Source organism: Mercenaria mercenaria, chromosome 16, assembly GCF_021730395.1.
Source record: "Mercenaria mercenaria strain notata chromosome 16, MADL_Memer_1, whole genome shotgun sequence".
Lineage (NCBI taxonomy): Eukaryota > Metazoa > Mollusca > Bivalvia > Venerida > Veneridae > Mercenaria > Mercenaria mercenaria.
Genome location: NC_069376.1, coordinates 51297913 through 51431884, shown reverse-complemented (window position 1 = coordinate 51431884; position 133972 = coordinate 51297913). Strand labels below are relative to the sequence as shown.

At 33.7% G+C, this 133972-nt stretch overlaps 4 protein-coding genes across 8 annotated transcripts in view; all 4 read right to left on the bottom strand.

The window, feature by feature from the left end:
* The window catches only part of LOC123540711 (innexin unc-9-like), a 19251-nt gene extending 13362 nt beyond the window's left edge, over positions 1-5889 (bottom strand). Inside the window, exons 1-3 of one of the 2 annotated variants that reach the window (XM_045325953.2) lie at positions 5741-5889; positions 2285-2585; positions 1108-1640 (exon numbers count right to left, since the gene is read on the bottom strand). In XM_045325953.2, coding sequence (XP_045181888.2) covers positions 1108-1640; positions 2285-2585; positions 5741-5742 — 836 coding nt within the window. In that variant the 5' untranslated portion in view covers positions 5743-5889. Of the gene's footprint in view, positions 1-1107; positions 1641-2284; positions 2586-5185; positions 5206-5740 lie in introns of those variants that run through there. The other variant, XM_045325952.2, reaches the window with a different exon arrangement.
* Positions 5890-12372: 6483 nt separating this feature from the next.
* LOC123540712 (innexin unc-9-like) lies at positions 12373-52088 on the bottom strand. The gene is made up of 6 exons (XM_045325956.2): positions 51898-52088; positions 47465-47759; positions 46660-47192; positions 45048-45159; positions 15029-15156; positions 12373-13052 (listed from the first exon to the last, which is right to left on the bottom strand). Coding segments are annotated over exons 1-6 (1182 nt in total). The 5' UTR covers positions 51900-52088; the 3' UTR covers positions 12373-12940.
* A 7122-nt stretch (positions 52089-59210) lies between these two features.
* LOC123540332 (innexin unc-9-like) lies at positions 59211-84975 on the bottom strand. Of its 3 annotated transcripts, XM_053527065.1 has the most exons (9): positions 76884-77024; positions 73404-73515; positions 71603-71730; positions 66997-71101; positions 64022-64313; positions 63228-63760; positions 62926-63037; positions 61857-61984; positions 59211-61107 (listed from the first exon to the last, which is right to left on the bottom strand). In XM_053527065.1, coding segments are annotated over exons 4-9 (1233 nt in total). In that variant the 5' UTR covers positions 66999-71101; positions 71603-71730; positions 73404-73515; positions 76884-77024; the 3' UTR covers positions 59211-60941. The 3 variants fall into 3 exon arrangements, with proteins under 3 accessions (XP_053383040.1, XP_053383041.1, XP_045181203.2); XM_053527066.1 differs by lacking the exons at positions 63228-63760; positions 64022-64313; positions 66997-71101; positions 71603-71730; positions 73404-73515 and adding exons at positions 77663-77954; positions 84781-84975 and having other exon boundaries at positions 59216-61107; positions 76884-77416; XM_045325268.2 differs by lacking the exons at positions 59211-61107; positions 61857-61984; positions 62926-63037; positions 63228-63760; positions 64022-64313 and adding exons at positions 77663-77954; positions 84781-84975 and having other exon boundaries at positions 70192-71101; positions 76884-77416.
* A 23550-nt stretch (positions 84976-108525) lies between these two features.
* Positions 108526-110964, bottom strand: LOC123540311 (uncharacterized). 2 transcript variants are annotated; one of them, XM_053527064.1, is made up of 3 exons: positions 110804-110964; positions 110345-110465; positions 108526-109987 (listed from the first exon to the last, which is right to left on the bottom strand). In XM_053527064.1, the coding sequence occupies exons 2-3, from the start codon at positions 110442-110444 to the stop codon at positions 109170-109172; spliced, it is 918 nt and encodes a 305-aa protein (XP_053383039.1). In that variant the 5' UTR covers positions 110445-110465; positions 110804-110964; the 3' UTR covers positions 108526-109169. The 2 variants fall into 2 exon arrangements, with proteins under 2 accessions (XP_053383039.1, XP_053383038.1); XM_053527063.1 differs by having other exon boundaries at positions 110345-110457.
* Positions 110965-133972: the final 23008 nt, after the last annotated feature.

The window sequence follows — 133972 nt, the reverse complement described above, 5'->3', positions numbered from 1 at the left end:
AAATATGAAACATTTAGCAACTCATGTACAGTTTTGGAGAATATGCAACACATTTACACACATTATAATATAAAATGTGTATATGACAACGGAAAACATGTGAAAATGGGTATTGAATGTGCAAAACTGTTCTCTTTTAACAAAGGCCTACTGATGAAGAACTCTACATGACTATTTTATAGGTAAAAAAAGCTACAAAATATAACAAATTAGATAACTAGAAACTTTTCGATGAAGATGTTGCAAGACTGTCTTTGATTGAGCCTGTTCATGAAGTGGAAATGTGTGTAATCGCCCTCTAGCCTTGGGTTGAGCAGAACGCAACGTTAACGCATGTTATAAGTACCAAAATACAACTCAGAGACATCCGCAGATGTGTTCATACGGAGACATACGTCAGACTTCAGTGCAGTTTCATGAAAAGCGGCGTATGGTCCCAAGTAAAATAATGGGCTAGCCCACTACGAGAGAACAGTAGGCAGAACTACAGAAACCCAAATTTAGAGAATTGATCTGAGGTTATGGAGCCTGCATAGCACAGAAACTGGCAAAAGACGGAACCATATCAAAAGGACGATAAAACAATACCCAAATCAATGTGGGAGTATCGGAACCACCCACGCTTAAATGTTCAAGCTAAAAAACTAAACAGTACCACTATCACAACATAAATGTCGTGGTGAATGATCTGAAAAGATCAAAACACTTTTACTTATTATCAACGTTTCAGCTAAATTAGTTTTCCTCATAAAGTAACGATAAATTAATATGAAAGGTCACTTTTACAAACTACAGCCTTCAACACCTTTTCAATTTTTGAGATTACTACATTTTTACCCTACTTTGAACATATTTACTTTAAGAACTACATGGACTTTGCTCAGATCAAATATAAAATTTCATAATTACCCATTTTAAAAGTCTCTAAACAGCATATTACTTGTAGGAGCTTTTTATTTAAAACAGATTATTTGACTGCAAATATTAATTTTCAATCGAAACTCTATGTAACCTTTTGGAGGAGGAACAAATCGAACTATCTGTTTTTAATCTTTTTACAAACTTTTGACACTGATATTTTCCTCATATGCCAATTAAACACATTACCTTTGCACATTGTTCATTTGTCGAATCAAGAAGTCACAGAGAGTCACTCTAGGAAAACGCTGACTTTCCATAACTTTAGAACCACTTCTAAACGACTGCAGCCATTCTAGTCCATACATGCTACCTTGGTCAGTTGTAATGAATGCATTCAGAAGAAATATCTGTCCAACCACATTTGCAAAGTAAAGGACTTTAATGAACAAGTAAAGACCAGTTAGGAATGTTCCTTCTCTCTTGTTGCAATAGAAACAAAACACGTGAGAAAACCGCGCCTTGGCTCGCGCCAGGGCATTGTGTTTATACGGTTGGTGGCTGTGTATCCATTTCTCCATAACAAAGACGAGAGACTCTATCGCCCCCTTGCGGTCTTCCGGTGATGTGCACTGTGTAAGCTCGGCAGTTTTACAAAGACTGCTAAGATTCAGACCTGAGGCGACATGAAGCATTTTCCATAAAATAAATGGAAGCTTGAAAAGGAACGCTTGAAGCAGAAGAATCAACGGAACCCATTGATAGTATGTGATTTCCTCTTCCTTCCATGAAAAAGAAAAATAAATAACTGAATTAGTTTATTATTATTTCCTGAGATTCAACAGACTTTTAAAGTTCAGAATGATGTAAAATCCAGCTTAATACATGTCTAAATACATTGACACTAATTGTAATAGTTTCTGCCATTATGTTAAGTTTCTAGGAATCGCATAAAAACGGAATGGGGTTTTCAAAAGAACTTGCAGTGTCAAATGACGCTCAAGAGTGAAGTTGTTATAAAATAATCAAACCCTTTTCATTATTTACCGTCTAATATTAACCACGTTTTAGATGTTAGATGAGCTGGAATTGAATCAAGGGGCGTAAGTCTGAATGGTTAAATATCCAAGCATCTGCACGATGAACCGTGGTAAATCAGACGATAAACCACAGGAATGTATTGTCTATTTATTCTATAACACATATATCAATGCTACAGTGAAACTTATACAGACTTCATCTATCCGAATAGCGATGACCCGGACGTTATGCGGCAAAATGACGTCATTCTTGATGTCATAATGCTCTCTCACTGGTCCACCTGTCAACCATTGTTTTTTACAGAATAAACAACCATTTACTTCAGGACTTCTAAGATAGAATATACTTTACTTTTGCGTTACAATATTTTTGTTTGTCACTATACCTGCCGACGACTGACGTCTGTTGGAATAACGTCAAGCATTGGTATGTAGTAAGTATTCCTCATCCAGCAGTAGTTGTGGATATAGTGTTCGAACGAATTCGTGTGCTCGTCTTCATCATCAAACTCAGCTGGTACCCAGCACTTTATAGGGCTGCCAACCAAATGTGTTGTGCTGATAAGAATGGCCAAAGTAAGGAGTAGCAAAGACGTGTGAACATGATTGAGGCGGTCTACCCAATCATCACAACGGCTCGAACCAAACCGCTTCAGGGAGGGAAGTCCTGCGAAATAGCCGATAACCCTGTCAAGAATATTAGGATTTGAGGATTACCGTGTGTTTTAATACTTCTGAACAACATTTGAAAACATTTCTGTAAAACTACGTGCATACTAACGGGACATGTTATTTATGAATCCAGTCCAGATTCCTTTTCACGTACAGTAAATATGAACAATCGTTTTGTAAGAGGAACAATTTGTTCTGTCTTTTTGTTTTGAGATGTCGAAAGCGTTTGTCGCAGTGAGTTTTACTTTCAGGAGGATTTCAGGAATTCGAGAAAACCTTAGTTAATGTGTGGAAATGCAATTAAATGATCATCTGAGGGGTATTTCACTGTCTTCTATAAGAGAACAAAGTACAACTGACACTCAATATCTCTAACTCGCGTATTGCAATTCTGGTTAACTCGAACACTTTTTCAAGTCCCGTCGCGAAAACACGTGCACAAAATATCATTAATTTCTAAGGACGTATGCTAGAATTTGGTGCGAAAATTTTCCCAATAACAGACTTTCTTCAAACTTTGGATATTGAAGGACAATCATCTAAGAAACAAAAAAGTGCAATAAAAATCATAGGCCACCGGTATCGAAAAAGAGTTATATGCCCTTGAAAACCGCATCACCCCAAAAAATGGCGTTTTCAAGGGCAGATAACTCTTTTTCGATACCGGTGACGTATGATTTTTATTGCATATTTTTGTTTCTGAGATGATTGTCCTTCAATATCCAAAGTTTAAAGAAATTCTGTTATTGGGAAAATTTTCGCCCATCTCATATACAGGAAATTCTAGCATACGCCTTTAAGTCAATTTCGGTTATCTCCAAGTTAAACGCTCTATTCTTTGGAGTTCGAGATATGCTAATTTTGTCTAGAGGAGATTGTATATATGTACTCAATATAATCTTAGAGTAGTGCCATATTCTGATATTATGGTGATATTTAGTGCTATTCACAGACATGATGGTGTCCATTATTGCCATAAACGGACATTATGGTGAACATTAGTACCATACGCTAACACGATAGAGAATGTTAGTACATACACTGACATGATGATGAACATTAGTGCCATGCACTGGCATGATGTTGGCCATAAGTGTCATGTACAGACATGATCATGGCGACCATTAGTGACATACATTGACATGATGTTGGTCCTAAGTGTCATGCACAGACATTATGGTGAACATTAGTGCTATACACTGACATGATGGTGACCCTAAGTGTCATGCACGGACTTGATGGCGACCATTAGTGACATACATTGACATGATGTTGGTCCTAAGTGTCATGCACAGACATTATGGTGAACATTAGTGCTATACACTGACATGATGGTGACCCTAAGTGTCATGCACGGACTTGATGGCGACCATTAGTGACATACATTGACATGATGTTGGTCCTAAGTGTCATGCACAGACATTATGGTGAACATTAGTGCTATACACTGACATGATGGTGACCCTAAGTGTCATGCACGGACTTGATGGCGACCATTAGTGACATAAATTGACATGATGTTGGTCCTAAGTGTCATGCACTGACATGATGGTAACCATAAGTGTCATGCACGGACTTGATGGGGAGGATTAGTGCCATGCATTGACATGACGGCTATTGCTTTCAATGATAAACACAATTTCATGTATCTCTAAACTCTTAAATTACAATTTGTGTAATCGGTGCAATTTGCAAGATTTTCACAGCTGCCTGTCTAGATATTGTATTGTGAAATATGCACTTTCAGCTATGTAATTAGTGCTTATATTTGAATAAAAATTGAAAAATGAAGGGTACTCTTGATGTCTAGCAGGTGACAACCTCTCAATAATATTTGGAGAAATGACAATAACCAGCAATAATCAAAACGTACACAATGCCATTAAAATTAAATTGAATTAGATTTAAGAGGTGTCTGGTTAATATAATGACGCATTTGGCGACACGGAAAATAATGTAATTATTTGATATCAGATATCATTTGCTTCTTATCGCACTGCATTATTTTTGCAAAAAGCAAATATACCTCGTTTTTCATTTATAACCAACTACAAGTGCACTTTTTTTACGGTTTTTAATATCATGTCAAATATTTTCATTATGATGTTGATATGATATTAATTTCTCAAAGCATGGTAAAATGCGTCTTAAATAACAACCTTTGCTTAATATAAATTCCAGGCCTTTTTGGCAGTCAAAATTGAAGAAATTTAAACTCTGTGATCGAATACTTTTTGCATATTACTTGTGCAATATTATCATATTAAAATATAAATTAGTAGTATATTAAAATATAAATTAGTAGTAGTACAATTTTAACATTAAATACAACGGTACATGGTTCAGAATTTGTACAAAGGTTTATTTTTACATTAACAGTACTGAATAAAGAAAAGTGAAGTTTTTAAAGTTGAATTCCGGTTGTATGCACTGTAATGAGCACAACTTTTGATTTAACGTTAAAATATAATTATTTTCATTCACGGACCTACTTTTTAAAATTCCTTTCGTTTTAGTTTTAATTATTTTGTGGATAATACCGCTGAAAAGGAACTAGTGTCGAGCTGTTTTAACGTTTTAGAAATTAAAATAGAATTTTTTTGTGAAATACCTACGGCATCATAGAAGTCTCCGTTCAATTTCTGAACAGGAGCGAAATTTGAAGAAGAATCTGTGGCAGCTAAATTACATTGAAAACAATTTCTCCGTACTCGACGTTCTTTCGCGCATCTTGTGGTTCAAGGCGACTCGAAACAATGGCAATTTTATAATCAAACATTTTTAACTGTTTACACATTTTTTTAACGATTCCGAGAGGGTTTTTTTGGTGGAAGAAAACTAGATCTGATTTTATTTTATTATTTATCGTTTTACTGGCTAGATTTGCAGCAACATTAACTTTTGCGGATCTATCACTGAAGAACATTTTCTTTTTGTTTTATCGAAACAGTCTCTCTTTCATTTCATTTCCACCTTTGTTCAAGTAATTTACGAATTTTAGTTATAGATTTAACTGCGCACTATTTGATTTTTGTTTTCATAAACATTATTTTCCGTGTCTCTGTCCTTGAACAATTTAAATGTATATGAATATTAACAACAAATTGTTAATAAGTGAACCTAAAACAACTATGGTTGTTCTTTAAGAAAAAAAAAACAGTATTACTTACATAATTGCGTCCTTCCTCCGCCAAATATTAATAGAGAATGTCAAAAGCCGAAACCAATATTTTTAGAATACACATAAGCGATGTTATTTTTCCGGAAGTAAAATCACGATGACTTCAACTGTTTGAGGAAAAAAACAAACTAATTTCTTTGCTGTGCGTGTGTGTTAATGTGCGTGCGTTCGTGGACACGGTGAAGATTGCTTTTTGAGAAAAGCAAAATAATTATATAATACACAAATTATAGCATAATTACATACGTTAGACATAAAGCTCACTACAAAGTAAATAAAACGGTGCAATCAGCATAATTTTAGAGTTTGCACGTTGGAGAAAAAGCCTTTTTTACTGACACCGACTGGTACTCGGTGTCGGTTGATAGAGGTCGTTGGTTTAAACAAGATAGCATTAATGTACAGGTACAAGCTAGCACTTACATTTGTTTTAGCACTCTTCAGTTAGCAAATTTATCTAAACTCCAATGTAAATAGAACTAAAATAATATCAAAGTCTGGTATAGACAGTCTGTTTAATTAGATTTGAAGAATGTAATGCATTTTCGTTTATTATAAATTAATAAAAACATCATTAAAATAAGGAAATATTAGAACAAAATAAGCTAGTGATAATACAACTATATATGGTATACTGCAAATTCATGCAACTTTTCGTCACCTTCGGTTTAAAGCCATTCCCTCACATATGGAGCAGAATGTTCTGTGATTCCGATATACTCAACGTATATCTTACATGTAAATCTGGTATTAAAATTAATGTTGTTGGTATTTTGCGTGTGTGTGCGTGCGTGCGTGTGGTTGGAATGGAAAACAACTTTTGTAAAGGGAACTGGGGGATTTAAACGGATTTCGGGCATCTAGATTTGATATGAAAAAAAAAACGATAGCTCATGAATATTTAGGTACATTGTGTCGATTGGAAATCCAAATTTTAATAACCTATTTCATGTTATCTGTCATACTACCAAGGTATTTAAAATAATTTTACCGTTACCTACTAATTAAGTAAATCATCGATATAGTTGTATATCAATAGCTGTCAATATTTCAGCTTTCATAATAATTGTGCAGTGTATCGCATTTCAAATAGAAACAATTGTGCATTTTTTTTTATAAAACCTATAAAGTGGAATTTTGGTAAATTCATGGATTGCATAAAAAAAATGTATACTGTAGCAGTATAGAATCCTCGCCATATCATTTTAGCTCACCTGAAGCGAAAGTGCCATTGTTCAGAATTTATATAAACATCTTCTTTCTCTGAAACTACTTGCCAGAATTACCCCAAAATTGGTCCGTAGCGTTCTGGCAAGGTTCTCACTCAAAGCTTATCAGATGTGGGAGAGGGAGGAGGCGGGGGTAGAGAGGGGTGAGGCGAATGGGACCGCTATAGTTAAAATTAGAAAAAAAACCCAACTTTTTAACAACTAATCTTGAACCACCTGATGAATTTTCATCAAACTGGGCCCGTAGCAACGTTATAAGGTCATCTCCAAACTTCGTTTCAAAACGGAGACACATTTTCGTGGCCGTTAGAGCCTATGAATGACTGCTTAATGGATATTCATCAAGTTAGATGTCTAGTATCACTGTAAGGTCCACTCACAAGTTTATATAAGATTGGACACTTAGCCCTTTTAGGGGCCATTTGAAATAAAATTGAGAACACATTTAATCAACTTCGTCTCTTGACGGATCTTCATCAGACTTGGCCAGTAGCATCATAATAATGTCTTTTCTCAAATTTATTGAAATGGGGACACTCGAGCGATTAAAGAGCTCGCTAGAGGAACTAAATTAGAAAAAAAACACCATTTGAACGGCTTCTTCTCATGAATCTTCATCAGACTTGATGTAAAGAATCACTGTAAAGTTCCCTTTCAAATGTGTACAAATGGGTGCACTTTGCCTCTTTTAGGGGCTGCTAGAGCTAAAAATAGAAACTCTTTGAGACATCTCATTGTCATGAACCATTTTAAAAGTGATCTTCATTAAACTTGATCTGTAATATCATTATACTGTCCTGTCTCTATATTTTTAGTGGGGGCACTTGATTCCTTTTAGGGGCCTCTGAAGCTAAAAATAGAAAAGAACCTTATGAACCACTTAATGGATCTTCATCAAACTTGGTCCTCAGCATTTCTATAAAGTCATCTGTTAACTCTTCGAATTAGGACACTTGGCCCCTTGTGGCGAATAAAGCTAAAAAGAGGAAATATTTTCAATGACTTTTTTCCTTGAACCATCTTGCGGATCTTCTTTGAACTTGGTCTGTGGCATTCTTGTAAAGTCCTATCTCAATTTTTTTCAAAAGGAGACACCTAGTCTCCTTTTTTTTCGGCGACGCCGTCTAAATTCGTTTTCGTTACCTATGCCACGTGACTTCAGTTTGCAAATCAAACTACTTGATAACGCATTATAGATAATTTATCAAAATGGAGGATTTATGCAACACTCTGCCTGATTGGACGAGAGTGTCAATTTCTTTCACTCTGTTGATTGTGCTACGCTGAGTGAAATGTAGACAAAGCGTTTATCCTAAACGACGCTGTTCACAGTTTTAAAGCTAACTTTGGCTCAGTATATTTAGCAAGAATATTGATATATCTCAAAATGATAAGTAAGTTTAATAAATATGATAAAAACCTGTTCAAATACCAACATATATCAAATTAAAGAAAGAGCTAAATACGGTCTGCGTATCACATGAATAAGGGTGTGATAAGAGTCTTTTATGTAGAGAAGTGCTTTTTAAAAGATTTTCCTTGTTACAATTGTCGTCTGTATATGAAAAGGTTTCTTGCTTTTGTGACTTACTCAGATTGCATATTAAAATGAGTACGTGTTTGCTTTGATATATTTGTTATAGATTATTTAACTGATTTATTATATATGAATATTTTTCTTTAGTATGGTATGCAAATATTGAACTCAGTTGAAATCTGTTTCATTATATATATGCCATATAATGACTGAATCTCATTACACCGAAATGAAGGTACGCTGCATACAGTTTATCTATGTGATATGACAACGGTCAAAATTTGCTTATGAAACAGAAATATTGAAATAATTACAATTGTATGTTTTGCTTGACCTTCACTTTTTTTATAGGTGTGACGTCATTGTCCAAAGATTCATGAATAGCGAATATGCATTTGTTAAAGCGGGATCAGTTGGCCAATTTTAGAAATAAATAAAAATAATAAATAAAAAAATCCTTTGATTTTTTCTCATGTATTCTAATTAAACTTGATTTGTAGCATCTTTATTAGGCCCGCAGCCAACTTTATTCAGCTGGGACATTTGACCCCTTTTAGGGGCTGCTAGAGCTAAAACTAGAAATGCCTTTATACAGCGTCTCATGAACAGCTTGGTGGATCTTTGTCATACTTGGTCTGGAGCATCATTATAAGGTCCTCTTCCAAATTTATTTATATAGGAACTTGGGCCCTATTAGGGACCACTATAGCTAAAAGTAGATATGCCTTTCTTCGCATTTACCACTAAAAAGTAATGGATTTTTATCAAACTCGATGTGTAACAATATCGTAAGGTCTCCTGCTATTTTGTTACAAATGGGGATAGGGACCAATTTAGCTAAAAATATAAACACGTTTAATGACCTCTTCTCATGAACCGCTTCATGAATCTTCATCAAACTACTGCTGTAATTATTCGTCTAAGAAAACGAAACAAAATTGCAACCCTACGAACCTTTTGCGAAAAATTAAAAGAGAACCATTTAAATCGTTAAAGTGCGGTGTTTAGTTTTGCAATTTGAAAAATGTTAGATGAAAGATGAATGTTAGATGAAAAATTCATAAACTTCTTTCCTTATTACAATTCGCCGACCATCATTTTTAAAGATATTTCTTGTTATTTTTACAATAAACATAGTTGTTACCATGCAAGATTTAAAGTGTCATACATATATTTAATTTCAAATAGTTAAGTTATGTCAAGGGAGCCACTTTTAGCCATAATGGCCCTCTTGTTTAAGTGTTTATGACGTTATTTACAATACTGCGGAGAGGTTTATTAGCAAAGCGCTTTAAGTAGAATGGTTGCTATAGTTTCTTGAGTTTAAGATTTAAAACATTTTGATTTTTATTACTTTAGTTGGAAAAAGCAGAGACGTGTTTTCAGAAGAAAGGGAATACAGTTCAAATAAATATCTAGCAATAAATTATCCTCAACGTTTTGTTTTACTTGGTCACACTGAAGCGAAAAGCCTTTCATCTTAGATTAAATACCGTTCTACCTTTTTTCTCTCCGATTTTGAAACATATTGTATTTAAATCGTCATTACGTAAGTTAGAAACATAGAAAGTAATATTTTTTCCTATCATCGGGTGAGCAATTGAAGGACTTGCGTAACGCCAACACTTATGATTACCTCGTTCAGCTCAAATATACTTCTTTATGTGTATGTTGCATTCGCACGACCTTGACCATATTATTCCAGGTTCAAAGCCTTTTCAGGAGTATTTCGTTAATAATAATTTATGTATTGTGCGATAATGGATTGGACAAGCAGGGAACTCCATGCCCATTCAATCTTAAATTTCCCTGAATATTGTCTTGCTTCTATTGTTGCCTTGGCTTATATAATAACATCGGGTACATAATTATGCTTCCATGTATTTTGGTCCATATTTTTATATGAGCGAGCATATTTGTATTTTGCAAGTATTCTTGCGGTTACTGTCACGAATGCTGAGAGTTCACCTTTTATTCAAACTACCTTGTAATATGGGAACGTGTTGGTGGTTTTAGGAATTAGATTTGGTGCAAATAAACCGGCTGCATTTTGCCACTGACCGTTCCAAACCGGTGCATGCTGTGTCCCTTCTTCTTGTATGTTTGTGTCTGTTTCTTACATTTATGTTTTTATTATTCATTTCATCTTTTATCCGTGCGTATATGGGAATATAGTCTGTGTACACTGTACGGAAAGCTGTATGGGTGGTTGTGTTCTTTGATGTGATTTGTCCTGTTTGACAGTCTGTTTTTGTTTTTGTATGAATGACTGCAAGTGATTTTAAACACGATGTTTAATATTCAGTTCAATAAGGGTTTGGCTGCATAAGATTTCAAAACTGCTAGCCACAGTGTTCGATGAGATACAAAATAGTAAAAAAATAACTAGAATATATCTTCCATAAACATTTCAAACATGCCTATATATGTGTCGTTGTATCAACTAATATCTTGAAACAAAGCCTTTTGATTTAAAATAGAGGGAATGGTTTTTATTCATTACAAACTTTGTTACAAGATTGTACATGTATATGTATATGGAAATCCAGAAGAAAGCTCTACTTCGTTATATTGATGAAATGTCATGCTATAATCACACTTTAAAACTAAATTATGAGTAAACCGTCGCAGTTTAAATCTTCCCTACTTTAAAACTCCCATAATAGGAAAATGAATGTAAAAAAGTGGTTAACCACATACGATACTTGACACTTATTACGCTTCATATTAAATTCCGTACTCTTGTTGAATATAAAATGATGACGTCTGAAATAGGAAATTTAATAAAATAATGAACTTTCAATAATGTAGTTCCGAAATAAACAAGAGGGTCATGATGATCCTAAATTGCTCACTGTTAAACTTGGCCTTGGACTCATCAAGATAAACATTCTTACATGAAGATAGGGCCATAAATATGGCCTCTAGAGTGATTACAAGCTTTTCCTTTGATTTGAGCGGATGACCTAGTTTTTTAACCCGCATGACCCAGTTTCAAACTTGGCCTAGGAATCATCAAGGAGCGTTTGATTTGGGTGGTGACCTAGTTTTTGATCCCACATGACCAAGTTTCAAACTTAGCCTAGGAATCATCAAGATAAACATTCTGACCATATATCATGAAGATAGGATCGAAATGTGGCCTCTGGGGTGTTAACAAGCTTTTCCTTTTATTTGATCTGGTGACCTAGTTTTTGACTCCACATAACCCAGTTTCGAACTTGGCCTAGAAATCATCAGGATAAACATTATGTGCAAGCTGGTATCAAATCAAAGCATAAAAGCTGAAAGGGCCTCAAATAGAAAATCAATAAGGGCTGTAACTCCGGAACCTATGATTGAATCTGACGGATTCATCATGGAATCCAAGATCTATTGTTGTTAAAGATATTGTGTAAGTTTGTATCAAATCAAACCATAAATGAAGTCTCTATATGGCTGCAAAAGCCAAAATAGCAAATTTTGGTCCTTTAAGGGGCCATAACTCTAGAACCCATGACGGGATCTATCGAGTTTTCACAAAAAGCCGAGATATTATGCCAATACAAGTTGTGTGCAAGTTTAATTAAAGTCGGTTGCAAAACGTGGTCTCTATCGTGTTTACGAGCCAAAAACTTTAGAACCCATGACGGTATCTGGCCATTTTTCGACAGGAACCGAGATATTATACCAAAACAAGTTTTGTGCAAGAGCGATTAAAATCGGTTGCAACATGTGGTCGCTATCGTGTTCACAAGAAATTGTGGACGGACGACGGACGGACGGACGGACGACCACAAAAGCTCACCTTGTCACTACGTGACAGGTTAGCTAAAAACGGAAATACATGCGTACTTGCACAAAATGACACAACAGTCTAATTGTCGGCTTTATATTCAACAAATGTAAAAATATTCACAAGGAGTAAGAGAATATGTGAAACACAAAATAAACATTTCAAAAGAATTCGTCGTAGGTCAGTTATATCATTATACACGTGAAGACAAGTGACAGTTATAAATACGATCAACAAAATGAAAAAAAGATTGATTCATTTTTTTTGCACTTCAAACACTTGAACTGTGAGTTTACCTAGTACAAAATGAGGCGAAGACAATACCATTTAATGATTTAAAATTACATTATTTTATACATTCTAACCAATGGATGCATTGCTCTCACATTTGTACTCCTAGAAGTAATTTCATTACAGAGCAGCATCCGAAAATAATTTAGTTCATTTAGTCATAAATGTTATACATTTATGTTTTTAATATAGATAGTCAGTGATGCATACAATTATCAGACATGTTTTAAAGGCATATTTGCATAATTGCATTATCATTTGGCCTTGTCCCGTGACATTACAATTAATCTAGCACCGTTTCGGGTTCTCCGACTACTGTTCCGGAATTGCGTGACCATGTACAGCTTCATCTAAATGTTAAGGCTTTTGTCTCTCCTTGAATTCCGCAAACAAGTCGTTCAACATGTCCATGATCACCATGTCTGTTGAATTCATTCCCACCATTCTAGCCACAAAACACCCGTCATCCCTGTAAATTAAAAACAAAAGTTACTAAATTACGAACTAATGATTTTGTGTAAAGTTGAATGAAAGTCTGGAAGGTTAACTACATGTTTAATCAACGCAAATATTTTAGGCCAGGAGAAAATGGAGTATTCAGCATTTCAATCTGGTATCCGAGGCATACGTAGTTCTTACGCGTGAAACTGACATTTGTTTCCAAACTGTGACCAAAGAGAACATCATGAAAAGGTGTTTAGGATAGGTAGAGAAGACGCATTTGTCTAATAGGAAACTGTCTGAGGTACAAAAAGTTCGATCCCCAGAGCCTCCAATTAAAAAACAACTATCACTCAAGGAAAAGATCACTTTAAACCTGGCTCATTAAAAAACTAGGTAATAGCTTCCAGAATCGGAACGTTTTCTGTGTCTTGCACTATTCATCCTATAACAAAAAAATACTAACAGTCTTCTGGAGGTCACCCATATGGGTTGCCCTAAGCGTAAATACGAACACACAACATGGTGTTCATATATGTTTTTTATCTCTTTTATCAAATTACGTTTGAAATATTTTTATGAGTTATAGTTTTCAAATGAACTGCTTGAAATCTGATCTCTTCCTTTGATTTACTTTTACATTGATTTACCTTTGAAAACACTACATTCAGTTAAGGACGAATTCAAATGATCATTCTTACTTCAGCTTTAAAAGGCTCAAGGGTATCAACGTGTCTTTGCACGCATTCAACAAAGTATAAACCGTGTTTTCTCTATGAATAGAAGTAATTATGTATTAAAGGTACGGTAAATATAATGTGAAGTCCGCGTTTCTTCATTTTTATGCCGTTTACAGCTCGGTGATATCGCGTCTTGTTTAATAAGTTAACTCGTAAATTATGCAAATTATACGGCAGTAGTGTATACTAATTTATTTTTGCTCGGGCATGCGTATTAAACTTAAAACACTCAAGTCCGCTCCTTGGAAAAATCAATGGCCAGCTGGAAAGCAGTGATATTGCAATTGGCTGGAATACCTTATAATTGATAGATATTCCTTAATCTAAATGGTCAGTGTGAACGGAGACAGGCTAAATCAGGAGTGCTTGATCATTGATAATTCATCCATGATGTTCATGAATGAAACTATTTTGTGTAGTGCATGGACATCTTTTGATGTGACTGGGAATAAAATGAAGATTCTATGATTCTCAGAAATACACATAATTTTGGTAGACCCCCTCCCCCCACAAAATAAAAACCAAAAAAGAAAAATAAACCCAACATAAAAAAACCCCAAAAACAACAACAAAAACAAAACAAAACGATACTGGTGTCACATGAGAAGACGTGGACGTGGCCCCAGTGAATTGAACATCTGACATATAGCTATATATCATGGTATTGTCAAGTCTTGGTTATACTGTAAAAAGTCATGATCTTGTTAAAATGTTTTGTTTAAGGTCACATGTATCACTTTGTTAGAACATCATTTAATCGGCAACCAGTTACATCACAAATACACCTCGCAATTCATGGTACCATTAAAGCCTTTGTTAAAACTTTACAAACCATGTCATAGGAAAATCTTTACAAACCATGACATTATGACATTTTAAAAACTTTATAAACCATGACACAGGAAAAACTTTACACAGCATGACATAGGAAAAACTTTATACACCATGACATTGTTAAAACATTACACATCATGACATAGGAAAAACTTTACACACCATGACATTGTTAACAGTTAGCAAATCATGTTTAAAAACTTTGTTAAACAGAAATGGTGCATTACTATGCGTATACTAAAAAGAATTTCATTGGGTTTGGTCATTTCCGACAAAAATCTTGGATTTCTCGGCCCATAAGAAAGGTTTCCTCAATTATGTATGGTATATGTATCATATATCAATGATGTATAGTATATGTATCATGGAAAGTGAGACTCTAATACACTTATCTTATCTTATCTTACTAAAAATTACATGATTTCTAAACCTTAGATATTTTTCAGCAAAGATTTTGCACAGCCGTTTGTCAGACGTCTGGAGAGTCCTGCCACCAAGTTTGAGATATTTCTTTAGGTATTCGTAGCTGTTTCTCTTCAACACAACCAAGGATATCCACTGAAAACAGATGAAAACTTTATTATGATCAGATTATAAATGTAACAACTCCAGATCTGTCACATATGAGGATAACTGATCTGTTCGCTTCTGGTGTGGTGTAACTTTAACAAAGTGTAGTTGCTTCGTTCTTCATTTCTATGCAGTGAACGGGCACCTTAATATAACCACTTTCTTTGACTGCGCAAGTGCAAGCTAAAAGTGACCTTTAAATGAATGTCATCTCGTTATATTTTGAAATAACCGTTCATGCCTCCTAACAACGAAATAATCTGCAACATCTGTATACTAGTAAAAGTTTTTGTGGTCTGCCATTCAATAGTTTCTCAAAACTGTATGACTCAGATATTTGGAGCACTATCAGCTATGGAGCAGTAATATGGGATGACCGCCAGTTTTCAAGTATAACAGCAACAAGCAATAGAGCGACAAATATATTTATAGGACTTGGTCGATATAGGCCGAATGTAGCAGTGAATGGGGATATTGGATGGCTAAATGTACATGTTAAACAATTATCAACAGTCTTGAACTATTGGTATAGGCTCCGAGCAGTGTCGAATAACAGAACAAATTTCAAAGTATTTCGATGGTCTACTTCACAATGTAACAATAGGTGTAAAAGCTAACTGGAGTTTCAGACTTGACAGGCTAACATAGAAGCTGGACTCCCACAGTTGTTCAAAAATTAAAGTATAGACAGGGTGGTATAAAAACGTTGTTAAAAGGAAAATCAAAAGGTAAAATGAATGAAAATGTTATTCAGAGTTTGGTACAGGAGTTGAATATCCAGACTGCAAGAAGAGGCAACGGGTGTAATAAGTTAGGGACGTAGTCGATGTTTAAGCAAATATAATTATGAGACAGACGCTTGTGTGAAATGTCGCATGCCTGGCTTACATCGTGCTGGCAGTGCACTGGCTAAACTTAGATGTGATGTAGCCCCTATACGGCTCGAAACCGGTAGGTTTGAGAACATTCCGCAAGAGTAAAGAACGTGTTTTAACTACAAACAGTCTATAGAAAATGAGAAACGTGTTTTTATTACACTGTCCGATTTATAATGATTAACGATATGTAATTATTAAACACAATGAAAAATTTGCATTAAATAACGAGGCTGAAAAACTGTCTGTTTAATTTTAAGGTGATCAGATTGTGTGCCAGAATCTTCCATGAGTTTACATGTAAACATGTGTTAACCCTGAATATGTAAATATGTATTTAGTCACAGTGGCAGTGAAATATATTAGGCCAAGACAATGTGTTTAAGGTAGCAAGGTACACTTAGATGCGAAAATTTTGGGCACGGACGGTCTTACATGTAGCGCGTCGCAATATTGCACTTCCCCTATGAGCAAAATTTGGGTGGCTATTTTATAAATTGCGTGCATGTTTTGTGCTTTTAATTAATGGCAAGATCGGGATTCTCATACAAGAATAAAGAAAGTTATCAAAGCGAAAGGTTTACATCATCCATGAAAAATAGCGTGCCAAAATCATCAATTTTGCACCTTTTGAACAGTCTACAATGATCCCGCTGCAAGAACACTGTCCAATTTTATTGCATTTCTTAATTTAATAGTCCTTACTGAACGTCAGGACATAAATGGAATGGGGGCCCATCCAGCTCGTTTTTTCGGAAAATAACGAAAATGTTCCTGAGTATCAATCAACAAGCACAGAACCCTTCCGTGAATTGAAGTTTTCCGCGAAATGGTGTCTCATTGATCATACAAAGCTACCAGCAGTTAGTTTTCCAAGTGACATCAGAATTTTACATGTATCGGCTGTATAAATTTTCTAAAGAATTAATAATCATTATCTCTCACCTTAATTTACAGACATCCAAAATCACGATGTTCTCTTTATAACAAATATTGACGGGGGCCAAAATTCGAAAGTGTACCCTTCTACCTTAATTTCTACACATTTTATGGAATGAATGTAGCAGTATGCACAATATTTGATGCATTTAGTTGAGTTTAAACAACCATTTATCCATGCTTTTAAAATTATACTGAAAAGAGATTGACTGAAAAAAACTTCCAGATGGAGTTGTGAAAACACATTAATTCAGGGAATGCTTAAATTGCTCACCCATCATCTTGTATTGTAGCTGTTATAGGTTATAACACACTAAATAGTTGTTGTTCTTTATTCTATATAAAACTGACCTATTTCCAATGGCCGCAGCACACATCAGGACCCATTTTAAATGTCTGCAACCTACATTTTCTTGAAGAATATTGTCAGTGCTAAATAAAAATCAGACGAAAAGTGGGGGTCATGTTTGATGCAAGAAAAATAATTTCAGTCAAACACACAAACTGCAAAATCAGATAAAAAATGAGACCCCAAATTATACTGGTGGTGCATGAACTAGGTTTCCATGAAAAATTTTGTCATGTTGTTATTTCATTATGAAAATGCTACCTACATGTCAAGCATAGATCTGTCATGTGATTTTAGCAAAAAAATTGCAAAGAAAATAAGGAAAATGGCTCTACAGAGCAAAAAAAACTGAGGACTATTTGTATCCGCCATTATGCGACTACCAATTTTTTTTTCGCGACATTTTTTAATCCCCCGCCGTGGCGGAGGGATTATAGGAATGGTCTGCGTCCGTCCTTCCGTCCGTCCTTCCGTCTTTCCGCCCTTCCGTCCGTAACAAAATCGTGTCCGGTCCATATCTCCTAAACCCCTTGAAGGATTTTCATGAAACTTGGGTCAAATGATCACCTCATCAAAACGATGTGCAGAACCCATGAGTCAGCATTGTCGGTTCAAGGTCAAGGTCACAACTCAAGGTCAAAGGTTTGAGCCTGCCGTTTTGTGTCCGCTCTATATCTCCTAAACCCCTTGAAGGAATTTTATAAAACTTGGGTCAAATGATCACCTCATCAAGACGATGTGCAGAACCCATGAGTCAGCCATGCCGGCTCAAGGTCAAGGTCACAACTCAAGGTCAAAGGTTTGAGCCTTCCATTTTGTGTCCGCTCTATATCTCTTAAACCGTTTGAAGGAATTTTATAAAACTTGGGTCAAATGATCACCTCATCAAGACGATGTGCAGAACCCATGAGTCAGTCATGCCGGCTCAAGGTCAAGGTCACAACTTAGGGTCAAAGGTTTGAACCTTCCATTTTGTGTCCGCTTTATATCTCCTAAAACCCTTGAAGGATTTTCATCAAACTTGGGTCAAACGATCACCTCATCAAGGCGATGTGCAGAACTTATGAGTCAGCCATGTCGGCTCAAGGTCAAGGTCACAACTGAAGGTCAAAGGTTTGAGCCTTCCATTTCGTGTCTGCTCTATATCTCCTAAACCCCTTGAAGGAATTTTATAAAACTTGGGTCAAATGATTATCTCATCAGAACGATGTGCAGAAATTTTGAGTCAACCATGCCAGCTCAAAGTCAAGGTCACAACTAAGGGTCGAAGGTTTGAGCCTTCCATTTGGTGTCCACTCTGTATCTCCTTAACCCTTTGAAGGATTTTCATCAAACTTGGGTCAAATGATCACCTCATCAAGAACTCATGAGTCAGCCATGTCAACTCAAGGTCAAGGTCACAACTGAAGGTCAAAGGTTTCAGCTCTGTATCTCCTAAACCCCTTGAAGGATTTTCATGAAACTTTGGTCAAATGATCAACTCATCAAGACGTTGTGCAGAATTCATGAGTCAGCCATGTCAGTTCAAGGTCAAGGTCACAGCTAAAATCAAAGGTTTTACCCTTTCACTATCCATAACAGTGGCGGGGGATTTAGCTGTCTTTCAGACTGCCTTGTCTATTTAGTGTCTGTATGCCTAATATACCAATATTATCAGAATTATATTTACGAAGTTCATGTGGGAGGGAAAAGTAGGTCAGTAGGTTGTGGTGGGTCTTTAAGAATTGTAATATTTGTAAAGGAAAACTATTTGTCAAGATTATCCATTTTAAAAGAACCATTATAATCTATTGTAAGAATCGGTTCAAATGTCTACCATTTTTGTATGTATGCCAGTATTAATATAAAGAACATTTTTGTATAACAATAACGTGTTAAGTTTAAAATAAATCATTACTTGGTCGGGTTTGCTGCCTTAGAAAATTATAAAAAATGTGTGACTATGACCTTCGTCCGACTTGAACCTAACTGTTGATTATTTATCAATATTGATTATTTTACTACTGAAAATTTTAGTTTATTACATGAAATAAAATTAATAAATAAACCCAGTCAACTGTTTGTATACTTCTTAGGTCTAAATAGAATAGGTAGTGCGACATTTAGCGTGGGTGTTGCGACATATAACGGCGGTGCAAATTCTTGTGACATTTAGCGTTAAGGCTTAACTAAACTAAAGGAACCAGCGTGGGAGCCATCTGGTCTAGTCGCGTAATGGCTGCCAGGTATTTGAACACTAATTTTTCACTTGGCATGGCAACAGAGGTCTAAATTGAGGCTAGTTTTTGTTTAAATTTCATTGTGGATGTATTGTTGACATTTTGGTAGGAAAAATGGGAGAGCAGGTTGTATTTGGTGAAGTCAAGCTCAATTTTAGTGTGAGTAGTACTTCCAGGTCACAGCAGTGTGATTTTGATGTCAGTTTACAGTAAGTAAATGTGACCAGAGAAATCTCTCTTAGAAGATACATGACCCCTACTTTTCTCTTCATTTTATATCAGTTTTATCATAACTCTTTAAAATGAGGTAAGGATTTGTTCTCTGAAATGGGTCTAGCTATGTTTGGTAGCTCTTTGAAAAAGGTCAGTTTTATATAGAATATATAGGGGAAACTATTTAGGCTATTGTGACCTATAAGAAAATGTGGGCAAAAATTGAGATTTGTCCAGATATTGATATAAATGAACTAGTTTGGTCAGATTTTGGTAAAAAATGAGCATTTCATTGAAATTTTGCTGCAAAAATTGGTAAAAACCCCCAAAATCACATTTACACTGTCTTGTGGGTATTTTTTTTTTAAATGCAAATTTGCACTCTAAATTATGCCCATCTATACCTTTCAGAGGTGGCATTTGGTATATTTCAAAGTGTTAATGTGTAATTTGCTTGCAAATTATGGTGAAAATTTATGAAATAGGGCAAAAACCAGCTCTGGCTAGAAGAACTGGTTAAAAATTATGTCGCGACATCAGTTTTGAAGGAAAATTGGTGCAGGGACCTTACTGAAAATGCCATAAAACCTGGAAAACTGATTTAATCAAGCTGAAACTTGGTATTTTTCATGCAGATGTGTTACTGGTACTATACAAATGAAATTGAGACTATTACAGAAAAACAGTTTTTTCTTAAAGGTGTGACATAAAGCAGCTGATGATTTTGCGACAGCCTCGTTTCGACACGGGTATGAGGCAAATGTAGTCGCGCATTATGCAGCAGTTGATGGTTTCGCTGTCTATGTTTAACTTAAATTAGAAATGATACAAATAAGCTTATTTTAAGTAGATTGGAGCTCACTTTGGGCTTTCCTTTTTGCAAATTAAAGATGTATCGGCTGACTGTACCGGCATGCACGTGATCTTACAAGCATGTTCTAACCATGCTAGAATTTCTCGCTCCAACTGTGATGACGAGTGATCTTTACAATACGTTAAAATGTCAGTAATGTAATAATTTAAAGGAAAGCGATATTATTCAATAGACACGTATTTTATTTTTATCTTTTAAAGAGATCGTGTAATCAAATTGTTAATTGACATGTCGTAATGAACCCTAAATCTAGATAAAATTATATACATTTCTAAGCTTTTTCATGTAGACAAGAAAAACTCAAAACATATCTATGGAAAGAAAATATTAACACAAAAAAATAATATGACCGGAAATTACTAGAAAACCGAAACTATTACCCGTCTATCTTTGAAATGTTATCTATAACAGCTGCATAAATATTCAAAATTATGAATTTTAGCTATATATAGAGACAGATCATAGACCTAAATTGTAAAAAAAAATATTTTATGAAAATTCATGTTTGGACAAACATCTCTGTTATCATTTGATCATTTGGTCTTGTTATAAATTATCTTACTTTAAAATCGCTTTCAAATCGACAATAAAGCTATTTGTGCAAACATACTATATACATATACGCAAATCAATATAATGCAACTTTACTGAATTTGAATAAAGAGGGGTAAAGCCCATACTTTTCAAAGACTATTTACAATATGAACAAAACAAATTTCTAAATGAGCAGATTTGAATATGGACGATTCGTTAATTATCCATTTCAAGCTGATTTATTTTAGTTTCAAGTTTCAAGTTTATTCAAGCAAATGTTAAGTCCCACTTATGTGGGCAGCATTAACAGCATATAATATATACAAATACATACATTTAACAAACAGTGACACATTGGAAAACGGCCATTGTTATTGTCTTCCATAATTTTTTTATCTCTAATTCGATAATACACGTATAATGAGTAATAAATGAAAATTTTAAACTACATGTATAACAGTTACTGGAGAACAGTAGCAATGAAAATTACTGTAATAAGTATGATTAAAGAAAACATGTTGCAAGAGAACAGTATCAGTGAAAATTACTTTTATAAATATGATTAAAGGAAACATCAGATGAGTTTTTATAACAGTTTGTGTTTTTCACAATACTGATTAATGGTTAGAAACTGTAGAGTTTTAAATATGGAATATATTGTGAACTTTTAATGGAGAGAGATGTCATTTATTTAACACCTTAATGAAAAGGCAAGCCTAATACCGAAAGCGAAAATGAAATTAGACCTGCAAAAGGCGTCAAATTTAAGTTTACTCTATATACAAAATTTACAGATTTATATGGTTATGTACAAAAACAATATACTACACATTACAAATACATGTATATATGAATATACATGTCAAAAGTTTTAAACAAACACAGATAACAAACAAACACAGAAAAAAAGACAAATAAACAAACAAACAAAACAAGATAAACTATCAATAATAGAAATTGAGGCGTATCAATTTTTTCAAATATATCAAATGATCTGTATTTGCATTTGGACACTTAAAGAGTTTACTTTCATCAGTCTTTTGTAACTATACATGTACACTTTTAAGCTGTAGTAATTGGGACATATATAACTTGACGTATTTTAAATGGCATGAGTACTTAGATTGGCACTTGGTGAAATAAGTGGACCTAAATAGAGTCAGTAGTATAAAGTAACTACTGTTAAATTGGTTGCATACATTGATTAGCTAATTAGCCTTTTTGAAATGCTTTATAATAATGTTGCAAAATAAACTAGCTTTTTTAAGTTTTATGGAGTTATGCGACGTAAGTAGTTCTATAAATTTTATCATGTTAGGTCTAGTATAAATATTTCTATATATTAACTGTTTTCTTTCTGTTTTAAATAATGGACATACAAGGAAGAAATGATATTCATCACCTAAATCATTGCAAACTGTACATTTTCTATCATTTGAGGGTATATTACTCCAACGACCTGTTTCAATTGGTAAATTGTGGTTTCGAGTCATAAATGCCATTATTCGTTGACCTAAATGTGTGGGAAGCTTGTTAATATATGCACTCTGTTTAAATTCTGTTTTTAAGTATTTATAAATATTAGATGCAGAAGTATTATTTATATCTGACATCCATTTTTGTATAAACGTGTCTCTTAACTTTTGACCAGTGGACTTTATTAGCCACCTGCTATTTATAAAGCTTTGGCTATACCAAATACCGGAGAATCCTAGGTGACATAAGTATTGCTTAATGTTTTCTAGCCATTGTGATTTTAAATAATTATCTGAATGAAGTGTATAGACCATGGAATATATTTTTGATGCTAATCTAGTAGTTTTATCACTATCAATGTTTCGATTACACGTGACCAGTAAGCAATGACTCTGTTTTTTATGTCAACTTCTAATGGTGTTATTCCTAGTTCCCCATAAATCATGTAAGAGGGCGTTGACTTTTTTAAGTTAAAAATATATTTATAAAATTTAAGTTGTACTTTTTCTAATATTTCCATGTTGCCAAATCCCCAAATTTCACTTCCATAAAGTAATACCGGTTTAACTGTTTTTTCAAAAAGCTCAATTTGCAAGTCGTATGGTAATGATAGGGTTTTAATTTTCCTTAACAATGCAAACATTGCCTTATTACCTTGTTCTGCTATTTTTTGCTTTGTTTTGTAAAAACTTCCCGATTTAAAAAAGTATAGCCCAAGGTATTTGTATTCTGAGACGACCTCCAAGTCACTATTACCGATTTTGAATTTAATGTTATGTTTTGTTTTGCCTTTACTAAAAACCATAATTTTTGTTTTATTTATATTTATATTTAACTTCCATTGATCACAATATTCTTTAAATATATCTAATGCGTGCTGTAAGTCCTGTTCACTATCACTAAGTATAATTGTGTCGTCTGCATAGAGGAGTAAAAACACTTTTAAAAACGTACGTGCACCATGAACAAAATAATGTTTTGAAACTCCTTTAACATTTTTTTCATCTAAAAATAGCTCTAGATCGTTAAGAAAAATAGAAAATAAAAAAGGCGATAAATTTTCACCTTGTCGTACCCCAACGAGGCATGATCCTTCCGAAGTTATCACTTTTGATTTTATATTTTGGTACAAATTGTAAATTAAGTTAAAACATTTTCCATTTATGTTTTCGTTTTTCAGTTTCATCCACAAACCAGTGCGCCATACAGAATCAAAGGCCTGCCTAAAATCTATGAAACAACAGTATAATTTTTTCTTATCAGATTGTACAATATCAATAAAACTTTTTAATATAAATATGTTATCCACGGTGGAAAATTTTTTTCTGAACCCAGCCTGAGTTTCTGATATCAAGTTTCTACTTTCTGCATATTTATTTAATCTATTATTTATAATACAGGTAAAAAGTTTTCCAAGACAGCTAAGTAATGAAATCGGACGATAGTTTTCTGGTAACTTTGGGTCTCCTTTACTTTTATAGATGGGTTTTATTGATCCTATTGTCCAACTTTCGGGTATTATACCACTATCAAAAATAATATTAAATAATTTTGTATAGATGGGCATCATTAGAGTAAGAGACTTCTTTATTTGCTCATTTACTACTGAGTCAATACCAGGTGACTTATTATTTTTTAAGCTTCTAATAACAGTGGTTATTTCTGAAACTGTTATTGGAACGTTTAACTCCTCGTTATGAACTTCATTGTCTAACGGTCTTTGCAAAGGATCTGAGTCAGTACAGTCTGGTATAGTATCATTAATATTTTTAAAGAAATCATAAAAATCTTGGAGTGAAGCCATTGTATTTGTCTGCGGTTTATTAGTATTTATGATGTTCCAATATTGCCTTGGATTGCTAGTTTTCAATTTTCTAAGTTTCTCAACTTTAGTCGTGTTGTGATATGTGTATGCTTTACGTAATGTTCCTTTATATTGTTTACTTACATTTTTTAAAATATCTTGATAATATTGCGTTTTATATTTATTATACATCTTTCTTGTTTTGTGATATACATTTCTCATTTTTTCACAATTTCTATCGAACCAGAATTTGTTTGCATTATTTCTATTATGTTGTTGCACTGTTACATTTCTTTTACCAAAAGAAATTTCCGAACATGTATTAAACAGTAATGCAATATCGGATAAAACGTCGTCTATTCTAACTTGTGATATATCGTGTTCGTCCATCATTCTATCGATTTTAGTTTCTATCTCAGAAATCTTTACAATATCCAAATTTTCAAGAAATTTGTGATCTGTTTTCTGGTCCCAGAGTATAGTTTGGCATTGTTTAGCAGAGGTTTTAGATACTAGTTTCTGCTCGCATAATTTAGTTTTCAGAGTAACATATACAGGACAGTGAACATCCGAGTATAAATTACAAAAACTTTCAACTTGAAAATCGATAATATTTTCAAAAACAAAAGATGTTGACAAAAAATAGTCAACAGTACTTGAATTTTTACAGATTAACATAGGATTACAATAGTCATTTCCGATTCTACCGTTCAATATAAACATATCGTTATTTTTACATAGTTCTATCAAATTATTACCATAATAATTTACAGTCTGGTCAATATTTTGTCTATATAGCGGTACATCATACAGTTCAAAGTTCATAAACACATTTGTTTCTTCATTATGTATAGTTTCTAGATCAAACATGTCTAAAATATGTTCATCTATACGTATGTAATCAGTCAAATTGCCACATCGTGCATTGCAATCTCCAAACAAAAGTATATGCTTGCTACCAGCGCAATTCCTAAGAATTTCTTGTTGTATCTCAAAAAAAAGGGTCTACATGAGAATATCTCGACCCAACAGGTGGAACATATAAAATGCCACATTTTAAATCTTCACTATAATTGCCATTAACATTTCCATATATTGCATGCGATATGGTAAAAAATTTGATTAAATTACTCTGGCTGTTATTATCAATCTTAATGTACGGTGAAAGATGATCTTTAACCAACAAAATCATTCCTCCCGAACGGTAGCGAGACATTTTTTCTCTATTGAACATGTGCACAGAATACCCAGGAATACAAATAATATCTGTGTCATCAGTTTTTGATTCTTGCAGACCAATTACATCGAAGGTAGATATATATATGAAATAAATTCAGGACAAATCAATTTCGATCTTATACCACCTACATTTAGAGATAGTATTTTTAGATCGCTTTCATGACCACTATCATGTATAAAACTGTTATTGTCATCTCTATTGTTAGAGTAATCGTAGACGTTTTCCGAAAACCGTTAATCTTGCTGTTTCACGCCTTCCTCGGGCATTGATCGCTGATCTCCTTCAGTCTGTATAATTTGTTGCATTGGCGTAGCAACTGGGACCGAGGGGGGAAGCGGCAAATGAACAGTCACTGGCGTGGAAGGTGCCATAACGCTATCTGCCGGAGGGGGTGTCTGCGAGCAGACAGTTTTTGCACAATAAATGCTTGTTTCCATGTTCTCTTCCGCGTTCGTTAAGTCAATTGTTTCCGTCTGTTCTGACATGTAATTGATTACATTTCCACGCATGTCGAAATGCTGTTTTTTGTATGTTTGTTCATTGTCTAAACGTTGCTTTCTTTTTACCAGCTAGAGTTCCTCTTTTGTCTTGTGGTGTTGCGTTTTGTAAAGTGCTATATCTGTTGTGTAATTGTAATGTCTCTGTATAATCATTTTCAATGTTTCCTTTCCCTGTACTACGTGTGAATACTCTTGACCATTTGTTTTGATCATTTGTGTCGTAATTTGTACGTTCCCTACTGTTTTGGCGATTGTTTGTACTACCTGTGCGCCTTCGGCGATGTTGTTGATTTTCACCCATGTTATACTTTTGTAATTGACTGTTCACACTTTTTTTTTAAACAAAATATCGTTTTTCTCCTTTTCTGATGGAATGTACTCGGTATTGTTAATGTAAAGTTTGTCTTTCACAAGTCGCACTTTGTTATTTTTATCTTTTCGCTTTTCTTTTGCGATTTGTCAGGGGTTTGCTTTTTCTTCCTGCCTGGGGAAAATTGCTCGTTAAACCCAAAAACGACGTGTCTCTTAGTGTTGAGGTGCCAGTTTCTAACGAACTCTTTATTTTTTAAAAAGTAGAAAGTAATTTTTTGTGCGAAGTAATCTCCCCCCTTTTGCCCTTTTTAAACCCCTTTGGGTCCAAACCCGCCCTGCCGGCCCAATTTAAAATCCACGGGTTTTAAAACCAAAAAAAAAACCTCGTTTTAAACAAAAGATGATTTAATTAAAGATGTTTTTAAAATGAAAAAACTAGTCTTTTTTTAAAAATGTTTCCACTTAAAAACTTTAAACACACACCGAGATACAAAATGTAGAAAAATTTTGGCCAAAATTTAAATCAGGAAGTAAAAATAATGTGGTTGAATTTAGACCCATTTATTTTCTTTTTAAAATAACTCTTTTACTTCCTTTTTTTGTAATCCTTCTACATAGATAAAAAACGTTAAAGACTTAAAAAGGGACACAAAGTACACAATCCCAAAAAAATACATTAATAATTATCCGAAACAAAAAAAATTTCAAACAAAAAAATAAACAGCCCGGGGAAACCAAAAATCAAAATTAACAACAAAAAAATAAACAGACGGGGAAACCAATGCAAAATTTAAACAAATATAATAAGGTTGGTTATTTAAAAAATCTACCCCCTTTTTTTTTTTAAAAAACTTAATATTCCCTTTGATAATTGAAATTCATACAAATTATTTTAATTAAATTGGGAAAAAAAAAACTTTAGGATTTTTTTATTTAAAACAAAAATAATTGAATTTTTTATAACACATAAAAATAAAATTATGAAATTTCAAACCAAAACACTTTATAATAAAGAAATACATTAATAAAATTTTTTCAACTTTTTATCTTGGAAACGAGTTTTGTTTTTGTTAGTCGGGGTAACTGAGCCTTGTCTTTTTAAGGGGTAGTTGCGTATGTTTGTGTACTGGATCCCTTGTTTTTAAGGACAGCCTCTGTTTGCATTGAGGTTGGGGCACTTTTAAAGAATTTTTCCCGTAAAAGTTGTAATAGCCTGAATTGCCTTACGTTTTTTCTTAGTTTCGAAGGTTTGGGGGGAGGAAGAAAATGGGGGGGTGTTTTTGGCTGCCCCGGGGGCGGGATGATTTGGAAAAACGGTTTGACCCACGATGATCTTTTTAAAAAAGATTAATGGTTCCCCCCGCGTGGGGTGGGTTTTTAAAATTTCACGGGGGGGGTTTTAAAAATAAATGTACGGGAACAGGGCTTTTGATTTTTTAACAATTTTAAACAAATTTACAAGTTTTAAATTTAAAACAAGAAATTACTCAACCTTTTGAGTAAGGCTAGGCATATGCTGATTAAATTTTTTTATTATTTTTTAAATTTGTTTACTCTCAGTGTTTTAACAATAAATCAAAAATGTTTATCCATTTTGAAACTTTTAAATGAAAAATAACAATAAAAACCACAAAAGTGTTGTTTGTCTTGATATTGTATGTTATTAATTTAAACCCCCCATTTATATAATCAATCACTGTCCTTTTTGGTTTCCGATTATAGAATTTGATGTAACTATCCCCAAAAGCGAAAATGTTACTTCGTAGATGCCAAAAGTCATAGGGAATATAAATCACTGTCCCTTGTTTTAGAAAAATTTTAATTTTTTTCTTTCATAGAAATTAACTGACAGTGCCCAAAGCCCTCAGCTTTATATTTACTTTATCAATACACATTATACCAAGAATTTATGATATTCGCATTCCCTTTAAAAAATAAAAAAAGGGGTTTTTGGGTTTTTAAATGGGTTTATTTGGTTCACCTAGGGGCCTGGCCCCCTTTTTTAAATTTTAATTCTATTAATTACATTCCGGATTTTTTAACTTTAAACACACCATAAAAAACCACATCTTGTGCAAATAATTTTTTTTTGGGTTTTGTTTTTTAAAAAAATCTTCATAATCTACAATAATTCCGGTTAAATTTAAATGCATTTAAATAGTTCGACGGTAATTTTTTCATATGTTGAATATTCCGGCCCCGAGGGTTTAAAAACTTTTTATTTTAACATAATCATAAAAGTGTTTTTTATGTATTAAAAGAGAAACATTCTGCCCCATTTCCCTCTGCCTTTCTTCTTTTTTTCCCTGTCTTTTTTTTTTAAAGTTGAAGAATTTTTTCCCAAAAAACCAAAAGTTTTTTGTTGTGGCAACTTCAGAAGCAGTGTTTCAACGTTTTCTTTTTACAATTGTGTTTTTGTTTTAAGAAAAATTTTTACTTTTGAATTTCTTGGGTATTAGTGGTTTTCTGGGACATTAGGGGTTTATTGCTTTGTTTCAGTATTATTGGATTAGCAGTGATTGTTCCCTTGTTTAGCTGATTTTCAATCAGAGCCCAAAATCATTTATTTTTTTTTTTAATTTTTTCTTTAAAAATTTACTTTAAAATTTATTTTTAAAATTTCATTTATCTTTTTGAAATTTAAACCTTTTAAAATTTTACTTAACTCTTCGTCTTTATTTGTGATGTGCAGGGACATTAAAATCATTTTTTACAAGTTGTTTTCTAAAATTTTCTAGCTGTTTTTTAATTTTTTTTGCTTCAGTATTGCAGTAATTAACTCCCCCTTGTTTTTAATGTTTTTCAATACAAATCATTCTTTTTAGTTCTTCAACTTTGCATTAAATTCTTTAAATCATCTTGAAATTTTTTTTGTAATATTATTTAGTCTGCATTTTTAAATTATGAGGGTTTGTAAAACAAACAACCCAATTTTCAAATTTTGTTTTTTTAAAAGTATTATTTTTAGAATTAATTTTTTTTTAAGGTTATCTAAGCGTGTCATGTTTTCCACCCTTTAAAGCTGCCTTTTCCCAAACAGATTTATATTCTGCAAGTTTTTTTAAAAATTAATTTAATAAATCTTTTGTTTTTTTCATTTCAGTATTTAGTTTTTTATTTCTTTTGATTTCAAAATGATAATATTTTGAATTTTTTCTCAGCTTAAATAATTTTGTCTTTTATTCTTCATTTTTAATCATACTATTTTTTAAATTCTTAAAATTTGGGGTAAAATAAAATTTTTAAATTAACTCAAAAAACTTCTTTTGTTGTCATCTGTCAAATCGTTTTTCTTTTAAAGTTCTTTAATAGAATCAACCATTTTCATTTTTTTTAAATTTTACCTGTAATGATTAAAAAAAATGAATTCTTTTTAAAATTTTTGTTAATTCTTCAATATTCTTTACTTCTTCTTTAGTTTTTTGTTTTATACTTTTGATGTCTTCAAGTTTATAGTCTTATTACACTTTGAATTTTTTTTTACACAAACCGTCTTGGAACTGCATCTTTGGGTTTATCTGGATTTCCTAGGTTTGATTATTTTTTACCCCCCTATCTAATGTCTATTCATTGGTTATAAATTTCCCTATTTCTGTGAAGATCGTTTCCTTTCCCCTTTTTAAAGTTTTTGTTTTGCTTTTTAGTAGCATAATCACTTAAATCAATTCAAATTTAACTTTACTTTACTGTAAGGTTCATTTATTTTTTTACGTCTTAAAAAACCCCCTTAAATTAAATTTATATTACCGAAAAATTTTTTTTTTAAAAAAAACTTCCTTTGGGTTTGTCAATAATAGAAATCTATTTTTTTTTTGTTGATTAGAAAAGTATCACGATCTATATTTTGTTCACACAAATCCTTTATTTTCCATTTTACCCGGACTTTAAAATAAAATAAAATGGGAACAGTTAATCCGATATCCTTTGGTGTTTTATTTAAGTGCTTAAATAAATAACACAACAGTTTTTGGGGCGTTTTGAATTTAAATATTTTTATTTCATTTTGAACCTTTTTTCTTCCATAAAAAAATCATAAAAAATTTACTACTTTTTTTTTTCTGATTAAAGGGTTTCAAAAGGGTTTCAATTTGGTCGGGATCACTAAATATTAAAGTATTTCTTTTGGTCTAATTTAATTTTTTTTGAAATTTTGGGTTTTAGTTGTTAATTAAATCTTGTATTTAGATTTTTTCTAGGTTTTTGAATAAGTATAATTTATCATAATATAAAGGGGTTTTCAAAGTATTGCTTTAATGATTTGTTTTTCCAGATCCTGCGATCCACATTTAACATTCAAAAAACTGAATCTGGCAAAAAAGGGATAAAAATTGTTTAAAAGTTTTGGTTACTTTTTTTGTATCAAAATTTGGAATTTCCATTTATAAAAATTTTAAATTTTTTTACAATACTTAATTTTTTTACATATTTTACATTATTTACATTTTTTATATAAAGCAATCAAACTTAAAGAAAGATAATAAAAAAAAAATTAGTTGGGAAAAAGATGAAAAATTTTTGAAAAGAAAAAAGGGAAGAAAAAATAAAAAAGCTACAAATCGGGTTTTAACTGAAATTTAAAAACCCAATTACTGAAAAAATAGAAAGTAAAAAAAGAACAATTATCAAGTCATTTAAAAGCTTACTGGAATAAAAACAATTACGTTATTGGGTGATAAAATGAAAGACATACAAACATACCGGGGTGTACCACACATTCAAGAACAAACCAATTACGAGTTCCTGAAGATAAAGACCTGTGGGGGGAAATTGAAAAATGGGGGGAAAAAATACATAAATAGATTTGAATGCGGGTTTGGATATGATGTTTTAAAAGAATATGGATACCCAAACCGTCTGAAATGTTTGATTTTTTATGCAATAAATTTAATCCAAATAAAATATATGGCCCGCCAAAATAAATGGGAAATTTACACGATTTTGGTGAAGCTAAACGGTTGATGCTAGAAATCAAGATCAAAAGTCCATAAAAACGAAAAATAAAAAAAGAATTAAAACATAAACAAAACAAAACTGGTAAAGTACAAAAAACGGTTGATAAATACTTTTAATTAGCTCCTATATTTAGGGGAAACAAGGAATAAAACTCATAACCCATAAAAGTTTCACCAAATGGAAATATGGTAATTTAATTATTAACAAATAATTTAGGCAAAAAAATTAATTGCAAAGGGATAGAATAACGGGGAAAAGAAGAATTAACACTAAAGTAGTGTGATTTAATTGATTTGATTAAAAAAAGATATAACAATAAAAAAACATTCAATTCTTCAAAAAAATTTTAAAAAGAATTAACGAAAAGTCGGATTACTTCAATAAAAGATCTATAAAATTTAAAAAAAGAAATTAGGGGACAAGGTTATGACGTTTGCCCATAAAACCAAAAGAATTGGTTAAGACTTGGATTAAATTTTGTTTTTTCAATTAATGTGGAAATAATAATAAAAGAACAAAAAATAAAGGTATTAAATAAGAGAACTATTAAAAAAATTCTCTTTTACCAGAACAACATGAAATGTTTAAAAAATTTTTTTTCTTGAATTTAGATTTTAATTTAAAAAGATATGTTTGATAATTATATAAATGGAAAAAAAAAATAGAATTTTCTGAAACATTTTTAAAGATAAAAAAATAAACCGAGTGATTTTACAATCAGATTTAGTCGTTCAAATTTTAGAAAAAATTTTAAATTAGTTTTGGTTTGGATAGTATTAACACTTTGCCCTACTCTTGGCATAATATTATGATGAATAGACAATAAAAGAATTCGTTACATAATGGTAAAGAAGGAAAAAGATATATATTTACAAATGGTTTTTTACATTTTACACAGATTTAATAATTTTTTTGGGGAAAACATTAAAAAATAATGGTGTTTAGGATTTGATAAATCAAAAATTTGCCCCAAAAAGTTTAAAATTTTGTTTTAAAGTATTTTTAAAATTTTTGATTTCAATTACAGAAAATTTTTAAGTTGGTTTTGGGAAAATATCAAATTTTCTTTCATTGCTTGGATTTGAGAAAAAAAAATTAGAAAAAAACTGAAGGGGGAACTAAAACACCAAAAAAACTAACTCTGTGGATCAATTACATTCTTGTGATCTTATTGAAAATTTTACTTTTTGATGGTATTTCAGGATATTATCTAGCTTTAATACTGCAGTTTTAAAAGAGCTTATAAATTACAAAAAAACCACAAAGAGTTGGATATTCTAAAATTAAATAAATTATTAAAAAATTCAATTAGAATAAAAAACATGTATTTGGTGAATAATTAATTTTAATGGGGTTGAAACAATTTTTACCTAATTTTAAAAAAAATTTAAATTTAAAAATTTTATTTTTTAAAACTTTTTTTAAAAAATTTTAGTTTTATAAGTAAAAAAAAAAGTTTTGATAAAAAAAAAGGGAATTTATTTTTTTTGATGCTCCACGGGAGAAAAAATCATAAGGAACAGTATCTATGACATTTAACGAAATTGCTTTCAAGCGGAGTTGCATCTTCAATTAGCCGCGGGAAAAAAAAAGTTTTGGGAAACGGGGAAAAGCAGCACTTGAAAGTGGAAAAAAAAAGGTTTTTGGAAACAGAAGTTGGAAATTTAAACTGCAGCAAAAATTTGTTAAAAAAACTTAAAAAGAAACCTGTCCAGCAGTTGGAAATTTAATTGCCAAAAATTACAAGAAAAGAAAAATAATAAAAAAATAATTTAGGGGAATTCTATAGAATAAATGGGAATTTTGTCAGGATCGGGGGACTTTAGCTCGTGCTGGAACTTCAGCTCAACAAAAACGTATTAACTTTAAATTTATAAAAATAAAATAAAAAACTAAAATAAAAATAGAATAAAAAAATAAAAATATAAATATATCTGTTTAGAACAAAAGAATTTGCGAAAGATGAATTAACTCCTTTTCAATTAGAAAAAGTTTAATATCTGTCCTGGGAAATAATGTTAAAAAAAAAAAAAAAACGGATATCACTTTCAATTAATGAAGAATTTTTTTTTTTGTTTGGGTTTAATGTTATTTTGAAGAAGTTTTAAAGTAAAAAAAACTTGCTAATGTAATAATTTGGTGTGGTGGAGAGTAATCAAATTTTTTTAAATTTAATAATGCAGCTTCATTTTGATCAGTTATGGTTAAAAAAAAAGGAAAAAAATTTTTAAATGATTGTAATAATTTATAAAAAGTAATAAATGTAAGAGTTGGTTGAAACTATCTGAGGATTAGAAAACAACTGGAAAAAATGTTTTTTATTTTTTAGAAATACGCTGTTGCTGAAATAAATGACCAAGTGGTATAAAGGGTTTCGCTATTAGAAAGAATTAATCCAAGATAAAAAGAGGAAAAAGCTAAATCCTTTAAATAATTTATTATTTTTTCAGGGTTTGAAACTAATATTTTACCCCCAAAGTCAAATTAAAATAACACTGCAGCTGACAGTGATGATAAAATTTTTTTTAGGCAAATGCTACTGATGTGGTGAGTAATTGTAACAAAAAAAATTTAGGGGTTCCCTTTTAATTTTCAATGAATTTTTTTTTGATCAATTCTACTGAAATTTTTTAAAAAGCAAATGGTCATCCTTGGGAAATGTGATGCAATCAAGTGATACACAACAAAAAATTAAAACCTTAGAATAACCGGGGTGTACAAAACCAAAACTTTATTTGTTTATTTACAAGGCCTCCCAAAAAATTCAAAAAACCATAACCCCATTTATTAGATACATTTAAGTTAATGCGCAAATAAAAAAATTGCCTTTGGCTCCTGTCGTCTTGAAGTTGGTAATGGTTTTTTTTTTCCAGAACAGAATACACATATTCAAGAATATTATGATGAAATTTAAATTTATTATTAAAAACAAAATAAAAAAAAACCGGGAATCTCTTAAATGAAAAATTTTATAAATTTTTTGGTTTATTCTTTTAACTTGGAATAAAAAAGGAAGTAACTACAAATGACCCTAACACATTACTTAAAGCAAAATTTAAATTTCCACCAGCAGTAATATTCGTGTTTACGAATTGTATTATTTTGGGAAAAGTTAAAAAAATACTTTTGGAAATGAACTTGTTATTTTTTTAAAAAAAATAAATAAAATTTAAAAATAAATAAAATTTTAAAATGTCATCAAATTATATTAAATTAAAATTAACCTTACAGATGGAAAAAAAGAAAATTTAGCCGACCCTACAACAAAAAATTCCCAATACTTTTGATTAAAACATAAACAATTACAGGGAAACTTCCTTTACTTTTAAAAAAAAACACAAATTAATAAAATTAAAAAAAGCGTTGAAATAAAAAGGGATTGAAAATTACAATTTTAAAAAAAAAATGTCCCGTCAAGGTCAAAATTTGGGGGATTTTTTTTGGGGCTTTTTGCTGGGTTTTTTAGGAAAAAAAAAAATTTTTTCCAAGGCAGCAAAATGCTCCAAAAATATTGCCCCCTTTTGGCATTGGTGCTTTGTCCGGCTAGCCTACTGGGGTTAGTAAAAAACTTGGGGAAATGGTTGATTTCAGTAGCAATGATAAGGAAATATGATATCACCCTATCTTTCACCAATCAAAGAAAGCAACTAGAGGATCTGGAGGGTTAAAAAATTTAAAACCAAAAAAAAAAACAAAACGGGGGGTTTTTAGGTTTGTTGGCTGCAGTCTGGGAAAACCTTTTTATTACATCTTTGTTAAGTGGGAAAAGGGCTACAGTTGATTCTCAAGGAGACCTTCAGACGAATTTCCTAAGTAAAAAAAAAATAAAATTTAAAACAAAACCCAAAATCAACTTTTAAAATTTAACAATGGGTAAAAACCCAATTAAAAATTAAAAAATTTAGGGGTGTATTTATGAAATAATTTATTAAAAATTAAAAGAAAAGGTTGAATGTGGAAATTTTAAAAAATTTGGACGACTCTGTTGTCCGGGAAAACATTGGGTTTTTTACTTAAAAAATATATACTTTGATCCGTTTTGGGCTTCCTCCCCCAAAAAAAATAAATTTAAGTATTTCCAAAAGTAAAAAAACAAAGTCAATATCAAGACAAACAATAAAGCTTTTTTGGAATTTAAAATTTTTTATTTTTATTAAATGTTAAAGATAAAAAACGTTGATGATTTATTGTTTTAAAAAAAAATAAAAATTTAATCAAGAGTAATGAAAAACTATTTAAAAAATTTTTTTAATAAAAAGGACATTTATTTAACTGAAATTTTAAATGGAATAAATTAATATAAAAGGGAATATTCAAAATAAAATGAAAAAAAAAATAAAATAGAAAAAAAATAGAAAGGCAATTTTTAAGAAAACCTCCCTTGTTTTTTAACAAGTTTACCAAGATACGTGGTGGATTATTTTAAAGGAAAAACTGTAAATGTATTTTCCGGTTTAGTTCAAAAAAGGTAAAAATGTAACAATTAAAATTTTTAATTGCTCTTAATTTTTTGTGATGCAATTAAAATTTGTTTAAAGGGGAAGCAAATTACAAAAAAAATAAAGAAAGTGTAATTCTTCAAAGTTTCATGTAAAAAAAATAGAAAAAAAAAGAATCTATTTCTATTAATTAGCAATAAAAATTTTAAAAAGGATATGTTTTTTTTTAATTTTTTCTTTAAACGTACGAAATTCATTAACAATTTTTGGTTTATAATTTAAGAGTAAGCTAATGATCAAAACCATTTTCGTATTTTTCTTTTATCGTCTAACATGAAAAGATGTTTTTTTTATAACAAAAATGGAAGATTAAGCTTATCAGAACGAAAAACTTTAAAAAGGGGTGATTATTTTTGGGTTGAATTTAAACAAAGTATCTTTTAATTTTTTTAATATTGTTTTCTTAACAACAAGTTTTTTAATTCCCTTTTCTTTTTTAATATTAAAATTTGTTTTTTAATAAATATGAAAACATTTTACTTCTTAATCCGACAAATTCAACAATGGGAAAGCCGGCAGCTTCATCTTTAAATTTTCCAATTACTTTTTTTTTATTTCGAAAAAAATTTTTTAATTACTTTCAAACCTATTATCAAAAAAATCTTTGTCCTTATTTAAAAAACCTCAATTTTATTTTGGTTTTAATTTTATAACATAATGAATCATGTCAGTGAATAATAATTTTTCAATTACCCGTATTTTCCTTAAGTAATTTTAATGAAAAACATACATTAAATATTTTGATAAATCTAAAAAGCACTTCCAAATAACAAAGGGCTGTTTAATAACAAAATTTTTTTTATTCTATGAATACCAAACAATTCTTTTTAAACATCTTGAACTAACAAAAGAAGGTTTTGCTATATATTTTAAAAGGTTTTCATCTGAGTTAATTTAAAATTAAACCCTTTCGTAAATTTTCCCCTTTCCCAAATACAGAATTTTTTCATTAACTTAAAAAGTCCCCTTTTTAAATGATTTTTTTTTTAGATCTTTTTTGAGTATTTAAAAACAATACTTTTTTAACCCAAAGGGCTTTCGCAAAAGTTTAAAATTTTGTGTATTTTGTTATTTTAATCCAATTTGTATATATTTAAGATTTTTAAAAGAACTACCTAATTTTGTTTTTTTTATTAAAGTTGGAACCAAATTCTTTACATTTTCTTTTTTCCTATTCAAATTCTTTTTAATATTTTTACTAAAATCAGGGAAAACCATTTGATTTGGTATTTAAATTTTTTCAGGGGCAAAGGGAAAACAATGTGGGTTTATGTAAACTTTTTTGGGTATTCAAATACATTCAAAAATAAAAATTAGTTTTACCTTTTGCAATTAAATTTTTTAAAATTTTTTTTGATATAAAATTTTAAAAATTTCCCGGGGGTAAGGTTGACCATAGCCCCAAAGTAAAAGGTTTTTGGCGTCGAGGTCATAAGTTTTCTTTTCTTTTGAATTTAAAACCTTCATATATTTATTGTTTTCTTTTTTGTATCGTTTGAAATATAACTTATTCCTCCTCTATCCCTTTTCAATAAAAGATCATATCAATTCAGTTATTTAAACTAACTTAAATTCCCGTCATTTTAACATTTCATCCCCAAACTAAACCCGGACACTAAAAAAAATGACAAGGGTTAATTTTTAGACTCTAAATAGTTTTCTAAAAATTTTTGAAACATCAGCTAAAAGTAATCGTCGTTTTTTTAAAAATAACATGATTTCTCCCATTTTTTAATTTTAAATTTATTCCCAAAAATTTTTTTGCAGTTCATATTCATTTCAGAAATATTAGTTTCATTTAAAATTGAATAAAAAACTCTTCTTTAGAAGGGAATTTTTTTTTTTTGAATTTTTTAAAAATCCCTGTAATTATGGATAAACACCTTTTTTTTTTAAAAATTAAAGCTTTCACAATCAAATTCTTGAGATAAAAATTTAAATTCTGGGAAAAATTTTTTTTTTAGGTTATCCAATGATTGAGACATAAATGGAAAAGAAAAATAAAGACCAAGTCAGAATATAAATGCCATAATTTTTTTCCTATTTTAGGAATAACATTAATTTTTTTTTTTAAATTTCCCTTTTTTTTTTCATTAAAATGACCGTATAACCCTTAAAATTTGAAAAAAAACAGGAATTTTATGTGTTGTTTAAAATTAATATTCATTCTGAGTGAGCATTCCCCTAAATTTTCTGTTTTTGACAATGGTCATACTGCACTTCACCTTCTATATATCTTTTTTACAGATATGACAAAACTTTTTTTTTTAAATTCACTTCATCTTTTTTAGATTCTCAAATCTTTGTTAAAAATTTTTTTAAATATTTCTTTAAATATTCCCTTCCTCAAACATTTTTTCAATAAACTTATTTTAAAATGCATTGGGCCCCTTAAAACTGGGTTGGTTTAGTATATTTAGTCTAACAACAAACAACTTTATAGCCGTAACCACAATCTATATGATTTTTATATGGTTAGTTAAAAAGAGATTCAGTTGATGGTAAAAACAGTTTTAAATTTTTTTTGAAAAGATTCAAAATCAAAAAAATTCAAAAGGACTGCTAAACCTTTTTGTAATTTTTAAAATTTTACTTTTCTTCCCCTTTTTGGGATTTTTACACCGGATACCATTTTTAGCTAAACAAATTTGGGAAAATGTTATTTAATATTCTTTTTGGTAAAATGTTGCAGGAAAATCTACAAAAAGTTTCTTGTTTTTTATTTTTTGTTTTGTTATTATTAATTATTAAAGTCTTTTATCCAAACAAAAGTTGGGCTACGTTCTTTGGGGGTTACATCAATCGTTTTTTACATTTATTTTTTCATTTTTTTTTCATTAGAATTGCAAAATGTCAAGTGTTCTTCGTATTTATATTTTTATTTAAAATGGATAAATACTATTTTTTTCTACCAAATATATTTAAAAAATATTTCTTTAAAACTTCTATTTTAGGATTTGATTTAAAGTAACAGGAAATTAATTCCCGTATAAACAAAAGTTTTTATTTTTTTATAATTTTAACTCTTTTTAGAAGCTTTGTTTCAGGAAAATTTGTAAGTAAATGACACCATCTAAAAAATTTCATTATCACTTTTTTTATATTTATTTAAACCTTTTATTGAATTTTTGTAAGGTTTTTGGGAATTCTAAAACTTAAGCAGCCAAAAGGACTATCTTATAATTTAATAAAGAGCCAACTGACTTATTTCCCCGACTTCCTTTGAAATCCAATACCAAAATTTATTTTTTTTCACCCAAAAACTTGATGTAAAGTTTTTTTTATTTCGTTTGGAATAATTCTAAAGCCTTTGATTTAAAATAAAAGGGTTATATTTGAAACAGTTTTATCCATTTTTGCAAAAGTTATTTTTAAAACAACATTTATTTTTATCCTTTTAAATTTTAAATTCAGATTTTAAAATTTTATAAGAGTCGTTTTTAGTTAAAAAAATTGATTTTTTGGATCTTTCTTAAAGTAAATTTTTTTTTAAATTTCTTTAATATTGTTTGAAGATCCGATTTTCCCCTCTAAAATTTTAATTTTGAAAAAAAAAACTTCAAGCAAAAAAGGATTAAAAAAAAAAAATTAAAAAAAAAAATTTTAAAAAAAAATAAAAAAAAAAGTTTTTAAAAATTTTTTAGAAAAAAATAAAATTTTAAATTTTTAAACTTTTTTCCCTTAACTTTTGATATTCCCATTTTACCGGTTTTCCCCTTTACAACACATTTTTAAAACCCCATTAATACAAATTCTTTAGTGCTTTTTAAGTGCTTCTATATTTTTTTCTTCTTAGTATCACAGTGGTTACAATAACTTTTTTGGATTGTTTTGAAAATTTTTTTGGTCGGGACAATAATAATCTTTCATCATTTTTTCTTTAGTTAATAGCAAACCCCAGTCCCCTTCAAATAAATTTTTTTTTAAAAGATAAAAGGATCTTAACATTTTTTAATTTATCAATGACATGATTTTTTATTTTCATCGCTAACTATTTTATCAAGTTTTGATTTAATAACATTTCTTCTTTTAAGAACTTTTTTAAAAGAAAATTTTTTTGGATTCATTATTTCTCCTAAAGTGCTAGATAATTTTGACAAATCTTCTATCTACCTTTTTATTAACCATCTATATATAAAAACTTAAGAAAAAAAAATCTTTAAAAAAAGCACCCAAAGAAAATTTTATTTATTTGAGAAATTTGTTTATATTTTTATATCTTTGAAAAAGATTTTAAAGTCATTTTTCTAAATGCTACAACTTTAAAATTTTTAATACCTTTTGAAACATCTGTTTAAAAACCATTTTTCGGTATTTGTGTGTTTTTCTAAAAACTAACCAAATTTGTTTCTTCCGTTCTGTTCTTTTTGAAGTCTTTTAAAAAAATTTTTTTGGGGGGGGTTTTAACTAAAAAAATCCACTTTGGGTTTTTTTTTTAAAAGGTTTTATAAAAATGATCATTTAAGAAAAGATTGTATACTGCCCACTCGGGGTCATTTATAACACCCTTGTCGGATGTTGTTTTGTAAAAACGTTATGTTAGTTAAATAAAAACGTTCAAGGACAGAAAAACATCAAATGTTTGCAGAAAAATAACATTTTTTTTGCGTTTTAAAATTGTTAACTGAAAAGGAAATAGATATTTGGAAGGTTCTTTACAGCAAGTTTTTAAAAAGGTTATGAATTATAACTGCGAAGCTGGAAAAATTCGGTTGCACTGGACCATAACATTTTTTCCATTGTGAATTGGTTTTTGGAAAATTTTAAATTTAAAAATTTGGGTTATTTCTTTTATATTTAAAAAAGTACTTTTTTCCTGAGCAATATTACCTTCAACGATTAAATTTTTTCATTTATAAAATACTTTTAGAAAAAATCTTTAATTAAAGTTAATAAAACTCTTCTTTTTTTTACTTTTTATCCTTTTTGTTTAAATTCCTTCATGTGATTTCAAGGGGTTGAATAATTTTTTTTTTTCTGCATTTTTAATAGTATTTTTAAAAAAAACCCGAAAAACTTTTTTTGGATCTTCTTTATTTACTTTTCCAATCCGTGCTTTTGTTAAAGTTGTTTTATTTTTTTGTGAGTTTTTTAAAAAAAATTTTTTACGTCAAGTTTTTGTTGTTAGTAAAAATGGTAATTACTGAGGAAAAACACCAGCAATGTACAAATACAGGAATACTGGAAAAAAGTGCTAATGCAGCTGAGCAACCAAAGCACCTGCGTAATATTAAAACCCCCGTACTTACTCTCCCCCAAAATTTATAACTTTTTCGTAAGCGCAGCTAGTTTTGTTAAGTGAATAATTAATTGATCTATTTTTATTCCCTTATTTTAGAAATTAATTTTTTTTTGCTCATTTATTAATTAACTTTTTTTTTCTAAAATTTTAATTTTTTCAAGATCGCTAAAGGTTCCCCAAATATTTATTTTTACTATAACCTTTCCATTTTACTAAGCTTTTTTTTTCTTATAGTTCGTCTAATAACTTTTTCTATTCTAAAAAATTTTTTTTTGTGTGGTAAAAGTTCTTGTTTAAAAATGAACCCTTTAATTTTTATCATTTAAAATTTTAATAGTGTATGTTTGGGATTTGTATTATTAATTTTATAAATTATAAATATTTCCCCTGTCCAATTTGGTGTATATCCTTTTTTTAAAAATGTCTTTTTAAATTTGCTTAAAAGAACTCGATCACCAATTTTAAAATTTTGCTTTCTCTTTGATATCTTTTAAAACACCAATAAATTAAAGAAAAAAGTACCTTTATTTAAGTTTTTACGGCTTCGGGTTTGGGGTCATTTTTTTATAGAATGTTTGTTTTTTTTTTTACGCCAATCCGCAAATTATCTAAATAAGTTAAGTTTATTTGCTGTAAAAAAAAATTTTCCCCTTATTCTTTTTAAACTTTTATTAAATCTTTCATTACTAAGCCCTTTTCCCTTTTTAAATGTAGAAACATATTAAATTTTATTTTTTTCAAAAATGATTTCAAACTTTTTATTATAAAAAATTTTTTTCCTTCATCACCATAAATTTACTGGTAATCGTCCTTTTAAAAAATTTTTTTTCAAAAAGCTTCAGTAAAGATTTTTCAGTTTTATTTTTAATGGAATAACCCAAGCATATTTTTCAAATATATCAAAAGGTTAACAAGTACTTTACTCCTTTTTTATATTTTGAAAAAACTTGCATGTCGACTAAATCAGCTGACCCAAATTCATCAAAATCATTAATATCACTCTTGTTTTTTAAATTTTCTTTTTAAATTTGGTTTTTGTAAATTTTTCTGCTAATTTTCCCCCCGTGATTCCGGGGTATACTTACCCCCTTTTCCCCTTTTTTGACTTTTTTTTTGTCCCCAAAAGGTGTATTTTGTTTTAATTATAGTTTCACAACTAAAATTTTTGCATCTTTTTTCCCAAAAGTTTTTTTGATTTGTTTTATTTAAATGGGAAAACATTTGCTTTTCACATTACCCTTTTTTACATCAGTCATAGCATAAATCATGGTCAACAACTGCATCCGTTCATTTACAGGGGGTCCCTTTCTAGGGGATTTCCTGGCCCCCCAATAATTTTATCCCGGAAGTTTAAACCCTTTTTAGGGAATAAAGGAACATTGCTTGTGAATATCAAATTACCCCCGTACTTTTAAAAACTTTATTTTATTTTTCCCAAAATGAACAGGTGCTTTTTTTCATTTTTCTCCCATTTTTTGGTTTTAAAATAAGGGGGGGTTTTTTAAAACATAAATCTTCTTTCTTTCAAACAATATATTTTTTTCTGTAAACTCATCTAAAAAATGTATTTAAAATTTTAATTTTAAAAAAATTTTAATTGGGTTTAAAACTGTGGATTTTTAAAATTTCCGGCATTGGGCGGTTTGGGGCCAAAGGGTTTTAAAAAGGTCAAAAGGGGTTAGATTGACTTCGCCAAACAATTTCTTTTTTCCCTTTTTTTTAAAAAGTAAATTTTTCCAAAGGGCCCCGGGGCTTTTTTATTTGGTTCAAAAAAGCCCCTAGCCCGGGTACCTTTTCAAAAGAAATTTTTTTCAAAATATTTTTCTTTCCTTTAAAAAATTTTAATAACGGGCCACAATCTTCCCGTTTTTTAGGAAAATGTTGTCCGGAAAACCGCCAAACAACAAGTTTTTTCTTCATTGTTCGCCCCTGTATATCTGTATTTTTTTTTTCTGATTTTTGAAGATCGTATTTTAACGTTTCATGTTGTGACCAATTGCTTGAAGGCGCTGTTCAAACCGTTTCATTTTTATGTCCATTTCACTATTGTTACCGGTAATATCATCGTACATGTCACTGTAATGTTGTATTGCTTCTTCATGAGTTGAAATCCTTTGTTGTATTGTTTTAAATTCGCTTTGCATGTTAGACACTGTGCCCGTTATACAAGATATTTCCCTTTTTACACTTGAAATATCTGCAATTTTGTATCCATATTAATTAACTTTTGATTTTGACTAGCAATCTGCGTCTCCATTGATTGCCAGCGGCGTGTGTGTCCATCTAGTAGACTCAGTATATTCGTCATTTGCTGGTAAAGTCCCGCCGCCCACGGTGGCATATTTAATGGACCGCTACACGCCTGCGTATTTATCTGTACAGTATTATTATTTGGATTTCCTAACGGGGGACCTATTTGTTCACTCACTTGCATACCGTTATAATGGCTGTTACATTGAAATTGCAATTGTCCCTGGTTTTGAACCTGATTTTGAACCTGAGTGCTTGATACAGCTTGCATGTCATGAACATTATGTAAACCTTGAAGCGGGGGAAACTGCTGTAAATTGTTACTTGTGTTTACATTTCCTGTGTTTGTAGCCATAGTCATTCCCTGTTGTCCGTATAACAGTTCTGTAGATTGGCCGATAAGTTCAGTAGTTTTCATATTAGTGTCATATAATAACTGAACAGGAATATAATGAAAACAGTTTTGACAGGTTGAACTGAGATCCTAAATCGTGTGTGGCTTAAACTAACCCGGAAGTTTGTACGAGGGGCAAAGCTAATTGATAATTCAAATCAGAAATTAATAAGATCTGCCATACACGATAACATATTGGCAAAATGTATTTAAAACTCCTTAGAATGGGTCAGTTTGCCGTGAAATGCTAGAAAAGTGAACTTTGATCAAATCTCCTGTAGTTCACTAGATACTTTTCACCATTGTGTTACCGCAGGAACACTAGGTCTGCTCTAAATAATTAAACGCATTGGTAAATAGGGATATATATTAGGAATATGTTTACATAGTTACTGAATATTTTTTTCCCCACATTTGTTACTTTAAAGGTCCATTACTAAGAGAAAGTGAGTTGGCAATTTTTTTCATAGCCAGTGCATAGGCTTCTGCAAGACACTAAATAATGAAGATTGGCAGGTCAAAATTTACAGAAGGTCTTTGGAACTCAAAGAAATGTATGTGTATTATGTTGAAATTTCAATGAATCGACAGAATGACCCCCCAGGTCTTTTTAACTTTCTTCATACTTCATAGAAAAATAATTGTACATATACTGCGATTTATTTCGAATTTCTACATACCAATTTCATTTTCCAATAAAATGAAATAGTTTCTGTGCTTTTTAAAAGAAATTAAAATGTTCACTTTCCTTAGTATTGGACCTTTAATTATTCGACATGACACGATAACAAGAGCAAACGTCTACATATTTAAGTCGACTTTCTACGTCTTATGACGGCAACGCGAATTTGGACGACATAAAGACAATATTCCGGTGCCCACTTTAAGCTTCCGTACATATCACAAAATGCACAGAAAAATTTGAACAATGTGCTAAACTGTTTACAAGCTTCGCGAGACAACTTTTAAAATTCACAGAATAACTAATAAAATCAATAGAACAACTTATAAAATGCAATGGACTAGTAATGAAAATGAAAATACTACTGCTGGGAAATACACAAAACACCCTATCAAACGTAGAATAAATGCCTAATGCAATTTATCAAATGTGAAGGACAACTTTATACAGAGTATTTCAAAATAGCTGTACGGCTAAGAAACTGGAAATAAAAGATAAAATAATAATAAAAGATTATTCCCTACCTGGATGAAGTTATATCCACTCAGTATGGCGACGAAACAGAACCAAAACCAGAGAAAAAGAAATATTTTCTCATTGAATAGATTTACGGGCAAAACACACTGAACAGTATACCTGAAATAAAGGTATAAAACATATCAACCTTTTTAGTTAGGTGAGAATTTCAAATAAATCTTCATTTAGCCCATATATGTTTATGGAAACTTGTACTGGGCACCACATATATGTGTTTTGTAAGATGTAAGTATCTTTTAGCGGGAAATATACGCCCGAATTTCCAAATCAGAGGAGGACGGAAACAAAATTTAAAGAAGAAGCAAAATTTAAAGATTTCATTTTTAGTGGGGCATGTGAGGTGGTGGGAGGGGAGGGGAGGGGGAGCAGGCTGTGTGTGCGCGGTGGTGATGACAGGATACGAAAAGGCAAGAAACTAAATGAAAAAAATGGCGGGGCTGGAGGTGCGGGTGACAATACTAGAATACTAAAGGGCAAGAAGCTAAATGAAAAAAATGGCGGGAGGGGGTGGAGGTGGGGGTGGGGGAGGGGGGCAGGTGATAGAACTCTTGAATACTGAAAGTCAAGAAGCTAAATAAATGAAAAAAAAAGTATTTTTTTTGGGGGGTGGGCTTGCAATGTAAACTGATGTATACCTGCCTATATTTCAAGTTGCAAGCCAACACCTTTAATAGTTTTTTAAGTTATGCTCTGGACATGAAATGTGATGGCAGATTTCGCCTTGCTGAGACCTTGAACTTTGACCTACCACCCCGGTTCATGCACTCTGCACATCGCCTCACCACCACCTACCTACATCGCAAATTTGAAGTCAACACCTTGAATGGTTAATAAGTTATGCTACGGGCACGTAATAAAACGGACAAATTTGATCTCTTTGAGCTCAATTTATGACCTTAACCTTTGACCTACAGACCCGGTCAATACCTTGCATGGTTATTTAGTTATGCTCTGGACACGAACTATGATGGACCTTTGAGCTCAATTTGTGATCTTGACCTTTGACCTACAGAGCCGGTTTAAGCGTTTTGCACATCATCTCATTTCCATCTAACTATACGCCAAGTTTAAATTCAATACCTTTAATGGTTTTAAAATTATGACAGACGGACAGACGCAAGCGTCATCACATAATACGTCCCGTTTTCCAAAAACGGGTGTATAAAAATTATAGTTAAAGAAGGATTTCATCGATGTATTCATGAACGTCTCGGTTAAATCAGTTAAATGCCTTGGAATAGTAGATATTGGAACTATATTTCAAGAGATTACAGATAAATATGAAAGAAATGTACATCTGTCATGATCAAAGAAGTGAAAAATATGAATGTTCGTAAAAACCTATGTAGAATGTTTATTTTGGGACGAATTACTCCCTTTAACAGGCTGATTAAGTACTTTGCAAAATTAAACTTATATTTAAGATCCATGGTTCCACATGTTTACGCTACTTATAAAACTTTTATACTAACTAACATATTCTGAGGGTTTCCTCAAGCACCAAAAGCTGGAAAAGCCGCCATTTGACCCAAATTGTGTTGGTGTGACTCTAAATCCAACAACAACACCAAAAACAGATATTCGGAATACTAGTATTACCTTTGCACATTGTTCATTTGTCGAATCAAGAAGTCACAGAGAGTCACTCTAGGAAAACGCTGACTTTCTATAACTTTAGATCCACCATTAAACGACTGCAGCCATTCTAGTCCATACATGCTACTTTGGTCAGTTGTAATGAATGCATTCAGAAGAAATATCTGTCCAACCACATTTGCAAAGTAAAGGACTTTTATGAACAAGTAAAGACCAGTTAGGAATGTTCCTTCTCTCTTGTTGCAATAGAAACAAAACACGTGAGAAAACCGCGCACTGTCTCGCTCCACGGCGTTGTGTTTATACGGTTGGCAGATGTGTATCCAGTTCTTAATAACAAAGACGAGTGACTCTACTGCTCCCTTGCGGTCTTCCTGTGATGTGCACTGTGTAAACTCGGCAGTTTTACAAAGACTGCTAAGATTCAGACCAGAGGCGACATGAAGCATTTTCCATAGAATAAATGGAAGCTTGAAAAGGAACGCTTGAAGCAGAAGAATCAGCGGAACCCATTGATAGTATGTGATTTCCTCTTCCTTCCATGTAAAAAAAGAAAAGCCCCAAAACAGTAAGTGAAGATCTATTGAATGTAACTTGAACGTAAGTTGTTATTTATGTACATTCCTTTATTTTTTGTCATATTTTTAATAGAAAATCTTATATTTTCTCTCATATGGTAGTTTCTAAGGCCTGCATATATGGAATGGTACTCACACCCTTTACAAATATATCTGACTTTGTCAACTATTCATGAATGATAATATTATCCATTTGCTTATGTGTAAGTTACTACTGTTTGCTACTATACCTGACGATGACTGACGTCTGATGGAATGACGTCTAGCAACGGTATGTAGTAAGTGTTCCTCATCCAGCAGTAGTTGTGGATATAATGCTCGAATGAATTCGTGTCGTCATCGTCAAACTCCGCTGGTACCCAGCACTTTATGGCGGTACCAACCAAGTGCGCCGAACTGACAAGGATTGCAAAAACAAGGAGCAGTAAAGACGTATAAACATGACTGAGGCGATCCACCCAGTCATCACAACGGCTCGAACCAAACCGCTTCAGGGAAGGAAGTGCAGCGAAATAGCCAACAACCCTGCCAAAAAATTAAGACTACAGTAATTACATTAAGAAAAAGTCTGAACACATGCTAATGGGACCAATATTAAATCCAATCTTATCTGGTTCGTTCTTGAAACAATGAAAATTATTTTATTGTGACATATTGAAAGCGTTTGATTCAGTTTAGCTTTCGTCTCTTCTTAAAAGTAGGAATTTCAGGAAAAATAAACAAGTTGATAAAAGACTATCTTACAAAAAAGAAGATGGCGGCGCTTGTAGGTTTTCATAAGGTAAATAGACGAGTGTTCTTCAAAGATCGGTTCTATGTTTTATACCATATTTCTCGTTCAAGATAACCATTAGTTGAATCAAAAATTTGATATCAGATATTATCACTCATGGATGAGAATATACTTTGCTAATACTGACAACAGACATTTTTTTTGTTAAAAGTGTTGTACAGAAACAATACTTTATCTTCATTTATTGTCTACGATCTATATTTTTTAATTGAACCAAAGTTTTTCAATAAGCAACCCTAAATTCAAATTTTCAAACTTTTTCTATTTTTGACCAAAAGTAGTACGTTAAGTAGGTCACAACTATTTTAATCAGATAATTTGAACTGAAAGCCTGCCTCATGTGAAGGCTAACTATATTTTCCGACAGTGAAAAATGATACATCCACAAGAACACGTATGTATCACAACTATTATTATAATATTGAGCCGCGCCATTTGAAAACCATCATAGTGGGTTTGCGACTAGCATGGATCCAGACCAGCCTGCGCATCCGCGCAGTCTGGTCAGGATCCATGCTGTTCGCTATTAGTTTCTCTAATTCCATTAGGCTTTGAAAGCGAGCAGCATGGATCCTGACCAGACTGCGCGGATGCGCAGGCTGGTCTGGATCCATGCTGGTCACAAACCCACTATGTTGGTTTTCTCATGGCACGGCTCATATATTGTTTTTAACTGAGTTTTACCACGGACGCATTTCAGATCAGATTTTTAAGCTGTAATGGTAGAGAAAGATCTCAATTACCATTCAGACACAATTTTAGGCACAGACCTTCCGCAAGCCTACTATGACTTCATCGCATAACGGCCGAAAGCGGGTATGGAAACCACAGAAATGTGGGATGGGATGGGTGCGGGAGAGACAACTTTGCCACGTATTGACAGATTCTCAAATAGCTTGGCACAAATATTGAGCATGACCAGACGATGAGTCTCATGAATTATCAAGATCATAACTTAAAAACGCGCCACATAATAACTGTATTATTTTGTATTAATACATGATGTGCATGAAACAATTGAGAAATACATATATCAGGCCAAGACTATGTGTTTAATGTCGAAACATTTTATTGAAATAATGTAGCAGAATATGCAGAGTATTTTATTTATTAAGTTGAATTTAGACCATACTTAAAACTGAGAGACTGACCAAATGTTTTTGTAAAATAAGCCGAGAAAACACATTAAACCAGAAAAGGACTAAATTGTCCAGATGTTATCTTGCAGTATAGCTATATCATACTAGTATTATCAGAATGATTTACACAAAAATCATGTGGGAGGGAAAAGTAGGTCAAACAAGGTTGTGGTGGGACTTTAAAGACACGTCACGGCTGAGATATTTTAGCTTTTTTTGTAATACACAATTGGTAGTAAACTTTGTTTTCAATAAACGTACTCATTAGTTAAGTCGCCAATATCAACATGAAAATAATGGACCAGTCCTGTATAACTGCAACCCTGTGACAGGCCCTAATTTGTAACAATAGGAATTCTTACGAGGTTTGGATAACCAATACGGCAGTATGTTAACTGTTAGTTCTTTTACGAATTGTAAGCTACAATCTAGAAGACCCTTTATTGAGAAAAACTAACTGGAACGTAGAAATTACATCAATTCTTTAATTTGGTAATAAGTCATTTTCACGATTTGTCAAATTTAATTTTATCTTTTCATTCTGCATATATATTGTTTTTGTAAGAATATTGGTAGGATATTGTAGTGTGTACCTTACTGCACATTCCACTTGAAATGTGTTTCGTTAATGTCACTGAAGTCAAGTAAGAATTTCTACCATTGTTTCAGTATTGTTGGTAATACCAAAACTCGATCCAGACAAAGGCATGGTTCCTTCCTGATGGGTCAAGGAATCAGTATGATTTATGGAAAGAACTGAATATTTTTTGTTTTCATCATTCACTAGAAGTGAGACTTAATGATTAAGTTTTGTGTTACGTTTCTTGTTCGAGCTATGACTTTATGCATGGATGGTAACAAAACGCTTGGCACAACAGTTACAGAACAAGACAGTGTACCGCATGTAATCCCAAAACTCAGTGACCATTGTCGACCTAGAACCGTCAACAAGTCAGCTAAAATGATTCCTTCAAGTAACTAAATTACTATCAATTATCATCATACTTTCTTAAGGTTGTGTATTTACAGCTGAAAATACTTAAAGTCAATAGGTAAGATTTACTTACGTTTAAAATCAAATGGTGTCACACATAGGTAAATTAAATAAATTATTTTCATTTCATACCAATATGCTCCTTATTTTCGAATTCTGAAATTTGGTTCCATTACAATATGCTTTATAGCTCCTATATAATTGTGTTTTATCAGTAAGACTATCAAGTGTTAATATTCTCAAAGTATATGTTCCCCTCCATCAGTCCATTAGTGATGAAGATATCTGCAATAGGATATTATCCAATTAGATACAAATATAATTGATTATAATTGTATTTGAATTGCTACGAAAAGTTAATTAGACCATATTTTTATTGTATCAGAATTACTTTCCTTTAATATTTAACGGTGTTAGAGACAGTTTAGGTTACTTCCCTTTTATTAGCATATGCTTCTTATTTTTTTAAATTCTACCATTTGGTTTAGGTCAGACTTCTTATCTTACTGTTTCAAAACAATTAAATGAGGTATTTTGTAGTTTCTCAATGTCAGTATAACCATTGATGATGATAGAAGTTTTAATAATTGCCAGAAAACCAGAAGCAGAATGTGTACTGTCTGTCAATACCTCATTCACGTGTTAAGTTTACAGATTATCGCACATAGAGAACTAAATAGGTTAAAGGTCAGTAATTCAAATCCTTCTTTGTTTCATATAAAAAACGACAACTTCAGGTCGTCTTCACGTATCTTTAGAGAACATCACTTTTTCCTACACCTATTTTTCATAAAAGTTCTATCACAAATTAACGAAAAAATGAAAAGAAAATAGGGGGTTATGTAGTTCCTAGTGAAATGCCAGTCAGTTGTGGTCTGCTACCCTAAAAATGGCGCATATTTGCTCTCGTCCGCGCAATAAACACCTACTTCCGTTTCGATCTGCAACACTTGCATGTGGGGTGTATGAACAAGAAAACCGTCTCATTTCATGCACAATGTATTCTAGTAGTGAAAAATGGTGATTAAAGCACTCGTTCTACACAATTTGCGCAAAAAATGGGAAAATTAGGATCTATTTAATATGGACTTCTTTCGACTACACCACGGAAGCACATTTTCGACCGAATTACTGACCTTAGGGAACCACGGAAGCACATTTTCGACCGAATTACTGACCTTATCCCTAGGTCTCATTTTTTGCGCAAATTCGTGTAGAACGAGTGCTTGTGGACACACACATACAGTGGACACTGAAATCTGTTAAACTGACAACGAACTGTTAGGTTCAAGTGCATAATTATATGTAAATAAAGTTGTTTTGTTCTGTTCTATTCTGGTCTAATATTGTTTGAAGAAATACAAGTTTTTTATTAATGCGCTGCTTAATCCAATATATGAGCCGTGCCACGAGAAAACCAACATAGTGGCTCTGCGACCAGCGTGGATCCAGACCAGCCTGCGCATCCGCGCAGTCTGGTCAGGATCCATGCTGTTCGCTAACAGTATCTCTAATTCCGATAGGCTTTGAAAGCGAACAGCATGGATCCTGACCAGACTGCGCAAAAGCCACTATGTTGGTTTTCTCGTGTCGCGGCTCATATATTGGATTAAGCAGCGCATTTATAAAAAACTTGTATTTCTTATAAGTTTAATATTTTAGCGAAAATGTTATAACTAAAATTATTCTGTTGATTTATGTTTGCCCTAGAAGAAGAATAAAAACACTTAAACTTACATGACTGCATCCTTTTGTGCAAAATACTGTTATGAAATGGTTAAAAGCCGAAACATCTATTTTTAGAACACATGTAAGGGATCATCCTTGAAAGTCCTGTTTCGACATAAGAATGAAATAATGAAAAACGAGATTTACAAATATCTTTACAGATTAAGAAAGTAGAACACAAAAAAAAACTTTAAATTTAAAATGAAGTGGTTTGATATCATTGCGATACCATCGTTTATATGGTAACTGATACCCGTTTTAAAGTTTTAACAAAGTTTAAAGCTACTCATTCATAAGTGGAATGAAAATCTTGATTCCTAAAGAAACTCTCTACGGATGCAGAAATAAAAATGCTCCGTCAAAACCATACAAGAAAATGTTTAGTGCCAAATTAATAGTGCTTTCTGTAGTTACTGTATATTCCTCTTATAATCTTGATGCAAATAAAACTTTGCAGAATATTGTTGTGTTTGTTGAAACCTTTGTAGTATATTGTTGTTTTAATCAAAAACCTTTGCAGAATACTGTTGTGTTTTTTAAAATCTTTGCAAAACATTTTTTGTTGTTTTTGTTAAATCTTTTCAGAATATTGTTATCTTTGTTAAAGCCTTTGCAGAACATTGTTGTGTTTGTTGAAACCTTTGCAGAACATTGCTGTGTTTGTTGAAATATTTGCAGAATAATGTTTTGTTTGTTAGAACCGTTACAGAATATTGTTGTTTTCCTTCAAATCTTTCAGAATATTGTTGTGTTTGTTGAAACCGTTGCAGAATATTGTTGTTTTTGTTAAAACCTTTGCAGAACATTGCTGTGTTTGTTGAAACCTTTGCAGTATATTGTTGTTTCAATTAAAACCTCTGCAGAATACTGTTGTGTTTGTTAAAATCTTTGCAAAACATTTTTTTGTTGTTTTTGTTAAATCTTTGCAGAATATTGTTATCTTTGTTAAAGCCTTTGCAGAACATTGTTGTGTTTGTTGAAACCTTTGCAGAACATTGTTGTGTTTGTTGAAATATTTGCAGAATAGAACCTTTACAAAATATTGTTGTTTTCCTTCAAATCGTTCAGAATATTGTTGTGTTTGTTGAAACCGTTGCAGAATATTGTTGTTTTTGTTAACACCTTTGCAGAACATTGCTGTGTTTGTTGAAACCTTTGCAGTATATTGTTGTTTCAATTAAAACCTCTGCAGATTGCGGTTGTATTTGTTGAAACATTTTCAAAACATTGTTTTTTGTTGTTGTTTTTGTTAAATCTTTGCAGACTATTGTTATCTTTGTTAAAGCCTTTGCAGAACATTGTTGTGTTTGTTGAAACCTTTGCAGAATATTGTTGTTTTTCTTTAAATCTTTACAGAATATTGTTGTGTTTGTTGAAACCGTTGCAGAATATTGTTGCATTAATTAAAACCTCTGCAGAATACTGTTAATTTTGTTAGGATGTTCGAAGAACATAATTGTGTTTGTTAAAAGCTTTACAAAATGTTTTTGTTGAAATCTTTGCAGAACATTGATGTGTTTGTTGAAACCTTTGCAGAATGTTATTGTGTTTGTTAGAACCTTTACAGAATATTGTTGTTTTTCTTCAGATCTTTACGGAATATTGTTGTGTTTGTTAAAACCGTTGCAGGATATTATTGTGTTTGTTGAAACATTTGCAGAACATTGTTGTGTTTGTTAAAACATTTGCAGAATATTATTGTGTTTGTTAGAACCTTATACAGAATATCGTTTTCTTTCAAATCTTTACAGAATATTGGTGTGTTTGTTGAAACCGTTGCAGAATATTGTTGCATTAATCAAAACCTCTGCAGAATACTATTAATTTTGTTAAGATGTTTGAAGAACATTGTTGTGTTTGTTAAAACCTTTGCAAATATGGTTTTGTTTGATCTTTGCAGAATAATGTTGCTTCTGTTAAAACTTTGCAGAATATTGTTTTTGTTAAAACCTTTGCAGAACATTGTTGTGTTTGTTAAAACCTTTGCAAAACATTTTTGTGTTTGCTAAAAACCTTTGCAGAATATTGTTTTTGTAAAACCTTCGCAGAATACTGTTATTTTTGTTTAACCTTCTTTCATACCATAATACGCAACCAAGCAAAAAATAGCAGACTCGTTTCGTTTGATTTTTCATGAGATTGTTCATGAGAGGCAATAAAATGCTGAACGACTATCATGCCCCCAACCCCTAACACTGGCTTAAGGGTAACTGTATTATCTACAAAATTCTGTTTTTGCTTTTGATTACAATTTGTTGCTTTATTTTTTTTGTTTAAGCTTCAAAACAGCTGTCCGTATGCCAGTAAATTTATTTTGAACTTTATTACACTGTAAAATAATGCCATATTTTCCAAATATTTTATGAGTGAGTCACTTTAACATACGAACTCACTTCCAAAGGGCGCAATTTTGAAAAAAATATATTGTCGATAATAGTTAAAGTTACACATTTTTAATGTTCGATCCGAAAGCCTTAAAAAAGGGAGCGGCCACAATCGACAATGCGCCAAATTGGTCATCAATCATATCTTTTAATTTCCGGTAGAAAGATAAACACGCAATGCAAACGATAAATGAGCCGCACCATGAGAAAACTAACATAGTGCGTTTGCGACCAGCATGGGTCCAGACCAGCCTGCGCATCATCGCGGGGTGGTCAGGATCCTTGCTGTTCGCTAATGGTTTCTCTAATTGCAATAGGCTTTGAAAGCGATCAGCATGGATCCTGACCAGGCTGCGCGGATGCGCAGGCTGGTCTGGACCCATGCTGGTCGCAAACGCACTATGTTGGTTTTCTCATGGTGCGACTCAAATAATGTTTACACATACTGGGTTTATTCATAGGACCTTTAAAAATATGTAGGTTGATAATAATAACGCAACGAAGGAAGTTATATTTTGTCCTAATTGATAACTATGATATTGCGCAGTTTACTAGTACTTGACGACAAACTACATAAATGGTAAACTCATTTTCGTACACCAGTTCATTTAGTTCACGATAACACAAACTCATTTGGAGATTTACGTAATAATTATTCAATATTAAAATCTCTTTTATTTAATAATACCCCTAACTATAACTGAATATATCAATAATTCCCTGTAATGATATTAATGAACTATTTATTATAATATTTCCACTGTTAATTTCCGAAGTTTCCATCAAAACAACATTTCAATGAAAAAGATAATTTTTCAAATTTTGTCATGGGTCAGAACTTTACGCAGGGAAAAAACATGTAAAGGCTTTACAATCAAAATAATGTTTCACTGCGAAATTAAGCCACGAAAACCTTTGTCAAACAACAGTTCTATGTCAACTTGAAATAGTTCTATTTTTAAGTGAATTGTACAAACATTTCAGTTTATTCAAAAATGTTTCATGTGAAGCGTCATTAATTTAGATATCATAAATTCAGGATCCATTGTTAGCCGGTTGGACTGCCTTGTCTTATCAGGCCAGGGTATGAGTAATATATGTCGTTAAATTTTTTATTGCCAATCTTTATTTTTGGCCTTACGTTTAAAAATTTAAAGTCCAAGGACAAGTTGTTGACAATGTCATAAACAGCTCATAGAAATAGAAATGAAACACTTCCTGGTTTGTAATAAATATACAAGTGACTTACTATGGGCGGCGGTTACCGCCAAAATTAGTAAATATACAATCCATTCATGAACAAGTCAGTCAATGCAATACATTTCAATGCCGTCTAGTCTAAAACTCCATCCCGTCCAATATATTTACATTCAACGCATTGTATTTTGAAACCATTTAATACAAAACTTCATTCCATCCATTTAAACATGGTACGATGCATTGAAAACCTTGTTGCGATGCACCGTAATATGAAATCATCTAACAAAACATGAAACCATGCAGCTTAATGTGAAGCCGTTTAACACAACGTAAGTAGGTGCAGTGTAAGATGAAATGATTCATTACAACTTGATGCTGTCTAATGCATATTGACACCGCTCTGTGTAATTGAGAGCGGTGTATTAAAACTTGATGCCATGCAGTCCAATGTGAAGACGTTTAACGCAACATGAGTTCGTTCAGTGTAAAGTGGAACGATTCATTTAAGTTTGGCGCCGTCTAATGCATACTGAAACCATGTTGTGTGATTTGGAGCGGCGTATCAAAATTTGTAGACTGGCTCCTGTCCCTATGTTTGTTCTTATTTACATAATTATATCAGTTTTCTTCATTAAGAGGGAAGTAACTCCAGGAGGTTGTTTCTACATTGACTTTTTTATTGCCCCTGGCTCCAAACATGGGTTCAGCCATCAGATAATACTGTGCAATTTTAGAGGTTTAAAAGTTTCTTATAAAATGTTTCCAGTATTAATATAAAAGATAACCATGCAGCCAGGGAGTCAGGCTACAAAATTTGCTGCCATGCAGCAAAATGTGAAACTGTTTAATGAAACACGAGTTTGGTTTGACCTGTTATAAATATAAATTATGGATCAGTTTTACATAAAAAAAGCATCTTGAAATTTGTCCTGAAACCAACTTTGTGGTACTATTCTAACATTTAATTTTAAAAAGTTTCTGCGATATATCTGAATATTAAAAGGGACCTTGGTTTTGTGAAACATCTTTCTTCTTATGTTAAGCTTTTTGTTGTTGGAAAGTCAGTTTCCTGGATTTCATACGACCTGTTAGGGGATCCGAGCGAACGTAGCAGATACTTGTGGATATAAAGTTAATACTAGTATGAAATCAAGGAAACTGACTGTCCAACTTAAACGAAAAACTGTTCAAAAACGGCTTAAGATTTTCCGCCGCCACTTCCCTCCCTCTCTCCACCTCTAACCTGCTCGCTTAGCTCAATTAGGGTGGGCGCAGATGTACGGATCTTGGGGTCGCGAGTCCGATGCCCGGGCTTGGCTATGTTCTCCGTTACGATTTGATAAAAGACATTGTGTCTCACATCATTCGTCCTCAGACTCATCAAAGACCTATAATATACATTATAGGTCTTTGGATACATGTAAGGAAGTTGGCAGTTACCTGCTGAGAACAGGTGTGTACTGATACAGAATCCAACAACACCGGTTAGGTTAACTGCCTGTCGTTACATAACTAAAATACTGCTGAAAAACGGCGTTAAACCAAAAAAAATCAAACAACTCACCCCCACCTCCCCCCAACCCCCACCATCCCGACCCCGAAAAAAAAAACAACAAACAAAAAATATGAAGTACATGTAAGTTTGATATACTGTCTAAAAGCATAAACATGTAAACATAAATTTCATAGGATTAAAAAAATTAACTCAATTTTGTCATTATTTTTTTTTCTTTTACTGATTCTGTTTCACGAAGCATACTTCTGACAAAGCTTTAACTGAGAAGAAAGATGTTTCACGAAATAAGGTCCCTTTAAATATTCAGGAAAATCGCAGGAAATTTTTAAAATTAAATGTTAGATTTTTACCACAAGGTCGGTTTTACCATAAATTTCAATATATTTTTATGTGAAAACAAGGAAGAATATCCAACAGGGAAAGCCACGTTCCAAAAACACAGCCTCCCCAAAGGCACACACAAACAACACTCACACACCACACATACAAACAAAATAAACACACAAGGACAAAACAAACAAATACAGGAACACAGTGGGGCACCGCCTTGGAACGTTCAGTGGCAAAACCACCTCTGGGGAGTTTAAACCGGTTTATGGTGCACCTAACCTCACTCTTAGCCCAATGTTTCAAAGTCACAAGACAGTGTAAATAAAAGTTATACCTAGCTGCCAGGTGAAACCCTAACATACGCTAAGGCAACAGAAGGCACGTGATATAAAATTGCTCCAGAATCAATATTTATGAAAGGTCAAAATTGATAGTCTTATTAACCTTTTACAATGCACGTACTGGTGTTTCGTTAAACGATTTCACACTTGGCTGCATGGCATCAAATTTTGATACGCCGCTCCAAATCACACAACATGGTTTCAGTATGCATTAGACGGCGCCAAACTTTAATGAATCGTTTCACTTTACACTGCACGAACTCATGTTGCGTTAAACGTCTTCACATTGGACTGCATGGCATCAAGTTTTTATACACCGCTCTTAATTACACAAAGCGGCGTCAAGTTGTAATGAATCATTTCATCTTACACTGCACCTACTCACGTTGTGTTAATTGGCTTCACATTAAGCTGCATGGTTTCATGTTTTGTTAGATGATTTCATATTACGGTGCATCGCAACAAGGTTTTCAATGCATCGTTCCATGTTTAAATGGGAGGAATGAAGTTTTGTATTAAATGGTTTCAAAATACAATGCATTGAGTGTAAATAACTTGGACGGGATGGAGTTTTGAACTAGACGACATTGAAATGTATTGCACTGACTGACTTGTTCATGAATGGATTGTATATTTACTAATTTTGGCGGTAACCGCCGCCCATAACTTACCACCGGTGAAAAGGGTCGTTCAATGAAAACAGTGGACATTAAAAGCATCAAAATCGGCAATGCTAGTAAATCAAAGTCAGGAACCGTTTTCTAGAAAAGTAAACGGTCATTACTATAGCTTACGTCTAGCCCCATATGATATAAAATATACACCCGTTTTATGCCAGTCATTTGCCGATAATACGAGAGGATTTCGCTTGCGGACAATTTGGGCTACATTTGTCTCAAAAATGAGTGTTACTAAACACGTATTTAGCAAGATTTCATCGTATAAATCATGGAACTGGCAGGTTAAACTGCCATGTAATGAGGTGCCATGCATATTATAATATTTCGCTTTACTGCTTCCTGTTATTTCTCAAAATCATATATGATGTTTTTTCTTAGATTGGCATGAATGCGTTTTGCTTTTTGTGGAAATGCCAATACAATTATCCAACTATTTCCTGGCATCATTATCAATGAAACGAAAAGGAAACGGTAAGTTGCAAACAGCAACACAAATGCACAAATCATGGAGAAGCTGTATTGAGTCTCATGTATATAACTAACAGCCTTCTGGAGGAGTCACCCATATGTGTTACTGGTGGCGACTATGAATAAGCTAATATGAGCCGTGCCATGAGAAAACCAACATAGTGGGTTTGCGACCAGCATGGATCCAGACCAGCCTGCGCATCCGCGCAGTCTGGTCAGGATCCATGCTGATCGCTACCAGTTTCTCGAATTGCAATAGACTTTGAAAGCGAACAGCATGGATCCTGACCAGACTGCGCGGATGCGCAGGCTGGTCTGGATCCATGCTGGTCGCAATCCCACTATGTTGGTTTTCCCATGGCACGGCTCAATTATAATACACACCCGCAACAGTTCAGTACCGCTAAAGATAAAATAACAACGCAGAAAAATGCAAATGTAAAACATATACAATTCGACAGCGTCTCTGAAAAAAAAAGAACACGAAAGTTTAAATGTAAGAATGCAGAAAAGAGTTCATCAATAATGGATCAAAAACTTGACGATGGAAGATGATATGGACGAAAATAGTGTTAACGGGAAGTTTAATAAACAGAGATCTAGTAACTGGTTACAAAACATTACAACATAGATGTATACAAAAACGGTTGTTTAATACGAATGGATACAATTTAAAGGAATGACAGGCAACTGAACGAAAAGTATGCGAAAAGGTTTTTAAATATGCAACGAAACAAAATTAAACGCACTGAAATGACAATTAAAAGGTCGTTGTAATGACTAAACTAACATGAGGAAAAGGTTAATCTACAAACAGTGAAACAACACGAAAATGGCATTAACAAATCTCTCTAGCTAGCAATGAAATGATCAGAAATGTGCTTCAATGAACCCAAGAAGCCCAACAATAAAGTGATGTGCTGAAATGTCAATAAACACTTGGATATGTTAGACGCAGGAATGGACATTTTACATGACTTAAATTCATTCATTCCATTTTTCTCTTAAATGAAGTTAGTATAAATTATATGAATATCGAAGTGGCGTTAAAGGTTTTGTTTGCTACAGAATTAGAATATACTTTGAACGACGGATGTGGACATAAAGCCGATTTAATTCGAAGAAAAGTTTCCGTTTATATATTCAACGAGATGAACTGCTCATTGAGCGCTATCTGATGTCATTCATAAAGAACACATTTCCAAATCGGAAACCAAAATGATAAAACTATACTTTAGTTTACAGCTAAAGCTTAATGCCGAGTCGACAAGGTTATGTAATTTTTATTGGACTTTAAGGAAATATGAAGTTATTTTCAGGATAGGTATTTTTATAGGAAGTCGAATTACAATATAACATGGACGGGTATTTTAGCAGTTTCATCTAGATGTTGTAAAGATCATTAGTTTGACACTCGTGGAAATAAAGAACTTATTTTTAAAGCAAAACTTTTGTAAAAATATAACTCTAAGGATTGCATGAATTTAATGTACGTTTAGACAGGTATGAACCACCATTGGGACTTCTGGCATACAATTCCTAAGAGTTCCCATTCAAAGAAAGTTTGTGCAAGCATTTTATTTTTTCTTTCTGTTTTACTGACCATTTTTCCTGCTTTATGGGGAGAATCTATCTGATATGTTGTTGGTTGTCTAAGGCACGTTTTTATTGTTCCTTTATGAAAGTACGAGTGAAGAGTTCCGGTTCATTTTTTGATGCGGATATTTTTTCATGTTCGCTTGAAGAATTTTGATATTGGGTGAAAGTATGTAGTGGCAGAGCATACGATATACAAACATGTGTGAAATGACATTAATATGAGCAATGAGTATTCGTTATTATTTGATAATAAACAGAGAGAGAGAGAGAGAGAGAGAGAGAGAGAGAGAGAGTACCGCAAATTTGTTTCGAAATTGCATCTAAATCCTGACGACTTCTTTTACATATTTTCGGATATTCAATGGAAAAAGACCAAATAGACGCAAAGTGGAATAAAATTTGACCTTTCACATTGTTTTAGTCAGAATATGGTGACCTAACTAAGGATTCTTAAATCATGTATGCTTTTGTTTCAGTTCTGTATGAATTTCAGTGTCGGTCTATATGAGAAAACTCTCATTAGCTGTAACGTATTCTACTTGACTTTTTTCTGTTCGGTCTCGTTTTGGTCATCATGTGAAGTGGCTCTAGATTGCTTTTGGTCTTTCTTATACTGGGTAAACAGTTCCTTGAGTAGGTCAATCACTACAAGTTCCGAGGAATTCATCCCTACCATCCTCACTAGAAAACATCCGTCATTCCTGTAACAAACATAGTAATGCTTTCATTGATACAGAAATACTTACATGTACTATATGTATTTACAGTAGTTCAACAATGTACATAAAATTATTCATATTTCTTGCTTATCAAGATAATCAATGTCTGGTACCTTGCAATTTATAAAATGAGCCGTGCCATGAGAAAACCAACATAGTGGGTGTGCGACCAGCATGGATCCAGACCAGCCTGCGCATCCGCGCAGTCTTGTCAGGATCCATGCTGTTCGCTAACAGTTTCTCCAATTCCAATAGGCTTTAAAAGCGAACAGCATGGGGCCTGACCAGACTGCGCGGATGCGCAGGCTGGTCTGGATCCATGCTGGTCGCAAACCCACTATGTTGGTTTTCTCATGGCACGGCTCAAATAATAAACCGTTCAAATGGCTGAGACATTTCTGCTACAGTTTGCTGGAGAGATTGGATCTGTTGTATTGAATTATTGCTATTAACTTGAAACATGTTTAATCACAACACTCTGGTATGTAGACTACATAAGTAAGATACAACGCATAACACCGTATCTCTAAAACTTTTTTATCGCATCTGTGAATTAACTTTTATAAATGAATAAATTTACGATGGCGACTGCTTGTTTCGTATAGTACAAAAAATATATATTACATATACCGACAACGGAAAATTCTGAACATCATCTTACGTAATATTGCTTTCTTAATGAGACAAATCATTACATGTTTTTACAAAATTGTAAATCTGATTATACCCACCGAAGAAAATCTTCAGTAAATTTCTTGCAGGCCTCTTTGTCTGCTTGTTTCAATCTCTGTCCATCAATTTTAAAATATTTCATGACGAAGTTGTAGTTATTTTTCTTCCATATTATAAGATAAAGCCACTGAAAACAAAATGAGGAAATGTTAAGGACGGAATAAAACAATGTCACCACAAATGTAAACAATTAAGTCGTTATTTTTTTCTTTTTCTATTCTAACAACTACGTTTTTTTTTTTTAAAAAAAAAAAGGCAAACTACTATACTGTTTGTTGTATATTGAAATGTAATGCAATGTAAAAATGTTGTGATAAATAAACGGGATTTAAACGTGGTTCCAAAAAGAATGTAAGTAATATGAAAAAAATACATTGACCATGTTGTTGATGTCAAAGGTGAAGAATGCAGGGAAAATGACTATAATGAAGATATTAAGCATGGTTAGAAGAAAGAATATAATTATCTGTCACCGATTGTAAAATATCAAGGTTGATAATAACAGTTTTGACGGTAATGAGGCTCTGCCGTATTATGACCAAAACAGTTAATCGAGAGCCGGATATTTTCATCTGCATCTAAAACCAGTAATAAGTTATTTTTCTTGCATATCCTATTTTCCAACTTATTGAGAAAACAATGCGAATAATAACGAAGTACATTTTTCGTAATCAACGTAATACTATTTAGACAAAGGACGGGGCATCGCTGCACGTAAACAGAAATGACGTCATGACGTTTCAAAAACGTACAATAGAAAACATCCATTTTAGTCTTATCATTTGTAGAGTAATGGTTTGTCTTTTTTCTATGAAATCATTTATTTTGAATCGAGAAATGTATATCTATTAATAGTAACAAAGGAGCAAGGATCAAGGTATTTGTATTTTATATAAACAGTATATAAAAAATGCACGAGTTAGTTGTCATTAATAGCACGAGTCCTATGGCGTGTGGGGTGCCATATAGGTTTTGCTTGCCGGGGCAAAATCATCGAAAACGTCAGTCCGGTGTTCAAGAAAAAGAATTACGAGAACGGAAATATAGTAAGCAATACTGAATACATACATTGGCCATGCTGAAGACATTTAGTATGGCAAGAAGACAGAACCAAAACCAAAGGAACAGAAATAGCTTCTCATTGAACATGTTAATTGGTAGTACACATTGCACGGTATATCTGAAATGTACAGATAATTTTCAAACGAAAACTTAACGACACCGTAGACATTTAACGAAATATAAATTCTGCAATAATAATTGAAATGATGATCTATTACCCATGATAAGCACTCTCAAACACAGCTTTCAAAGAATAGAAGAAAAATGGATTTTATTAAACTTAAATATATCAAGCAATTTTGACTTACTTTTTCACGTTGTTCATTTGCCGGATTTGATAGTCACAGAGTGTGACTTTCGGGAATCGTTTACTCTCCACGAAAGATGAGCTAGAGTGAAAGGAGCCTAACCATTCAAGAGCGTACACGCTTTTATCTGTCGTGATAAATGCATTCAGAAGAAATATTTGTCCAATGACATTAGTAAGATAGAGAAGTTTGATTGCCAGATATAAGGCCGTCAAGAAAGTTCCTTCTCGTTTGTTGCCATAGAAACAACAGAATCGCGACAGCCAAGTTTTAGCACGTACGCACGCATTCTGCTTAATATACCGTTGCCGACCTTTAATCCAGCACAAAATAGAAAACACAATGACAGAAATGGTTTCGCTCCGCTCTGCTGGTGATTGACATTGTGTATTTCCGGCAGTCTTGCAAAGTTTTCCAAGTTCCAGGCCACAGTTGTTACGTAGTATTTTCCACAAAATATGTGGGAGTTTGAATAATAACGCCTGAAGAAGGAATATCAATGGCACCCATTGGTAGTACGTGATCTCTTCTTGCTGTGACAGAAAGGAAAAAGACAATTGTTATATTAGATCCCCATGTAAGATGTAACAAGTAACAATATCAAAATGTAAACCTTACTTATAATTTTGTTTGTAACGCTTTTAAGATATTGTTATCGTGTCATTGAGGTAATCTGTGTATGACCTAATCTAAATGTTTTCCACTGATATGCCTGAAAAGCATGTTGCCTTTTAGCATTAATCAAATGAAAAATCAAATATTTAATACAGAACACGACGTTTCATGTTAAGTACCTGCCGATGTAGTACGTCCGTCGGAATCTCCTCAAGCATTGGTATATAATAAGTGTTCTTCAACCAACAATATGTATTAACATAGTCTTCGAAAGATCCGGTTCCCTTGTCAAATTCGGCTGGTACCCAGCACGATATTGGTGGTTCAACTATATGTGTCGTACTGACAGTAATGGCGAACGCCAAGAGAAGTAAAACCGTGACGGCATGACTCAGTCGGTCAACCCAGTCATCACAATGGCTCGAACTGAACAACTTCAAGGGTGACAAGGCATCATAATTGCTTATAACCCTAGAAAAGAGTTGATGCAGTTAAATACAGCAATGTATCTTAAAGTAAAATCATACCATGTTTTTTACTTAAAAGGGTAACAGCAAGTAATACACACAATACCGTTGTCAGTTACTATCACTGAAGACGCAAATCTTAAGGATGGGGGGGGGGGGGGGGGGGGGGAGGGGTAATGTGAGTAATTGTATCACTAAATGAAAACCTTCAGAGTCCAAGGTTGTAGACACGTTTAAGCTTGCACTTTTCTGCATTTTAAGTTATGTCTTCAGCAGATGGATAGTAAACTTCGGGTTATCTTGAAATAATCTTATCACTATTCGTAATTATCATTTGTTTACAATTACTATTTTCTGAAAATATGGATGATGCAGTTTTTATTTTTGTACTCTTGACTGCACAAAATGTGTACCATTCTATTCACAATATACACTCTATCATAATAATAACATGATAATGATGCCAGGAAAATTACATGAAATTATTGATGCGATTTCCCCCCCCCCCCCTCTCGCATTATCTACTCTTAGATTGATTTAACCTCCTGGCTTCCTCGGCATTATCTATCCTAAGATTGTTTTTAAACTGTGGTACATTTGTAGTAAAGCATGAAAAGTGCTTAGTGTCCTAAAATAGAATTTATTCAGTTAATTACAGCAATGTTTTTTAAAGTAAAATCATACCATGTTTTTGATTGACTTTTGTAAGGGTAACATCAAGTTACACACACACTGCAGTTGTCGTTAATACCAATGACGATGAAAATCTAGAAGGAGGTTATTGTATCACTAAATGGAAAACTTCAGGGTCGAAAGTTATATAACTGATGTTTGAACTGGTTTCTGAGTAGTCGTTCGTGAGCATAATTTTGAAACGTAACTGTGACAACAGTGTGAGATACAAAGTTGCTGAGCGCAAAACCTTGTTCAAAACGTCTAGGATATACTGGCTCCCGTCCCTACGTTTGTTCTGTCATATTTTACATGACTTGTGTTTTCATCATAAGCAGTGTAAGTAACTCCACCAGGTTGTTCCTGTATTAACATTTTATTCCCCCTGGCTCCGAACCATCAGATAACAATGTGCTATTTTAGAGGCTTAAAATTAACTTATTAAATGTTTGCTGTACCGTATAAAAATACCCATGTAGCCAGGGAGCCAGGCTACATCTAGAACTGCTTTTCTTAAATGAATCTATTCACATTTAAAAAAAAGCTTATGAATGTTCATGGTTTATTGATATAAAGCGTGTATTGTAAATGGAATATCACACTTTTTTTTTGAAATGGTGTATACCAAAATAAAAACTACACCATTCATATCATCAGAAAAAAAAGATAAACGTATATCATGATAAAGTTATGTCAAGGCGACCATCCGAAATTATTTTAAGTGAATTATATACTCGCGAGTATAGATTTTATTAGATTTCTTTTGAATTTCTTATTTTTCTTAAATTCCAGGAGGTAAACTTGTCTTTCTTTTTGAAATTTCTGTTACATTTTCAGAAGACGGGTTGTAAAATGTATGGTTGGCTTGACATAAACTTATCACAATATACTTTTATCATTTGTTTGTAATATTTTTTCTGATTGATCTAGACCCAGATATAGTGCTTAATGATAAAAAGATGATTCTGACTCTTGAGTGGGACGGAAGAGGTCCTCTTCATTAACATTTGAAACATTATTATTTTCACTGTAAACCTATGTATTGTATATGATTTGACCTAATAAGGTTGTGTTGTGTTATAGTCTATTCTGATAAATCCAAGCACGAACATTCGTGAAGAATTTGATTTTGGTCAATATATGAATTCACCGACTTGATATCACTTTCCATGGCTGAAAAACCACCTACTGGTCGAACTGAAATATAGTACTGTGTGATATTACCTATCCATATATGAGCTGTGCCATGAGAAAACCAACATAGTGGCTTTGCGGCCAGTATGGATCCAGACCAGCCTGCGCATCCGCTGTTCGTATGTTGGTTTTCTCATGGCGCGGCTCATATTTTCCGTTCAAAATACAAGCAGTATCGTCTCCTGAATCGGTATCACTCTATTCGGTAGATTATTACTGCGCTGTGAATCAAATTATGAGAATTCAAGTAATGAAAGTAAGACATTTAAGTAGTCCATCAGAAAATGACCGACTTGGCTGATACGCGTTCAGTAGAAATAACAAGATGAATAGAGAGTTTATAACATTACCATGTGTTTTACCTTTCGTTGACTGTGTTACTTTTTGTTTCATCCTCGTTATTTGGGCTCAAGCAATACGAAAAGCAACACAAAAGACGCCCAGATCAACACAGTAACAGTACATTATTACCTATATATTTCATTTTTTTTATATTTACATTGTATTTACTTTTCATTTGTAAACAAGATTATATTATAAATTGCACACATTTCGTTGCATTTAACATTGAAATCAGCTTCCAGTCCATTCTGTTCAAAAGATGGAAAAACTGCAACGTCATCTAAGGAACGTTCTCCCTGACTATACGCGGACGTCTCAAAACAGCGGCCCTTAAGTTGCCTTTCCTTTTGCTGTTCATACTAAATGAACATCATAATTTTCAATGGAAAAGAATAGGGCGAGTGTAAATATATACATCTAATTACCATCTCTTTTGTCAGTAACACTAAGCTAAGCAGAATATAAAATAAAACACTTACATGATTCTAAAATTTCAGGATCAATTTAATTCGCAAGTATAATTTATCCGACACTGTTTCAAATATTGGCAAAGGCGTCTGGACCTGTTCTGTTATTTTTGTGAAATTAATCAAGATAAAATTTATAAATAAAATTCATGAAAAATACTCAGTGTAAGTATTGCGTGGATTACAAATAAATATAAATACAAATAATGATATAATGCTGATAATAGATTGAAATAGATACATTCGTGTTAGCAGATTGTTATCTGCGCGGGATTAATTTAGTTATTTTAATTAGTTATTATAGTTCTAAAAAGTGGTCTCAGACATTGGCAGGAGAACGGCACTTAAATCGTATATGTCGGGAAGAAACATAGTTGTGTAATGATTAAAATGTGGTAAAAATGTGGTACATGAACGGCCGCTGATGCTGGAGGACCTTGGTCTTAGGACCACAAGGCCGCGACCACACCTTCTGATGAGAAAATATACTGTTTTTTTTTTCGGGTTGTTGGATTGAGGAGAGGAGGGGCGGGGTGTCGGAATCGAACGTAATTCAAATCAGCTGTAAGCTTTCATCATGAATTTACAGACATTGTCGTTATCTTCTATGATCAGTAGAAATGATTGAATTTCAAACAATGTTTTGTTTGCTAACATCAGCAGACTTTTAGGGTATTGTATCAATTTTTACCAGCCAGAATACACGAAAAACTATTACTCAATATCGTAGATCTGAAACATTGACTCAAAATAAACAGCATAATGCATAGTAATAAAACAATACTGATAATGATTAAATGATATTGTTCCTATTTATAATATGCAAGAAACAGTCTATTATCTTATTTGATAGAAGTACGTACCAATGTAGATATGATTAGCCACGTGCAACTTACATAAAGATAAACATCAAGTACATTTTTTGTATCATCTAATATTGTGTTTTCCAACATAATTAAAAATAGCGGGTTATCTCATATACTACGTAGGCCGACATATCTAAATAGCTGCGTGTTATCTCATTGGTTCAATATTGAATATGGTCGCCATAGAGACATAGAAAGACAAAAAGGAGTGTGTGAACTTTGTAATAAAAGAGTAGTCGAAGACGAGTATCACTTTGTTTTGAAATGTGAAGCATTTAAAGAGTTACGCATTATTCATACACCAAGATATTATCGAGTTAGACCAAGTATGGCTATATTGGTAAACATATTGAAAACTAATAGTATACCATTGCTGCATAAAATTTCTGTATATTCGATCAAAGCTTTCAAGCAAAGACAAAATATATTGAATGCAACATGATTGTGTAAAATGTTTATCAAATTATGTAACTGAGGTATTATTTTTATGCAAGTAATCCTTTTAAATTTGTACTTTTTAAACATTCTCATCAATTTGATTTTCCTTCTGTGACTGTCATATTACTATTGTTGCCATTATTGTCATGATCATGCTATTATTTATATTTATTTTGGTTTATGTAGATCTGCTGTATATGCATAAGACTTTATAAAATTTCTGTTCTGTTCTGTTATCTCCAATTAAACTACATAAGCAAAGTCATTTTAATATAAGCGGGGTTATCTCCCATTTACTACGTTAGCCAAATCTTGAATGTTCGTCAATGAATAAGTAATTATGGCTCAGATATTTTGAACGATGGATGTGGACATACAGCCGGTTGAGATTTTTTATTTAATTTGAAGAACATTTTCCATTTAAATTCAAATACAGATTACAGTTATAGATTTTCTTTTATGAAAAATATTTTTACTTATTATCAACATTATTAGACATTGTGTCTTGAAACTGTCAGTTGTAGTATTGACTTTAAAGACCCAACACAGAATAACTGTAATCTATTTTCTTCCCATGATGATAATTTCACATCATTTCATCGCATCGTAAAATTCAGGTATACAACATCTGCTGTATGTTTACAGTAACGAACTCATAGTGACATTTTGAGGCCAAGACTTGTATGTTTACTGTCCAAATGTTTTATTGAATAAATGTGGCAGTATGCAAAGTGTTCAGATTAAACAGTTTGTTTTCTGCAGTGTAAGCTATATGTTTTAAGAAAATAAATATACTGAAAACAGATTAACTGAATAATGAAATTTAAAATCATTTTTTAGATAAAGCTGTGAAAGTACAATAATCCAAGAAGAGCCTTAAATTTTCCACCATAGCTGTATTATAATTTATAACTGTATTATCAGAATGATTTTATAAAGCTTATATAACGAGAAAAATAGGTCCTTTGGAAGTGCCGGGGTCACTAGGTTGTGGTGGGTCTTTAAAACGAAGTCAATAATTTTTGATGCACACCTGTTTAAGCTACGGGTATAAACATGTATCCAATGATTGCATACAACTGACATGAAGTCTAGCAATATATACAATCGAATATACTTTTACATTATGCATGTGGATCTATAACGCCTTCTAAGCAAATGTTTCGATAATACTTTATGAGCCGCGCCATGCGAAAACCAACATAGTGGCTTTGCGACCAGCATGGATCCAGACCAGCCTGCGCATCCGCGCAGTCTGGTCAGGATCCATGCTGTTCGCTTTAAAAACCTATTGCAATGAGAGAAACCATTGGCGAATAGCATAGATCCTGACCAGACTGCGCGGATGCGCAGGCTGGTCTGGATCCATGCTGGTCGCAAAGTCACTATGTTGGGTTTCTCATGGCGCGGCTCAAATTATGGAAACCATATTGAAAATTACCCTGGATCATGTTTGTCATACTGGCAGCTATGAACTGAAAACAAATTATCGGTATTTCCCGTCGAATTACCGACACATAAACTATTTGTGGAGATCACCCCAAGAGAATTATATCTGAAAGGGCCTAGGAATATAGATAAAATCACCTTCTATGTGGTCGAGTGGTCACTTTTGTTATACTCGTAATGAAAAATGTCCAGTGGACAGGTTTGGCAATTAATCACTGAGAATTGTTGTTAGCTTATGAGATGAACAATTATTAATGACTTAAACTTACATTGACATGAATACTGTGAGCAAAATTCAAAGGTTATGACTTAAAGAGTAGAAATTGCAGAGTTTTGAACACAACTCAGTGAGCAATGTTCAACGAGATGAACTGCTCACTGAGCGCTAACTGACGTCATTCATAAAAAAATATTTCAAAATCGGAAACCAAAATGAAAACTATACTATAGTTCAAGTTAAAGCTTTTTATTGGATTTAAGGAAATTTGAAGTTACATTTGTAATTTCAGGATGGGTATTTTTATAGGAAGTCGAATTACAATTTAATATGGATGGGCATTTTAGCTGTTTGATCTAGATGTTGTAAAGGTCGTTAGTTTGATATTCGTGGAAATAAAGCACTTATTTTAAAAGCAAACCTATTGTAAAAATGTAACTGTAAGGATTGCATTAATCTAATGTGCGTTTAGACAGATATGAATCACATTTGGGACTTCTGACATGCAATTCCTAGAAGTTACCCTTAAAAGAAAGTTTGTACAAGCCTTTAACATTACTAACCACTTTTCTTGTTTTATGGAGAGAATCTACCTGATATGTTGGTGGTTGTCTAAGGCATTTTGATTATTATAGCTTTATAAAGTACGAGTGAAGGCTGACGGTTCAATTCTTGATGTGGATATTTTTTCATGTAATAAGAAAAGAAAGATTATGAAATTGATTTCGCTTAAAGAATTTTGATATTGGGTGAAAGTATGTAGTGACAGAGCATACTATGTACAAACACGTGTGAAATGACATTAATAAGGGTAATGAGTATACGTTATTATTTGATAATAAACACGCACGCACGCACGCACGCACAGAGAGAGAGAGAACCTAACAAAAGATTCAAGTCATGTATGTTTTTGTTTCAGTTCCATAATGATTTCAGTGTCGGTCTATATGAGAAAACTCTCATTAGCTGCAATGTATTCTACTTGACATCTTTCTGTTCGGTTTCGTTTTGGTTTACATCATGTGAAATGGCTTCAGATTGCTTTTGGTCTTTCTGATACTGTGTAAACAGTTCCTTGAGTAGGTCAATCACTACAAGTTCCGAGGAATTTATCCCTACCATCCTCACTAGAAAACATCCGTCATCCCTGCAACACACATAGTAATGCTTTCAAAAATACCTACATGTGCTATATGTTTTTACACTAGTTCAACGCTGTACATAAAATTATTCATATTTCTTTGCTTATCAAGATAATCGATGTCTGGTACTTTGCAAACTGTAAAATAATAGTCCGATCAAATCTGACAGTATGGATCTGTAATATTGAAATATTGCTATTAACTCGAAACACATGATATGAAAATGTTTAATCACAACACTTTTCTATGTAGACTACATAAGTAAAATGTAACACATGATACTGTGTTTCTAAAACTGGAAAACATCTTTTATCGCATCTGTGAATTAACTTTTATAAATGAATAAATTTACGATGGCGACTCTCTTGTTCCGTGTAATACAGAAATTATTTTATCACATATGCCAAAACGGATAATTCTGAATATCATCGTACGTAATATTGCTAACTTAATAAGACATTTAGTATTACATGTTTTTACAAAATTGTAAATCTGATTATACCCACCGAAGAAAATCATCAGTAAATTTCTTGCAGGCCTCTTTGTCTGCTTGTTGCAATTTCTTTCCATCAATTTTGAAATATTTCATGACGAAGTTGTAATTATTTTTCTTCCATACTGTAAGGTAAAACCACTGAAACAGAATATGGCAATGTTAAACAATAACACTACAAATGTAAACAAACAAGTTGTAAGTACATGTAATATGAAATACAGTTGAATATCGTTACCTCGATATCGGTTAGCTCGATACTCCGGTTGGCACGATGTGTTTGAGTCGGTCCCGATTTTTCCCTATTTATCTTAATGTAATTATTTATCATTACCTCGATATGATTAGCTCGATATTTCGTTTAGCTCGATGAGATTTTTCAGTCCCGTCAACTTACCTGTACTGTTTTTACATCTGGTTTCGTCGATATCACAGTTTGTCAAAAAATATCCATGTTATTTGTAAGGTGTGAAAATCAACCTATTGTTGTCCGGTGATGTATTAATTATATTCAAGTTAGTTTGTGTTTTTGTTTTGTTTGTTATTTAATCTTTAATCCAATTTAAATGTCAGGAAGTTTTGCATTTAATTCCCAATAATTAGTCTTATAAAACACCATGCAAGCAGAAAAGCTGTTTTCCAATATAACAACTAATTTGGATGAAATATTTTCTGTTTGACGGAGTAAAAATCTACAATTTAGGATTGAGTAACAATATGCGTATTTAACTGGCAAATTTTCGTTATCGAAGCACAGTCAAAATGACTATTCAACTAGGAACTTTACCGCTGCATTCAGACTTGTTAAGGGAAGGAATCAAAATGCTAATGTTTAAATGTATATTTTCAAAAATTAAAAAGTTATATGTATGTATTTAATTAACATGTTTTATTTGTCAATAAAATGAAAATCATATTTACGTTTAATATTATTTCTTTCCCCTTTCAAGCCCTCTGGAAAAAAGCATTAGATATAATGACAATATAGACGTCCAACACAAGTACAAAGTAGTCCCTAATAGTCGATATCGTTACGTCGAACTTCTTAACTACGTCGATGCAATTTTTACAGTCCCTTGAATATCGAGGTAACGGTATTCGACTGTATATAAGTTGACCATGTTGTTGATGTTAAAGGTGAAAAAAAAAAAAAAACAGGGAAAACTGACTATACTGAAGAAGTATAGTTAGAAGAAAGAATGTAATGATCTGTCATCGATTGTAGAATATCCAGTTTGATGGTAACAGTTTTGACGGTAATGAGGCCCTGCCGTTTTACAGCAAAAACATTTAATCGAGTGCCAGGTATTTCCATCTGCATCCAGAACCAGTAATAAATTATTTTTCTTGGATATCTTATTTTACAATTTATAGAGAAACAACGCGAATAATAACAAAATACGTTTTTCGTAACCAACGTGTTTAAACAAAAGACAGGACATTACTGCACGTAAAAAGAAATGACGTCATGACATTTGAAAAACGTACAATAGAAGACATCCGTTTTAGTCTTATCATTTGTAGAGTAATGGTATGTCTTTTTTCTATGAATCATTTATTTTAAATCGATAAATGTAGGTCTATTAATAGTAAGAAAAGAGCAGCGATCAAGGTATTTGTATTTTATATAAACAATATATAACCAATGCACGAGTTAGTTGTCATTAATAGCATGTGAGTCCTGAGGCGTGGGGTGCCATATAAGTTTTGCTTGTAGGGGTAAAATCATCGGAAACGCCAGTCCGGTGTACAAGAAATAGAACTACGAGAATGGAGATACAGCAAGCAATACTAAAGCAATACTGAATACATACATTGACCATGCTGAAGATGTTTAGTATGGCAAGAAGACAGAACCAAAACCATAGGAACAGAAATAGCTTCTCATTGAACAGGTTAACAGGTAGTACGCATTGCACGGTATATCTGAAATGTACAGATAATTTTGATATGAAAACTTAACGACACCATAGCACACTAGGTAACCGTATGTGTTCGACGCAGGATGCTATGTTCGGCGCAAGATCGATACATTGATTTGAAAACTTTAGTGGGGTTAATATTCTCCTCATTTCGATCTATAAAAACAATTAACCAGAAAAATCACCTCACTAGCCTTATCGCGTAATAAATGAAGTTTACAAAGCCGATTTAAAATCCTGTAAAGATGCCATTTTAAGGATAAATGGCAAAGTTAAATATTAAACTTTACGCCAATTTCGGCAATTATAAAGTTTATAGCCACATTTCTTTGAAAATACTGCAAAACAAAGCTAATATCTTTATGGACTATATTTTTCAATATTTTCCCTGTCATCCTTTCAAATCATAATGTCTAAATCGGTGTTTTGTTGCAGATTTTTAAGTTTGAAATACACTATATACACGAACATTATATACACGAAAAAAAAAAAGACGATGTTTGGCGCAGGATAATTTTTTTCGGTGATGTTCGGGAGCATGTTATTGTAAGCTTTATCACAAATAACGCAATGACCGTTTTTGACGCTGTCAAGCAATTTTTTTTATATCTAATAGATTTTGCTGTATGTATTTAACGGTTTAGTACACAATGTACTGGTTTTCATTTGTAGACGTGTTCCTTTATAGATAAAAGTGCAGTGACCATTATGGACATTGTCAAGCAATTGTGTCTATTGCTTTTATTCGATTTCTTCAGGATATTATATTAATTTTTTTCATACATATGTCGTTGTGCATAATTCAATACAAGAAGAGTTGTGTCGGCCATCAGTAAGACCATTTATTGTTATACAAACATTTAGTTCTCCGCTCTATCAGACTCCCGAAACATGTAAAGATTTATCCAGATGAATTTTTATTTTTTAAAAGAAATGTTACAGTTTTAAATATATACGCAGATACAGGAAAATGTTCAGCATTGGCATATATTATTTATGCGAGAGTCACAAAGTGGCCGTCTAAAATATAAGGAAATGAAACTGGATTACTATACTGGACAACTGGGGTACTAATATCAGACAAAACTATTCGATCATGTGAAACCAGTATCACATGACATATAGGTTTCTGAGGACGGCCAAATACATGCTAATCTAAAAAGAAGGGTTAAAATTGTTGCAATATCACAAGAACATGCCCAAGACATAAAGATTTATTACAATTGCTTACAAAATCAACAGATCTATTAACACAATCCAAAAAATCCATACTTAACACAGTCCAAAAGAAATCCGTAATTAAAGGTGATGCGACAGAGAAGAATTAACTGCAAATCAACCGCGAACTAGAAAATATCAATGAAAGTAGAGATTTTGACGAAATATAAAACAATTCCAGGCGCTGTTGCAAACTCAGAGAACATGGCCAGTTTCACTTGTGCAAGAAACAAGCAAAACGTTTCTAATGAAAAATATATGCTATCTACTCTTTTTAGACGTTGCCGATTAGTTTTCGAACACAACTTCGTCCCAAATGAGATAAATGCACGACTATGACATTAAAATTCTGGAAAGATGGATACAAAATGAACTCTTTAATGGTGATAAATCTGCTGCGAATAGGCCGGCTTCCATGTTTAAGCAATGAAAATAAATTTTGAAAATGACAACAATAATTTCAATGAACGTAGATTAAACTGGTATTTGTTGGCTTTGCAAGAATATAAGTGATCTTACATGCCTGGCTATAAGACAGTCTTTTCCCTACCAGAGGGATTTCCTTAATCATAACAGAAATTACAAGCAGCAATACATGTATTCAGAAAGATGTGTCACTAAAAACTGACTGTATATTCTTCGATATACACGTCCTACTCCTTCTGAATACAATCGTTATAAATACTTTACCTGTCAGCATCAAAAACGGTCATTGCTCTATCTGTGATAAAGTTTATAATAACATGCTCTCGAACATCGCCCAAATATTTTCATCTTGCGCCAAACATCACCTTTTTCACGTATATGGTGTATTTCAAACTTAAAAATCTCCCAGTCTAAAAACACCGATCTAGATATTATAATTTGGAAGTATGCTAGGGGAAAGATTTATAGATATAATCCATAAAGATAATGTCTTTGTTTAGTAATAAAGTCGAGTCCACTTAATACGAACTCGCTTGATACGAATTTTCGGCTATAACGAACAAAATCCGGATTCCCCGACTGAGTCCTTCTATTTCTTTGTAAAATTATTTCGGTAATAGCGAACTCGCTTCATACGAATTTTCGGGAGATACGAACACACGTTGGAAGTCCCAATGAGCTTAAATGTTATAAGTGCTGATATTTAATTGAAGTGATTATCACCTGTAATCGACAAATACATAATAAAGAGATTAACACTATGTATGCAATTATTTTATTCATTGCAATCGAGTAATAATGTCTTTAGCAGTTGAGCGATAATCACTTTCATTTGTACACCTGTCCATGAAAATATAATTTCATTGTACGTTTTAGGGCCATGTAGTGTACTTTTAGTACCAAAAATGGCTACGCCTAAGTCTGACATAAAGAGAAAAGCAATTTCTTTGGACACAAAAATTGAGATAATAAATGATATCCCATTATGTGGAGAATTTCTGAAGGGAAAGGCCAATGAGTTTGCGAAACTGTTAGGCCATACTGACTTTATTGCTACAATCGTATTTATCGACAAGTTTAAAAAACGACACAATATTGTTTCTAGGCAAATTTGTGGAGAGAGTGCAGCCGTAGATGATGAGATTACTGAAAACTTCAAAACGCACACATTGCGATACCGGTGATACTTGCCCAACTTGCTCGGGCAAATTATCCGGGTCATACATTCGTTAATACGAATTTCGTTTGATATGAACATATTTCCCAGGTCCCGAAGAGTTCGTATAAAGCGAGTTTGAATGTATTTTCAAAGCAATGTGATTATAAACTTTATAATTTTCGACATTGGCGTAAAGTTTAACATTTAACATCGCCGTTTTCTCTTAAAATGGCATCTTTTCAGGATTTTAAATCGACTTTGGAAACTTCATTTATGACATGATAAGGCTAATGAGGTGATTTTACTGGTTATTTGTTTTGACCGAAATGAAGAGAATACTAACCCCACTAAAGTTTTCAAATTAATGTATCTTGCGCTGAACATAGCATCCTGCGCCGAACATATCAGGTTACCCAGTGTGGTAGACATTTAACGAAAAATAAATCCAGCAATAATAATTGAAATGATGATCTATATCCAGCGACAAACACTCTCAAACACAGCTTTCAAAGAACAGAAGAAAAAAATAATTTTATTAAACTTTAATGTATCTAGCAAACTTAAATTACCTTTTCACGTTGTTCATTTGCCGGATTTGATAGTCACAGAGCGTGACTTTCGGGAATCGTTTACTCTCCAAGAAGGATGAGCCAGAGTGAAAGGAGCCTAACCATTCAAGAGCATACACGCTTTTATCCGTCGTGATAAATGCATTCAGAAGAAATATTTGTCCAATGACGTTAATAAGATAGAGAAGTTTGATTGTCAGATATAAGGCCGTCAAGAAAGTTCCTTCTCGTTTGTTGCCATAGAAACAACAGAATCGCGACAGCCAAGTTTTAGCACGTACGCACACATTCTTCTTAATATACCGTTGTCGACATTTAATCCAGCACAAAAAAGAAAACACAATGACAGAAATGGTTTCACTCCGCTCTGTAGGTGAATGACATTGTGTATTTCCAGCAGTCTTGCAAAGTTTTTCAAGGTCAAGGCCACAGTTGTTACGTAGCATTTTCCACAAAATATGTGGGAGTTTGAATAATAACGCCTGAAGAAGGAATATCAGTGGCACCCATTGGTAGTACGTGATCTCTTCTTGCTGTGACAGAACGGTAAAAGACAATTATTATACTAGATCATCATGTAGGATTTAACAAGTAGCAATATCAAAATGTAAACCTTACTCAGAATTATATTTGAAGCGTTTTTAACATATTGTTATCATTTCGTTGAGGTAATCTGTGTATGACCTATTCTAATATGCCTGAACGGTAAGTTGCCTTTTAGCAATAATCAAATGAAAAATCAAATATTTAATACAGAACACGACGTTTCATGTTAATACCTGCCGATTTAATACGTCCGTCGGAATCTCCTCAAGCATTGGTATATGATAAGTGTTCTTCATCCAACAATATGCATTAACATATTGTTCAAAAGATTTGGTTCCCGTCTCAAATTCGGCTGGTACCCAGCACGATATAGGTGTTCCAACTAAAGATGCCGTACTGACAGTAATGGCGAACGCCAAGAGAAGTAAAACCGTGAAGACATGGCTCAGTCGGTCAACCCAGTAGTCACAATGGCTCGAACTAAACAACTTGAAGGATGGTAAGGCATCAAACGTGCTTATAAGCCTAGAAAAGAGTTGATGCAGTTAAATACACCAATGTATCTTAAAGTAAAGTCATACCATGTTTTCCTTACCCGTTAAAGGGTAACTACAAATAATACGCACAATACGGTTCAGTCAGTGAAGACGAAACTCTTAAGGGGGTGGGTAATTGTACTACTAAATGAAAACCTTCAGAACCCACTAAAGCTTGTATAACCGTAATTGGAGACACATTTTCGTTTCAATTTCATTTCTTGTGTTCGATCCTCGAGTGGGTCGTATGTTTTCCGTGACGACGTTGACATTGTGTCTGAAATCATTCGTCCTCTACCTCGTGTTGGCAGTTACTTGCGAAGAACAGGTTTGTACTGGTGCAGAATCCCGGAACACTGGTAAGTAAACTGACTGAAATACTGTTGAAAGACGGCGTAAAACCCAAAAACAAACAAACAAACAAACAAAGTAAAACTTCGGGTTATCTTGAAATAATCTTATCACTATTCATAATTATTATTTGTTTACAATCACTATTTTCTGAAAATATTGATGATATAGGTTTTATTTTTGTACACTTGACTGCAATAAATGTGTAACATTCTCTCTATCATATTAATAACATGATAATGATACCATGAACATTTACATGAAATTATAATATTAATATAATATAATAGATGTAATTTATTAATCCCCTCGCATTATCTTCTCTTAGATTGATTTAACCTCCAGGCTCCCGCGGCATCATATATCTTTAGATTGTTTTTAAACTGTGGTACATTTGTAGTAAAGCATGGAAAGTGCATAGGGTCCTAAAATAGAGTTTATTCAGTTAATTACAGCAATATATTTTAAAGTAAAATAATGCCACGTTTTTGATTTACTTGTGTAAGGGTAACATCAAGTTATACACACACTGCAGTTGTCAGTTAATACCAAAGACGACGAAAATCTAGAAGGGGGTAATTGTAACTTCAGGGTCGAAAGTTATATATCAGATGTTTCAACTGGTTTCTGAGTAGTCGTTCGTGAGCATAATGTTGAAATTAAACAGTGAAAACAGTGTGAGATATAAAGTTGCTGAGCGCAAAACTTTGTTCAAAACATCCAGGATAGACTGGCTATCGTCCCTACGTTTGTTCTGTGTTATGTTTTCTTCTTAAGCAGTTTAAGTAACTCCAGCAGGTTGTTCCTGTATTAACATTTTATTCCCCCTGGCTCCGAGCCATCAGATAACATTGTGCTATTTTAGAGGCTTAAAATTTACTTATTAAATGTTTGCTGTATCTATAAAAATATATCCACGTAGCCGTGGAGCCAGGCTACGTCTAGGACTGTTCTTCTTAAATGAATTTATAATAAAATTATGAATGTTCACGGTTTATTGTCATAAAGCGTGTATTGTAAACGAAATATCACATTTGCGTTTGTGAAATGATGTATAGAAAAACAAAAACTTTCATCATCATTCATTTCATCAGAAAAAAATGCAAACAAATGATAAAAGTACATGTATATCGTGATAAAGTTATGTCAAGGCAAACATCCGAAACTATTTTACGTGAATTATGTACTCGCGAGTACAGATTTTATTAGATTTCGTTTGAATTTCTTATTTGTCTTAAATTCCACAAGATAAACTTTTATGTTACAATTTTAGAAGATGGGTTGTAAAATGTATGGTTAGCTTGACATAAACTTATCACAAAGTACTTTTATCACTTGTTTGTAATATTTTTTTCTGATTGATCTAGGCCCAGTTATAGTGCTTAATGATAAAAAGTTGATTCTGACTCCTGAGTGGGACGGAAGAGGTCTTCTTCCATAACATTTGAAACATTATTATTTTCACTGTATACATGTACATATGTCTTGTATATGATTTGAGTTTTGGTCTGATAAATCCAAGCACGAACATTCGTGAAGACTTTGGGTTTGGTCAATATGAGAATTCATCGACTTGATATCACTTTTCCATGGTTGAAAAACCACCTACTGGTCGAACTAAAATACAGTAAATGTGTGTTATTACATATCCATATATTTTCCGTTCAAAATACAAGCCTCATCAAAGAAGTTGATATATACGGTCGATTATAACTGCGCTGGGAATCAAATTTTGCAAATTCAAGTAAATGAAAGTAAGACATAAAGTAGTCGGTCAGAAAACGACCGACTTGGCTGATACGGGTTCAGTAGTTGATACAAGATGAATAGAGAGAGTTTATAACACTTGCCATGTGTGTTGATATGGGCGTTTGTTTGATGTGCGTGAAATTAGCCAGAGCAGCCAGAGTAGCCAGAGAAGCCAGAGTTTAGCCAGAGTAGCCAGAGTTCAGCCAGAGTTTAGCCAGAGTAGCCGGAGAAGTCAGAACTCTGGTTACTCTGGCTAGCCAGAGTAGCCAGAGTTCAGCCAGAGAAGTCATAACTCTGGTTACTCTGGTTGGCTAAAGTAGCCAGAGTTCAGCCAGAGAAGTCATAACTCTGGTTACTCTGGCTGGTCAGAGTAGCCAGAGTTCAGCCAGAGTAGCCAGAACTCTTGTTACTCTGGCTGGCCAGAGTAGCCAGAACATGTTAAAATCCTAGAAACTCTGGCTACTCTGGCTGAATTCTGGCTACTCTGTTAGAAACAGCCAGAGTAACCAGAGCATATGATATCCTGGTGACTCGGGCTACTGTGGCTACTTTGGCTGACCAGAGTAGCCAGAACATGTTAAAAATCTGGAAACTCTGCCTACTCTTGTTGAATTCTGGCTACTCTGACCAGCCAGAATAACCAGATTTCTGGATACTGGATGAACTCTGGCTACTCTTGCTGAACTCTGGCTACTCTGGTCAGCGAGAGTAACCGGAGTTCTGGCTACTCTGGCTGAACACTGGCTACTCTGGCCAGCCAGAGTAACCAGAGTTATGACTTCTCTGGCTGAACTCTGGCTACTCTGGCTAGCCAGAGTAACCAGAGTTCTGACTTTTCTGGCTACTCTGGCTAAACTCTGGCTGCTCTGGCTAATTTCACGTACATGTGCGTGAAACTTGCCAGAGCAGCCAGAGTAGCCAGAGTTTAGCCAGAGTAGCCGGAGAAGTCAGAACCCTGGTTACTCTGGCTAGCCAGAGTAGCCAGAGTTCAGCCAGAGAAGTCATAACTCTGGTTACTCTGGCTGGTCAGAGTAGCAAGAGTTCAGCCAGAGTAGCCAGAACTCTTGTAACTGGCCAGAGTAGCCAGAACATGTTAAAATCCTAGAAACTCTGGCTACTCTGGCTGAACTCTGGCTACTCTGTTAGAAACAGCCAGAGTAACCAGAGCAAATGATATCCTGGTGACTCGGGCTACTTTGGCTACTTTAGCTGTCCAGAGTAGCCAGAATATGTTAAAAATATAGAAACTCTGCCTACTCTGGTTGAATTCTGGCTTCTTTGGCCAGCCAGAATAACCAGAGTTCTGGATACTGGATGAACTCTGGCTACTCTTGCTGAACTCTGTCTACTCTGGCCAGCCAGAGTAACCAGAGTTATGACTTCTGGCTACTCTAGCTGAACTCTGGCTACTCTGGCCAGCCAGAGTAACCAGATTTATGACTTCTCTGGCTGAACTCTGGCTACTCTGGCTAGCCAGAGTAAACAGAGTTCTGACTTCTCTGGCTACTCTGGCTAAACTCTGGCTGAACTCTGGCTACTCTGGCTGCTCTGGCTAATTTCACGTACATGTTGTGCGAGAAATAAGCCAGAGCAGCCAGAGTAGCCTGGTTGCCAGAGTTCAGCCAGAGTTTAGCCAGAATAGCCAGAGTTCAGCCAGAGTTTAGCCAGAGTAGCCGGAGAAGTCAGAACCCTGGTTACTCTGGCTAGCCAGAGTAGCCAGAGTTTAACCAGAGTAGCCAGAGGTCAGCCAGAGAAGTCATAACTCTGGTTACTCTGGCTGGCCAGAGTAGCTAGAGTTCAGCCAGAGAAGTCATAACTCTGGGTACTCTGGCTGGTCAGAGTAGCCAGAGTTCAGCCAGAGTAGCCAGAACATGTTAAAATCCTAGAAACTCTGGCTACTCTGGCTGAACTCTGGCTACTCTGTTAGAAACAGCCAGAGTAACCAGAGCAAATGATATCCTGGTGACTCGGGCTACATGTTAAAAATCTAGAAACTCTGCCTACTCTGGTTGAATTCTGGCTACTCTGGCCAGCCAGAATAACCGGAGTTCTGAATACTGGATGAACTCTGGCTACTCTTGCTGAACTCTGGCTACTCTGGCCAGCCAGAGTAACCAGAGTTATGACTTCTCTGGCTGAACTCTGGCTACTCTGGCTAGCCATAGTAACCAGAGTTCTGACTTCTCTGACTACTCTGGCTAAACTCTGGCTGAACTCTGGCTACTCTGGGTACTCTGAGTACTCTGGCTGCTCTGGCTAATTTCACGCACATGTTTGTGCGTGAAATTAGCCAGAGCAGCCAGAGTAGCGTTAAAAATCTAGAAACTCTGCCTACTCTGGTTGAATTCTGGCTACTCTGGCCAGCCAGAATAACCAGAGTTCTGGATACTGGATGAACTCTGGCTACTCTTGCTGAACTCTGGCTACTCTGGCCAGCCAGAGTAACCAGAGTTATGACTTCTCTGGCTGAACTCTGGCTACTCTGGCTAGCTAGACAATCTGACTAAAGTACTTGATCTTCTAAACGAAGATCTGAGAACGACCCATTCACATTCGTCTTCTGTATATTTTGGATTTCCAATATTGCTATTTTTATTTTATCCAATCAGACGACTTGTTCGAATGTCATAGAGTAAGAAAAATGTGCAGTTATTCTAGGGCTCGAACCCGGGACCCCTCGCTTACAAAGCTAGTGGCCTACCGACTGAGCTAGCCGGCTATCTGATACATTACGACATAAGAATTGTAAATATCAAAACTCAAGGCTACAGGTAGATTTGCAAGATGTTGTAAGTTAGGCTCTGATTGGCTAGCGAAAGGGTCGTCAGAACGAGGCTATGAATAGGTCGTTCTCAGATCCTATGCGTAGCGTAATAGGAGATGTACTTCAGTCAGATTGGCTAGCTAGAGTAACCAGAGTTATGACTTCTCTGGCTACTCTGGATAAACTCTGGCTGAACTCTGGCTGCTCTGGCTAATTTCACGCGCATGTTTGTTTTACTTTTCGTTGACTGTGTTATTTTTTGTTTCACACTCGTCTTTCGGGCACAAACAACACGGAAAGTAACAAAAAACAAGCTCGACGTGAGACGCCCAGATCAACACAGTAGTAGTACACTATTACCTATATATTATGAAGAGCTCTTCAAATATTTTTTGATATAAAAATGTGATATTAATTATTATTTTAATAGAACAAACAACAGGGCTCCTTAACAAGAGGAAATTTGACAGTTCTAAACAAGCAGTGAATCACTTACATTGGTTGTCGGTGAAAGCAAGAATTGATATCAAGAAGCTTTCTTTCATGTATAGCTGGCACACTGGCAGAGCATCTCTGTATTTAACAGAATTGCTTACAGAGTATTTTCCTAGTAGACAAGGTTTGAGATCGTCTGAAAATTCTGAATGACGTTATGCTGTTCCATACAACAAGTGCAAAACATTCAATGATAGAAGTTTCTGTACTATTGGTCCAAAACTTTGGAATGAACTGCCGTTAGAACTACGCAAAAGTAAATCACTTGACACATTCAAAAAAAATCTTAAGACACTATTTCAGAGATTTCGCGGCATTGTTTTAAATAACTGTTTATTATGCGAAAACAGCAGGTGGTAGTTCTTAATTTTTTGTAAAAGGTTTTTCCAAGGTTTGTTTAATTAAACGCACTTGTTTGTAAGGCTCTGTTGGTAGGGTAGTGTGTAGTATTTCTATCTAAAATAGTATATGACGGCACCATTAACCGAGGGGTTTGAACCTCTATATGCAGCTCTTCTGGGCGTACCATGTGATGCTTTAAGCACTGGTATTCGCAATAGGAGTAAAATGACCTCAAGGGGAGGGGTGCGGTCATGACTGTTTGTTACAATAAGGCTGTTATTATTGTCATTATTGATATTGTTATAATAATAATAATTATTATTATTTACAACGCCATTGAATATATCATTGTATAAAAATAGGCGTTTAATCAAATTATTCAGTTTCAGTTTCAGGGCCAGTGACAGCTCTCAATGCCAATAACTAAACAATTGTAAGTGATCAGTATTTGAACTGACTTATTGTTACTCTATTTTCCAATCTTTATACAAATTGAACAAAAAGTCTGCTAGTAAAACTGGCCATTATGAAAAACTTAGCAAATTGAAAGTGATCATGCTTTCGGTGTGTAAAATATTTTTCCTTGAAGTCTATATACTGCTTCTGCTGCTGTTGCTATTGCTACTACTAATGATAATAGCAATAATAATACATGTAAAAATAAAAATAATAATTACAATAATAAAATACCACGATTCGTGGATTTGCCGATACTGTTCTGTCGTTCATTTCATATGAAAACCGAAAACAATATTTTTTTTTATATATTTACATTGTATTTACTTTCCATTTGTAACCAATAAATTGCACACATTTCGTTGCATCTAACATTAAAATCAGCTTTCCGGCCATTCTGTTTAAAAGATGGAACAACTGCAACGTCATCTAAGGAACGTTCTCTCTGACTTTACGCGGACGTCGTCAAAATAGTGGCCCGTTATTACAAAGTAGCGTTGTCGTAGCTTCTGCGCCTTTCCTTTTGCTGTTCGTACTAAATGAACGTCATAATTTTCAATGGAAAAGAATAGAGCGAATGTTAATATATACATCTAATTACCATCTCTTTTGTCAGTAACACTAAGCTAAGTAGAATATAAAATAAAATAACACTTACATGATTCGTAAATTTCAGGATCAAATTAATTCGCAAGTATAATTTATCCGACTCTTGACACTGTTTCAAATAGGGAAACAAACCCTGAAAACAAAGACGTCTGGACCTATTCTGTTATTTTCGTGAAATTAATTAAGATAAAATTTATAAATAAAATTCATGGAAAATACTCATAATCAGTATAAAAGTATTGCGTTGATTACAAATAAATATAAATACAAATAATGTTATAATGCTGATAAAAGATTAATATAGATTCTTGTTATCAGACTGTTATCTGTCCGGGATTAATTTAGTTGTTTTAATTAGTTGAGGTTGTGTAATGATTAAAATGTGGTAAAAATGTGGTACATGAACAACCGCTGATCCTAGAGGACGTTGATCTTAGGACCATATGGCCGCGACCACACCTTTTGATGAGAAAATATATTGTCTTTTTCGGGGTTGTTGAATTGAGGAAAGGAGGAGCGGGGTGTCGGAATCAAACGTAATTCAAATCAACTGTAAGCTTTCATCATAAATTTAGTATATACATTTCTGTTATGTTTTTTGGTCAATATAAATGATTGAACTTTAAACAATTTGTTTGGTAACATTAGAAGATTTTTAGGGTATTGTATCATATTTTACCAGCAAGAATACATGAAAAATTATTACACAATATCGTTATTTAAAGATCTGAAACCTTGACGCAAAATAAACAGCATAATGCGTAGTAATAAAACAATATTGATATAAATGATTAAATGACATCGTTCCTATCATGCAAGAAACATTCTACTGTCTCAGTTTGATAGAAGTACGCACCAATGTAGATATGATTAGCCATGTGCAAATTACATAAAGATAAACATCAAGTATCATGTTATTGTGTTTTTCAATATAATTAAAAAAATAGCGGGTTATCTCCCACTTACTAAGTAGGCCAACATATCTAAATAGCTGCGTGTCACTACATAAGCAAAGTCATTTAATATAAGCGGGATTATCTCCCATTTACAACGTAAGCCAAGTAGTAAACATATAGTAATTATGACTCAGATATGCTCTCTCTAATTTTAACCAATTTGCATGTAAAACGTGGTAAATGTTTTCGACAAGTGTTTTTTCCCTTTAAATATGTATTTGGCGAAGACATTCTAGATATAAATATCAATAAAAGCAATTTCTTTTATCATTATGTAATTTACATGAGCCTTTAAAATTCAACTAATTATTTCAAAATATGTTTTAGTGTTTGTACGTTTACCTACAATTAATCAAATACGGTTCTCGGAAAATTCCTTAAAATTCAGAATTGATACATTCTCAAAGTGTCAATTGAAGTTTTATCGTCAAACTTATTCACATTGGAACTATCATGTACTCTTAAGTAATCTCCGTTACACTGGAACCTTAAACACCAACATTTTCCATTGACGTACAAATTTCATATATTGGAGTGTGGCGCGTATTATTATTTCTACAATCATTTCTATTATCTCTTTCCTACGCGGAGTAATATTACCCAGTGTCTTTGCTGTAGGACTTGAGCATTTCGCTGCGGGGAGTTATTTCAAGTATACTGTCTAGTTAAACTTGTAGAAATTAGGATAAGTGTGTGGTTGACATGCCCAAATCGCGTTTATACCCCAAGTTTCCTTAATATAAGAAACTGACCGCTCCAATGCGGTGCCCCTATTTTCAACTCGCTTTTGTCCATTTCATATTAAATGTTATGTATATTGTCTTGTATGTTGGTGGTGTTGCTTTCATTATTCCCTCTCCCTCAGTCCCCACTTTTAAGGCCCATCTCCTTTACACTATCATTGAGATTAGGTATCCACCATAGACTGGAGATACCAACCAGTTTTACCACCGGCCGTCCCTAAGTTGTGCCCAAATGTGTTCCTTTGTTTGTTCGTTTTGCCCTACATATCTGTTCTACTATGGCTACGCACGCGCGCGTGTATGTATGCGTGTGTATGTGTGTGTGTGTGTATGCGTGCGTGTGTGTGTGCTATTTTTATAGCTCAGAAGCCAATATTTGTAGTACATTTTGGGTGTTACATTTGAGTTAAAAAGCGTTGAAAAACTTTCTATTTATGTATCTGTGGCGGACCTACCTTGCAATTCATTGCACTGTCTGTGTTTGTTGTGAAATTTACCATTACCTTTTAATTTTTAAATGTGAAGAAGAAAAAAAAAGAAATAGTTCAAGAACTGTTATTATCAAGGTTTGAACCCTCTGTTGGAAAATAACTACAGTTACAGCCCGGAGTCTTAACCACTTGGCCATATATATATAAACCAGTAGATTTATAGGAATCTTAATATGCTTATAAACGACAATTAAAAGAGTATTACAGTGGAGGTTTTATTTTGAATGGAATACCTTAAAATCTGCCAAATTTCGTTAGTAAAATTAAAAAGATGTTTGCAAGATACACTAACCAAATATCTCAACATCACCAGGATTGCGTAATTATTGTCGTCACTGAAACTCAATAGATTTATATGTTCGTTGATTTTTAACTATCAAAAAAGAAGGAAATGGAAGCGTATGATAATTGGCCATACAAAACGCTCAGACCGAGTTTTATTTTCATATCAAAATGTTTTACTCTCGGGTCAGCCGTTCTGGCATCGGTGTATTTCACAAAGCGTGTTATCGTTTTGAGAAAATGTATCCCTCCTGCCAAAACGCTTTTAAGTTACAATGTCTGTGGATAAATCAAAGGTCAATTTTCCTCAATCACCTTGTCGATTTTTACACCGTAATTCATTATTTTACTTTTCTAAAACTTAATGACAACTTGTTCTGTCAATGTTTTGATAATACCCTCTGTATCGTGTATTTGCTCCTCAATGTTGGTTATAATTATGGTTAAGTTTTACACAGAGTTAGTTTAAACATGCCTGTATTTAGCGGCTGGTATCGTGGATTTGCTGGTAAAAATATTTGTACCAATATTGGTTATAAATACGTTTTAATTTTACATAGAGTTTACTTAAATCGGCCAGACCATGCCTGGAAAGTACATATGCGTAAAGGATAACAAACTTTGAAGGGAACTAAAGCCCACATTTCAGTCTTTCCATTGTGCGTTCTACTGAACCTGCGTAATTGCAGTCACAGAGATGAAAGAAATCAAACAAAAAAGAAACACAAATAAAAAATACAAAAAGAAATACAACATGAAAACAGAAATCATATGGTTAATAAACAAATGCTAGTTTGTTTCATTTCGTTTATTTGATTAACCTACTCCGAAGTAATACAAAACTGTTCATGTGATATCATTTAACTGTTTCCATGGCCAAAGTTGTTCCGAAGAATGTCGATCATTAAATTATATCTTACTCATATATCCATAAATCACTCTACTGTCGCAAAATTTTAGCTGATCATACTATACGAAACACTTGCTCGCTGAAAAGATAAACAGACATGTTAAAAAAATCCGTAGTGTTCATAGTTTTACAACTTGTAGTACAACAGTGTAGAAACAAAGAAAGCCACGAAATATTTGAAGTATAATATGTATCTATAATGGCCTGTCAGAGGAAACCAGTTATTTCTAGAAAATACTTAGTCTCGATAACACTGTCACCTCAACCTTTGAGTTATGACCCTTAAGACAAAATATTGTTAACTGACCACAGGCAATCATCCTTTAAAATATACTGGCCCAAGCACTATCCATAGTAATTGATCTCGAGGTCAAAATGACCTTTGACTTACTGATCATCTAAAATTATTGAGGTCATTTTCATGCCACATGCAACCAACCTGTGAAGTTTAAATGTTGTAGACGCAAACGAGCTTCAGCCATTGGTTGAAAATCAAATGATCTGCCAAAGGACGGACCGACCTACCCACCTTCAAGTGTAACACAAATACATCCCTACTTGAGACGGGATAGATAGATAAACTAAAATCTAGAAGACTTCTATGCATATCACGTATTGGTATCATCTCGTTCAGGTCGGATATCCATACATGGCATTTCCCGTTTATCATATCATACTATTAGGTTATTTAACATTGCTCTGTACAATACGGAGATATATCTGGACGAGTACCCAGCTGAGAAAACCATATGGGTTTTCCAGCTGGGTGCGAGTCCAAATATATCTCATATTGTATAGTGCAATGTTAAATAAGCTTTTTATTCTATATAAATTTTATTTTAATTTGAATTAAAATGATTCACTGAATATTGTATTTCTGCTTTTTCTGTATTTTCAACAAACGACAAATAACCCTGATTTAAACTCTGAACATAGAGCGCCTTCTTCACCCGATTTACATCTGGAACATTTTCTCACGTTTCGGGCTTTATCGTATGTTTAACATGGGACTGTTGAACCGTCCAAATACTTTTTGTACGCACGTGCGTCCAATACTGTAATATATTGTACGGTCACGTGTTGCAAATAAACGTTCACGATTGGATAAATAAAATAGATATAGAATAAATGTATATATATGGCGACAGCTTTCATACACTTAAAAACAATTGTATGCCAGAGAACTACACGAAGATACGTCATGCCCTTGAACAACTCTTCAATTTTTCATACGGTAACTCAGTTATGTCAGACAGATTGATAACGACCAAGTTAATTTTTCGGAGTTTTAAGGGTAAGAAAAATTCGCTACCAGTATGAAAATACGTCATGCCCTTTTAAACTCATCCCCTTATTTGCTAATTTTGGATACGTTAACACGGTCAATACCAGCCTAACAAAATATTCAAACTTCAAACTATATTTTACTTACAGCATGACGTTTCATCATCTCCACCAGGACAGTCTCTGTTATTATCACACATTTTGCTTGCATGAACACAGGTTGTCTTGTCAGCACAAACATAGTTATCAGCAGGACATTTACAGGCTCCAGCTGTGAAAATAATTTCATATAAATCATTTTTCATTAAAACATTGCAATAAAAGGAAAATAAACTAGTAAGGAGTGATTCTGGATAACTGAACCACCGACTATTATATTTGGTACCAGTCTATTTTAAGCACTGGCATTAGCTTTTAAGTTGGGAGGGTAACAGGAGTAGTTCAATCTACTGCGAAAAGTATATGTCTAAACTTTCAGTATGATTTTTCATATTTATGACGTGGGCAGTAGTTGTTATTGTCACAAACATGGTTTTACAGGGATACATGTTTTAGGCCAACACATAGAAAATTGTTTCCTTTATTTTAACATGCCAGCGCTGTATGCTTAGATTGTTCCATATTCAGTGCTACATTTGAGAAAATAAGCTTGCAACTTTCATTTATTTCTACATATGCACTGCATCATCATCATAATTATCATAGTCATCATTATTTATACTTAATTAGGAAATTAGTTTTCTTTGCAAAATTAACAAAAGAATGCAAGGAGTAAATCCATAAATCATTTCATGTGTTCACTTAAACATAACAATAATTGTGTCCACAAGTACGTATAATTGAACTTAAACATTTAGTTTTGTATATAGATCAACTCCTGGTACAGTAGGGACGTGTTTATTAAGAAACAACCGTAAATAATGAACACTTACAACAGGAACTTTCATCTTCGTTACCAGGACAATCTTTGTTATTGTCACAGACTTTACTTACATGTACACATGTTTTTCCATCACCGCACAGGAAGTTGTCGTTTGGACATTTGCATGTTCCTGCTAACAGTTAAAGGACAAGGGATGCCTTAAATAAGTTACTTTCTACGAAATCCATCTTCAAACCATAACGCTGAAAGAGTTTTTAAAATCAGACCTCGTTTGAAAAAGATTCTGCAGTTGGAGGCAGCCATTTTGGGTGTAAGATGTAAAACCTGGTAATTTCTTTAATTATAGTGGAAAATATAGAGAAATAAATTTTCATCAATAAATAAATACAGTTCAATTATATATCTAGAAATTTCACGAATCCGCCATTTTGTTTAATGGTGCCATGGAAACAAAATGGCCGCTATTTTGATCAAATGTTGAAATTTTAATAGATCTAGTTTTCTCGTTTTTAAGCAGATTTTAAAAATTTACTTCTTTTAGTTTGAATAATTCAAAAATGCTAGCAAACGGAATTAACATAACATTTCAAGCGAAATTACTAAATAGTCCCTCTTTACAAAATTAATGTCAAAATTGTAAATTTTAATGATGCAGCTGACATTATGTAACTATTTGAAACGTGGAAATAAAATGTTCAGATTTGCACAAAAAAACTTGTCAGCCTTATTTTAAAGTTACTGTGTTAAACTTAATTAATGTGTCTAAAAGAATATTTTATTCTACCTGGATTTGTTACATATGGCAGTGGATTTGGACATATTCGGATCTGCGCTCACAGATTTCCGAGGTAATATTTCATACTTACAACAATAGTTTTCGTCATCATTATCCGGACAGTCCTGATGATTGTCACACACATATTTAGCTTTGATACACTTATCCTTGCTTTTGCATGCATACTCTCCTGGCTTACATTCTGTATATGATAGCAAAACATGTACCAGTATATTTAAAGCCCTATAAAGCTTTTGATTTTATGTTAAAAACAGATAATGCTGCTGTAGTGACTACACATAATTGAATAGTAAGAAAAAAAAACAACGCTACTTTCAATATTACACATGAAATTATGAAGTCTGGGTCATAAAGGGAGATAATCAAAACAGTGCATTTTATAGTACTTTCTATTATGTTAATCATATAGTCAAACCTATGACAAAATACACGAGAAAACAATTATCAAACATTGGATTAAAAAGAAAATAATATATTTTATGTTCATAACAAAAAATGTGTCGGCCACATTTTAATCAAAAGCAAGTCATCATTTCCTGATTAGATGTGAAATGATAAAAAATTGAACACTGTTGTATGACACATGACTTTCACATTTTATAAACTTCGCGAACGTGGCATTATCTTTTATTTGGAAACCAATTACCAAGCAGTAAAATATTGTTTAGAGTTGTATCTAGACCTTGGCGTGTGTTAGAATTTTTCATACTATAGACGTTGTTTATAGTTCGATTTTTGAAAAGGTGGTAGTTCCAAACACTATGTATGATAATAGCTATGATCCGCATACCTACCAACCGCAATGTTAATCGTATCCAAGAAGGACAGTGCTCTCATGCTAACGTTTAGTGAAATTATTTGTTTTAGGTTTAACACGGTCTTTCAACAGTATTTCAGTTATGTAGCGGTGGGAGTTAACCTAACCAGTGTTCCTTCATTCTGTACCAGTACAAACCTGTTCACCGCCAGTAACTGCCAACTTCCCAAAATGAATTAGTAGTGGAGGGCGTATGATTTCAGACACAATGTCATGTCTTTTATCAAACCGTCATGGCGAATCTACGCCTATCCTGGATATCGAAATCACGACCCCACGACCCGCAGATCTGCGCTTTCACTATTGAGCTAAGCGGGCGGGCTAACGTAGTCATATGAAAATGCAAGCATAAGGCAAGTAAATAACATACCCGAACCATTATTCATAGCAGATATACTATTTACAAGTTTGCTAGAATTGCTGCTTTCAAGCTAGCGCTAATTTGCATTGTATCAACATAATAAATGCGGTCAATGTACACGAACTTTACAGTCTACAGTGTGATGTATCTAATGCATTATTTTTATCAATCTACCAATTGTAGCACATTCTATCGTGCTTTATAATGTTACATCCTGACTAATGTTCCGTATTTAAAACTGAGGGTTCAGTTATTATTCAGATGTATAAACTTTTGATTGTTCTTCAATTATTAGGAAGACGCAGCATCTTCGTCAGAACGATCACCCACATATTTGTCTGGTGTATCATTTTAAACGAAGTCTGGTTGACGAGCATGATTTAGTATTCTTGTTCCATATGATTGATGATACTGACTTTCCTAAATATGTGATGTTCCATCAGTTTTATTAAAAATCAATTGTTACATTTTTTCACGCATCTGCGGATCCAAATACAAAGAGACGTGTGTATGAAGAGGCGGTTATTACCATGACTTCCCTATGAACGAAATATGTTTATATGTAGCATCAGTTGTACACATGTATTTAGCTTTTATTGTTGCTTTTAGTTTCTTTTGTAAATCTATTTGGCTGTAAAACCGAACTAAATGGTTGAGTTGTGCTTAAATCTGGTGATTCTTACACTTCTGTGCGAGACTGATATGTTACGCAGTTTAGTTCGACGTCGCAGATGTGCTGATGTAATATTAATGGTGATCCACCGTTTTACACATATTTGAAATTGTTGAGATATTTCATAATCTTTAAAATACATATTAAGTAATTATTTGGATTAGTGTTTATCTAGTTTTACTAATTAATAACAAACCTTTTTATTTAAAATTTTATCGATATATTTGTAGTCAGGACAAAACTCATGTGAATCGAATCGCAGGAACACCAGAGGCACGTAATGGTACTGGACACCCCCTCCACCCCTCCCTAAAAAGGTTATGTGGAGAGTAAAAAATGAAAAGAGATGAAAAAACACTGGAAAATAGTGGGACTTAACCCATACATGTCCTTTCATAGAGACTCACTGTTCTTATACACCAATTTCAACATAACGTTTTACTTACATTGATATGAAATTAAAGAAGAAAATATGGAACTACGCTTTTGATGATCACTTGCCCATTACCGATGTGGGTTCAAGCCTCACTGAGGGCATTGAATTCTTCATGTGAGGAAGCCATCTAGCAGGCTAACGCAAAGACGTTGGTATCCAGGTGTCCGCCCGTGATGAAATAATGTACAACTGTGGCAACTGGGGCAACTGTGGTTTTCCTCGACAATCAAAGCTGGAAAGTTGCAAATGACCTATAACTGTGTCGGTGCGGCGTTGAACCCAACAAAAAAGCGTCTGAGCTACTGTTCTCCGTTCAAGCTTACGACCAGGTTGCGAACAAGTTTGTCCTAGAAGTTGTCTTACAGAGTATCAACATCACATACAGTTAAGCCTGAAAAGGTCAACCATTAGAGCTTGCACTAAAACCTTTTTTGTTTTAGTTGCAGCGTACTCGTTAAAGTACCCGCAGATAGATAGTTTTTGACAAAGTGTCGCCTCGCCCTGGGCTTGCATGGCTAATATACGACAATTAATTTTACATGTTGAGGTCACTTTCAGATATTCTATGGGATATCATGCACTATAAATTGTGGGAGCGTGCATGCACAGACCTACTGGCCCAATGTGCAGACCATACAACATCCCTTCGGTCTTGTCCGCATACGTTGGAACTAATCAACAAAACCAACACTGTCATCAAGATTTGGCTAAATATCTAACCAACATTGCAACGGGCAAGGTGAAATTGCACATTACATCATGTCTGTGGAAACATACAACACCAAGCTAAAGTCCTTCATATTCAACAGACAATCTTCCAACAAATTTTTGCCGAAATAATATTCCAAACCTAATTGAAATAAAGTCTCTGAAAGATCTTCTCAATGGTTCTATTTAACCAAACATACACTAATAAGGGATTTTAACATGACTTCAATTTATGGTGCCAGAATGCTTGATCAATTTCTATATGGATAAAATACTAACGTGTACACTAGGAACCTTACCGATAAACTGAAAACCGCTGTCTTGACGGAGTTAATTTCATAAAATAAAAAACAATTACTGCAGAGGTAAAAACTTACTGATAGCCTGAAATTCACAGCTGCGTTCGTCGGCTCCGTTGCCACAGTCTTTGTTATTGTCGCAGACACGATTGGCATCGCTACACTGCGTATAGCCGTTTTTGTCAGGGCCGCAGTTATACTTTTCAAGGCAATTCTCTACTTTAGATAAAGTAAACAAAGGAAATTTTATTTTGTTTTCCGTGCGCCGAACAGAATTACTAGTGATAGGCATACACTCTCACACATCGTTTTGCTATCATTGCTATTGGTTCATGCCCCAAAATGAATAGTAGAATCATGTTATTTAAGAAGCTACCAGACCGGCTTGTGGCAGATTGATAGTCTAGCTGTTGAAACAATGTCCAGAGATGCACCTATTTTAATTGAGTAATGTAAATAAGAAAGCTAGTGTGGTTTGTCGCTTAGGCCAAGAGTAAAGTAGCATGCTTGAAGCTGTGCTTAATATCGTTAGTTTTAATTATATACTTTTCTACATGTTTTATGCGGTTGTTATTATAGGGCAACTTTTTTTTGAATGGCGATCAGATCTACACTGGTCGCAAAGGCAGAACCAGTCATGTCCAGCATGCTAAGGGTTAATTCAGGCACTAATATGATGACGTTTATAGAAATTACATCATGAAATTTCTGACAACAGATCGTGTTTAAAATTGGTAAATGTTACAGATTTGCAGAGTTTATAACTATGCCAACATGAATAAAACATTAATGAAAACGACAAGAACCAATTTGAATATGTTTTACACTTGTACTTTTTGTTATCTTATGTACCAATATGAATATAGTATAATGAAAATGAAGTTGTATAATTAAGGATATATAAATACTTACTTTGAGCGACGGGACGTTGCTATATATCTGGATACAGGTAATTTTCGAAGTCATAAAATCGCCTGTAGTAACCTGTTGCCGACGAAAGACGGAACAAGCCCGTCCATACTATACGTACACACACCTAGAAAATATACAGCGAAGAAAATATTGATCTTACACAAGTTATTATTGTTAATGTGTACCTCCATGTGAAAAGTTTTAATTGTAAATGTTTTAAATGTCACTGAAAATAAATTCTTACATGTATGAAAATTATTTTTTCTAAAATCATGGTGGTATATAACCTGTTAAGGTCCGCGATCTGATTCGCGTAAGCCAGATAAGTATCAATGAAATTACCTGGTTAACTAGTTAATGTTTACGAATTGTTTTCCCAGTAAGATGAATATCTTACCCTAAAAGTAAAACTGAAACTGAAACTGAATAATTTGATTAAACGCCTATTTTTATACAATGATATATATTCAATGGCGTTGTACATAATACTGATAATAATAGTTATTTTAACAATATTAATAATGACAATAATAATAATAATAACAGCCTTATTGTAATGAACAGTCTTGATCGCACCCCTCCCCTTGAGGTCATTTTACCCCTATTGCCAATACCAGTGCTTAAAGCATCTGGTAGCCCAGACGGGCTGCATATAGAGGTTCAAACCCCACGGTTAATGGTGTCATCATATTATTTAAGAAAGAAATACTACACACTTCCCTACCCATAGAGCCTTACCAATAAGTGCGTTTATTAAACAAACCTTGGCGATATAAATGTTTGAATGTAAAACCTTTTACAAAATTTTAAGAATTATTACCCGCTGTTTTCGCATGATAAACATTAAAAAAATTTAAAACAATGCCGCGAAATCTCTGAAATACAGTGTCGTAATATTTTTTGTTGAATGTGTCAAGTAATTTACTTTTGCATCGTTCTAACGGCATTCATTCCAAAGTTTTGGACCAATAGTACAGAAACTTCTATCATTGAATGTTTTGCACTTGTTGTATGGAACAACATAACGACATTCAGAATTTTCAGACGATCTCAAACCATGTCTACTAGGAATATACTTTGTAAGCAATTCTGTTAAATACAGAGGTGCTCTGTCAGTGTGACAGCTATACATGAAAGTGAGTATCTTGAACTCAGTTCTTGCTTTCACCGGCAACCAATGTAGGTGGTACAATGCTTGTTTAGAACTGTCAAATTTCCTCCTGTTAAGGACAAGTTTTGCGCACATGTTTTGAATACGTTGCATCTCACGCACTTCACAGTTAGCTACACCATACAGTATGACATTACAATAATCCAGATGTGAAATAACTAGAGACAAAACTAAACTTTCAGTGGCTGGTTTTGTTAAGTATTTTCGGATGTTCTTAATTCATAGGTAATTCAACATGGCTGTACGACATTTGCGATTTATATGATCTTTAAAGTTCAAGGTTTCGTCAAGAAATGCACCGAGATATCTAAATGTGCTTTCACGTTTGATATCATTACCAGCAATGTTAATGGAATTTGTAAAACATTTGTTCAATTGAGGTCTGCTGCCAAACATAATAAATTCAGTTTTGGAAGTGTTCATTTTCAGTTTTTTTTCTATTCATCCAGTCATTGATTATAACTGCGCATCTTTCAAGGTCTCCGATCGCTTGTGATTCTACGGAAACAGATGTAGGACGAAAGCTTTTATTTGCTATATGATCATCAGCAAAACCGTATTCTGATATGGATTTTGGAATGACATCAAAAAGAGTTCCAGCATAGGTGAGATACAGCCAAGGACCAAGGCAACTGCCCTGGGGCACACTGCATTCAAGATGGCGGTCTGATGAATATACTTTGTTGATATTAATCTTACAAGTACGAGGCCTTAAATAGGAGTCTTCCCAATGAACAGCCAGCTGTATCACAGACGCCATATTGTGCTTTTACGACATCTAGAAGAATGTCGTTGTCGACAGTGACAAATGCTGCACTTAAGTCAATCGCAATAAGGGCAGTGACTTCCTTTTTCTCCATACCACTTAGAAGATCATTTACTAACCGAAGTAGCGCAGATTCACAGGAATGGTATTTTCTATATGCAGACTGGTTCTTAGGCAAAAGACTGTTTTGATTTACATGTTTGTTTAATCTGTGAAGAATAGCTTTTTCAATAACTTTTGATAGAAATGATAAATTACTCACAGGACGATAATTGGAAAGCTCTAGTTCAAGGCCGGCTTTTTGAGCAGAGGTCTAACAGTTGCTTGTTTGTATTTCACAGGGAAACACCTTGTAATGAGAGATTCACCAATTTAGTGATACTAGAGAGAAGTTCATCTACATGTGATTTCAGAATACGTGTTGGCAAAATATCTAACTCTGAAGACGTAGTATTCAGTTCATTGATGAGATTTTTCACTTCATCTTGAGTCAATACAGTAAATTTGTTTAAATTTTGTATATCCTTTACTTGAGGTTCAAAGTTTTGGTATTCACTTAGGGATTGACGTATTTTTGAGATTTTTGCCATGAAAAAGTCAGCAAATTTTTCGGTCAGTGAATTATTAGACTCTCCTTGAGGCAGTGCGTTTTCAGATTTGGTACCAGTTAGCTCAGATACCAATCCATACAGAGTCTTAGAATCACCTTTAGCGTTCTCTGAGTGTGTTTCTCTTTTGACGTTTGATTTCAAAACTGTATTCATTTCTTACTTTTTTATACGACTCAAACTGATCTGTTTTACCATAACGCCTCCATGTACGCTCAGACTTTCTAACTTGTTGCTTTAGATGTTGCAGTTTTTTTTTTTATTGAACCAAGGTTTGGGTGCTCTCTAAATTAAAGTTTTTTTTTCTTTTAGGGGAGCGTGCTTATTCAGGACATCCTCTATTTCCGATTCAAACTCTTTCACAAACTTGTCTATATTCTGCGAATCAACGTTTATTGTACTTAGGTCGTTGGAAAATTCTGATTCGTTCAAATTTTTAAAGTTTCTAAATGTCACGCTCCTACTAGTAATAGTCTCTTTTTTAAAATCTGAGAGAACCTTAACAACACAGTGATCAGATAATAATGGGCCAGCCTCACATTTCTCTACATGAACACCATGAAGTGACTCAGTTATGACTAGATTCAAGCTATGTCCTCCTGTATGAGTACTGAAATCAACGTGTTGTTCCAGGCCCATTGCTACTAGGGAGTCCTTGAAGTTTGTAATAGAATTGTTGTCATCGTTTATATGCAAGTTGAAATCTCCCATTATTAGTGGACAGAGCTGCTCGAGTTATCATTCTTATTAGTTGTCGATTATATAAAGACCTAGGAAACAGGAATATTTATTCTTCGACAGATATACTTCTTGATTAATGTCATTATTTTTGTTAATTTTAAATAAAGCACAGGGATACAGTGAAGGAATAAGGTCAGCAATAAGGTCAAAAATACCCTTCCGTGATGTAGTTGAAAGAAGTCCATAGCAAATAGATCCTATTTTCTTCCATGCTTGCGCATTTTGCGTAGACCAGTGTTTTAATAGCACTTCTGCACTGTAAGAATACAATTGACAGGTTTCATGTTTACACTCCAACAATAATATGTTTTGCAGATCATGCGGACAAAAGTCTTTAGGGTAGCAGACCACCATTAACGAACTATTCAATCCATTATTTTTCTTTCTTTCCTTTTTTCGTTAATTTAAGATACCACTTTCACGAAAAGTAGGTGTAGGAAAACATGGTGTTCAATGTACGTAAATCGGATCTGATTTGGTCGTTTTATATGAAACAATGAAGGATTTGAGTTAGTGACTTTTAACCTTAATGCAAGTCACCTTGGTTCAAAGGCCAGTTTTCGCCTTATTGTTTGGTGACATTTGTAAAAAGTTTGACTATAATTATGCATATCAAAAATTAAACATATAAATACTTAACTTAAAAATAAATAATGAAAGTATAAAACTAAAAATATACGACACTGTTTATGGATGTTTGTGCCAGACGTATGTGTTGATTATTGAAAGAGGAATGGGTAAAGCCATACCTACATTAAGATAACAGAGCCTTGTATCTTAAAAGAGTTGCAGAGTGAGTTACAACTTTAATACACGACATAGTAACAATTTAAAACACAACATACAACAACCTTAACAAATGCACAACAATGGTTATACAAAAGTAGTTGCATAAAAATTGCATATACTAGTATAGACTGTACCAATGAAAGTATTAAAAATTAGCATAAATTAACTTTACAAAGCAGTATCCGGAATTTCGGTTGGAATAAAATGCCTATACCCCCTATCATATGAAATAAATGTGGCAAATAACAATGCCTATCATAATAAATCAATATTTATAATAATATCAAAAATAAAATTATTACCCACGAGAAAGGTAAACGTCTTTCTGGCGCATTCATCGAACTGGAAACGAAAGGAATTTTCAAAGTGATGTCCGACATAAATTGCTTTCTTTTCTGCTCTTTGGTTCCTTTCCTGCTTTTTTTTTCATGTCTGGTGACAAAAAAATCATCTCCAATTTTCATATCATAAACAGAATATTTATACCTTTGTACACCCAAGGACGTAAAATTGATCAAGTACGACAACAATTATTTTTTCTTCTTCATTTTGTCTCGTTGTTATTTGTCAATTTCGAATTACGCCTTCAACATAGAGACATTATTTGAGAAATACTTTAAAAGAAAGAAAAGAAAATTACTTTTATAAAGATATCCATACAAACATGAAGTTGTTTAATTGGTTTTTATTTTTTATTATTTGACTTCCGTAACATTGATCCTACTTCAGTACCGGCGGGCAACAAACGTGTTCACGGCAATATTAAAATAGCTTTTGTAGATACTTTATCATTTTCGAAGAAGACGCCTGAACATGCTGAAATGAATACAAAATATGTCATATATTATGAATTGTGGGTTGTACAACTATACTTGTGTAACTGATTTATGGTTAGCGTTTCCTTGATGTTTTTATGTTACCTTTTTGCAACTACATAAGAATGTCTTTAGTTTCACGGCGGCGAATATTTTACCCAATGAAGATTCGTCATCAATGGAGAAGGGCATACCCTGTAATGTTGCAATTAACTTGAAGCCGATAAGTGTAATGCATGCTGCTACTTATTTAGAATTAAGTACTAGATCTGGCTCATTTATAATGTTTACGTTGGAGACTGACATCAGTCTTACTTTTGTCCAATAAACTGACCTCTGCGGATGTGACATCTCTTTCAAAATCCTGGAGCACTCGTTTGCTGAATCATGTATTTTTATCAAAATTAACACAATTATTTCAAAGACATTTTTCAGCAAAAAAACGAAAATGTATGCTAAAAGTCGCATGAAATAACAACATCTCAAACGACGCTAAGGGCGGCATTTGACGCTGTGTGGTTTTCCCGCTTCTGACGTTACATACATTATTCAGTGAACGTCTTACTACCAAAATGATGTATGCTGAGGCTCATTAACGCCTAAACAGTTACTCTTGAGCTGGATTTTTCCATCTGCACCTACAACCAGTGAAATAATCTTTTTCTTGCATGCCATATTCAACAAACAATAGTAAAAATAAAATCAAACGAATGACTTTATAGCACGCGTTTCTTCCAGTAGCGTATCTAATCAAAGCGTGGGAAATAAACGTCCGTAAAAAGCAAAGACGTCTCGACGTTTTAAAGACAATAACGATGTTTAGATCCCTTTTTGTTGTTATCTTTCGTAGCGTAACGTTTTGTCTTTTTCATATAATTACTTCCCTGAAACTGAAACTGAAACTGTTTTATTTGATTAAACGCCTATTTTTACGGAAAACATATTCAATGGCGTTTTACAAATACATAAAAATACGACAAAAAAATAAGATATTTTACTTCCCTTCAATATGATGATTTCTTACATTTTTTTTTCTCATATTTTCCGACCAATTTCAACATAAAATGTTAATCAAAATTCAAATTAAATATTTTTCTTGTATATTTATAGATGTTTAAGATGTTATAAATAGATCTAATCAACAACTGTAGATTTTTGTTTATGCAAAATTTTAATCCAAATGTTGTGTTATAACATAATATATATATATATAGTAAATTCTAACATGGCTCGATTTAATTTCCAATTAAACAAAGAAGGAAATCAAGCTCTGTATATTCTGCGATAAACAACGGTTGAAGCGCGGACCGGTAAGAGAACATTATGTAATCAATTATGACGTCAAATTGCCACATGACGTCTGGTACATTACTCCTCGGGTAAATGAAGTCCAGCGTAATATTTATTAAAATATGCCAATGAGCATGTCAGAATGAAAACAATTAAGGCCTTCTTGTGGTTTATCGTACATCGTTCAGATGCTTTAGTATTTAACCACTCGGGCTAACGTCCTCGTGGTTCAATTCGTACACATCAGAACCGATATAAATTAGATAATAAACCACTTGAAGACCTTGATTATTTGTTAAATATCATTAATACATCAATCATTATGTAATATTGAGGTAGAGAAAATTAATTGCTTTCCAGTAGGGGGCGTTGTACTGCATAGCAATACTTCATTCACTTGTTTCAATTGCAGAACATACACCGCTTTTCATGGAATGACATCCCAGTGTAACATTGAAGGTTCCGTGTGCACCGCCATATGAACACAGTTGCGGATGTCTCAAAATTGTTTTGTTTTGGTACTTGTAACATGTGTAAATGTTGAGTTCTGCTCAACCAATGGCTAGAGGGGGTTGCCGGTAGCATGCATTTCTACTATCGTCCATGAACAGACTCAATCAAAACTAAGCCTGCAACATATTCAGTTTTGTCGTGTTGAGCGACCTGTAGAGTTTTCACATTATCACAGCAGCGTTGCTTTAGCCGTGTGGCGCCCGTAAAATGTCTCCTCATACATTCAGTCAGAGCTGTTATTTTTTTTATCTTTTCAGATTGTTCGGTACAACATTTATGTTGTGTTAGTGGTACTGTTTAGGTTTTCAGCATGTACATTTCGGCTTGGGTGGTTCTAAACTCTCCCGTTTTCAAAGAGTATTTCATAATTATCCCCTGGATATGGTGCCTGCTTTTTAAATTCGTCTTTGGCAGTCTCTGTAATATGTAGGCTCCGTAACCTCATATTCCTTTCTAACTTTAACTTTAGTTTAGCTCTGCCCATTTTCTCATTTATGACAAGCCAATGATTTCAACTGGGGACCATATGCCGCTTTTGATAGAACCCGGGGCTAGAGGGCGTGAACGGTAGTATGCATTTACACTATCGTCCATGAACAGGCTCAATCAAAGCAAACTTGCGTAATTTCATTTTGTCGTGTTGAGCGACCTGCAGAGTTCCTGCTTTATCTATTTGTGTTAGAATTGTTAATAAATATTTTGCTGATCAATTTCAAAAATCTCAAATTAAACTTTCTGGAACATACTTACATTCGTAGATTTTAAGTAATGCCGGACCGAATAAAATATTTTGCGGTTGTCTTCATATGACACCTCGGAATTACCAACTAAAAAACTGGGTACTTAAAGGCTGCAATTGCTTTACTAATCCTTTATGTATTTCGCACAAAAAAAAAGAAAATGTTTGACGTTTTCAATATCATCTCCACACGAATAGCTTGCGTCCTGCGACAGATGGTTGCAAAATAAATGAAAATTCAAATTACTGCACGAGATTCTAAGCCTTGCATGAATTATAGAAAATTTTCTCTCTTCTCTCCTACAAGAAAACCATTTTTGAGTTTCTGGAGTTGGAAAAAACTCTGTTTTTAGCAATTTTTTAATACTTGACAATGTGCTTGCAGCTTTTATTTCAAGCCTCAAAGTGTTCCATACATGAATACAAGAAGGCACAATGGAAGTAGAAAATATGTGAGTTCTTCGACTAAGGATTGTATAGTTTTCAACATTTCTTGAATTGTAATGTGTAGAATTATTGACAAGTTTTGGAAAAATATTATTCAAATTCGTACCCCCTAAATTGCACACGATCGGTCTTTGGACTGCTTGAAAGGTGAACAACATGGTAACAAGTACTATTACTTTCCTTGACACAACTCACTCAGAATAAACAGATATCGACCCTTTGATTATGCAAAATCAAACTCGATTATTACGGGCATATTCTTTATGGGTACCAAAGAGTACAGGAAGAAAGCACAGTGTTTGCGTGAAGTTGGGAAGGACTTGCAAATGTCAGTAACAGGCATCATTATTATGAATTATATATCCTATTCTAGTTTAGTCTTGTTCTGTTCTATTTCCTATTGTTCTGTTCTGTTCTGTTCTGTTGTACTTATGTTTTAAGGACGGTGTTATATTACTCGCCAGTCGTCATGTACGTGTGACATTTTCGTCTCAAAATAGTTTATTGCACATTTTATACTGTTTTAACAAGTGCAGTTTACGGTTTTGCTTTAGTTAGGGATAAACGGATGCAAAACGTAAATTTTGCAAATTTAGTTTAAACATATTTATTCCCAGTAATACATGTACAGGGAGCGGTGGTATAGTGGAAAACGTGTCGGCCGCTCAATCCAAATATGACACCAGTACTAGTTTTTCCAGGAAGCGGACTCGAGAGTGGTTCCAATAAGCTTGAAGCTTTTATCGCAATCGAGCTAAAAAAATAGTATAAACTAAATACATACATCATAGTTTGAACAAGATAAGAATGAAAGACTCATAGTCTTATAAAATTCTTCTCCTTTGCGGACAAAATAATTTGTGCAAATACTTCAGCTGTTAGTGTCAGGGTACGAGTTATATGACCCAGGGATGTGCCTACGCCTTTAGTATCTTGAACAATGAAATGGGTCCTATCGCTAAGGTGACTATGTCTTAGACTAGCTGACAAACGAAATAGAATGTCCTTTGTTAAAACGTATAGCTGGTGAGACATAATATCTCTTATATAAAATTTTCCTCTTGGCTACTTTGCCTAAATGATTTGTGTACCAGTGATTCTTAAATGATTATCAGGGATCAGGCTAATCACTAAATATTTCAAACTAACAATCTTCAGTTAACAATAATTAGCTCAAACTCCTATAGGCTGGAGACTATACTTGACTGGTCTTTTTGTTGAAGTTCCCGTCAGAAAATGTCTTTGAATCAACAATAACATACGAGTCCTATCGCATAGATGCTCGGCCTCTGTCCTCTTAATTGAAGTTACAACTCTATTAGATCGCCCCGACTCCTGGATGCTCAGTGCCTATATGCTATCGTATGTAGCATTCAACTACCATATAGGTATATCCCCTATGCCTTGGCTGTACTTCGCCAATAACGCTGAACCGTCTATAAGCTGGAACTATCCTACTATCTCAGTAGATTATCAAACTCTGGGTCTCTGTCGCAGCATCCCGATGCTCAGCCTATATATGCTATCGTCTATAGCATTCAACTACCCTTAAGGGTAAAACTCCTATGCGCTGGCCCTATAGCTCGAAACCTTGTTGAAATTCTGCAACTCTTCTTTACTCGTAGTCTATGAACTTCAAACGTCTTCTTTTTAATATTTTACCCGCCCTGACAGTGTAGTTGCAATAACTTCCTTATCAAGGTACTGGGATAATTTATTAGTTAAATCCTCGATTTACCTTCTTCGATCGCTGGATACCGAATGTTCTCTCTCTCTGTCATCCATCTACCTATTTATACCCTAGCAGACGTGCTATTTATAGAACTTGTTTCTGATTGGTCCACATTTAAACATAGCGTTTTACAACGAGTACTTGCTGTACCAAATATGTTATGCTGGGATCCAGTTATCCGCCTAATAAACCCAGATCAGACGTAAATGACCAAAATCCTATTATAAACAACAATTCAGCAATAATTATAGCAAATATAGCAGGAAAAGGGAGTCAAGCACTATCTGTGATTATGTGTAACGTTATCAACATATCAAACATACAAATTATTCTGACACTTAGTTGTACTGGAATAATGAATGTAGTCTTATGAAAAATTTAATTGAATATAATTGTAAAGACGAGTATGATGAAAACTTTACAATTTAAGTGATTTGATAGTAAAACAAGAAAATAATAATAGAAAAAAGGAGAAAAAGAATGACTAAGAAAATGTCTCGGTGGAGCTGTCTTATTAAACTAAATGAATCTCTTGCTATCGGATATGTAGGTAAGTACATGTTAAAATATGGTAGTATTTTCCTGATCAGAAAGGTTATCGTGTTCAAGTCAATGTCAAATCCCTGAAGACTATTCAATAGATCGTTACGACAGGCAGAAAGAAGTGGACACTCATAGAAGTAGTGCAAATTAGATTCGAGACCTCCACATCTGCATAATGGTGTAGGAGAAATGTTTTTAAGGAAGAGCTGATAATTAAGTGAACTACATTTAGTGCGAAGTCTTGAGTGGATCTCTTGGAGATTCCTGTCGCCAAAGTAATAATATGACGGAGTGTATTTTTTAAATTTTTATTTAGGTCGTTTTTAAACGATGATAACGTTTTGGAGTTGCATATAGCAGGTGTCAGTAGGTTCCACTCTCGAACAGCGGTGGGTAGAAAGGAATTATAATATAAAGTTGTTCTAGTAGGATCAATATAAATATCTTCAGAATTTCTTAAATTGTAACGTGAATCACCCTGCTCAGGGACAAGAGAAGATAGATAAGCTGGTGTAAGATTAGACTTCATTTTAAAGAATTTTGCATTTGTGACCTATTCGGACGTTTTCTGTGAAATATTCGGACAAATTCTTCACATGTGTGGATAATGCAGAAATTCCTCACATTTGTAAAAAATAACTTTTCTGTTAAATTTACGGATCAAAAACTTATTTGGAAGCATCGAAAGTAATATCAGACTTGGTTTAAGTCATGTGAGGTTATGAATAGTGCAACACCCCTTGCGCTTTCCAGCAACGGTTTTTAAAAGTGGAATTGTAAAGTTGTAAACGAACACTGAAAGAACTCCACCAGAAATGAAAACAACACTGAGGCCAAGTACAGAGAGACATTTTACAGTCGTAACGTGACACATAAATACTGCTGTAGTGTTTATTTAATAAATCTATAGAAAGACCCTTTAGAATCATAGAGAGCAACTTTGCAGACTTTGTCTGACTGTGTCTGTTTTTGAGATCCTAAGCACATGACAAGCGGGTTCGCCTTATAAAAGGGCATTAGGTTGATTCCGTTATTCTAAAGGACCATAAATAAATATATATTTATATCGTTTAATTTTTTAGGCTGTGAAAAAATCTTACATTGTCCCCCGGGCCATATTATTTTGCGGAGTTTTTTTTGATTGATCAGTTAAGCCCTTACGGAACAATTCTGTTAAATCAGTCCATATTTTGACCAATATTTTATGAGAAGAATATATTTTTTAAAACCTATACTGATATGTATTTTAGATAAACCAGATTCCGCTTATGGCAGTCATGTTGGGGGAGCGGGGGATCAGGTAGCCGTCACTATTTTGATAGATTGATATTAATATTTAAAAACTCTCCTGAAATATGCTTAGACTTGGAACTTGACTCATCCACTTGCAGCCAACCTTTTCAACAAACAGATCATAAGGGTAGATGTCGTTATTGATGCTGTGATTTATTCAAGTATAATAATTAATAAAGTATCCAGTTTTCACTGAAATGTGTCAATATTTCACAAAAAGAACATCAAAATACCAAGCGAAAAGTTAGAAAAGTTATACTGGAGAACTAACTGGGTATTAAGTGCGGGGTTTTAGTATATGTGGCAGACGGGGTAGTAATGTGGAGTGTTGCATCCCTGAAAGGTCACATCACCAATCACCTACATTCAAAGTTGAAAGTCAATACCTTGAATAGTTTTGAAGTTGTGCCCCGAACACAAAATACAAATGATAGATTTGACATTTGAACTCAATTCTTGACTTTGACCTCTAACTTACAGACCAAGTTCATGCACTCTTCAAGTCGTCTCATAGCCACCTACCTATATAACAAGATTGAAGTTAATAACTTGAAGAATTATCAGGTTATGCCCAGGACACGAAATATGACGGATAAATCTGAACTTTGTACTCCATTTGCGACCTTGACCTTTGATCCACCGACCTGATTTGTGCGGTCAACACATGTCTTATCACCACCTACCTATATCCAAATTTAAAATCAATATCTCGGGTAGTTATTGAATCATGCTCTGAGGTTTGGGGCGGGGGACAAAAACTTGATATCTGAGCTCCATGTTTTACCTAGACCTTAGACCTACCGGCATGGTCCTTGCGCTCTGCACATTGTCTCATCGCCACCTATCTATATGTCAACTTTAAAGCCAATACCTTGAATAGTTATTAAGTTATGCTCCTGACACCAAATATGACGGACGGAGGTTCCTACATATGGGTATTTATGCGGCTATTCTTTTGTTCTCTCTTATATTCTTTAAGCCACGTAAAAGAAAAATAGCCACATAAAAGCCTAACTGAATAAATGACATCAAAGAAAAAGTACAGTTACCTATTGTTCCCATAACAATCTAAGTATGCAAATGTGGACTCGGACAGACGCACGCGCCATCACATATTACGTCCCTTTTTCCAAGTACATTTTTGGTTGCGGGTTTATCCCGCTACCAAAGTTAAGTGTATTTTTGACAATCATATAACATCTTTATTTGATTCCAAATTACATCCAAAGGATGTTCATGTGTTACACAAGGTAGTCCCATTCATGAACAATGCGGATGAGTTATCAATGATCAAGCAGTTCTTATTCAGCCTCTATCCATTCACACTGACCATGTAGATTATACAAGATCTATCAAAGATAAGGTATTCCAGCTCATTGTTACATCATTGACTTCCAGCTGTCAATTTAGATAAGTTCATGTAAGGTCAGGCAGAGTTAGTCTTAGACATTAGGCATATTTGTATTTGATTCTTATACATGTATATTTATAGATTGGAATCGAAACAAAAAAACCGCAACCATCAGACATCTCAAGGCTTTGATTATCATAGGTCTTGGTTTCAGGCTTTGAATGTTGATTAACACAGGTCCAGATCTTACACTTGCTAAAGCGACAGTTTAAATGGAAGAACGTTTCTATTTACGAAGAACTGTTAACAACCAACAAAAACTCGCTTGGTAAATAAAATTAAATGACCGCTAATGCATCACAGACTTGAAGTTAAATAAAAAGCCATTAACCCGAAACCCCGTTTTATGAACGAAACAAACATACTCAAGTCGCATGAAATAGTATGTGTTTCTCGCATGCTTTATTCTTGTAGAAAATGTGAAAGCACATTACTTTACAAATAATAAGATAATTGAATTTATGTACATGTAAAAGGCTTTTCAGAAAATATAAAATATAGATGATGCAGATAGTTGTACAAAAACATAAAAATATCGACAAAGTTTATAAAGAAAAAAGAAAAGAGTAAAAACTTTCGATCAAACAGATATCACAAATACATACTTTGATCAAAAGAAGCTATAAAAATTACAACCTTCAACCAAAATACATACAAAAATAAATGTAGAACAATATTTGATCATACCTATAAATGAATAATTTACCAATCACTGATACAGTGTGTGTTGCCGTAATCTGACTCAGATCCTATTTAGAGACATGAAATATTAAAACTATATTGTATGCGTATAAACAAATAAAACTAAAAAAGCAAAATCGGACATAAATTGCACCTATAAATAGCTGTTTCAATTCTGCAAACAGTTTCAGTTTTACCGTCCACTGCAGTATAGTATTTGTTATTTTTTCATTGCATACTGCCCTATGGCACAACTAGCATACATATACGCACTAACTGGTATCTTTCTGTATATAACATCAATGGCATGTAACACAGAACAACAATTTCATTCTATCTACATGGTGTTCAAACTTTTATTCCACTAGTGTCAGTTATTTTGACACCGTCTTCAGTTTTCCTACAGTGTCTCCAAAACAATAAGCAAACTTTCGTCAGAGCAGCTACCCCAGACACCGCCAGCAATGCGATTGTAAATATGGTATTTCTTGCTCCTTCGTCGTAGTTCTTTGCTAAACTTCCGGTAAAAGCTACAACGAGTACGATGTAAGGAGTGAATGTGTAGCGCGTGTATCGGTCTAAGAAAAACCAGTCTGTAACTAAAAATAGAGCGATCACTCCTGACAAGATGCCAAGACTGATTGTGGAAGCGTTCCTTTGTCCAATATCGTGTGCAGACCGGTACGCAAGAAGGAAAGCGAAATTCAAAAGAGTTGCGATGGTGCACCACGTGGCGTACATACTGAGTCCATTTTGCACTAAGAATCTTGTCAGCCAAACATCAGACTTTCTCTCTTGCTTGATTAAAATGTCAATTCCTCTGTTGAGGTTGCGGTATGAGAAGAAAAGACAGGCGTACAATGTAAGCGTGATCGAGAGAAGGAGAACAAACGCGAGCTCAAGAATTTCTCTGTCAAAAGCAATTAACCAACCACAGTTTAATACTAGGTTCACAAGATAAATCACTAAAAGTGGTATTGGAAGTAATACAGGATACGTGTAGTATGGACCTTTTTCTGTCCTGCGAAATAGATTCACTATAGCGTAGATTATCCAAAGTGCCTGCCACGTGTAAATAAAGCCCCAGATGCTGAACGTCCAGCTCGCGGGGGTTATCTCAAGATAGTATTTGTCGGATAATGTTCCAGTGTCTGATTCATACAAACCTAAAACAAAACAAAGCAAAGGCATTGTTTTTTTTTCTATCTACACGATTGAAATCAACTATCATATTAAGAATACTCTGAGTGGTATATGTTTGAGTTGGTCATTATGAGACAGCACATGTTACCAGATTCAGGAGACATCTGCATATGGGTCGTGAGTTCGAACATCGCAATTTTATAAGGACATTAATAAAGTCCTTATGATACAACAATCGAAAATGATGTGGATTTTAACTTATAACAAAAATAGTGAGAGTGTAACAACCCTTTGACAACTGTATTCCTGTCTTAAATAACAGTCACAATTCTTTGTGTCATGAGTCCTAAAACAAGAAACTGTTTAAGAACGGAGCTTACCATTCCCCGAGTCCATCGCTAACCCGTTGAAGATCAGTACCACGATGAAGAAACACGGAACCAGCAAAGTTAAGACAAGCAGTATGCAGTTGTGTCCCATTTTGTTCTGTTACCTAAAATACTTGTGGAAAAATAGTTACGCCATTATAGATGCAGGATAGACATATCATTGAAATTATGGTGATATCAAAGAGGGATTCATACCATAGATAAGAAAATGTCACAAAAACTGGTTAAAACTGTAAATAAGCAAACGATCGTTGCAAAACATAAATCCTCACCCTGCACTCCTTTCACACAAATTCTCATAATTGCCACATTTCTTTTCTCTAAATCTAGATTTTAAACAATCACAAATTTTACGAAAATTTTAATACATACGCTGCGTCTTGATGTCTTAAACAATTTGTTAATGAATATTGATCAAGTGTAGTGAAAAGAAAAACTAGTTTACTATACCTTTGATTTTAATCAAGCTTCCTTTCCAAACCTTTAATGTTTTTAGTAAAGAACGCACACGGAAAACATTCAATTTGTCAATGAACAAGAAATGATCATTCTTGCCTATATATATACCTCGTTTACGTTTCGTAACATCGTTTCGTAACAAGCGCACGTTGTAAATATCGTGAGTCTTACAGTACAAGTTGTTTTTTAAAGTACGCATGCACTAGTAAAACGAGTTTAATCTATAACTTGCACGTTTAGCTTGACTGATTTAACTGTACTTAAAAAGACATGTTATGAAACTGCGAAAAACTAGGACAAATACGTATCGATACAGATAAATAAAGTAAAACAAGTTTGGACTGAGATTTGACACTAGATATATTATATATTATTATTAATAATAATAATAATAATAATGTGATAACATTAAGTTGTTGAAATATGTAGCCCGTACCACTGGCACCAGAACAGAAAGAAAATGCCTCTGTACATGTTATACCTTACCCGTAGGTATTCTATAAGAACCATGGTAATGAACGGGAAAATCAATCGTACATTTCTAATTTTAAACGCGCAGTTAGGTGAATGGGTACCTATTATATTGAACAAGCGATAATTTATCTTCCATCGTGCACCAGTCATATTGTCTCAATATTCCATATTGCTGAGATTATAAACATATTTTATGCTTTCGTCAATGTTACAGAAAAAACTTGCGTGACCTTCCCTAATGAACATCCGGTCTAGAGGTCACGGCAGCGTGCACATGTTTGGCGAAATGTAAACAAACAAAAAAGAATTTAAAATAATCACAATTTTACACTAAAACTCGAAATGATGAATGAAATTCATCTTGTATATGATCTTTAATTTGAAATCGTACAATGGTCTGCATCTGTTCTTTTTATTTATTAATTTTGCACATTTATGCTGCATTTTCACATTTTAGCGAACACATGTAGTAAAATGACGATTGACATACATTTTCACAACAGCCATTCAGAATGGTTTTGTAATCGAGAACGGAACTTCACCAGGGAAGTTCAAGCAAGTTTTTTGTGTAACGTTGAAAAAACTATAAACAGTTTTTTTTTTAAAGATAAGATGTATTGAAGAAATTTGACCGGTACACAATGGAAGATAAATTACCACTTGTTTGATATCAATAGTACACATTTTCATTAGGTATGAAATGCGCGATTGAAACGGGTTAGTATATTTTCTCATTCACGTAGACTAGCTACTAGCCTGATAATAAGTTTTTTTATATACTAATATATTTCTATGTCAGATATCTTTCATTTATAGATAGCTCCCTGTTTATAGACTGCTCCCTTTTGAATATCTGGCTGTATTATCACATTCGGCAGCAAGAAAAGGTAACCATGTTATAACTATGAAGGGAAGTAATTTAATATAAAATATGAGAAGAGACTATGACTGGCAAATGTAAGGACTGGGACCAGTCTATCATTCACGATCATGGTTCTTATAGAATACCTAGGGGTAAGGTATAACATGTACAAAGGCATTTTCTTTCTGTTCTGGTGCCAGTGGCCCGTACAAAGAGTTATTCGCTTAATTTGATGTATTTTCGTAAACCGTCTTAGCAACTTGAAAATTCTTAAAATTAAACGATTTTAGATCGATATTAACTAATACAAAAAGTCAGTATTTAGATGGTGAATAATATTTTTGACAGCTCATAAATTTTGTTTGAAACTTGAAGAACTGAGCCAACATGCTAGATTTTTATTGATATATTTTAGACAAATGTTGATTTTCTATCCTAGTTGCCCAACCATGATAGTGTTACTGTAGCATATAATAAGTATATTTTGCCTAAGTAATGATATGAATATCATAACTTTCGTATCATAGTTGTCAATGATTTGCACTGACAAGTATACACTTTGCCGAAATTCATTAAAAATGAAATTTTGTAAAATAATTATGACCTCTATTTGCCTATCTCGGTTGATTAAAAATGGATGAATTTCGAAGATACACTGTATTTAAAACTTACCCTGTGTTTCAGATAGTTGAAATAAAAAATAGTCCTCTTTTCAAAAACTTTGATATTAAAAGAAGTAATTACAAGTTTCATAACAAATAATAAAAGTTAATTAACATAAATTTCTAATAGGATCTAACTCTGTGTAATTGGTGTTTTTGTTCCTTAACCCTAGCGTGTTGGTGGCAAGTGATTCTGCCTTTGCGACCAGTGAAGACCAAGATCAGCCTGCACTTCCATGCAGTCTGATCATGGTCTTCACTGTTCACCACTCAGTCAGTATCTTTTTGGTAAATACACCCCTTTTAACAGTTAATGGTACAGTCCAAATTGAAAAATTGACAAGTTCATTATAGAAATTTAGCAGGCTAAATGTTAAATAAATTGTATACAGAATATACTAAAACTGTAAAATGTCATAATTAATGGTTCTTATCCGTAACTGACTGCCTTTAGGCCAAGTATGAAATAAAGAGTTCCAGTCATACTAAAATATTACTTGACAAAAATGGATGAAGTAACATTTTACTCTAATTTAAACAATTGTTAGCACTATTAACCGAGTTTTAAAGCGATTATTGGCACATTATTTAAAGCTGGTATAGGAACTTTCAGGACAAACATAGCGGTCACTGATAAAAAATTAAAAGTAAAAGTGAAATTGCAAAACCTTTGCAAAATTATCAAGCCACACGACAGATAGATTAATCAGCGTTTAATTGGCGAGTGTTTTATTGCCAATACCAAGTCTACGGTGTCTTTCCTACATGAGGTAATTGACTTATAGCAAAATAGAGATCCATTTTCGGTAATATATCTCTTTCAGTTTTTAAAAGGGTAGCTTTCATGATTCTAATAAAATGAAAAGGGTATTATTATCAACCATACTGCGCTAGGTAAGCATGCGTGGAAGATGGCTTGGCTTTGAAGGGAACTAAAGTCGTCATCCTGTATTTATTGTTATGTTTTCATGTCCTTTTCGGTAACTGAGACTGCACATTAATTGTGTGACTAAGTCGTTGCTAAAGGGCATAAGAGGTGTTGCACATTTCATTACTTCTCATTAAGAGACTCAATCTAACATAGTCTGCAAATATGTCCATAGGTTTCCACAGGAAGGATCTTTTTATGCATTTTCTTTTTTAACTTTTTTTTTGCTGAAGACATGTGTGATTGCAATCACAAAGAAGAACACAAAAGATAAAATTGCATGTTTGCAAATAAAACGATAAACAATGTTTCATAACTTCTTTGTTGAATCCCATTGACAATTGCATGAATTTGATGATCTATTTATGACTACTGTGATATGTGTTAAGAACTCTTCAACCATCAAATTCAAATATACACGAATCTCTCAGTCTTCGCAAGATGTCTGGAACTCACGGCCCCTAGTAGCGCGAGGGAGCTGTAAAAGAAACATAAGGGCAATAAATAGTAATGTTTAAATGCCTGGACAAAGGCGATGGTAGTATTAATATTTTCTAAAGAAAATGGATAGAGGCTTATATGAAATAAGTGCTGCTTGTAAAACGACTAAGCCCTCGAAGCATCGTGCGAAGTTTTATTCTTAAACATAGTTCGATATTGACCTTTGACCGTATAGTCATACATTGGCAAAAAAAAAAAAAAATTACAAAAGTCCAACATACGTTCTTGGGGTAAATGAATGGAAAGAGTGTCCAGTCTAAAAAGCAATTATTTATGACATGGATTTTTAAAATACTTTTTTTAAAACATAGACATGTTTGTCCTTTTGTTAACTAGACGGCTTTCCGAGCGTACCTATTATACGACATGAAAATGCAACATCCCCGCGAATGACCATTGTTCTCGTTACAAATTTTATACACTTTGAATAGTCTCATTTTTATTAGATACATGTTTTACTTACAACAAAACTTCTCGTCATCACGATCTGGGCAATCTCCCTGTGTAGAACTTGTACAGAATTTGTCACCGGAAATGCATGTTTTGTTGTCGTTACACAAATAGCTGGTGGCAGGGCACTTGCAGGCTGACGCTGAAGAAATGATATACAAACTAAAGAATAAAATGTGCAAGTGGCTTTCCAGGAAGTGTATAAGTTAATCAAGCAAATCATTAATAAATTATGTACCCCTTCCCCTCCCCGCTCTCCGCAGTCAAGCCGCCTCAGTTATGAAATATGCAACGTCGCAAGCAATCAAGCGATCACATAGTCAGTGTTCTATTAAAAACATGTAAGCACTAATCAGAAATAATGTAGCAAACTTCGAACGAACCAGTAAACATAAGTGACAGAGTTAGAAATGCATATTTGTATGGGTACATGTAACGTGTAAAACTACGGCTTTCAAAAAGAAAAGGGAGACATAGAAATGGGTTCCGCGTCCGACCTCCAAGGTCAAGGTCCAAGGTAAACAGGGTCTGTTTCGTGTCCAGTCCATTACTCTACCATTTATCAAGGAATTTTGCAAATACTTGGCACAAATGTTCCCCGTAATGAGACAACGTGTCACGTGCAAGGCCCAGACCCCTGTTTTAAAAAACAAGGTCAGTCTTAAAGGTCAAAGATAGTTTGTCATTTGTTTGCTCTGGTCAATAACTTTACTTTGCAGTGATGGATATTCATGTAACTTGGCACAAACAGTAACCATTTCACGTGTAAGACTCAGACCTCAAAGTCAAACTCTCACTTTAGATTAAACATTTTTAGTATTTTTGTCTGGTATGTAACTATTTATGCATAGATGTTTATTTAGATAACTTTGCAAAAATGTTCAATATAACAAGACAATATCGTGTACAAAGATCAGGGTAACAGTCACCCAAGTTTACTTTCTTCTTTGTTGGTACATGAAATTACTTCCCTTTCATATGATACAGTATAATACATTTGTGTTTTTCATCAGTTTTCCCACTAGGCCTAATTTTAAAATGAAACTATGTTTAAAGTATAATGATTTGTATTGATAAATATAAAAAAAGCCAGCATTAATAATTGTAGATATCCAGAATGTAAACCCAGGAACAAGTTGCAACTTCATTGCATATATAGGTAAATAAAGCATTAAATTCAATTCATTAGGTTGATATGCAGTTGACCAACACTGGCAACAAGTTTCATTAGTACCATAAAATGTCATGCATTCTTTTATTAACTACCCCCCACCCCCACCCTTTAATACGATAAAATATTTCGTTGCATTTTTCTTACTGATTTAAAAATAAACTCTCACTTAATTCAACATTTGAAAACTTTCAACAATTTTAGATTTTTATACATTTTCTTCATGAAATATATGATATAAAGTTTTTAATGTTTTAACATGTTGCCCCTTTTACTTTGAAGATGATGTATTTGCATGCAATATGTTAAAGTGTCCCTATGCGCAGGGGTTGGGGGCGTGTGGTGGGCGAGGGGTGCTGGTGGGGGGTGACATTGGTAACTGTGTTACAATTTCTTGTTAAAACAAGCGTCATAGTTGTAGACACTCAGAACATCTCAATATTATAATTTAGCATACAAATTTGAAATTAAACGTGGAACTTTGAGCGGGGAAAACATTAAACAAATTCAAATATGTTTCTTTGTGCGTCATAACATTTCGTTTTCTCTCAACATCTTGTTGTATCTTTAAAATCTGCTTTTACTTCGTGGCTGTTAATTGATCTGTTTTCCATTAATGCCACTTATTCAAAGGCATGGTAATTTACTTTGATGTAATAAGACAACATATTACGATTTGCAAAATGCGAGTGGTTGCTAAATTTGGCCAGGATAGTATTTGGTGCAAAAATACAAAACTGTCTATACTTACAACACGATGGTATTTTTTTTTATACTTACAACAGGAATTTTCGTCTTGATGACCTGGACAGTCATTGTGATTGTCACACATTTTCTCTACAGGGACACATGTCTTACCATCTCCACAGAGAAATTTGCCAATTGTACATTTACATGCACCTGCTGTATACAAAAAGAAGCATTCTTTGTAAATAGGGTATATTAAAAAAATACGTCGGTGGGATTTTCCTCAGATCGTTTGATTTCCAAACCTATATGTGGGTCACACATTCCTTTACCCCTGCAACTGGTTTGCATTATTCTGACGGTTTTAAATGTTTTCCGACGGCCTAAAATAGGCGACTCGACGGACTTAGTATTGGTATATTTCTGGCCCTTTTACCTCTAGCCAAAGTTTCTGTATGATATAAATAAAAGCTATAAGAAAATCTTTTTGGAAGCGTAGAATGAAGTCAGACTCGATTTGATCGAGTCTGTTCATGAGAAATAATGACTTTTGAAACTCCCCTCATGCCCACTAGCACCGGCTCAAGCGGAGCTATATTAATCATAAACATTGAATGGAATCAGGGCTGTTTTATTTCGATCTTTTCAGATCGTTCAGCACGGCTTTTATGTCGAGTTATTGCTACTGTTTAGTTTTTCAGCTTGAAAATTTCAGCCTAGGTGGTTCCAATAATCCCGCTTTCAAAGCTTTCTGTGATATGCAGGCTCCATAACATCAGATCCCTTTTCTAAATTCCAGTTGGTTTATTTCTGCCTTTTCTTTCCCCTCCTTTAGGGCAAACCCATTATTTTAAATGGGGAACATGCGCCGCTTTCATGGAATTACAAGCAAGTGTATTATTGAAGGTTCCATCTGCACCACCGTATGAACACATCTGCGGATGTCTCTAAATTGTTATTTGTACTTGTAGCATGTGTAAATGTTGAGTTCTGCTCAACTTGAGGCTAGAGGGCGTGGACTGTAGCATACATTTCCACTACCGTCCATGAACAGGCTCAGTAACATTTTCATTTTTTGTCATGTTGAGCGACCTGTGGAGATTCCACTTTTTTCTATTCCATGATCAAAAGGACCAGAAAATGTAGTATCGCTCAGTCCAAGTACGGGGGACATTTAACAGCCGTCGCATAGCATTTGAAAATTGTAGTTGTAAGTCTCAAGCAGTCTCAATCAAACCAGGCCTGCTGTTGTCTTTCTTTGATGCGTCCTATGTTTTCTATGGTGGCATATTTCTGCCGTAAGATGATCTGTTAAGGTTAGCGAATATATTCACGTCAGCTAGATAATTATCGAGACAATTATCTGGTGAACGGATAGCTCAGTGGTTTGCACACTGGCCTTCCAATCCTGAGGTCGGGGGTTCGATCCCCGGCAGCTACTCGGGAATTTTCAGAAACGCTTTTCAGTGTTTCCCACCCAACTAGAGGTGTACTGGTCAGGAACCCAATCAATCCTTGCGTGTATCAGTGCTATACACTGGACACGTTAAAGAACCAGGCTGTCTATTCGCAACGAGCTAGACAAGCCTGTATCTTGATTTCTGATCTCTCTGTCGTGGGGGCTTTGTCTCACTCTGTCCCTCTGGTCAGATCGCTCTGTGTCTGTACTAGTAGAGGGTGAATTATGCGCCCTGTGTGGCTGCATTTGAACTATGTAAATCGTCTTTGAACGTGAAATTGATTATGAATATTTCAAGCTACTTGGCTGAATTTCATCATAAAAATTTTAAACAATTTTAGTGTCAAAGGACTGATTACTTCTTACTGACAGGTTCTCATTGTTCTTTGCACGACCGAAGCAAAATTGAGGATAGACTTCCTGGAAAGGTAAGGATAGACTTCCCGGAAGCACAGAGCACAGCAGACGCGGCCAGAGTCATGCATCGCAAAGTAAGCCCGCAACAAATAGAAACTGTAGTTTAAAGATAAAGCAGAAACGTTGCTTCAAAAATCAAACAACAAATACATTTTAATCATATTCAATATGCAATATTGGGTATTGAGTATAGAACTGAGTGGGGCAGTTTGGGCAAGTGGGACAAGGATGAATATTTAACAGGAAAAGCCACGCTCCAGAAACGCAGTCTCCCTAGATCGTGTTATGTGATAACAAAATACCAAACATTTACAGTGAATGAAAGTATCTTATCTGAGTTGTGAAAATAACAAATCCGGAGCATTGCAAAAATGAACCATTACATGTATGGATATATTATAAAAGTATGTGTAAAATTGATATGTGATGAGCAAAGTGTCCGATAAGAAAAGAAAACAAAACAAAAGTATAGGTGAAACATCTAAATCGGGAACAAAAACAGTGGAAACACGGATGATCTTCAGGAGGCATCGACAATTACTGTATACATACAATAGTCAACTATTCTTTCTGTGCTTTGTTGAATAAGGATGATAATGATGGTATTCATTTGTTCTGGGTTTAACGCCGTTTTTCAACTGTATTTCAATTATGTAACGTGACAAACTGTGGTCAAGTGGCAAAACACGGCTAAAATACAATGGAAGACAACATGGACTTTATTAATGTTGATAGATTAAGACTTTGAGGGTTCCAAACGTTAGTGTCTGAGTTACAGGCTAAAGGAATAGCGAAGAACCTTATTACCGTAGGAATTACAGAAACTGCAAACATTGAAACAGTAGAACAGAAAATGGAGAATATCAAGAAATATACCTAGGTTAATTTGAAAGCTCTAGAAAATGACATAAGCAGCATTGAAATTGACAAAGCAATAAGATTTGGGGTCAGGAAATATAATAAACATAGAAACCTTCCTGTTTCATTTAAAGACCTTAAAACAAAACAGTTTCTTAAATCTTTCACAGAGAAAGTTGATACAAATGCAACATGTATATTCATGCATAATCAGTTTCCGGTCGAGGTTGTAGCACAAACCAATCTTGAAGTAAACTAGGGTGTCATACAAAGACGTAAACATAAACTATAACAAACTAATTTTCGACGGCGCGGTTTACACATATGGTTCATATGGTTCGATAGCTTTGAATATTGCAATTAGGAAATGCAATGACCTAACTTTGGAAGACAAAGACTTGTCTTTTATCAGAATATAATGTGATACTTTTGTTCGAATCTTGGACAAATAAGGATAGTAATATAGATTAACAAGGATACAGCATATAACATTTTCCGGAAATTTCAACATAGCAACGTAATCTTTATAGTAGTGGCATCTTGCTTTACCATGTTTACTGTAAAGATAAAATCTGCGCTGGTGCGGAAGTTGTACTGAATCCGTTAGAACCGTTAGATTTCAAAACAGAGGTAGATATACATGTATGCTCGAGGTTATATGGGGCCAGGACTATTGTTAACTGAAATCTTTTTGATTTGCTAGAGAACAATATCAGTTACTTTCAGTCCTTAGGTCTGGTGCTATGAATAGTCGTGTGGTCTTTAAAACTGATTACATTTCATTTGATAGAATTAATGTCAGCTTAAATAATAACAACTTCGTCCCAGATTTACGCTAAGTCGTGCATCAGTGCATACACATTTAAATGCATTAAATTCCACAATGACTGAACTGTTTTGATCTCTGTCTTCTGGCCTGTTTCGTCGGACCCTTAAGGGTGTTTCTCTTGATGCTCTGTCTTCTGCAAAGGCATTGAGTACACATGTTTTTGGTTCTCAATGTTTGCCTTTTATATAATTACACAGGAGCATTTTGTGTTTTACATGCCATGCCATTTTGTTTCCATTGCGTGTGTTAGAGATTCACCTGGCGGGGATGACTTTTGCTTACACTGTCCTGTGTCTAAGTAAGAGTGAGGTTGGGTGCGCACAATAAACCGGTCTAAGCTCCACAGTGGTGATTTTGCCACTGATCGTTCCAAGGCGGTGCCCAACTGTATTCCTTTATTTGTTCGTTTTGTTCTCGTGTTTTGCTTTGTATGCGAGTGAGTGTGTGTGTGTGTGTGTGTGTGTGTGTGTGTGTGTGTGTGTTGGTAGAGTGCACATTTGCGTGCCAGATATTCAACAGGGAGCAATCTGTAAACAGGGAGCTATCTATAAATGAAAGATATCTGACAAGGAAATACATTAGTATATAAAAATTTATTATCAGACTAGTAGCTAGTCTAATGGTTTACAAGTTCTAGATTTGTGCAAATCAACGGACTGCCGATTGGTAACGATGGGCTAGAAAATAATGGCTCACTTACATATAATATACACAATGGTAGTTAAGTAAAAAAAAATATTGTGCACGCAAAACGACTTACTATGCATACGTTCTTTTCAAATGTCAGACTTTAATATGTTCCCAGACCATGCTATTTAACACATGTGCATCGTTGCAAATAATAAGAATGGTAGTTAGGTCAAAAATACCTACTGTGCATACAAAATGACTTTCTATGCATACGTTCTTTTCAAATGTCAGACTTTAATATGTTCTCAGACCATGCTGTTTAACACATGTGCATCGTTGCAAATAATAAGAATGGTAGTCAGGTAAAAATACCCGCCTATTGTGCATGCAAAATGACTTTCTATGCATACGTTCTTTTCAAATATTAGATTTTAATATGTTCTCAGATCATGCTATTTTACACATGTATATGAATCGTTGCAAATAATAAGAAGAATGAACTAGACATTAAACAAGACATTAAATAACGTAGAATGGGATCCGCTAAAAGGAATGAATTTAGAAGATTTCTCATTTCAAAATTATCACATATAAATGTGATATTCAGCTCTGTAAACGTCAGTAAATAAAGTTATGATAGACTTTGCTGATTCGATAAACAGCAAGCAGCGTTGCCAAGCAATTATTAAATAAGGAAATTCATAGGCACAGTTAGACTTTTTAACTAGAGACCAATTCTTCAAAAGTCGTTATGGTCCGACGCTACGTGCTATGATAAAAAGCAGGACAATTATACAAGTATTAAGATATTTCAATGGTAAAAAGAAGACTAAAACAGAAAGAAGTGATCAATAAAGAAACATGAATACAAGACGTTGATAAAACGGAAACGTGGAATGCTTCAAATTGCTATTAGCCTAAAAATTAAATAAAAGCGATTGAAAACTTAATGACGAAACAACCACCCTGAGATTTCTTGTAATATTCTCAACAAAGAAAGTTAACAAAGGAATGTTCCGAAACTTCAGAGTAGGTAAGAATAATTGAATAATATCTTAGTATTACTGATAATATCTTAGTATTACTGACAATAGATTATACAGACAATAAATTACCAAATTTCGTATATGTGCTCATACAATGCGGATTGAAAGTGGCTGTATGGACAGCAAAGAAAAATAAACTTACTTTTAGACCGAAATTCACAGCTGATCTCGTCGGCACCATTATCACAGTCATAGTTATTGTCACATACAACGCTGGCATCGACGCACTGCACAAAGTCATTATCATCATTGCCGCAATTAATCTTTTAAACACATTGTTCTAAAGAAAACAAATTAAAGATATAAAAGATTTCGAAGATTTTTTTCTTGGATATGTTACACGTGTAAATCATTTGCCCGTCGCTACTTGAGGTCAGCAAAGATCCTACAGGAAAAGCCACTTTCCAAGAGCGCATCCCCTCAAAACGGAAAATATACAGTAGTGGACGTTATTTTAGAATACATAAAATACAAGGTGCAAGTAAAACATATGTACAAGGTAAACGAACAAACAGATAAGCAAACGCAGCAGAGGCACCATCTCTAAAGGGACAATAGCGAACACCACTGGAGTGTTTAAAACGGTTAGTGGTGCTCGAAAGTCAAACGGAATGCCTTTGCGTATGACAGAGCAGCAAGAGAAAATGCCATTAAGTGGACATCTATTATTTAAAAAATCTTTACAGCGACCGAGGTGTTCATTTGTAGCTTAAATAATATCTTATTCTAAGGCCATATTGGGACTTCCTCCTCAAAGAGGCGGTAACATGACCTAAATTGGCTTGTTTTGTCTTTAAAATCAACAACAACAACAACAACAAAACAACATAAAAAAGATGCATAAGAACCATTACTTCCCAGTCTCAGATATAGAGGTGACAATTGAAATTTCTTTTACCAGCCGAGAGTGAAATAAAGCCTTTACGTAAATTTAGCATCGCACTAGTGTAATAAAACTTTGACGTTGACGTCGTTTTAAATATAGGAAACATTGGTCGAATTGACTTGATCTATGATAGGTAATGAAAGAAGAAATTTTGATGTTTCAGTAGGAAAGACTTACATGTGATAAAAAGAATATAACATCTGTGTCTTTCCACATCGATTTTATTAAACTCGTTGAATAAAATTGATAAAATGCTTTTATTATTTTATTCAACTCGTTTAATAATTGTATATGAAAAGACACTTATGTATTATCCTCTTTGTGTTTTACTGCTAAAAATAAAATAATGGAACTAAAGCTGTGCTTACATTTTTAGACTGTTCTACTACTGACAATTACTCGTGTTTAAGTTCGGATAAATGAAAATTTAAAAATAATAAATAGACAACAATAGGATTATGAAACACTTACGCTGAGTGACGGGAGGCTGAGGATATCTTATGGGATACAGGTAGTTGCCTCTTTTGTACGGAAAGTTTCCAAATTTACTTCTTTGCCTATTGTATCCTCCAGGTTTGCGATGGGCCAAAGAAAGATTAAAACAAGCCTATACATATTACAAGCACAGAAACCTTAAAAAACAAAATAGTAAATATCAACTTTGTTCAATAAAAAAGTATTGCCAGGTGAAAATGAACCACAAACAATGCCTTCGGAGTTACACGCTAATCAATTACGCTGATCATGTAATAAAAACTAATGAATGTAACAATACAAACCTAATAACGTTATGAAAGCTTTACGAAATTTTAATGATAAAAGAAAGAGATTGGCGTAATATTTTTCATACTTTTTAGCCGTCCTTACTTGAAATTGTTTTAATATGAATTATAGCATAAAGCTGTTGCTTTTGTCTTCTTCAGAAGATGTTTTAACAGGAGATTAAACGTGTGTTAACAAAGAGATTCTCGCACTCACGCACAGTTTACGCACTTTTTCTTTCGTTTGCGTGTTCCGTGGCAAAGTGTTAACGTATTACGGTCCCATAACGGATAATCAAATAGAAAATGACGTCAAAGTGATAAAAAACGCTGACATTCCCACTGATTTAATGGACATTTAATGACGTTGTTGGACACTATATTCATTTTCTGACTTTTAACACGTTCTATGCTAGAACTGTGAAAAAAAAGACATCAGTTATCCCTTCATAAAAGCTAAACAAAATTAATGATAAGAAAAAACCCGTTTGTGTGCGAAATCGAAAATAGATGATTAAGAAAATATATAAAAATGTTTATTTATGTAAGAAATATATACGGGAAACCAATACAATTTTCATAACTCCAAATTTTCATATCGCAACAATAACACACAAGACTTTTTCATGTAGGTAGTCCATACAAATCCTGCTCATAAAAAATAAATAGAGACACATAATGACATGATAAACAAATTGAAATGAACAATATTCTCCACACAGGTCATGCGAATTTAATTTCAAAAAAGAAAGAATTAGAGCCACACAGTTACATGATAAAGAAATTGGTGTGAAAAATATCTGTTGTTTATCCATTTATATTACAAGTAAATATATACAAGTCAAGCAGTTGCAGCTAATTTATGCGTGTGCAATGTGCATGTGTTTTATTTACATTTCATTTTCATATTACTAAAAAGTGAAAAAATTCAAAAGAACAAAAAGTGAAAAAATAATCACCTTTCTACGAAAGACCGGTAGTGAATTCACACTTCAAACTTCACACTTCACACTTCATACTTCAGACTTCACACTTCACACTTCACTTCTCACTTCAAGCTTCATTCTTCAGACTTCAGACTACACACTTCACTGCACGCTTCGCACTTCGTAGATTAAACATCACGTGACTTGATGTCATCTGCATAGATGTATACAGTTCGATTACTAGGTCATACGTGTTTACACGTTTTCAAACCAAAATTTCTCTACTTACAAAATGACCTTTCTACTTTTTATGCCCCCGAAGGGAGGCATATAGTTTTTGAACCGTCTGTCTGTCTGTCGGTCTGTCGGTCTGTCAGTCTGTCGGTCCGTCCGCAATTTTCGTGTCCGGTCCATATCTTTGTCATCGATGGATGGATTTTCAAATAACTTGGCATGAATGTGTACCACAGTAAGACGACGTGCAGTGCGCAAGACCCAGGTCCGTAGCTCAAAGGTCAAGGTCACACTTAGACGTTAAGGATAGTGCATTGATGGGCGTGTCCGGTCCATATCTTTGTCATCGATGGATGGATTTTCAAATAACTTGGCATGAATGTGTACCACAGTAAGACAACGTGCAGTGCGCAAGACCCAGGTCCGTAGCTCAAAGGTCAAGGTCACACTTAGACGTTAAAGGATAGTGCATTGATGGGCGTGTCCGGTCCATATCTTTGTCATCGATGGATGGATTTTCAAATAACTTGGCATGAATGTGTACCACAGTAAGACGACGTGCAGTGCGCAAGACCCAGGTCCGTAGCTCAAAGGTCAAGGTCACACTTAGACGTTAAAGGATAGTGCATTGATGGGCGTGTCCGGTCCATATCTTTGTCATCGATGGATGGATTTTCAAATAACTTGGCATAAATGTGTACCACAGTAAGACGACGTGTCACACGCAAGACCCAGGTCCGTAGCTCAAAGGTCAAGGTCACACTTTAAACGTTAAAGATCATTTTTCATGATAGTGCATTGATGGGCATGTCCGGTCCATATCTTTGTCATTCATGCATGGATTTTAAAATAACTATGCTTGAATGTGTGACACAGTAAGACGATGTGTCGCGCGCAAGACCCAGCTCCGTAGGTCAAAGGTCCTAAACTCTTAACATCGGCCATAACTATTCATTCAAAGTGCCATCGGGGGCATGTGTCATCCTACGGAGACAGCTCTTGTTAATCATGTTTTGTTTTAGCTTGAGCTCACGTTTACCTTATACAAGACACACTAAAATATGGAACCCTGAGTTTAGCTTACAAAACGCAATATTTAATGTTTACAAACATGATGTTTACAAAAACGAACTGTATGCCATTTCTTATTTGAGTTGTAAGTATTATTGATTGTGTACATTTTGAATGTTCTAGGAAAATAAACGACGCGTTTAGATTATATATCACTTGTTGATATTCGAAAAATAAGGGGAAATTCACTGTCTGTCGTCCGTCCGTTCAAAATCTTCTTGAGGAAAACTATTGGGATAATTTTTTAAACAATCTGACGGGAATGATACATGGGTTACGCATATACAAATTGCTAAAACAATTTCATTCAATGCAGAAATGTGATTGCCATAGTAAACGAAAGGAAAAATATGTTTAAAAATCTTCATGTGTAAAACAGAAAGGCACAGAAATTAGATATATGGTGTGTGGCATTACCTAGCGGTCTTCTAGTATTAAATGTATTCAATTATGCCACTGGATTCAAAATTATCCCTTCCGGGGGACAGTACTTTTAAACGGACTTATAAAAGGAAACCTTTTTAATATCTTCTTCTCGTACAGTATATTATACTCTACGATATTCTTTCAAATTACGCCTCTGGAGTCAGAAGTAACTCAGCCATAATTATTATTCTACTTCATTATGCCCAATCTCGGTACTTCCAGGTTATTTTAAAAATAGAAAAAAAAAACGCCCGAAAAAGACTTCACACTTCAAACTTCACATTTCAAACTTCATACTTCACACTTCAAACTTCAGACTTCACACTTCAAACTTCACACTTCACATTTCAAACTTCACACTTCATACTTCAGACTTTCCTATTATTTGTATGTGTATTAAGCATTATATATGTGAAGTGTGAAGTGTGAAGTTTCAACTGTGAAGTATAAAGTTCGAAGTCACCACCGGTCTTTCGTACCTTTCTTATTATGTTCATCTTTGCAGAAGTATATTCAGCAACTGATTTATACAATATGTATCTCTTTTAACCAGAAACTTCAATAAACTTTATGAACTTCCGCAACAAATTTGGTTTCACCTTTTCCTGTTTTAAGTTATGTAATGTATTTATAAATCTATAAATGCCACACAGATACTTATTCGATGTTTTGTGTATCATTTAACTGACCTAGAACAAAACAAATTGAAAAAACAAAAGACAAATCAGGAAAACATTTTCATGAATTAATTAATTGATAACAAAACCAGTCGTCTGAATACATCCTTGCTGTTCTACAAGCACGCGTTTTGTGTTTGCAGCGACACTAACCAATTGAAAAAGCGGCTAGATAATTGAATATCCTTAAAAGAATATGCATAAATCTGAGTAAACTGAATCGACTATCCATTTTTCATACTTTTATACTTTCAAATTTTAATTTTTGTCCAATGATTTGGCATTTTTGTTCTGAAAATAACGCTGAGAAAATTGAAAAAAAAAATCAGGAACGAGCTTTAAGTTTTGTCTATGATGACTACATATAAAGATCTTCTTGTCAAAGTAAATCTATTTAGCTTGCATATTAGACGCATGAGAATAATGGCTATAGAAACTTTTAAATTACTGAATGATATCTCTCTCCCTGTTTTGTCCAACTTGATACAAAAAAAGACATTCCAGATACAACTTTAGATATTCAAATATTTTACAGATGCCCCAAGTGAACTCTACAAAATTTTGTAAGAACTCATTTAGATATGCTGCTCCAGTGCTGTGGAATTCACTGACAGAAAATTATAGAAATTGCTCCAGCTTTAACCAATTTAAAACTCTGATATCCTCCTGGAATGGTCAGGACTGTAAATACTTAGTGTGTAAAAAGTGTGTAAAAGTCAATTTACCCGCCCGCTTAGCTCAGTAGGTAAGAGCGTCGGTTTAAGGATCGCGGGGTCGCGAGTTCGATCCTCGGGCGGGGCGCATGTTCTCCGTGACTATTTGATAAACGACATATGGCCAGTTTTTCAACTCTAGCACTAAGAAAGGCTCAAACCAGTATTAGTTAAGCCATCGCTCAACCTTGTTTTCTAACGGATTTTTACTAATACTCGGCGGGTATTTTTGCGATGAATTAGCTAAGCCTTGGTCACACACTATGGGCCATATTCATAGTCGTCACTCAAACTCACACTTGACTCAAACTTGGGTAAGTATCACTCAAGTGAACCTGGAGTAGACCTTGCGGGAGTGTGAGTGGAGTTCGATAGTCATATTCATAAATCCCACTCAATCTTAACTTTCGGAAGGACAGCTCGAGTAATGGTTTCATTGTACACAACGGATTTAGCGGATTATAACGGTTTATATGACAATAGCATCAAAGATATGCAAAAGTGCTGATCATCATTTTTGTAATCGGAAGTTGTTATCTTATTGCTAGTCTGTATGTTTGTCCGTCTGCCCGCCTATTTGTTTTACAATATGTCCTTCAGTCCGTTCGCTCGTCCGTCAGTCAGTCTACTCATCAGCATTAGTAGAATGAAATTTATACGTAAAGATACACGAGTTTAATTTTCGCTGAAATTGAAATTTATTTTAACAACTGAATTTTAACACTGCCATTAATTGTTGTGTTTCTCGAATGCCAGGCCGTATTTTTTTTAAAAAAAAAATTCAATTATTAAAAACATATTTTTTTTTTTATATAAAATAAATGTTTCATTGTCATTTAAACAATGAGATTTAATAAATATAGGGTTTTTTTTCATGGCATTAAATTTAAGGGAATGTATCAATTAACCAATATCTAGGCTTGTGAAATTTAAATATTTGTTACTACGATGTGTTTCTCTGGGAGTGACTGATGAGCCCCGTTAGATTAGGTTTCGTAAATGTTATTTGATTTTCTATATCTATTTTAACCGTTTGCATCAATTTACTCTCTTTAATTTGTTGGGTCTTTTTGCGTTTTTGTCGCCTTCAGCAACATGTATTAAAAAAGAACATAATATATTTTTCCAAAATACCTTGCACAAATATGAACTTTCGGTTTAAATATATACATGACACTGTTATCTTACCTTCTAATTAATAAAATATTGTAAATTTATCATCTTAACTTACATTATGAGACCTTGAGAAACACTCAAGTGTCCCCAGGACCTCCCTCAACATTCACTCATTCTTGGGAGTTAACTCAACTCTCACTCACCTTTATGAATACAAATTGAATCTTTCCTGAGTAAAGACGTGACCGTTAGGCAATTTATTTGAGTGTACTCATAGGCCTAGAGCTGGAAGGTGAACCCCCCCCCCCCCACCTCTAGGGATTTTTGTAGACCCAATTAGTTTTGAAGCCCCTTGTATGTAGATCATATTTCTGAATTCTGCCATCTGGCAAGCGGGTTCTCTATGAGTTACAGCCTGTTATTTACGTTACCTTAACAATTATTTAATAAATGATAAAACTCGAATGTGGTGATTTATATGGTAGAAACAACCAAAATCATTAGCAAGTGGGTTTAGTAATATGCAGAATATGCTGTTATCAATGTTCCCGCTTAGTTTTGTTCTCTCAATTGATCAATTCATTTTGTAATTTACGTTACCATATGTTTTATAAAAAATCTCATATCGGTTAATTCAATAGGTTTAATTGTCAGAAAATATCAGATCTGTCTAAATTATAGTATTTTCAGATACACATTACATTAGTATTTAAGTATTTATCGTTCAGCCGTTTTAAGAACAAGTACGTTACCATTATATACGTTACTAAAATTCATGATATAATATTTTCATTTCTCAGTCAATAGATTGTTTATGTAATCCTTATAATGATGTTCAAACTTAAATAATGCGATTATCTTATCAAGTTCGAACTAGTTTGATGTAAAAATGCCTATAGCACAGCACTGACATTGTAACCTACGTTACGATATGTTACTGATTTTCTGATCCAGATTTCTATCCACTTTCATCTACTTTTGGTATAATTGGGTAAATTGATATTTCACATTCACGTGTTATGTGCATTTTAAGTGACAATTGGCACAGTGGAAATAGACTCATGTCCATGCCATTATATTTGCTCAGGACATTGCCAGCACGTACTTTGCAAGAAACATGTCATAATATAAGTTTGTTGATGTTATTGTATTCTTCAGACCATAGATTGCACAGACAATATTTTCGATGCCGTTAATAGGTCATCAGATCAGTGATAATAACAACTTCTGCTTATGTTGCAACATACACCTGGTTTTTCTCTACTAATTTGAGCGATGTTACTTTCCCTGTGCGAACAAAAGCACTGGTTGTGTCAACCAGTTAGACAGTGTATTGCAGAAAAAAATTGAGCAGATTCTTTTTCCTTTGCTTATAAAGATGCTGTGAGCATTTAAATGGTGTCTCTTATTGCCTGTTCCAGTGTAAAATAAAACATGTTTCGTATTTTTGAACATACATGTATCACCTATAACACAAACGCGTCTGTATCTGGGGAGCTAACTTGGATTTTCGTCTTTCGTGAAGTGCTAGTAGTACTGATGTCTATACAAAGAATATTATTCTTGTGTCTGCTTCTTCCTTTGTATAGAAACAGTGGTACGGTATATTAGGTCGAGCTTGAACTTTGTTCCCATCTTCACTTGTGAGTAAACAACACTTTTCACCATTGACAAAATACAGTTGTCTTCTTCATCTTTGGTGCATTATTAGGAATCACAATTTCATTGTTCGAAAATTAGATTGTGTTTTGTTTTCACTATTGACATGAATGCTTTTCAGTCACATGGTACTTTGGTTTTCATTTCTGACAAGTAAGAATTTTGGAGCAGATCCACGTCTTCCACGCTGATATGATTTGATCGATTGAGGACTGAAAGTGTCAGTTATAATATCGACACGAGCTGTCTTAGGTAGTTGCCTTCAGCTACGTGTTGGAATGTTGCATGGATGGTTACTTACTAAGTTTTGCAGCAGGTCATTACTGTCAATCAACAAAACAATGTCATCTGTTTTGGACGGCTGCAGCCTTTACATAGTGAAGTAGTTTTGACTTGTCTGTTTTCATTGGCATTCCAGTCGCAGTGGCTAAAACCGTCAGGGGATAGGTCCTAGAGGAAAAGAAAGTGCCAATTCTAGACCTAGTTGTACTGAACAGCCAAAAATACAAACTGTTCATACACGTTACTTACTGCTCTTATCTGTAGTATTTTGTTTTGAGTATTTTAACTTCAGCTGTGGCAAATGTTTTGAGTTTTCTTCTCTTAATGGGGTCTTGAAAAGGAACTGATTTTTCAAACAATCTTCTTTTGGTAATCCATCCATTGTCTTTTCACCAGTTTCAGTTGCCTTAAGGTCATGAGCGACTTCTGCTTCCGCAGGAATACCAGACGACACACAGTAAATTTCATCTTTTTTTTCAGCCTGGAATGGGTTCATGAAGGATTCTATGCCATCATAACTCTGTTTTCTTCTTCACTCCTGCGTATCTGAGTAGGTTATACTTCTTTGTGTTGGGACATATGTCTTCCCTGTGTATGTCTGCATTCTGAAGTGTTGCTTCAACTTACCTGGATCTGTAATGACGTGTCATTCATCAGTGGACATATGCAGCATAGTTTCTACTGAAACCAAGTATGCCAACCTCAGACTTTGCATGTCTGTTACTTGTCTGCTCTGTAGTAATATCTACAGCATTTTTCAATGCTGGTGCAGAAGACCTAGATACACTAAAATCTTTACTTCAGAGTATCTCTTCTGCACCTGGATCAATATTCATCAATGTCAACAGGTAATCGAGGTGGTAGCGGACATCATTACTGTGATCAAATGCGAAAAACAAAGAGCACAGTTTTTTTCAGAGATGCTATATGTAAAACAAAAGCATTAATCTGTGTTGCTTTGATGAGCAACAACATCATGTGAATTATGTCTACATACATAACCAAAATTGAGCCACTTTCACCCTTTCTGATTTGAACTGCCCATGTCTATTGAAATTTTCTGCAGTCAGGAGAGTTATTTATATAATTTTAAACACCTTTGCATTGACTTTCAGTCCGTTTCAGTAATATTAGTTTCTTCTAAAATGCTTTCCTTGCGGGGTTTGTCTCTTCAAACTTGCATAGGAGCAAACGCTCAAGAGCTTCCATTACAGTCCTGTGTACATTTAGGGTATGGTTGTAGCGTTTACCTGGTAATACTTCATAAAGTGAACGACTAGAACAAATTCCTGATTCTATTACAAGTTCTGTAAGACCATTGCCCTTCATTAATTTTCCTACAGGCCCAAATATAGAGCAGATTGTGTGAAACACACCCATTTTAACAATTGTGTAACAAAGTACATCTCTAGACTGCAGAACCAAAGAATATGTCTTCTTAGCAACAGCCGAGTCACATGTCACTATAATATATTTCTGGCAAAACTTCATTACTTGCATCTACTGACGTTTTTATCATATGCTGGACTCTAGCATTATCATTGATTGAATAATTCAAAGGTGCCATATATACGAAGCAAGCTTGACCACTCACTCTCTGCAAATCATTTCACACATTTGTAATTTATCTATTTATTTATTTATTTATTTATTTATTTATTTATTTCATTTAATTTTCCACTCAATGAAATCAGTTTCATTTCACATGAAAAATGTTTTTTTTTTTTTTGTTAATCTTGACTGTAAATTCAGTTTGGAGAAAACTATATATAATTTATGTAATTACTAATTTTCGTCACATAGATTTATATTTTGTAATATATTTATTTGTTTTAAAATAAATAGTACACATTTATGGAATTTGTACATGTTACATATCTGATTAAACAAAATACTTTAAAATATCCCAAATATTTTTTGACTTTTTAAAAAATATAATTATTATAAATTTGAAACTCATATTATCAACATTATATCATTTCATCTTCTTTACTATACATTACCGCTTATTTTTTCGTAATAATTAGAAATATCTTACAACTGATATAATTATGTCAAGCTCTCATCTGTTATAACCACAACCTCTTTTATAACACATTTGACATAGACACTTCAAATAAAATCACATAGTTATATTTTCTATTTTCGTTACAATTTTTGGTAACGTACATTTGATAACGTAAAGCACATGCCTACAAGTGTCAATTTTACCTGCAAAATGTAAATCTGTATATTCTGTCTTTACATATTGACATATTGTGTTGCTAGTATGGCTAACTGTAGCTACAGTTAATATTTTCTAGAAAGTATTAATGGTAACGTAAAAAGTAGGCTGTAACGTAAAAAGAACCCGGCTGCCAGATGGCAGAATTTCTGGAATGATAGCTCATATTATATGCTTTAAGAAAATCATGGCGTAGAAATATCCCTAGAGGGGGGGATGGGGGGTTATTGTCAGCTCAAGGTCTATCAATGAGTGGTGTTGGAGTTTTGTCTATGAATATAGCCCTATGAAGATGTAGATACAGTCATCGGACCGTTTCGCTGTACGTTTTCATAGATAAATGGCCAGTTTTTCAACTATTAAGTAAAGACTTAAGCTCCGACTTAAGCCGTGTCGGATATATTTACAACGCTTAAGTCAGCACGTGATTAACGGGGCTCGACAAAAGTTAAACCTTCGATTGGATTTTTCTACTTTGAGCGGTGTCAGCAATGGCTTATCTTTCTATTGTTATTTTAAACCTGGGGCATAGGTGGTTTAAGAAAAGATGGAGGCGGAATATTTAGACATGGAATTAAATTTCCAGCATGAAGTTAAAGCAGAAATGTTGAGGAGGGAGGGAATGATGCGGGACTGAGTAAACCCTTTCGTTATGTATGACGATTTGGACTTTTGGGTAGATTTCGTTTCAGTAAAGCTAGTATTAGAGATGTTTTACTTTATAAAAAAAACTTAAACCAACGGCGACGCCGACGCTGACGCTGGGGCTAGTGCAAAAGCTCTATTTTTATTCGAAAAGTCGAGCTAAAAATGTAACAGATTCAACTCTTCAATTTTAACTTTACTAAATTCGCTACGTTTGTACACGTTTCAAAATATACGTACAAGCATAAATGTATAATTTTTATAATTACATGTAACGCAAAAATATGTAGTTGAACATATATATATGGATACGCACGTCTACATATATACGTCTCCTTTCAATGACATGTGGATTTTGAAATCAGTGCATTTTGAATACCTATACTATTAATTTAAATTTACAAATGCATTCCTAATTACAAGTGCATATTGCACGTGTTTTGTACATGGAAGGTGGAACATTTAGGAATAATGAAAACAATTAGACAGTGAGCAAACATAGGAATGCTTGTAGTCTTACCTTAAATTAAATTCACCTTTTCCCAGCAAATATTTTTTTTTCATTC

What these genes read in the sequence shown, in the direction of transcription:
- LOC123540712 (XM_045325956.2), bottom strand. An exon ending in CAGACGTCAGTCATCGTCAG is followed by an intron (nt 47,193 to 47,464) that starts GTATAGTAGCAA and finishes TTTACATGGAAG; the next exon opens with GAAGAGGAAATCACATACTA. An exon ending in TTTGCTGAAAAATATCTAAG is followed by an intron (nt 13,053 to 15,028) that starts GTTTAGAAATCA and finishes TTTAATTTACAG; the next exon opens with GGATGACGGGTGTTTTGTGG.
- LOC123540332 (XM_045325268.2), bottom strand. An exon ending in CAAATGAACAACGTGAAAAG is followed by an intron (nt 73,516 to 76,883) that starts GTAATTTAAGTT and finishes TGTACATTTCAG; the next exon opens with ATATACCGTGCAATGCGTAC. An exon ending in TTTACTGATGATTTTCTTCG is followed by an intron (nt 71,102 to 71,602) that starts GTGGGTATAATC and finishes TGTGTGTTGCAG; the next exon opens with GGATGACGGATGTTTTCTAG.
- LOC123540311 (XM_053527064.1), bottom strand. Translation starts at nt 110,444, where the DNA reads ATGGGACACAACTGCATACTGCTTGTCTTAACTTTGCTGGTTCCGTGT. An exon ending in AGCGATGGACTCGGGGAATG is followed by an intron (nt 109,988 to 110,344) that starts GTAAGCTCCGTT and finishes GTTTTGTTTTAG; the next exon opens with GTTTGTATGAATCAGACACT.